The sequence below is a fragment of the Erpetoichthys calabaricus genome, chromosome 16, assembly GCF_900747795.2.
Source record: "Erpetoichthys calabaricus chromosome 16, fErpCal1.3, whole genome shotgun sequence".
NCBI classification, from domain to species: Eukaryota; Metazoa; Chordata; class Cladistia; order Polypteriformes; family Polypteridae; genus Erpetoichthys; species Erpetoichthys calabaricus.
In genome coordinates this window covers 63,601,147-63,745,325 of record NC_041409.2, presented here as the reverse complement: position 1 = coordinate 63,745,325, position 144,179 = coordinate 63,601,147, and positions in this window count along the sequence as shown.

Genomic DNA, 144,179 nt, shown 5'->3' with positions numbered 1-144,179 from the left:
CCTTTTTTAATTAACTCAGCCTGTTGAAAAATACTGCATTAATATAGCTATATAAAAAAGGAAATATAGCCTAACTTCTCGCTTGAACAATTCATACATATCATCTAATAATTCTGCACCATTAACCAAAACAAAATGAATGCATCCGTCTCCCCGTACAATATATGAGTCAGAGGGCAGCACTGGCCTTGGAAATCACGCAGCTACATGGGCAGCATGCATTGATGACGTCTTACATTTTACTGTCAACGAGTGCAGATCAGCGCACTCCCCAGCACATTCTCCAATATGCACAGCACCTCTTCACCTTTACTTATGTTTACATTTCTCCTAGGAATGAAAGCAAAAATGAAAGAAACACATAAAACAAAATAAAATGCAGAAGGCTCACTTCAGTCACGGATACTAAATTATCAAAAGTCTGCAAGCCAAGCCTCTGCGGCAATAGAAGACAGCAGGTCTGTGCAAGTGTCGCAGTCTTTATTAGCTTGTTTCAGATGTTCTCTCAGGCTGATTACGGAAATGCATAAACAAATTGACAAATAAATGAAAGAGCTGTAAGCAGCCAGTCTCAGGATAAAGCACATTTGTTTTTAAATTTCTTTCTATTGATGGCTGCCGACCTTTATGTCTGCTACTATGAACAGAAATGAGAACCCTCACTTTGCAGCAGGAAAGCCCTGCTTGGGCCTTTAGTTGGGTTGGGTTAGAAGCATGGGGATGTCCACAGCGGCAAGGCATTGCTAAATGTCACGTAGATATGGGTTACCACCAATAGACCTGCCAGTTCTAGAGTGTTGCCAGACTCCACAAATAAATCTCTCTATTATTTAAAAAAAAACTTGGGACAAGACAGACCTATTCAGAGAGATGAGACGTGACCTTCTCAGAAAGACACTTTAACGTCCCGCGAGACTAGACTTTGTGCCAAGAGATTTAACCACACCCGGGGCCGGAGACAAGACCTGTTCAGAGAGACGAGATGTGACCTTCTCATAAAGACACTTTCACGTCCCGTGAGACTAGACTTTGTGCCAAGAGATTTAACCACGCCCTGGGCTGGAAAAAGACAAAGTAGAACGTCGTAAAGAATTCAAAAACGTTGGCGCAATACACATGCAGAACAGGTTAGAGATAATGGAAGTAGGAAAATATTTGAATGAATGAAAGGCTACAGTGCACGTGAAGACAGCCATTAGAGAAGATGAAAGGGAGAAAGAGATTTAAAGGTTAGTAAGTGGCTCACTGTTAGAGGAATATATGATCAGAATCATAACAATGAAACGCCTCTCAAACCTGGTGTTGTGACATGTGAGGTGTCAAGGATTATTGTAAGCAAAAAATGACCAGAAGAAGATAAAGCAAACTCATAATTTGAAATATGGTAAGGAAGTCAAAACCAGAATAACAAAACTAATGTTAGGACCTCCTAAAGCTAACTAGCACTAAAGAGAAAGACTTTCACATCCAGAGAGGGATGACAGAGAATGCGTTTGTAAGGGGAATTTTTTATGCTTTGTCACAGATGGCTGGGATTCTTACCTGGCCAGGACACCTCTTCGCTGGAAGGATTGGGGGAGCACGCCTGGTCATGGCATTACCTCCCGTGGGACGCTAGATGTCAGCCCCCATGGGTTGCAGCAGTGCCTCGGACTCCCGCAGGGCTTCATGGGAGATGGAGTTCGATACAGCCCTGTTGGGATCCGGGGGTGCTGCCAGGGGGTGCTGTAGCTGCTGCTGAGCCTTGGAAAGCAGCTCTTCCACCACACCCCGAAGTGCTGCCAGAATTAGGTCAATGAGCACCTGCAGCACTTCCGGGTGCCTTATATAAGGGTCCAGCAGAGACTACTCAGTGAGCCAGAGTCGGGAGGAGGGAGACAAAGCTTGCAGAGCAGAGCAGAGGAGAGCAGAGGAGAGAAGAAAAGAAAAGAAGGAAATTATTGTGCTGTGGTTTGTGCTTTGGACTGTGTTGTTGTGCTTGTGGGAGACGGGGAAGACGTTTCCCACAAGAGAAGAAAATAAAATAAAATCAGGTGTGCTTTTGAAAGTGTGTCTCCTGCGTCTGTCTGTGTCAGGTTAAGCGCTGGTATAGCGTCACTGTCACAGCTTGATGTTTTGTCTGTAACAAAGACTTTTTGGATCAGTTGCAGTGTGCTCTGAGCATGGAATGATTCTGTGCTGATTTGTTCTTAGTCAGTATTAAGGGTAACAAGTCTAACTTTAAGGTTTAGCACCACTGCAGTTTACCCCAGAGCGGCAGACAAGCAGCGGATCAACGCGAGGACTGAGTGCAGTTTCAGTGTGCTTCTTGGAGTCGGAGAAGGAGAACAAAACTTTGCACTAACTTAGACCTCCTCATGAGCCGGTTTAGCAGACTTAGTTCTGTGGGTTATGTTGCAAAATGAATTCCACATGCATCAGACAGACTGTTAGGAACAGGAAAAAGCAATTATATGCCATTTAAAAGTATGGAAACTATATTTCATATTGGCCTAAACTATAATGTGATACTAAATCAAATATATTGAACTCAATTCAATAGAAAGAGACAAGCAACACATGGATATATTTATATTATGCTATATAAGAATTAGAAAAATACATACATTTAACCCTTAATCATCAGTAAAGAGATGGAGAATCAGTGTCCTTAATTAAGAAATTGCTGGGCTGCCAGTTTGGAAAGTACACATTGAAAGATACTGCCAAATTCTTCCAGGCTATATACCTTCAGAGTATTGTGAATGTATCAAAATAAATCAAATTTTATTTGTGATATACAGTTATACACATAGTGCAAATTGTACTAAAATGCTTACTTACAGAAGCTCAAGAAAACTATAAAAATGATAAAAAAAAAACAAAACATCAACTTGCAAACATACACTAGAACTCCTGGCTTTGCAGGTGTCACCCAAGTATGATAAGAGATCTCTCACAATATGCATTATATTCAGCTTTATGAATATCACCCCTTTTCTGACCAGGCGCCTCATGTATAAAAGGTGCGTATGCACAAAAATGTTGCGTATGAACGTTTCCACACTCAAATCGCAATGTATGAAAACTAAACTTGGCATAAAGCTACGCACATTTTCACTCCAGCTAAATCCTTGTCATATGCAAGTTCTCTGCTTGGTTTTGCAAACTGGAGGCACCCAGCATCAAAGCAGTGCTACTGTTCCTGTGTGGTTTCCCTTTCTTTTGTAGATCCACATCCCTGATGGGGCTTTATCAAATACATTGAAATTAACCCTATATTGTTTATTAGTTTAAGGCATCTGATTGTAATTAACCTGTAACAATATAATGGTCCACGAAATGGCCAAACTATTCCAAATACCATAGCTGCTTTAGCGTTGTTAAACTCACTGCGCCTTCTTCTTCTTCTTTCAGCTGCGCCCATTAGGGGTTGCCACAGCAGATCATGTTCCATATTACTCTCACTGCACCACTCAGAGTTTCTATATCACTGTATCTGAGTGTGAATCACAGCTGTACAGCAGCTGATTGGAAAGAGAATTATCAGTATACAGCATCAAGCACACACTCCCTCAGCCATGCCATCTATTGAACTGCTCTCATACGGCAAACGCTTCAGAGCCTTTCCTCACGGTTCAGAAACAGTTTCATCCCAAGAACTATAAACGCAGTCAATCAGTCCATCAAGTGCTCCTTGTAGAACACTTTGAACTTATAAGTACAATTACCTTACTGTAAACTTGCGATTCAGTTAAAATATTGCACAACCTGAACCACTTTATAAAGCGCGTATTTACATATGATGACGATATCATTTTTAAGATGAAATGCAGCAAAATATGTTTATTACATTATACAGATAAAATGTTAACATCATTTAAAAATAATCTATATTGTTAATAATTAAACATGTGAGGACACGGTGTCGCAGTGCTAGCAAGGAGCTGGTGCCCCGTTTATGGATTGTTCCTGCCTCGCGCTGTATACTTTCTGGGGCTGGCGCAACACTGGAAGGATAGATGGATAGAATGATTAAATATGTACTACGAAGATATTTCAATGTTCCTTAAATGTTCCTTAAAGAATCTGAGTTCTAAGCTTACAGATGGCTAAACTTTTATTACAGAGCTGATGGTGTGGCGATTGGTTACTTGGAGAAAGAAAGTGAAGGACAGGAATAGGAGGTTAGTATGTTTGAAAGAGACAGTACTGCTGCAATTAATTATTTCATCGAAGGTCGCACACAGCGCAGCAAGCATCTTGCGGGAGGCAAGAACAACAATCTCTGCACGGGGCACCAGCTCATCACTATCACTGCGCCACTGTGTCCCCATGTTTAATAACATGTTTTGACTCCTATTATCATTAAAATGATATCAAGTATACACCTCAGTATTTTAATTATTCAGAGAGCTGTAATATTATGAATGGTATGGATTCTGTGTCCTGTTGGAGGAAGAGAAAGCCGGTTTAAGAAGCATGTAGTGATTCACACACATAGAGCACAAAGAAGAACAAATACAAAACAAAGCATTTAACGTGCTACTTTAGTTACGATGGTATTTGAGAAACTAGTAAATTAAACGATTTTAAGATGAAGCTTATGATGTTCTACTTTAATGACAAAATAAACTATGTGATTAAAGTGGAAATTTCGAGATTAAAGTGGAAATTTTGAGCTTATTTCCCACTGTGTGCCTATTTTTTTTCTTTTCTCTGTACCCTAATAAGCTTTCATATGACACTCAGATGGTGGGCTACGACTTGCCTTTTCACGGCGACTTTGATATGTAACAACTTCTTTTTTATTTTGGGCACTGTGCGACTTTGTGAACTTGAGCTTTCGAGTTTCTCCAACAGTTTATGTCACTCGATCAACTTCTTTTTGTTGTTTATACCATTGTTTAAACCAACAAATAGTACATTTTTCCTTGCCTCCACTTGGTATTCACTGAAATTCTTCTATTTTCCCCTGTGCTTTTGCCATTGACTTTTCACAGTCCGCTGAGCTTAAGGGCTATTTATATTGATTTGAATATTCAAAGAGGCATAATTCTGGGAGGAGATGGGGCGGAATAGCAGGCGTGTGCACATGCGTTACTTTTCATGCTGACCGGGATTTATGGAGCGGAAGAACGTGGAAGTTGGCGTTTGCACAGGTTTATGCATCTGGATTTTTTTTGTGCATATGCACATTTCCACTTTTGTTCGTAAGCCATTTTTAAGTGTGAATTCTACGCACGCCGTTATACATGAGGCCCCAGGTATTTTATACCCTTTGGTGACTGTTGCATCAATTCAGTTATTAGGAAAAGTTGGGCTTAATAATGCATGATACGTGTCAATTTTTCCTGTATTATCTACGTAATTAGTCAGAACGACAATTATGTTTCATATATGATTCTACTAAGGTGTGACTTCTCGTTTTCATTGCTTTCTATCTAGTTATATTTCTGGGATTTTTCATACGTTCAAAGTGAATAACGTTTACAATAATGAAAGCGGCACTCATTTTGATCTAATGTAGGTATAGTGATTGAAATTATTTTTTAAGTTTACACAAGGACATACTTTTACCCTGTGTTCTGTCCCTTTAAATCAAGAGAAATGTGTAGCTGCACTGCGTTAACGGAGAGAGGGCAAGACGCTAATTGTGGGCACACTGCTGTCTAGCTGTGGAAACCGAGGAGAAACATGAGACCAAAACAAGACTATCTGTGAATTAGTTAAACATGATAATAATAATGTCCTGCGGTGGGTTGGCACCCTGCCCGGGATTGGTTCCTGCCTTGTGCCCTGTGTTGGCTGGGATTGGCTCCAGCAGACCCCCGTGACCCTGTGTTCGGATTCAGCGGGTTGGAAAATGGATGGATGGATGATAATAATAATACATTTTATTTATATGGCACCTTTCCCATGCTCTGACCTTGTTCCACTGTTTACTGATATTGCACTTACAACTGAGAATCGTCTCCTCTTAGTACTATACCATGTCGTCTGGTCCTAATCTGCTTCTACCACATTACTATCTCAGGTACACTGCAACTGACCCTCTAATCCCATTGAACCCAAAGACTTTGGTGAGATCATGTGATGAGTGGCTTTTCTTATGCATTTAACTATTTCAGGGCCTTTCCTATCCACATAAGTTAATTCTTAACAATATACAGTGGAACCTCGGTTCACGAACGTCTCGGTACACGTACAACTCGGTTTACGACCAAAAAGTTCGCCAAACTTTTCCCTCGGTTCATGACCACACACTCGGTATACGAACAAGCCAGTTTCCCTTTCGGTTTGTACATATTCAGTCTCTCCCTGTGCATTTCCTGTGCAGCGAGCAAGCGAGCAAGAGAGAGAGAGAGAGCGAGAGAGCGCGACACACAGACAGCGCAAGAGAGAGAGAGAGAGACGCATTAAGGTAGGAAGGCAGTTAAAGAATACACTTGGCCTGATTTTGTTTTCACTTCTATTTCCAGCGATCGGTTCGTAGCGTGCATTGTTGCAATGTTACTTTTCTTGGTGGTTTATTAAATTATGGATTTTTTCAAATGTTCCTTTTTTCCCCTGTGCTTAAAACTCATTAAAAAAAGTGTTTATACAGCGATCGGGTTGCAAGTCTATAGCGCAAACTGCTGCAATGTTACTTTCTTGGTTGCTTGTGGTTGGTTTTTAAATAAAGTTCGGATTTGTTCAAATGTTTCTTTTTTTCCCCTGTGCTTAAAACTCATTAAAAAAAGTGTTTATACAGCGATCGGGTGTCAAGGCTATAGCGCGAACGGCTGCAATGTTACAGAGAGAGAGAGAGAGAGAAAGAGAGAGAGGGCTCGCGTGCTGCTGAGAGAGAGAGAGCCTGCGCATGTATCTGAGCAGGGAGCCTGGGTGTTTGTGTCACTGTTATTCAATGTTTTTACATTAGTTTACTATTACACTGTGCATTCTATGGTGTAATTAACTATATTTGTGCTTAAAAATCTTTAAAAAAATATATTTACATACAGTTCGTACGGTCTGGAACGGATTAATTATATTTACATACAATCCTATGGGGGAAATTGCTTCGGTTCACGACCAAATCGGATTACAACCAGAGGTTTGGAACGAATTATGGTCGTGAACCGAGGTTCCACTGTACTGTGATGTGCTTTGCATAGTGTGATATGAAATAATTTTGAATTAAACAACAATATCATGCAAATGATCCTAATCTATATAAATTCAGCTGTCCCATATTTTGTTTGGCATTGGTCATAATCAACAGTGTGTTATGATTGAGGGCATGTATTTAATTTTCACACATTTCACCTTGTCTTATTTTGAGCTCTACGACTCAGTTTGGGGGTCTGTTATGATCTAGAATTAGTTAGTGAGTTAGTGCTTACTTCGGTTTTTGTAAAATATTTTGTGCCATTTTTGCCGCCATTTTTTTCTCACAGTCTCCACCATTTTTTCTTCCCTATTGTTAGGGCATCTCCTGGGTTGTTATGGGCATACTCTTAGAGGTCAAGACCTTTTGCAAACAATGCAATGGGATTCAAAGGTCATCCCCGGGTTGAATCTCCTATCTGAGTTTTCAGATTCAAAACCCGGTTTATGCTGTTCATTTTCTTTTCAAAAAACTTCTCATTACTAAAGTCCATTCTGGTTTTTGACTTCTTCCTGTATTTTCTGACCTTGATTTTTGACTCTTATTTTGGTTTTGGTAAAGGTGTGACTGCTCTCTCAGTTTTGACCTTTTTTTTCAGTTACCCCAGAAAGACGTTTCTTGCCAGTTTACTAGCGTAACACCAAGGTGTTCATATGTCAGTGCTCCATCAGAGTTGTCTAATAAAAGATGTCAATTGGAACCATTACAGGAGTGAGCTCAGCTGTCATTATAAAGGGAAAATCATCAACAGCATCAATTCCTGTGATGTCACAGTCATGACCATTATGGTCATATAACCCAACAGGATCACCTGAACAAAGTTAAATTCAAGATAAATTGGTAAACAAATACCAAAATTAGATTGTGCATGTGTAAAAACCCGAAATTAAACAAAAATAGATATAAATAGGAGTAATTGCTACACCTTGTAAAATGAAACAGATCAGTGTGGCAGTGATAAAAAAGTGCAGATTTCCACAGTAGGTCCCAAAGCACCGTGCTGTCCCTACATTGATGGATTAAAGGCCAGAGGTCCACATGACCATTATCATCAAGTTATTCCATGTGAACCCTGAATACTACGAGGACTGATTGAGATTAATTTGTGTTAGGTAGAATGCCTAGAGGGGGCTGGGTGGTCTCATGGCCTTGGAACCCCTGCAGATTTTGTTTTTTTCACCAGCCGTCTGGAGTTTTTTTTGTTTTTTTCTGTCCTCTCTGGCCATCGGACCTTACTTTTATTCTATATTAATTATCCATCCATCCATTTTCCAACCCGCTGAATCCGAACACAGGGTCACGGGGGTCTGCTGGAGCCAATCCCAGCCAACACGGGGCACAAGGCAGGATCCAATCCTGTGCAGGGTGCCAACCCACCGCAGCTATGTTAATTAGTATTGCCTAATTTTATTTTTTATATATTTTTTTTTATTTTATCATTTTTCTTTCTTCATCCTGTAAAGCACTTTGAGCTACATCATTTGTATGAAAATGTGCTGTATAAATAAATATTGTTGTTGTAATTTAGGCACATCACATATAAGCTCTAAAATGATCAGTGTGCTGTTATTTTGTTTAAAATGTTCTATGTAGACTGATGGACACCTTCTTTAAGAATTACAACACATAAGATTAAGAACATAAGAAATCTGACCAACGTGTGGAGACCATTCAGTCCATCAAGCCCGTTTGTGTAGCTAATAGCTAAGCTGTCCCAACATCTCATCCAGACCCTTCTTTAAGTTGCCAAGGTTTCTGCTTCAACTCCATGTCTCGGTAGTTTGTTCCAGAGTCCCACAACTCTTCTTGTTTGGCTTCAGTTTTAAATCTACTTCTCCTTAATTTAAACTGGTGTCCTGGAGTCCATCATTCACTATTAAGATTAAAGAGTTCTGATGAATTTACTTTATCAATGCCTTTTAGGATTTTGAAGACCTGGATTATGTCACCACGCAGTCTCATGTGCTCGAGGCTGAACAGGTTTAATTCTCGGAGTCTGTCAGAGTAGGACATGTCCTTATGTCCTGGGATACACTTGTTTTCTCTCCCCTTCACAACTTTCGGTGCTGCAATGTCATTTTAAAGTGTGGTCACCAGAGACTCCAGATGCAGTCTCACTAGTGCATTATGTAGTCTAAGCATAGTGTCCCTTCATTTATATGCATCAGGTTTTATGATTTAACCTAACATTTTTGAACAGAAAGAAGGCATACTGCTAGTTATTAAAATATTCAAAGGGGGTGGATACGGTCGCATTAATGGAGACAAATTGACAAGCAATCCATCAGCCTCTTGTCAGGATTAAATAGAATGTGTTTGTTCTCTTGTTTTATTTATGTTGGTTTTTCACCATTTCTTTAGTTTCCGGATTGTGATTTCATCATGCATCGCCATTTCAAAACAGTTTGTGGGTGTCTTCAAGAGGTGTAGCCTACAAGTGTGTGTTATGAAGAAGGCCTGATTGAATGTTTGACTGCCTTTTCTGTTATTTTTGTTTCTTTTTGATACCAATTTTGCATTTTTGAAATATGTAGATTTCAGTTTTGTTAATACTTTTCATTTATAAAACTTATTCACAATGGTTAAATCCTTTTAGAATCTTTTCCTGGTGCCATTTTGTTGAGTATGGGTGCCGCCATTTTGTGGAATGGTTGCTATGCCATTGCTAGTGACTCATGCTGAGAGGTCAAAACCTGCAGTATGACTAGGTCGATGGGCTAAATATTGGCACAATGCTCTTCTTTGTATCCAAGATTGCAGGTAACTTCCTTGAAACTTTGCATTTGTCATGATCTGGAGTTTCCTCCAAGGCAAAATGGGTAAGACTCCAAAAAGAAGCTACGGAACAGGCCAGAATCTTACCTGCCCTGCCCAGCAGAGGATCACCAGACTTTATCCGGGCTCCAAATTCATCTGCAGCCTTTAGCTGAAAAAGGTCCCAAAATGGGAGCTGTCAAAAAACTATAAATATCACAAAAAAATAAAACAAAAGACAGACACAAGTAAGGATGACTATTAATCTTTGGCTTGTATGAACAACATCTTTATTTAGCAAAAATATAAAAAGACAAGGCAAAAGCTCTGCAGAACAAGATGGGGCACAAATTATTATAAAAGAATTGTCAAATAGACAATCCTAAGCAAACAAAGCCCCAAAACAGAGGCCAGTAAACAAACTCATTGAAACTAAGCCAAAAAAAATTAAAAATAAGAAAACAGAAAAATGAACAATAGACAGTGAAACTTACAGAGCTGAAAACTCCTTTAAATTAGTTTGCCACTATGGGTGAAGGGAGCAGTTCAACATGACGGTGGCCAGAGGAGAAGAGTATCCAGGTTGACTTTAGGATGTCCACAGATAGAGGAGGTGAAACTTGCAGGCACATTTCCTGCTTGCAAGGAAAGTGTCATGTGACAAATGTCACAGAATTAGTCATGATTGATTAATTCACACAAACAACTGTTCAGATTGGTCGGTTAAACATTGTGAATATTTAAAACTGTAAGCATGGTGCAAAAGGGTGTCTTTTTGATCTTCTGAGCCGAGAGAGAAACAACACAGGATGAGTAACCTCTAATTTATAAGAATAGAGAAGGTCTTGGGATAAGTTGGTGAGTCGTATATCTACAGTATTTTAGAGTTACCTTCCTGGAGTGTCATAATTCATTACTGAGCTGAAGAATGCATTTTTTTATTTTAAACTGAATAGGTTACTGTTCAGGTATATTTATGTATATATATATATATTTATTTTCATTTTCACATTTTATTATTAGTAACATTATCTTTGGATTGTTTTTGTATTATTGCAAGACACAGGACTTCAGGCCTCCCATGCTGAGTACATCATCCATTGTGCTGCCAAGCAAACAAAAGCTTTTGCAGTACAGCTTGTTCTTTGTCTCTTACTGGGAACAGAATGGATGACCCTTCACTCTCCATAATTATCCTCAATTCTTATGAATTTCAGTCTTCAGTGACCATCTTGTGGAACTAAACTCAAATGTGCCTAACAAGTAGAGAGAGACAACTATAATGTCATCTAAAGATAAGGTCATCAGTGAAGGAGCTTCTGACATGCATTGTGAGATGCACATCAGTTTGCACAATTCCTCTTGTCTGTGTCTCTCACACACTCGCTGGTAAGTTTGGTTATGGCTATAAGATGCCCTTGCATTGTCTGTACAGTAGTAAAAAGGCACTGGGCATTACAGGAGATGTATCACTGGGTGTTAGTGTTATTCGGAGGACATTAAAACACGGGGTATTTGTTACAGTTTATCTTACTGATTTTCACGGTAAAGAAGGTAGAAACCAAAACACTAGTGAATTGCAGCACAATTGAAAGCATTTTGACTGGATGCATCATGGTGTGGTTTGATAACCTGACTGGCCAAGACTGCAAACTCCTCCAATGGACTGCTTGTACAGCTTCTAAAATTATTAGGGGTTTTTCTTTCACAGATCCATACCATCTACTTCACCAGCTGTCTGAGGAGGGCTGACTCCATCATCTCTGATGACAGCCACCCAGCTCATCCCCTGTTTTCACTTTGGCCTGCTGGTAAATGCTATCGGACCCCCTCACCACTCCCTCCACCAACTTCAAGGAGAGTTTCTTCCCCAAGCCCATAAGGTCACTGAACTCCCAATAACCTTATCTCACCTGCCTTGTAATGTACCCACCTGTTGGTTTATGTCAAATTCTACTGTATATTACATTATTACTGCCATCTACAATTTTTACTGTTTAATACAATCAACAGTCTGTACAGCTGTGTTTTGTACTATATACATTACATTAGGCCATTTTCTACTACTCTTTTTATCTGAATATATTGATTACAACTTTTTTAGTGTAATTGGTTGTGTGATGTATTCTGTAGTAGTGTGTGGAGCTGATTAGAAAATAGTGTTGGTCACACATTCACGTCATTAAATTTATTACTTTTATAATCGTATCATTCTAAGATTAGTACAGCTTCAGAGTGTTAGTGGAGTCTAAGGATCTGAGAAAAAGGAAAAAATGTTTTGTGTGTCTGGGATGGAAAGAGCTGTAGAGAAATGACAGACTGGTGGAAGATATATTGACTGTAAGTGTGAGAGATGGATGGAAACTACTGAAGTAGTTAATAAATTCCTGAAGCTGACTTCTGGAGCAGGAGGCATAACCAACACCATCATCAATATATCTTTTATACAGGCCAGGGATGGAGTCTAAGAAGCAGGAGAAGGAAAAAACTATCTTAGCCTAAACTGACAAAGATGTTGTCATAGCTAGGCCCCAAACTTCATGACTGGTGGGAATACCTGCTATTAAAAGAAAAAGAAATGAAAATGAGAGCCAGTCCCATAAGTATAATGAGGCTCTGCATGAGATGATCTCCCGCATGACTTTTTTAATATGAACAATCCAAGTAAATGGTAATGTTTAAAAGTATTTGAAACAAAGACCAAAAGGTAATGGAGGAGAGGAAAAGGGAACTGCTGTCTATGCAGGAAATAAACCCCCAATGCTAAAGAAGACCTCAGCCAGCCCCTCTCTAGGCATAAAGTGCCAGCCACAAATTTAATAAAATAAAAGAAATTCCTGTTGTTAGTGATCAACTTTAAAGGCCCATCCACCTTAATAAAAGGACAAGTGTCTGTGTATCTGTGTGTCCATCAGGTTGCTCGGTCTCATTTAAATGCTATTTGATATGGGATTTGTAAAAGCAGTGCTAATGTTTGTGATGCACCATCTGTTGGAGTGAAAAATGCAATGCATTTTTGTGCTCCACAATATGAACACTGAATACATTCAAACAAAGAGTAACTGCCAGATGCACAGAAATTGGATTATTCACCTTAATGAATGTGCAAGAGTCTCTGTGTGTCTTTGTGTCTGTGTGCCCATCCAGATTCTATGGTTTACGATTACATCTTGCCTGAAGAAGGGGTCTGAGTTGCCTCAAAAGCTGGCATATTGTAAACTTTTTAGTTAGCCAATAAAAGGTGTCATTTTGCTTGACTTCTCACTACATTCATAATGGCTAACGCGGTACAATACCCTAGTACTAGGGTTTAGGAAGAAAGCTAGGCAAAACATGTGGAAGAAAGACAAAAAATATATTAATATAAATACCAAGTAAGGGTCTAAAAATAAGAAACTTGGTATTACCAGCTTATTCTGTTGTCCGACGTTACATGTTAAATGAAAAAGGTTTAAAGCTGTAATGCTAATGACTAATAACCTTGTATAGTGGGCAATGGATGATTGAAAATAACATTGAGAAACCAAAACCCAACATGACCAGGCTGGATTTGCTAAACCAGGCCAATGTGATAGTAACCTCCACTGCATTTTCCCAGCAAAACACTTCAACTATAAGAGTGATCAGTTTGACAAGCGATGCCAAGATGAAGCATCGGAAATGAACAGCACTTAGCACAGTGTTTAGGTTTAAACATAATTTTATAAACTTATTGGCTACAGCATGGTGTTAAAACAAAAAGAAACTCTTTCAGGCAGGGGTCACCCATCTTGTCCCATAGCAGGGCATTCATTCCTGGCCAGTTTTGGGTCACCAGATAGAATCCAGAAAAGCATGGGAAAAACCTGAAAACTACTCACATAACTCAGCTTCGATAGAAATCCAATAGGGCTTTAAGATTTCTGAGGTAAGGATAGCCTCTTTATTACTCTGAGGCATAACATAATATTAATTTTAAGCTTCCTCAATATATTGTGTTCCAAAAAATGGAAGAGTTTTTTTTTCTTGTGATACACCCCTAAAGCACAGAGCCTGTACAGGACAAGACAAATGGACAGCTTGCAGCACTGGACACACTTGATCTCCAGCTATTGAGCATGCAAGTCAAGATTGCTCTTTTCAGGCAGTATTTGTTAATGGATTCAAAATGCTACATCCATCTCTCTTTAATAGCGGCTTGGCTTTCTTCTTTGTGCATCTTTTCTTCTCATTTCACGACAGACTCTTTTGCTGATTTGGACATTTCACCTTCCATCTCCTCTGTGACACACACTTCCTCCCTCTGGGGAAAATGCAATTACTTTTTTAACTTGTAATTTTAAACTAATTTAACATTAGAGCATTAGGGTGACCAAAACCATTTTTTTCATTTAATATCTGAACAGAGAGCTTGCCTGGAGAATGCTGGGAACAATTAAGAGACATACAAGATTGCCTAATATTTTATTCATGCATTTCTGTCGCCAGGAAAAAAAGCACATCTTCTGTTGGAAAAATTTTTGTAAATGGAATATATTGTACTTTAATAAGGAATTATTAGGGAACATTTAGTGAACTGATGCATTAAAAGCCTATCTTATGTTAAACCACACAATTATATCTAAATGTGTAGTAACTAAAAATAAAAGAAAAATTGAAAATGTGTACAAAGTGCTATATCTGATTCTGTGAAATTGGTAATGTGTGGTGTGGAACATTTCTACTTCACATCTTACCATATTAATAAACTGGGATCAACTGACAGAAGACTCAACCTAGGGGGTTACTGCATGATAATCTCATCATTTTAGGAGGCAGCGCCATGCGCAGCTCACAATGCATGTCAGAAGCTCCTTCACTGATGACCTTATCTTTAGATGACATTATAGTTGGCTCTCTCTACTTGTTAGGCCCATTTGAGTTTAGTTTCACAAGATGGTCACTGAAGACTGGAATTCATAAGAATTGAGGATAATTATGGAGAGTGAAGGGTCATCCATTCTGTTCCCAGTAAGAGACAAAGAACAAGATGTACTGCAAAAGCTTTTGTTTGCTTGGCAACACAATGGATGATGTGCTCAGCATGGGAGGCCTGAGATTTCTTTAAATGTGTAGATATATTAAGAGGTGAGATGACTGTTCTGCAACAGGATGGACTGGAGTTGAATTATTAATATGTGCATCATGGGTAATATAATTGCCAAGGTAGCCAGTGGACAAATAAGATATTAGAAAATACCAAGGCCTGAAAGATAAAGAGAATTTAAGGGTGCCTCGAACATTACAGGGTAGAATACACGCTAAAGTTTGGTCAGGAGAGCAGTAAGAACAAAAATAAAATCAAGCCCAAAAATACAATCTGAAAACTTGAAGAGCAAGAGGTGCTATCAGGAGCTAGATGTCATAAAATTGGAGTCTTCATACAAAAAAGCATGGGTGCCAGACTTCCAAACATAAACAAAGAAACAGGCCTGGATCTTAACTAACCTTCACAGGACAGACTCACCTTAAATCTGTGAGGCCCCAAAACTACCTGCTGGCTTTAGCTGGAGCGGGTACAAAAAATGGGGAGCTGGGAAAGCAATACAAAATGTCTAAAAAATCAATCAGAAAGCCCACCAAGAACGGGGTAATCTTCAACTCCCTGACCTTTGAACAAAAAGGTCGGCAAAGGATCTGTATAATTTAGCACAAATAGAAAAATAGGCCAAAATGATCAACAGAGCAGAAAAAAGGCAATAGGAGTTGCCTAAATTGTAGTCCTACGCAAACAAGAATAAGACGCCATCCAGGAATAAGAATCCTTAACCAGAAGCAAGAAAGTCACAAAAAAAAACAGTAAATCCAATAAAAATGGCAATTCTTATGAATACTCCACAATACACAAAATAATCTCCTGCTCCTGAGTCTTCTCAGCTAATTTAAATAGTCAGAGGGAGGGCTCATGAGTGGTGACATCAGGATAGCCCCGCCTCCTTGGGCTCCACCCACAAAGAACAAGGAACAGCAGTACATTTAAAAAGACAGTATGTTATAATAAACATCAAAAATGTGTAAAAGTATGACACACAATAACTCAAAAACAACACAAATAACAATAAAATACATAAGCACACTTTAATACGTACCATTACATTGCTCTTCTCCTAATTAAATCCAAAGACACAATTCACCCTTGATGTAAGTATTAATTTTGCTGTGCACTGTCATTTTAAGAAAAGTGTGAAATGACATCAAGCATCACATCAAAATCCAATCATCTGAGTAACAACTGGGCATTGTTGCTATCAATGGCTGGGGCCACCCAAAAACTGTGTAAAACACTGGTGCCCATAACAGCAACAGTAACCAAAATATGGTTAACTACAAATAAAAATGAATTAGTAGTAATTTTATAAAAGAAAAAGTATCACCAATCACTATGCATTTGGTGTTATGGGTTTTAAATTAGTTTCTTTAGGGGAGTGAAACATGGAGAATTCAAATTTTTTGTAATTTTATTTTTATTTTTGTTCTGGAAAATGATTAATATTAATTAATACCATGTCTTACATTTTCCACAATTCATTTTGTTTTGACTTGGACACTACCATTCCATTGTTTGGATGCAACAATCCTTGGTTAGGGAATTTTGTTTAGAAATTTTTGATGCATGACATCATTATGTGATTTCCAGAACTACGGATAATTTTCTAAAAGACTTTTCCTTACATAGTTATTGAATCCTTGGTATTTAGACTCCTGGCAAACTTTCACAATTGTTATTTCAGTATCATGTTTTGATCTTGATGATCATGACTTGTGTTAGTATTGACTTAAAGTTTCTTATCTGGTCCTAAAAGTCTGAACCTTGGTAGTTTTATTTAATAATTCAAGCAGAAACAGTACATTTTTTTATGAAAAGGACCAGGTAATATGCAAAGTCAAAAAACTAGCTGAGGTCAAAACCGAAAGTCACTAGATCAATCAACAAATCCAAAATGGGAAAATAAATCAAAGATCAGGGACAAGAGTAAATGATTTGAGAACCAGGAAATCAAAAATAAAGGTTTGAAAGCCACAATAGAAGATATGTTTTTTATCTGTAAGTTCGGATACAAAATGGCCAATGAGGTCATTTCATTTAACCTCTCACAAATTGACCCCTCAAAGTCATGACCCTAGAGACCATTTCCCTATTAATCAGGATCTGTATTATGACAACAGAATGGTAGCGCCAACGGAGAAAACAAACAGTGTTGATTGAAAATGATAATAAATGAGTTCCTCACAAATGCATTAAACCTGAAGTCTGACTTTAAAATTAGAATCACTAAATTTCAAAGACCATAATAAAAGATGTGTAATTAGCAAGAATTCATTTAGGATACAATATTTTAAAAATGAATGGAATCTATCAATAATACCAATCATAACCCATAACTGAGAAGTCAAGTGTTCCCCATCCTTGACTTCTCAGTCATTACAGGTACCTGAGCACCAACTCTCTATTTCTTTTTACATCAATGTCAACTCAGCATATGTGAGCATCTTATTCAGACATAGTGCTAAGTGCCCATTTTTGCTAGAACACTAATGGGGGTTAACCAATGTAAACCACGGACAAATTAAATAAGGTCCTCCACTTACTTTCTAAACCCCTGTTTTCCATTTCACTGCTACTAGGAGTTAGTCTATTCGATTATTATTAACAAGCATAAAGTGTGACCCAGACATGGAATGGAGGGAGATCTACTGCAGGACCCACACTCACTTATACTGGTCTGGTGTAACATCCCAAATTGAGCTACTTAGAATTGTTGAGGAAGTCACAACTCAAGAAGAAAATCTTCATTGACACAGGGAGAGCATTCAGACAGACCCCAGAGTTGTGAAGCAGCAGCACAAACCCATGTGCCAATGTGTTCTTAAATAAAATAATGATATTTAATATCCTTAATTAAACACAAGAGAAAATGAACATCATAAAAAGCACACATATAGTTGTGAGGGCAAAGGAAGTTGAAACCTTCTTGAAAGAAGCCTATTAGATATTCTTAAGATGGAAGCCTCTTCTTTACTTGTGTGCCTGATGTTCTTTGGCCTTAATGGATGCTTCTCATGTTATAGACCCTAAGCATTCCTTTGCAAGCAAATAAGCTGCATATCGAAAATAAATCATTCTTTAGAAAACATAGCTGGCCACATCTCCCAGTTCACATTATTTTAATTCTATTCAAAACCAGTCAAGTACTTTATTATAAGTTATGACTTCATGTAGCTGGTAAGACGGAACTGTAGACAACCCTAGTAATGTTTAACATGTTTGGCATTCAGTGTTTCTCATAGTTTGGACGTTTTGTTTTATTTTATCTTTAGTTTCTTTTGGTTTTCAATTATTTGTTGATATCTTTGTAACCTATGCATTATAATCTTCAAATCCACAGAGTATTGCATATTACGTAATTCTCTGAGTGCTATTTTTATGAGCCTAGTCTATTTCTGGAAGTCTTTGGAGTTCTGGTCCTGACCTTTCATATCAGTTCAGTTCATATGTGTGAACAGAGCTGAGAATCCCAGGAAAGTTGACTCAGGAGTTACCCAGATTCAGCATTAGTAGAATTGTTGAGAATTTCCCAGGTTGGCGATAAGTAAGAATAAAAGCAGAAAACTTCCAGATATATCAAGAAAAATATAAAGTTCTCCTCACAAATGTATGCTGACATTTATGAGGGTGAGCCAATCACAAGAGATATCAATTTATGAAAGTTCTTAACATTTTCTAGTGTTAGCTATTTGAAAGGTGACTGTGAATTTGTAGTAAGTGAAATGCTCTCCATCTATGCCATTATTTTCCCAAAACTCATTGTTCTCTGCTATTCTGAGGATATTATCTATAATTCATAAATAAAAGTGTAATGTTCTGTCCTGGTACCCTATCTAATTGCCTGAGATTACAGATGTAAAAAATGGGGGAGTTATTGAGATATTGAACTACAGTAAAAGTCAACCCTGACAGCATGGTAATCAGGTACAACATCCAATATTCATGCATCAACCAATCTCAGCATCTTCTGCCCATCAATAGCCTTAAATACATTCCAGTGCTAAAACCCAAAACAGATTAAGTATCCAGTGCCATAGCCCTGTAACCATTGCCAAGCAGAAGCCAGACATGCAACCAAATGAGAATACCTTCATTAAGTGGGCACCAATTTGAGAAGCATGCGTGCAGAAAGCCCATTGGGGATGATGAGTCAGACTCACAGAACATCTGATCGATATGAAAAAGTCGAAAGCAGACGACTAGCAGCTTAATAATCTTGTCATTATTACAGCATAAAAGCTTCCCGTTTAAGAAAATCACCGTAGGTATCAAACTGTAATAACAGGAGTAATTTAGGAGCCCTCAGATTGATGCTGCTCAAATGTAAATGTCTTCTATTGCCATATTTAAAGTGACAGCCAGCAGTGCAACTTTGGACAGCTAATTTCAGCAGGGAACAACGAGGTGAAATATAGGTGTCTCCAGATTCAATTTTAGGTTGAATTGTTTCTCAACAATCTTGTGCTTCAGCAGTCAATAAGGACATTCAGCGAAAATAAAAGCTTTTTTTTTCCTAGTAAGTGTAAACCTCAACCAGCTGACCTCAGCAGGAGGAAGCACTAGAGAGGAGCTTGTGTTTTGTCCTTCAGGTCGTTTTACACTCACTCATATTGTTTTGCATAAGTAAAATGAGTCTGAATTCAGAGAGTGAGAGAGAGTTGGAACAGGCGGTCAGGGTGGCAGCAACAGCAATTTATTTTTTAGATGATATTGACTGATGGCAGGTGGATATTGCAACACATGCAAGTGCTTTAACTATAAAGAATGTTAGTTGAGCTGGAAGAGTGCAAATTTCAAATGTGCACTGTGTGCCCAAAGCCAAAGACTCGGTGAACAAAGACTCCATACAAAAGAGCATCCTGAGAGACTGAGAGAGAATGGCAGGGAAATCCATAAAGTCCAGGAAAAGTGGGAGAAGACAGAATTTCAAGTTGTAGAGAGAAAAAACAAAATGACACAAATGACTACTGCATGCTGGACTGGCAGACCAAATCCAAATGTACGTCTGAGGATGTCTCTGTTATGGTTTACGCTGGGCTCTGCCCATACTCCCTCCTCTTTGGCCTTTTCTGGTATTAACTGTACCCTCTTGTTTGTAAATTCCCAATATTATGATAATTCATTTCTTGGCCCTCTAGTGGTCTGCTATGGGTAATTTCAAGTGAGACCACTGACTATGGGTGTACTCACACTAGGCATGTTTGTTCTGTACTGTACCCAAGCGTGATTGTCCCCCCCTTCCCTACTCCCCTGCTGGCTTGCACTCACACTGCGCTTAATGTTCTGGGCCCAGGCTCGCTTTTGTCATGACCATGTGACTTTGTGTAAAGCCAAAACAAGATCTGAACACGCAGTGACAGCATTCCTGCCAAAATGATTTTTTTATTTTGTGGTTGTTTTGGAGGGCGGCACGGTGGCTCAGTGGGTAGCGCTGCTGCCTCGCAGTTGGGAGACCTGGGGACCTGGGTTTGCTTCCCGGGTCCTCCCTGCGTGGAGTTTGCATGTTCTCCCTGTGTCTGCGTGGGTTTCCTCCGGGCGCTCCGGTTTCCTCCCACAGTCCAAAGACATGCAGGTTAGGTGGATTGGCGATTCTAAATTGGCCCTAGTGTGTGCTTGGTGTGTGGGTGTGTTTGTGTGTGTCCTGCGGTAGGTTGGCACCCTGCCCGGGATTGGTTCCTGCCTTGTGCCCTGTGTTGGCTGGGATTGGCTCCAGCAGACCCCCGTGACCCTGTGTTCGGATTCAGCGGATTGGAAAATGGATGGATGGATGGTTGTTTTGGAGTCGTGTAGCCCAGGATAACATTCTACCATGTTATAGATTTTTTGAGTGTGCAGCACAGCATTTTGTTCTTAATCATGCTGAATGAACAACAAGATTTTTACAGTGTCAAATGATGTTAAGAGAGGAATTTGCAGCTTTTCTTGCCAACTACAATTCATGTTCATGTGTATGGTGGGAATAAAAACCTGTTTTTAAGTCAAAAGAAATTGAATGAAATGAGAATCGCACAATCTGGCTTGTACATCATTGACGTCATGTCTGTTTTCCATATTCGGGCACGTTTAGCGATCACACTGTTCCTGAATGCTACTGAATGGTGCATGGTCCCACCTCTTCCAAGCGGGCCAGGGCACAGTACAGTTGGCCCAGTACAGAGCGAATACTCTAGTCAAACAAACTACAATTTGCACAGTTACATGCGGACAAATGTGCTCAGGCATGGAACGAATTGCCAGTGTGAGTATACCCAATGACTCTTTACCTAAACCAGCATCACATGACTTTTAGTGGGAGGGGATGTCAAACTTGACAATAGCAGTTATTGATCTCGTCAACTAAGTATGTCAGACCTCATGGCTTAAAATTGCAGGGGATCCCAATAGACATCTCTCTGATGACCTTTGACCACAGTTTCACATTTCCAACATATCTCGAGCTAACTGAAAATCAAAGTCAAAGACAAAAATAAGTCTTTAACACTATCACTGAGCACCAACAAAATTCACACAGATGAATTATTCACTACATCAGGTGTTCAGGAAGTACATGGTGTGGACCTTTTATCTCATTGACATTGATGATGTCAGCACCGCAAACCTACAACTGGAATTTCATAGCAAATTTGTGTAGCCACTGCTCAAAACAGCAGCACGTGTGAAAACCAAGACTACGTCGGAAAAAGAGGCAAAAATGGAATAACTGTCTTAAAAAGATGTGACAACAATAGAACAATAAAGAAGTTACATTTTGTGACCCCAAAAAATGTACTAATTACGTAATAAGAAAAGTAAAATAGGTTTGGAATAATAAGTAAAAAATTAATAATGAATACCAATCCAAACAGTGTCTCTCTTTCGCTCTCTCCCCTTCTCCATGGGCCACTGTATTCCCAGTGTACACCCATCTGCTGCAGCCACATGTGAGATGATGCTCTCACTTCCACTCCTCTCTTTTATTCCACTCATTTGGATCACATGAACAAAAGATATGGACTCAGGCATCATGATTGTGAATTCATTGTTACTTGTTTCTGAATTTTGTATCCCTGGTAATTATTTTTGCAGTTCTGCCAGGTATTGCTTTTGTTGTTCTTATTGTTGGATTCCTGTTTTGTTTTCAGACAATTCAATTTTGTGTGGTCTTGGATGCAGCAATCTTGTTTACTGTTGCTATAGCCTTTGTCAGTTTTCCTATATAAGATGGCTGCACTCAGCTCATAGTGCCCTAGTTTTAAGCAAAGTTCAGTCAAACATCTTTTCACAATTCTAAAATAGTAAGGTGTAAGAAGTTTTGACTTTGCTGGTTCGTGATTTGGCTTTGATGTTCAGTTTTGTTTGATCCTTTAGTTTCTTGAGCTCTGCCTATATTTTAATTGTGTTTATTTTTGGCATATGCTCATTGTTTCATCTCCTGGCCACTTATAGCCTGCTCCTACTTTTCCCTGACCTTTTTCTGGGTTTAGAATGAATCAAAACCCCAGGTTCTCCTTCACAAGATCTCACAGGGCATATCCTTGAACCAGATGTCTCCTGAACCCCCTGGATGTGGTCTTTACCCGGAAGGATAAAACATGCCTTGAGCCATCTGGGGCTCTACTTACCACCTGTGGCTTTGCCAGTGACAGACATTTTTTCCAATGCAAGGTGAAGGGGAGCTGAAGTCCATCTTGATAATCTCAGCCATAAAGTAATAAATGAGATATCAGTCCATCACACACATCCATACTCTCTCAGTCACATTTAATCAAATAAATGTCACCAGTTTACTCAAGAACATCTTTTTTGAGTGCTCAGGCAAAGACAGGACAGGCTGCCTTCACACAATAAACTTCCCCACCTAGAGTTACACCAGAGTCCAAGCATTGTAATTCAGGAACAGCACTACTGGTGGGCCATCATAACAACCAGGGCATTCAACAGTTAACTGACAGTTGACTGCCCACCTTATTTAGTGTCCCACACCAGTTTAGAGAAAGACTTTACAGTTTTACTCGCCGTGTTCCTTAAATAGAGGTGCAGACTGGGTGAGCAAAACAACTTAATCGTCAGAGCTACATTACAAAACTATCAAGTCATTTCACACTTGACTGCAGTAAATGTTTCTGGCTGGTGTAAACGCATCCAGGAGGCACGTTGGACAAAACTCAAATTACTCAGCAAATGTCTGCCAGACTTCAAGAAAGATTGGGTGGTATTAGAAAAATGGCAAGCTCACTTTTGAACATAAGGAAGAATTTACTACAAAATTATGTGTGACCTCAAATGAGCAATTTCTAACCAACAGGGCTGCACAGAGTGGGGAGCTTCAGAATGTCCATCATCCAAAGTAGCCCTTAGACCTACAATGTCTAAACAACCTATATTACATACATATGAGTCTGCTTGACATGACTGAGATAACATCACCTGCATTCAGTAATAAAAACAGTCTTGTGATGTAAACATATTCATCACATAAACTGCTTACTACTCGGGCAGCTTACATCTGCAGTGAAATATGTATGTTTAAACTTCATGTGTAGCACAATGCCTGGTCCATGACGGAAGAAGGGGCTTTTAGGGAGTAAACTGTGAGTGCGGAAGAGCACAAGTGTCTTTTGTGCACATTATGGTGGAGCATATGAGGATTAAGCTGTGAGGCAGATATTTGGAACTGCAGCATAGCTGAAAGGAAGGTTAACCTCTTGAGGGCAAACCCTAAGAATAATGTCAGAGATACTGGAATACAGCGTACGATGCATTTGTGCAGCATATACTGGCAAGGAGGGATGAACTCTTGAGTAGCTGATATCACTATGGAAGGTTAAATTGCAGAATAAATTGTGGACTGAACTTTGGGGATGCTGTCATACAACACAAGCATGTTTTGTACAGTACACCAAACATTACGTTGGAACTCTTGATTCAGTAATGGATCAGGAACTGAGGCAATGCTAATGGGAAGGTTTAGCTCTTGAGGAGTAAATTAATGGCCATACATTGGGGAAGGTGTGATAAAACACAAGCATCTTTTGTACAGTACACCTGAAACATGATGGAGCTCTTGAGGATTAAATAATTCACTGCACAACAAAGTTTTTGCTTCTTGAACACTGTTGGGTGTTTCTTATAGATTTTTGGGTGCTAATCACGAATATCACATCAAAATTTACTCATCACGTACCGTTTCAGTTTTGTCATGATTTTTTCTTATATTTGTATCCAAACATTTTCGCTCCCGTAAGTGACTTCTCAACAACAGTTTGTGCAGCCTGGGCACGTCCAGGCATGGAATCAGGCCAGGTTGGAAGCTGTTCTGTGGAAGTTGACATCCTGGGCAGGTCTGAACGAGCTTGACGCTGTCTCAGCATGCTATAAAGGTGGCTTGCATACACCTGCTCATTTGGTTAATATAGATAGTCAGTGTGTATGTATAGTATCAGTATAGTAAAGTATAGTATCTGTAGCAATATAACAGTAAGTAAGCTTGATGCTATAGACGTTTTGGTGTCGGGCGATATGTCTTGTGTGGGATATGGCCGGCCTTTCATCCCGGCCAATACCCCCAGGCCGCCAGGTGGAGCCCTCCCTGTAGTGTGTAAGTGCCTTGAATGCCAGCAGGGAATTACGGACAGTGGACTTTTAATTCACAGCCCTGCTGGGTACCATGGGGGCCGCCAGAGGATGCTGCAGGGAGGAGTAAGGACTATTTTCCCTACACCCCGGAAGTACGTCCCAGTCACATGGACAGAAGAAATGATGTGCTTCCGGGATGAAAAGGAAGAGTTTTGATCTGACCCGGAGGTGCTAGGAAGTCACATGGACTGAGGGTTCAGAAGCACTTCCGGGTCAAGGACTATAAAAGGACTATGGGAGTTCACAGACGTTGAGCTGAGCTGGGTGGAAGGGTGGCAACACGTCTGGGAGAGTGGAGGATTGTGTATTTGTGATTATTGATTATTGAATTGTATTGGAGTATTGTGGAGTGGTGGTGCTTGGTGCATACTGTTATTATAATAAATAATAATTATTTGGACTTTTGAGGGTTCAAGGGGTCACAGGGACCCTATCTGTCACACTTGTCAATGTCGTAACAGCCATGATACATTCTGCTATATCTGTGGCGAATATACACTTGCGCCTCAGAGATGCTGGATGACTGCTCTTGTGAAGAAAGCTTATCATTTGTATTTTGGCTGCAAAATTGGTGATCAAGACAAGGAATGGGTGCCTCACATTTGCTGCGCAACATTTGCAGTCAGTCTGAGAGCCTGGCTCAGAGGCACACGAAAGACGATGCCATTTGCTATTCCAATAATATGGCGAGAACAGAAAGACCATGTGACGGACTATTACTTCTGTTTGACTAATGTGTCTGGTTTCTCTGCCAAAAACAAGAAGTCAATTGAATATCCTAATCTGCCTTCAGCAATGAGACCCGTGCCACATGACGACAGATTTCCAATTCCGAAACTACCAGAGGATTGGACCTTAGACAAACCAGATGGAGAAACTGCAATGCAGGGTACTGTCAAGTGACATTGACCCGGATTTTGAACCGTGCTCATCAGACGATCCACATCTGATAACACAGTCTGAATTGAACGATTTGGTCAGAGATTTGGATCTGTCAAAAGCAAAAGCCGAGCTGCTGGGTTCAAGACTGCAGGAATAGTGTTTGCTGTCACCAGGTACGAAAATTTCTGTGTTTTGAGGCCGACATCATGATATAACCAAATTTTTTGCACAAGTCGACAGTCTCTGTTTCTGTTGTGACATTGAAGGATTGTTCTCGGCCCTGGGTTGTAATCACAACCTGGAAGAGTGGCGTCTCTTCATTGATTCGTCAATGTTAAGCCTGAAAGCTGTTCTGCTACACAATGGCAACGTTTATCCTTCAGAACCTGTTGGCTTTGCAGCACACATGAAAGAAACATATGAGAATATGGAAGTGTTGCTGAAGCATGTCCAGTATAACAACAACAACAACAACATTTATTTATATAGCACATTTTCATACAAATAATGTAGCTCAAAGTGCTTTACATGATGAAGAAAAGAGAAAAAAGAAAAAGTAAGAATTAAAGTAAGACAACACTAATTAACATAGATTAAGAGTAAGGTCCGATGGCCAGGGAGGACAGAAAAAAAAAAAAAAATCCAGACGGCTGAAGAAAAAAAATAAAATCTGCAGGGGTTCCAGACCATGAGACCGCCCAGCACCCTCTGGGCATATAGCAGGTACAACTGGAATATCTGTGGAGATCTTAAAGTCATTGCTCTGTTACTAGGACTGCAGCTCAGCTATACAAAGTACTGTTGTTTCATCTGTGAGTGGGACAGCCGTGCCAAAGAGTCGCACTATTCTCAACAGTACTGGCCACTCTGTAAAAAGTTAGCCCCAGGACAGAAAACTGTGGTGCATGAATTGCTTGTCGACCCGGCGAATATATTTTTGCCTCCTCCTCACATAAAACTGGGACTCATGAAGAATTTCGTGAAAGCACTGAACAAGGAAGGCGAAGGATTTCGTTATTTAAGACATGTTCCCAAGAATAACTGACGCCAAGATCAAAGAGGGCATTTTTGTTGGCCCCCAGATTTGACATGTTATGAGTGGCAAGTGGTTTGAAGATCTGTTAGTTGGACCGGAAAAAGTGCCTGAAAAGCCTTCAAAGACATTGTTGACAATTTTCTGGGCAATTACAGAGCTCAAAACTACATTCAGCTGGTAGACAAACATCTCAAAGCATACAAGACAATGAAGTGCAACATGTCACTCAAGAGTCATTTCCTCCACTCACACTTGGACTTCTTCCATGCAAATCTCGGTGCTGTCAGCGACGAACATGGTGAAAGGTTTCACCAGGACATTGCTACGATGGAGAAACGATACCAGGGCAACTGGAATCCATCAATGCTTGCTGACTACTGTTGGACACTTTTAATTCTGTTCAATTTAATAGCTTTTGCGAAACATAAACGTCACTAAATATGTTATTGTCAGTAAACATATAAATGTCTATTTTTCAGAGTTCCTACGTGATGCAGTAAAACCAAAACCATTATTATTTGTGCATACCCAGTAGGTACCTGTCACAATCAGCAATAACTTTTCAGGAAGCAAGACTTGCGTAGTAAATCAGGCAATGTTGAGGAGAAGGGAGGGACATATTGTCTTGAGTATGGCTACAATTTTAAAAGAACACATTCTTGGGGAGCATATGCACCCTGCTGGATACAGGAGGATCAAACTGTGGGACTGATATCAGGGCCTGCATGGCCATAGGACAAGGAGCCGGGAAAATGAACTGTTAAGGAGTGAATGGTGAGTCTAGTGTTGATGTCTGTGATAGAGAAAGGGCTACTTTTGCAGATTTCTGAGAGAAAAATTAAAGGAGGGCGGCATGGTGGCGCAGTGGGTAGCGCTGCTGCCTCGCAGTTGGGAGATCTGGGGACCTGGGTTCGCTTCCCGGGTCCTCCCTGCGTGGAGTTTGCATGTTCTCCCCGTGTCTGCGTGGGTTTCCTCCGGGCGCTCCGGTTTCCTCCCACAGTCCAAAGACATGCAGGTTAGGTGGATTGGCGATTCTAAATTGGCCCTAGTGTGTGCTTGGTGTGTGGGTGTGTTTGTGTGTGTGTCCTGCGGTGGGTTGGCACCCTGCCCAGGATTGGTTCCTGCCTTGTGCCCTGTGTTGGCTGGGATTGGCTCTAGCAGACCCCCGTGACCCTGTAGTTAGGAATATAGCGGGTTGGAAAATGGATGGATGGAAAAATTAAAGGAATTAACTTGGGGGGGGCGGGGGGGGGTTTCAGGTGTCAGAAATGAAAAAGAATTCCTGAAAAGAAAATAGTGGAGCTGGTGACATGGAAAGTGCAATACAAATTAATATTGCATAATTTAGAGAGGAAGAAGGAGCTCCTGATAAATAAGCCATGGCGTTGATGAATGTGTTCATGAAACGGCATAGTAGAGAGGAGGAGCTCTTGAGGAGTAAATGGGGGGGTCTCATATCAGTGACTGCAATATGGCACAAAGATGTATTGAACAGATCAAAGATGGAAGGAGCTCTTGAGGAGTAAACCATGAATCTGATTGATAGATTCTCCACGAAGTATTAGACAGATAGATAGATAGATAGATAGATAGATAGATAGATAGATAGATAGATAGATAGATAGATAGATAGATAGATAGATAGATAGATAATAAAGGCACTATATTAGATAGATGTGCCAAAGGAGAAATTAAACGTTTAACAGCAGCTCGATAAATATATATAACAAACAAAAACATCCCCTCTTAAATATATACCAGAATGACTAAAAAAAGAAAAATGTCAGATTTGTCTAAAGATAACCAGAGCAGTCTTAGTCACAGTGAAGTATTATATCAGTGACTTTCTAGATGCAGTTCAAACGTAATGTTTTCATTGGAGCTTGTTAACCAGGCATAAGTTTATTTTTGGTTTATTTAGTTAGTCTTTTGCTCTTATTTAAATATTTTTTGTCATATTATGGTTTCTGTTTTTGTTTTTCTTTTGTCATTTTTTGTAACATGGTTTACTTCGATATTGTGTTTCCTCATTATTTTGCCATTGTGTTTTATAAAGTGTTTCTTTCTCCTTCTCTTGTAAACCAGAGTTTAATTGTTTGTACAAGTTGCAGAGTTCTTTTTTGTTCCTTATGCATCCATTTTAGTTTTTTTCCACATTGAGAATTCGCTTTCGCTATTAATTTGTCCATAAAAGTCTGCTAGGAAACGTTATAGTTTTTTCTCAGTCTCCTGCACCACCATTTTTTTGTACTCCGTGCATTGTGATTTTGTTTCATGGAGATCATTCACAGAAGATAGTGCTACATGTGTTACTTGAGCAACTGCTTAAAGGTCAGCACACACATTCCTTTAGTATCTGAGATTAGGATATTAACAGTGTTGGTGCGCAATTCTGTTTTTGTCTTATTTTTCTGGTATTCAACTTTGCTTTGTTTTCATGACCTTTGATTTTTTTAACTTGCATTTTGGACTTGTCATCTTATTAGAGAGATTAGCTGATTAGAGATTTTGGCTATGGCCTCAGCTCAGGTTCTACACTATGTCTCATCTCCAGAATATTTTCACTAAAAATTTTACTGTCTCTTTTCAAGCAAGAACACAGTAATGTGAAGCCCAAGGAGGCAGGACCACATAATGATGGCAGCTTAGGGGAGGCAGCAAATATTTAAGAAGAACCTGAAGTGCTAACTTCAATTTTGTCTTTGATTGTTTATGTTTAGTTATTTTTTTTTTTACTCATTTGTATTTTCTGGTTTGGACCCCTGGCACTTGGATAAAGTAGTGTTTTTTTATTTCATCTTGATTTGTTTGCCTTAGATTTTACCTTTTGGCAAAACTTTAGATTTGCTTTGCTTTTCCCTATCCTGTATTATGCTGTCATTTTTGAGTAATAAATTATTTATAAAATCCTTTGTTTAGATTTTTAAATTTGAGGTTTCACAGTATACCTCTTCCCCATTTTTTGATACCTTCTTGATGTTTTTGATCTTATAACAGCATTTTTGGGCCCATCTAGACTGGAGCCTGTATTTTGAGTTTAGTAAGAGTCTACCAGGGGTGAGGCCTGTGGAGAGGGCAGATCTTGCCTTTAGTGGGGTTTTTTGAGGTCCACTCCTTTTTTTTACGCTGTAGTGTGGCAGGATTCAGCATCAGCTTTTGAATAGTGCACATCAGAGAGTGTTATAATTTGGAACTTCCTTTAATATTTTGTGACAGACTCTGCTTTGGGACTTTTCCACTCTGAGAATTAATTTTTAATATTAGTTTTTTCAAGTAAGGTTCCCAGAATGGACTAGAACTGTGCTGCATGTGATGTCTCCTGAATGACAATGTAAAGGTCAGCACATGCATCCCTTAAATACCCAAGTGTACGATAATAACAATGTTGAAGTGCAATTATGTTTTTGACTAAAAGACTTCCTAGTATTTGAGCTTCCTTTTGTTTCTTAGACCTTTGAATTTTTTACTTATTTTAAACTTGATGACAGATCTGTTAGAATTTTGATAACAACCTTGACACAATTTCTCAGCTACTTCTCTTCTTCTGATCCCTTTCATTAAAATCTTCACTGTCTTGTCTAGAGTCAGTACAAAGAGAAGTAAGGAACTCTTAAGGAGTAAATCTGTTATCAGTGACTTTAATGCATCATGGCAAAGTATTTTATGGTTCCGAAAGGGTGGGGGGCTAAACTGTTGATCTGGTATCAGTCACTATATGACTGTAGCTCTGGCTAAACTGTGGAAGTGATAAAGGATTGTGGTGCTGAACCTCAGGTGCTGTACCTTATGCACAGTGCACATCAGAGATGTGGAAGTGGCTTCTCAGGAGACCCCTGTGGATTTAATATCAGTAACTATAATCCACTATGAACATATACTGAAAAGTTCAAAGCAGAGTAGAGAGCTCTTGAGGAGTAAGCCATGACTTTTGATAATCAGTGGCAGAGTAGCTATGGGTATCTATGGATATAGGTAGCTATGACTGAGAGCTTTTTGCAGTTCACACCAGAGAGGAGGATGAATGTCTGAGGAGTAAACCACGGGACTGACATCATTAACTGTAATATAGCACAGACAAGCATTGTATGGTTCAGAGAGGAAGAAGAAGCTCTTGAGGAGTAAACTGTGGATTTCAGACCAGTGACTTTGATGCTTTTGTATAGCATGTTGAAGTAAAGTGGAGTTATAGAGTTATAGACCGTGGATTTGATGTCAATGACTTTGAGTCCATAGGACAGCCAGCTTTTGTACATCACATAGAAACAAGGAGGAGTTCTTGGTGTGTAAACCATGGATCTTATAGCAAAGACTGTACAAATACTGTATTGTCCAAAGGGACGGGAGGAACTCTTGTGGAGTAAGTTGCGAGTGTGACATGAATGTCTATGCAAATACTAAACAGATAACATTTGTAGAAGGATAGAGCAGATGGAGCAGCAAAACAACAGCAAGATATACTGTTGCACTTATTAAATCAGCATCTGTTATTCATAACATAGACGCATTTCAAAGCCCCAACACAAGAAGCGATTCATTTTGTAGAACACTGCCGAACTCTAGCACTTGGGTGAAAAATGATTAAAACCTTCAGAGACGATTTCCATGACTGTTCCCGGTCCTGCGTGCAGCACCCACTGGGAGGTGCATCTACCTAATATTTTATTCCACTCACTTTAATAGACACTTTCTAGCCCTCCTGTCCTGAGAATTCCTATTTATTACTGGCAACATCAAGGCAGCTGCGAGGTGTAATTTAGAGCAGAATAAGGTAATACATTTTCTTTCTGAACGCTCCCCAGGGTCTGAAGAATTTCAAGCACACACTGCAGAGAAAGCTGTAAATCCTGCCAGCTGCTTTCCCAGGCGCGGCAGATCTGCGATCCTCCTGCTCCAGACCACTCCCTGACCAGCTTGTTTTGTGCCAGTTCTGGATGACATGTCACTTGGCTAGCTCTGCTGGGCCTTTACGCCTCGATGACACCACAACAGCTAATACAAAAAAATCAGCCATCTCTTCAGAGCAGCTGCCACATTCAGTATGCATTAGATGAACAGAGGATGCCCATGACATGTTTTTTTCAGTGCAGAGCATGGTGTGTGGGCAGCACCCACATTGCATTATAAGCTTTTCAAGACTTTTTTTAATGTCAGATCCACTAACCTGGACCAAATAATGCTGTTTGACTTTTCATAGGAATCCTATCTACTGTACATTAATGCAATCTGAAGCAACACAGGGACACAAAAAATGCACACAGCTGATAGCATTCAACTTCACACTAAACAGATGGTCCAGTTGGTAAAGCCCTCAGGTACCACACTCACATCTTGTGTGGGCAGCTGTCTTCACAGAATTAAGAACTTAAGGGCTTTGACAAGAAGAACCTTTTCACATCATGCCAAACATGGGCTGTGTGTTCAAAAAGGGTCACTCCTGCCACATGACCACTGGTGTGTTAATCCTCAAAGACACACATTGGGCAGATGTAGAATATGAATTGATGGATACATAATGGACGGCTAAAATATCACATGGCCTCACCAGGACAAGCAGTTTAAAAAAATATCTGAATATCTGAATGAAACACAAGAATTTAACAATCTCAGACCTTTTGTAAGCTTGTATTAAAGGTGCTATATAATATATATTCAATGACTTTCACCAGCCCTGTAACTCTTCAAAAATGTAACATCCATTTTTGAACCCAGTAATTGTGTTTGAAGACCATGAGTAGTCAGAGATACAAGGCAGTGACCAACACTGGTAGGGATGCCAAGGCACACTTACACACAACCCAAACTTTGGACCCAGGGGTGGAGTGGCTATCGGGAAAACTAGGATTTCCCGGTGAGTCGGTGATGTTTCTGGGCCAGTCAAGCTACTATGAACACCCTTTTAAATTCTCATAAATAAAGAAACACGCATTTATAATCCCATCCGCAAGTGGCATAACCCCACTTCATGTGCAGGTATCCATAGACCACTTTCATTGGTATCTATGATGACTTCCTGCCTGTTTCTTGCTGCAATAATCAACTTCGTTTCAAATGGTGGTCAGCAAACACAATGGAGCAATATTCAGCTGTTCTCTCAAAAATCTTCCCAAACTGACTGTGATATATGTTACACAATTAGTGGAGCATCACATGTCATCTAAAAAAGTTGAAAAGGGATACACATCCTTTCATGAAAATTTTCTTTTCAATTGCAAAGGTAAGTGCTCTCTTGTTAATGCAATTTTGTTAGCAGGCATCACATGCCATGCTAATTTATGAATGGACTGGTTTTCATTTTCATTTTCTTTTGTTCTTTGTATGTGATTAGTAATAAACATGTTGAATATGGAGATAATGGTAAGATGCAGGTGTCACAGATCATCGTGTTCTGAAATTTATTCACTGTGATTGTAATAATTTCTGTTACTGATTACAAGTATTGAATATCAGTATTACATTTACATTAACGCTTGATTGCTGATTCTTTGTCAGTCACATAAGTGGTACAGTGGAGTTTTAATAAAGATTACATTAAAAATCATTAAAACACATTAAGCATACCTGATGAAGGAGGACGTGCATAATCGTGGTCTGTCAACCAATATCACACACTTTTTCCATGTCCATCTCTTGCGTTTCAAGTGGCACATCAGAATCAACGTACCGAAAATCATCTCCCAGACGGCTCTCTGCTCGGTGACAGAACACAGACAGCAAGTCCTTGTTTCCCATCTCCCCAGCTGTTCCACTTAAAGCGGGATGGGAAAGCACCAATTTTGAGATGTTTACGATGTACAGATGGAAGGTACTCATTCTCGGTAAAATGCAGACTACATACAAAAGAGCTACCTCAATTAACACGAAAACATTGAGATATGCTTGTTCTTGTTTTGAAGTTAAACAAAAACAATAATAATAAGGGTTAGTGTTAGGGTTATAAAAACTCTTTGACTTGGTTTCAGACATTATTGTGATATAACCGGATATGACAGATCCCAGCAAGTGAATGCTTTCAAGTTTATGAACCTGGAAGTGTGAAAGTGGTCTATTCTAGTGCATATCAAATTGAAGCTATACATCCATTTTCTTAACTGGTAAGATAAAATAAAAAAGAAAGATGGTACTGAGAAAGCAAGGCTTAAGAGAAAAAAAAACAGCACTAGAGGAGGATGTATCATAATGCACGGAAATACCAGCTGTCACACACGTGTGCATGAGAGACAACTAGAAGGACCAAAAGAAGGTAATTCTATACCAGGCCAGGGGGTGGCGGGGTGCAATAAACCATTCTCTTCCATCTCTGCAGACCAGACATGGGAAATTCTGCCTGATTCCAATGATGTCACTTCCGGTTCCACCCCAATGACACTACTTCCAGTTCTAGCCCCAAGAAGGCCATTTCCGATTTTTCCAGTCCTGATGACGTCACTTCTGGTTCCAGGCCCAAGAACGTCACTTCCGGTTCCGGTCCCAAGAATATCACTTCCAGTTCTGGCTCCAGATGATGTCACTTCTGGCAACCTGTTTTAAAAGCTAATCATCTTCGATTTTTACTCAGTTACTGTTTTGAACTTAACCTGTATGCTTCTGTGTTGCCAAAGCTCCATTATTGAAGCCTTATTCAAGTATATGGGTGGCTGCCCCAAACCTCTTTTGGTGTTATAGTCTATTCATTTTACACAGCTTTATTTAGAACAAGTGAGAAAAGTTACCATCCATTAGCTTTACAACATTGGATTGGTTCATGACTTCCATAGCCCTATGTGACAGTAAAGTAGCTGGCTAGCTACAGTATCAAATGTGATCATATTGCCTAAAACACTCTGAATTTCTAGCATTATTAACACGCCATGTCTAGTTAACATCGTCTAGCGCTGCTTCAAGTGACAACACTGTTAGCGTTAACTCACTAAATAACTTGGCAGCCAACAAGTGTAGTTGTAACTTAGTGCCACTACTTTGTTTTCACAGGTAGCTTTAGGCTTTGGAATTTAGGCTATTAAGAAAGGGAAAATGTTTAGTGAATGTACAATGCAAGTATTAAGCAAATGAAACACTACCTGCTATGAATGCCAAGGGAGAACAAACGTCTGCCAGTGTGTGTCAGTTCTGCTCCGACTAGCAGCCCCAGAGAGTCAGTGCAGTGATGGTAATTAGGGAAGGGGCATGAGGTCATTAAGAAAGGACAGCCGCAGGTAGGTGCAACATTGTGGTGTGGTCATAGAATAGTGGTTTGTGGGTATTTCTTCCAATATTACAGAAAATTCTACGATCATTGTGAAATATGATTATGACTGCAGGATATGGAAGGATTTGCATTAATAAATTTTAGCTATACAGGCAACATGTATTATGTATTATTAAGTTATGATTAGCCATGGTACATAGTAATGCACACTATCTAGCTGTAGTGCTATTAATTACTTAATTTATTTGTTATTAAAGATGAGGCTAGCCCAATGAGAAGGGAGGAAGTTAGTTCAGCTACAGGATCCGTGCCAAAGACGAGAGAGGGTTGTTCTTCTGGACACAAAACAAAGGCAAAAACAGCGGAGAAGGATAAAGAAAGAGATGAAAACCATATAGTGAGGGCTGCTGCAAGCTGTGATGACTTTGCACAGCCTCAGTCCAAAGTTCTTGATCTGTTTATCGGATTTCACCTCCAACAATCTCCAAGACATAGGATGTTGTTGATGTGATAAAAATGATTGGAAAGTGTGACCTTAGCTATCGAGGGTACAAAGCTGAAGCTACAAATACTCTACAAGACAATACTTTTGACCATTTCAATTTGCTGCTCCGCTATCAACATTAGTTACATTAGAAATGAAGATGAAACATCTGATTTAGGACTTGTATGGCTCATTTATTTTGTTGGCCACCCAGACCCAGGGCTGGTCTGTATTATTTCACTCCAGGGCTGAAAGACAGTCCCATTCTGCCATTGATTGGACTACTATAGATTTGCAGTTAACGTCTCTGGGATATACGAGGAAACCAGAGTACTTGGAGAGGAAAAGTCACACACAAATCACAACTAGGATTTGAACAAATGGCACCATCACAAACTTCAATATCAGAAATAATAGAAATCTGAATATAAAATAATATGACCAACAGCATAGTAACATCAATTCTCAGTTTGGTCACAGTTTCCAAGGCATGCATGTTGTGCTGTGTGAGTACATGAGTAGGACTTGCGATGGACTGGCATCCCATCCAGGGCTGGTCACTGCATTGTGCCTGATGCTGCCTCAGTCCTACCACTTGCCACTGATGGAGAATGTGAGCCCAGAAAATAGCTGGATGGGATAAATAAGATGATGAATATTTAACAATTCTTTCTTCCATTACATTGAATGTTCTTGGTATTGTAATCCATTTGAACACGGACATTTGAAACACACACAGACAGACAGACTGGTGTTTCAGTTGTCTGCTTTTTTCTAATCTCTACCCAATGGTGTGCCTCTATCAGACTCCACAGCTCATTTGCCTTTTTTTTCAGTCCTGCCTCTTTCCCAACAATTTCATTTTCTTACCTGTAGTCTTCATGTTTTAGCTTATTGCTTTTTTATCTGCAAAACCCTACAACAGCTCGTCTCATATTTTTCCTATTATCCCTGCAGGGACCTCACGGCACCTCACGGAAACCAGCCGCTGTATCATTTTTCATCTTTTTGCTTTCACTCAAGGCTAATGTTCAAGAGGGTGACGTGACTTGTGTGTTAGACATTGAGCGGGGACCTACTGCTTCTGAAGCCTTCACCCCATCAGCCACGTGAAGGAGCAGAGCCAGACACACTGGACGTCAGCGGCTAGACTGGCAGGCACAGGAGAATTACGGTGTCTGAGCAAAGTAACAGACTAAACAGTTTAATCACTTGGGCATCCACTCTATGGGCGCTATTAGGGCACAAGTGGGGCAACAGAGTCTTAGCGAGAGTCAGCTTTATGCACTGGGAGGTAACAGTGACACTGAGAGTCAGTATCTGAATTTAGATGTGACATACTACAGGCTGCCTGGGAGTCAGTGGTGGATTGAGATGTGACATATAACAGAGAAATACTGAAATGCAGAGTCTACAAAAGAGGCAAAGTCTCATTTCTACAATGGAATGTGACATACTGTATGATAGTAGCACACTAGAAGCAAGTGTCTGGACTGAAGTTGACACCACACAGAGTCATTGGGAGTCAGCAGATGAAGTGAGAGGTGACACACTATGGAGCCACACTTTAAGGCATTGTCTAGTCTGGAAATTGGCACAACACTGGGACATATGGCATAGACAGTAGTTGAACTAGGATGTGACACAACCCATTTGAACTCAAATATGAGGTGCTTCAGGTGTACACTGGAACTACGTGTCTGGACTAGGAGGTAATACATCATATATGGACACTAGCAGTCAGGTTAATAACTGAGAAGTAAGACATTTCAGGGCACACTGGGAGTCAGGGTTTGGACTGGAGACTCAGGGGAGCGAGGGTATGAACTATGAGGCAACAATAAAGAGAAGACAAGGGAGTTGGATTATGAAGTTGGAGGTAACAACCCATAGATATCATTGTCTAGAGTGTAATGGAAAAGACACTTGAGTAGTTAGTAGACGGCAAGAGGTATGGCAGTCCCCGCTCAGCAGTGATGTAATGGCAGTCAGTGTTTGAGATGGAAAGTGGAACAATAAACAGACACCATGTGAGAAAAATGTCTAGACTGTCAGATGACCCCAATGGCATCAGTAAAGGATGCCCATTTGGCAAATAAATAAGATAAAGTATATCTATTTTTTGATCTTTCATTGAATGTATTAAAAGCATATAACATTCCTTACAATCAAGTCAAACTTAACAAAACTAAATTCAAGTTAACCCCCTCCCATATTATTTTTACTGATTTTTTTCATTACACGGGTAGACAACCCTTTTGGTTGGAACACTATAAAGAGATACGTAATTTACACAGAAAGATGACACATTAGAATTCAGTGTATGGACTGGCAGATGATACCACAGTAACATATTTTGGGAGTAAATTTATGAAGTGGCCAGTCACAGATAGCCACTGTGCGTCACTGTCTTCACTGAAATGGAAGGTGGCACACCACAGACATACTTGGGTATAACACAACACAACCATTGTTTAGATTCGACTAGGAGATGGAATGCCACAGAGGCAGATGGGTACTTAATGATTGAACTGAAAGGTGACTTACTGTCAGTAAGTGTACTGACTTTGAGGTGACCATCAGACAGGATGGGATTCAGTGTATGAACTGGAAGGTGACATCATAAAGACAGTTTAAAAAGTGAGAGGTGATGCAACACAGATTCAGTGGCCCCGGTAAGTGACACAGAGGTGTTATGCATAACACACATACATGTTGTTACAGCTTATCTCTTAATAAATCGTGCTATTCTTTTGTCCCTCTAATGTCCCAGGCATTGAGTGAATGAGCCTCAGGTTCAGGGTGTGACAGTTGTGCAAACAAGTCCATTTTAATGATATAAATGATCTGCTACAAAATGTTAGTGCTCCCTGTCAGCAAGTCCTGAGGGAGAGAAGCAGGCGGCGGGCAGGGGGGTATTGAGAACATAATAAAGGTTGGTTAGGGCTGGCTGCTTTATTTTGTAAAGAGCGCAGAGTCTAATCAGCCACCGCATGATAGAAGACACCAGACAGCTGGAGGGTGACACTGTCGCAAAACACTTCAGGTCCTGCAATAATTCATTCAAAAGAGACTCTCAATAAATTTGTACAAGGCGGTGGGAAGATGGCGGTGAAGGCCTGAGGTGCAGAGCAGCACGTTGCAAGTCCTCATTATTGGGGAAGCTCTTGCTCTGATGAGGAGGTTTGCCGCATTTAATTGCATTATTGACTAATTGTTAGTAATTATTGTTTTAATTACAAAGCCTGCTTGAGGGTTTTCAGTATAATTGCTATCTGATTATTAAAAGTGCTTTTCAAGTCGCTCTTTTTCAGTGTTCATTACTCAATCACCTTTTTTCCTTCAGACACAGAGCCATGAACTTAAGGAGCTATTACTGGTACGAGAAAGAGAATAAACAATTGCCTGTTTAAAAATATTCTTATTAATTAAGGAGAAGATGTGGTGGTAACCACTGCTGGCACCTGAGTCTTGGGTTTGAATTGTTTAGAGTCTGCATGTTGTCCTCATGTATTAGTTTTCTGCTAATTTCATCCCACATCTCTCGTATGTCTGTAGTACTGGAGTGTATACTGTGTTAGCCATTATGGATATAGTGAGAAGTTAAGCAAAATGACACCTTGTCTGAAGAAGGGGCCTGAGTTGCCTCAAAAGCTTGCATATTGTAATCTTTCTAGTTAGCCAATAAAAAGTGTCGTTTTGCTTAACTTCTCATTACATCCCACATCCCTGAAATGTGCAGATTAGATTAACTGACCTCTCCAAAATGAGCGGGTCAGGCTGACTGTGGGCGTGTGGGTGACTGTAGCCTGCGGTGGACTTGTTTGTCCCTTGCAGCTGACATTACCCACAAACAAGCTCCACTTCCCCAAGACTAGGAAATTACAATAAGAAGGTAACTGGCTAATCATTCTAATGATTGATATTTTTGCTTAAAATCACGAAAGCACGTGAAAAACAATCTTATCTTGTCAAGAGTGTTTGTATACTGAGGCATGCTATGAGTCTGAGGATTATTGTGGGAGTTAAAGAATAATCAGGAGAAGGCTAATGAAGATGGAGATGAAGTCAGGCAAAGCAAAAGGTCAAAACCAGAAAATCAAAAATAGAATCGAGCAACCAGGACCAAAAGGACACTTAAAAAAGAAGCAAACTACGCTAAGAGAACTGTTTGGATATTGTGTTTACACCAAGGGATAAGGATAATTCATGCTGTGTCCATCACAAAATTATAGCACTAGCTTTGTGACATAATTGATGTGACAAAAGCAGTCACATCATGCTTCTATCTTGCTTTGCATAAAATAAGAAAGACAAAATCTTTATAAAAATAAACATACAAAATAAAACATGTAAGTATCCATATTACTAACCGAGAATGCTAAACCGGATGATGGACGCAGGCACATCCGGCCATGGGCCGTAGCTGCAAAAAGACGTACTGCGCCGGCGCAACAAACAGTCCGCGAGAGTCGGCTGAGGACCCGAGAAAGGCGGACAAAAGAGGGCGAGAGAGGCGGATGAGGGTCCGCGAGAGACGCAGGCGCAAAAAGAGTCCGACAAGAGCACAGAAAACAGGAGTGAGCACATACAGAAAGGAGTCACAAAAATGAGGCTCAACAAGCACCAAAATAAGGAAAAAAAACATTAAAGAGTACTCAAACGAGGGGAAAGCATGAAACACATTGCACACGAAACTAAACACACCAAAAAAAAAAGAACAGACGAGCGCACAATAGCAAGGCACGACCATACCCCCGCCACCCTACAGGCACGGGACGGGACACACACCAAGAGGGGGATTCAACAAGCCCATGGAAGACCAAAAAAAAGAACACAAAACCACCCCACAGACCCTACAAGCAAGGGACGGGACACACACAAAGAGGGGGAGAGAGGCGGATGAAGGGCCGCGAGAGACGCAGGCGCAAAAAGAGTCCGACAAGAGCACAGAAAACAGGAGTGAGCACATACAGAAAGGAGTCACAAAAATGAGGCTCAACAAGCACCAAAATAAGGAAAAGGCACATAAAAGAGTACTCAAACGAGGGGAAAGCACGAAACACATTGCACACGAAACTAAACACACCAAAAAAAAAAGAACAGACGAGCGCACAATAGCAAGGCACGACCATACCCCCCCCCCCCCCACCCTACAGGCACGGGACGGGACGGGACACACACCAAGAGGGGGATTCAACAAGCCCATGGAAGACCAAATAAAAGGACACAAAACCACCCCACAGACCCTACAAGCAAGGGACGGGACACACACAAAGAGGGAGATTCAAACAAGACACAGGAACACAAAAAGAAACAAAACGCTCGCGCGACAACAATCCTCACACCCCCCCCCTCCCCCACACACACACACACACACACACACACACATCCATAAGAAGTGACACCCAAAGCCACATATTCGAAAGTGAACGTCAGCACCTTCACACTAGGCAGCATAGGTGTCGGCATAGGTGTCAGCATAGGTGTATGTCCTTTCAATAAAGCACTATTAACCGTTCAACTGCAGAAAAGGATACATATTAACAGTGAGTGCGATCATCCTTATTACTTATCCATATTTCACATGCTGAGAAAGAAACAAGTCATGAATACACGCTCACGGGTACAAAACGATTCGGAAAGGATAACGGGAACAAACACACGTACACGAAAGAAACAAGAAAATAGACGACGGTGCATAAAATTGAGGAAAATTCATTGGGATTAATGAATGTTATTTGCAATCATTGTCATTCACTTAACTTCCCAGAAGAAACAACTGGCAATACAAATAATGAATTTACACGTTGTTGTCAAAAGGGGAAAATTAGACTGCCTCCTTTACATATAATCACCACGGACCAAGTGTCATTGAAACAAAACCAGAATAAAGCACGGTCAGAAATTAAAGACAGAGTAGAAAGGAAAGTAAAACGTCATAAACAGGTTGAACAAGGGGACCACGCACATGGACAGCAGGTTACAGATAATGAAGACATAATTCAAAAGCTTGAAAAACATGAGCTCAACTGACCACAGATACAAACTGAAACGAGAAAAACTACGGGGTCCGCAGTAGTCCACAATGCACCACGTAATAGTACGGACGAAGCTCTGTATTACCGGTGGAGGACTCCAGAATGATACGGGCAAACGCTCCGTATTAAACGTGCGTCATCCGGACACGTAGCTGCCCAGCGGGCACGGGTTCAAAACGCCGGGGGTAGGCGAGCGAAGTGAGCAGGGGGCGAAGCCCCCTTGTAGTCTATCTATAATGAATTGAATTTTCCTATCGATAGATACATCCCGCCTGGGTTTTGAGTTATAAACTGATTACAAGGAGAGTTATACAGTGAGGCAAGAAAAAAATGAAAATATGTATTGACAAAATATATAGAAATATAAAACCAAACTATTGTTGTGAACTGGGAGTCCCAGGCACTAAAGAGGTCCAAAGCACATGGTTCCAAATACTTCCAATAATGTCCACTAGAGGGGGACATACACCCATTCCACCCCAGCTAGTAATAAGGGAAAATAAAAGATTTATTCTTCACAAAGTATTCCAACCACAGTGAGGCTCGGTGGAGCACAAAGGCAAAATGGAATTGACAAAAGACCCCTAAGTGTATCGGGAGGGGGGCGGTTCCTAGCAGTGATTGGCAGGTGGCCACCCTCAAAACACATAAAATAATAATAATAATAATTCATTACATTTATATAGTGCTTTTCTCAGTACTCAAAGCACTATTCACACAGGGAGGAACCATAAAGCGAACTCACAATCTTTCACAGACTCCTTACTACAAAGCAGCTGCACTAGGAGTCAGCTTATATACATAGACAAAACCAAAATTGAAGAAAGACACACATAGTCAACATAAAACATGAACTTGAGACGTGACAATTAGAGCAGAATTCCTAATCAGAAAAAGCATTATTAATAACAACAACAACAACAAAGAGTTTAGGTGTGTATTCACAAACTTGGACATCCAAAGACAATTTTATACTACTTAGTAATGACATCATGCATCACACACTACCTATCATTTTACCTGTTATTTATGGTCAGTGTGTTTTTTTTTGTTTTGTTTTTTTTTTGTCAATTTTGAATTATTATTTTTCATATTTTTGTGTATTTTCTGTTATGTTTGTTATAATGTCCCATTACTTTAAATGCACCTCCGTTCCTTGCAAGTTTAAGGGTGGAGCCCAAGGAGGCAGGGCCACCCAAATGACGCCACTCTTGAACCCTCCCTCTGGCTATTTAGGACAGAGCAGGGAGAGTTCAGATCAGGAAATGACTGTGTTAGTTGGTGTTCTTTGTGAATATAGCTATTTCTTGTGAATTTCTTCATTTTGCTCACTTCTGTCTTCTGTCTTTAGGATTCCAATTTCTGGACTGAGTATTGGGCCTTATTTGCTGTAGGATTGCCTTCTCTGCACCTCTTTTTTCATAATTTTGCTCTTTTGAGCATTTCCTTGTACTTTTGTAATTTTTTTTTCATTCTTAATAAATTCTAATTTATAAATATTCTTTTGTTTGCCCTTTTGTCCAAAAGCCAGGGGTTTACAATCACCTTCCCTGCACATATGTTGGGACTTTTCTTGTTATTTTGCTAGTTGTCCTTGGTTAGGACCTTCTAAACTGAAGACAGCAGTTAGCAGTGAGAAGTCGTTGTATTTGGGTTGACACTCCTCAGCAGGCTGGTGAGGTATCTGGTCTGTTTTCATGGTCCTCTTTTGGGAGCCTCATATCCATTTTGTTATGTTTGAGACTCCATCTCATAACATGGTAACAACGAACACAAAATGTCTCAAAAACAATGTTAAAAATGTTTTTAAACAAAAAACATTAGATTCTCTTGAGTCTAAACTCTATGGAAGCGTACTAAACTCCTGAAAACAATGCTGAAATTATTTTAGACACCAATCAATTACAAAAATTTAAAACCAAAATCAGATCAAGATATTGGCCACATACCTTACAACTACCAGAGGGTTGTAATTTTATTTTTATAAGGATCTTGTAGGAACAATGTTCACCTGCCCCCTAGTGGATGAGCGGGATAGGAAAACCTACTGCAGGACCTCCCTGGACTCTCCCTTGAATTCACAGCCAGCCTCTATGGTTCTCTTGCTATTACCCTCATGTTTCTATCTATTGGTTAGAAGGTGTAACTGAGCAGTGAGGATATCTGCTGGATCTCCAGCTCTCTAGTACACTGAGGAAGCATTTTAGAACTTTAGAAAATGTTTTGACAAGAACAAGCCAGTCAGCCCAACAAAGCTCACCAATTCTATTCACCTAAATCCTCCAAAACAACATCAAGTCATGTTTCAAAGATCTGTATGGTTCTCTGCGTGAATGTCTGTGTGCAATTTTCCCTTCACAATTTTCCAACTGCGTCCTCATGTTCTTATTTTAAATTATGTAAATGTCTGCACTAATTCCTTTCATAAATTTAAATGCTTCAATCATGTCACCTCTTAATCTCTACTTAGACGGAAAACTTCAGCTCCTTTAACCTTTTGTCATAATTCATATCCAGAAGTCCTGGAATCAGCTTAGTCCTCTCTTCTGGACATTTTCTAGCACTGCTATGTCTTTTTTGTAATTTGAAGATTAAAACTGCACACAGTACTCTGGGTGAGTCCTTCTCTAGTGAATTATAAAGCTTAAGCATAACCTCCTAGAACTTGTACTCTACACTCTAAGGTGCTATATAATGTAACATTCATGTTAGCCTTCTTAATGGCTTCTGAACCAGTCTCGTTCTTCAAGCTCTCCCTCTCCAAACAGTCCATCCACACCACCTAGCACACATAAAAAGCACGATCTGAGTTAAAATTGCAAATAAATTGTACAGGTACAGTGTTGAATGGCACAGTGGTTAGCACATTTGCCTTGCAGGTCCAGTGTCTTGTGTTCACGTCTCATACTTGGTCATTGCCTGTATCGGATCAGCACATTGTCCTTGTGTCTGTATGGGTCTTTCTCAGACCTCTCTCATCTACCACACAGATTAGGTGAATGGCTGTGCCCACTTCTCTGGTCTTGTGCGACCAGATCTAAGGCCCCCTAAAGACTGTGTTTAAGTTTAAGACTGTGTTTAAGTTTTAAGCCCAATCTGTTAACTAAATATACCAGTTAATTTGTTCAAGCTCTTCAAAAGTGCCAAGAGTAACACATCACTCCAGGATGTGTTTTGCCTTTATTCACTCCCCAAATGTTTCATACAGGCCATTTTTAGCACACCGCTAGGCTTTAAGAATTTGTTGTTCTACCCTGCTTTATTCACACTTCATCAACCACTGGGAAGACAGAGTGGACAAGTTTGTACTCCACAAGAAATACAAATTGATTAGGAGACAAGTGTGTCTTCAAACTTCATCCTGCATTTCAAAACGAAGATGAAGATGAAGTGAGAAAAGATGCAGAATGTCTTAATATTCCCTCAGTTGACTACAGGGAATAAATTACTGTCATTAGATCTCTGCTTGCTTTTATGCACAGTAACACACCATTATGTCCATATAAAAAGATTAAGGAGGCAGGAAGATTTCTAAATTACAAGAGAAGTGGAAGACAAAAAAGTGGTTTATAGATAAAAATGAATGAAAAGCTGGTGTAAGCACCGGAAAGGAAGCTTGATTATAATTGAGGTTTGGCAAGTCTGTCTTCATTCATCAGCAAGAGAGCTTCAGTGATGATGAAGAACTGGCAGGATTTCTAAAACAGAAACACACAGGAGTACTTGAAAGTCTCAGCTAGTCTTGAAAGTAACGCAATCAGGCATGGTGGTACTAGGGCAGCATATTAGTCAATCCTTTCTACTTTATAGGAAGAGGTGCAAACCAGAGTGTGGCCTTTAGGGGGGTCTCTAAATGGTGACATCATGGAATATTGTTAAATTCTGCCAGCTTTTAGTTGCATAATTATGGAAATAACTTTCAGCCTTCAACTTTTCTTTCAAAAAATTGTCCAGAAATTGCATAATTTAAAAAGCACATTATTTGACTGATTAATAATGAGAAACTACTTGAGTATTTTCTGGATAATTTGTTGTATTATCATGGTGTGAGTGGGACTCACTAGATTTGTTATAGTTTGGCCTATGCTGGTGTACCCTAAGCTTAACACACGCACACATTTACAAAGAAAGACTTAAATGTCGAATACCTGTGGTGTCTGCACCGCCTATCCCATAGGAATGAAAAATACAAAAGAGATCTTTTTAATATCTTTTTGGTTTCTTCCAGACAACAATGAGATCAGAAAGAAGTAAAACGGAGACATTTTCTTTTGTCTCCAGTTTTTCAGATTTTTCGCCTAAGAAAAAATTCCCCGTTATTCTCACAGGTGTCTCCTCTTGAGCTCCAGCAGAGATCTCAGCAAAGTTATGCAGTGGGCCTCAGATTTTCCAAGTAGTGTCTTGACATTTTATTTCAAGTATCTGCATTGCGTGCTGATTAATGTGTACTGAAATGTATGGACAATTGTTTGTGGTAATAAAACACTTTACAAAATTACAAAATTGCTCTCATTTATATTACTGTGCTTCGATTAGATCATACACATTCTATCAGAGAAAGCAGGCAGCGGGGTGTAGTGGTTCAGATTTTGGACTTCAAACCTTGAGGTTGTGGGTTCAAATCCCACTACTGACACCAATGTGTGACAAGAAGAAAGTCACTTCACCTGCCTGTACTCCAATTTAGAAAACAAAAGAAATGTAACCAGTCATACCTCGCATACTGTAAGTCATCTGGATAAAGGCATCAGTCCAGTAATAAGTTAAAAATATGAAAGAGATTAAACAAGGCCAGAAAGAGATTTCAGAAAATATGCCATGCTTTTCAAACCAAATTCTCCATTTTGACCCCTTTGGCCTCAATTGTATCTCATGCCTCCTTTTTTGCCTAAAGTTGCTTCTCCTAAGGTATTTTAAGAGAAACATCTGTGACAAAGTAGATTTTTAAATGAAACAGAAATGATCATCTCTTTTAAGTCTCATGAGCCCTCAAACCTTTGAGCACTAATATTTAACTATGGGATTGCTCTTCAGTACTCCTGACTGAGATGGGTGTCCCTGGTGTCTCTTAGACACTGGAGGATGGTACACATTATGTTGCCACTTAACAAAGGTGCATTATAATAATAATAATAATAATGCATTTTATTTATAGGGCACTTTACATTAGTATAAAACTCAAAGTGCTACATATAAAGTTTAAACAAAGGAAAGCAAGATAAAAACACAGATAAAACAACAATAATTATAGCATTCTTGTTAATATGCTTTCCTAAATAGAAAAGTCTTTAGCTGTTTTTTAAAACATCCCACAATCTGCTGTGTTCTCAGGCTGTCTGGTAGGGCATTCCAGAGCTGTGGAGCAGCAGCTGCAAAGGCTCAGTCTCCCATTGTATGAAGTTTGGTCACAGGGGGGCAAAGGTGGTGGGTATTTGTAAAACGGAGGTTTCTTGTAGTGGATTGTAATATAAGGAGTTCTTTAAGATATTGTGGAGCATTTCCATGGATACACTGGTGAGTAAACAAACAGAGTTTGTATTCGATACAGAGATGGATAGGGAGCCAATGAAGTGATAGAAGGATTTGTGAGATACAGTATGTTCATATTTCCGCACCCTCATCAGGATTCTTGCAGCACTATTTTGAATTTGTTGTAGCTCTTGAAGGCTCTTGCTGGGGATCTTGATGAGGAGTGCATTACAATAGTCCAGACTGGATGAGACAAAGGCATGAACCAGCTTTTCAGAATCACAGAGGGAGAGGTAGGGACGGAGTTTGGCTATGTTTCAGAGATGAAGAAATGCAATTTTACAAAGGCGATGGATATGTATATCAAATGACAGATGGGAGTCTAACTTGACACCCAGATTTGTAACAGAAGGATAGAGGGTAATGGTACGGTCAGAAAAGGAAATACAATTTACAGAGGAACGAAGTTGATGGGGGGTGGCAATTAAAAGAGCTTCAGTTTTGGTGATGTTCAGCTTGAGGAAGTTCTTGGACATCCAGGCCTCAATCTCATCCAAGCAAGAGGAGAGAGTTGATGTGTAAGAGAAGTCGAATCCAGTATCACATAGAGCTGCGTATCATCGGCATAGCAATGGAATGAAACTCCATGCTTGCGGATGATGTGACCCAGGGGTAATATATAGATATTAAAAAGGGTCAGCCCAAGGACTGATCCTTGTGGGACTCCACAGGTGACAGTGTGGGTATGAGATTTAGCATCCCCCAAGGCCACATACTCAGCCCTGTCTGTAAAATAGGCCTCGAACCACTTAAAAACAATGCCAGAAAATCCAAATATATAGTGAAGATGATGAAGGAGAATATTATGATCTACTGTATCAAATGCAGCTGTGAGGTCCATAAGGATAAGGAGTGATGGAGAGCACTGGTCAGCAGCCATCAGGAGGTCACTGGTGACTATGACCAGGGCTGTCTCTGTGTCATGAGAAGTTCGGAAACCAGACTGAAATTTTTCAAACAGATTGAATTTTTTGAGGTGATCCTGAAGCTGAACCAAAACAACCTTGTCCAAAACCTTAGACAAAAATGGAAGGATGGAGATCGGATGATAGTCTGCTATCACTTCAGGATCCAAAGAGGATTTTTTTAAATGAGGTTTAATTTTTGCAGTTTTCAAGGCCAGTGGGACTAAGCCGCTCTGGAGAGAGTGATTAATGATGTCAGCAATAAGAGGGCTTATATCTGATACATTAGCTTTTATTAGAGAAGTAGGAAAAGGGTCCAATGAACACGTTGAAGGTCGCATCCTCTGTATGATGTCCTCAACTTCTTTAACTGTGGTACAGAGGAACTGGGAAAGACAGCCCATTGGCTTTGATGTAGAAACATCCAGCGATGGAGGGCTGGAGGCAGACAATGAGGAGCGGATGCTGTCCACTTTAGGGGTGAAATATTCAATAAAATTATTGCACTGCTCCTCTGTGAAATTATTACAGGCGTAGGTGTGAGGATTGAGTAAATGGTTTATCACGGAAAAAACTTGTTTGGAATTTCCAGGACTGTTGTTGATTAAATTTGAATAGTATTGAGATCTGGCAGTGGTCAGTGCCCTGGAGTAGTTTTTTTGGTGTTCCCGTTAAGCTAATTTGTGGACTGTTGAACTGGTTGCAACAAAACGCAGCTCGAGGTCTCACCCAGCTGTTTTCATCTGTCAAATCTCTCTTGTAAACCACAGGGCAGATTTTACAAAAGACACCACTCGTGATTTAACTGGGGCATGGGTCTCAAGGATGTTGTGGAGCCCATTGTTGTAGTAATCAACTAATTCACTGACAGAAGAAAGGTGGGGAGCAATGGAGAAGATCTTAATGTCAGCATTTTAAATCAGTCAAATTAATTTTTTTCAGGTTCCTGAAGCGGATACAGCGCTGTGGTTTAGAGTATAGTGAATTTGTGGATAAATCCATTGAGACAATTTTGTGATCGGAAACACCCAGATCAAGTACTTGGAGGTCTGAGGTGAGGACTGAATCAGTAATGACTAAATCGAGGGTATGGCCCTTGTTGTGAGTGGGGACCTCGACAAGTTGCCTCAGATTTAGGCAGTCCAGGAGCTCTAAGAGCTGAGCAGTAGAATAATTAGAGGGAGTGTCCACATGAATGTTCAGATCATCAAGAATCAGTACATTTGATGATGTTGTGCATTACTTCCTCCAGTGCTTCTGACCCCACCTGGGAAATACCAGTGGGTAGTTTGATTTACTTTACTGATTCGATTCTTTCCCACCACCAATTTACATGAATCAATTTGGTTAATTTGTTTGTTTCATAAATACTTACAGTAATTATGTAATAAATTATGTATTAAACATGTAAAATTCCCTTATTAAAATAAGACAATACATTTAAGAACAATAAGTGAACACGAATTGTGTGACTTGTTTTCATGTAATGATTCAGTTCTCGAATCAGATAAATAAGAATAATGTGATTCATCCTTGGATAATGATTCAGATCGCCAATCAAATGATCATGAGACTCTTTCATGGGTAATGATTGGTTCAAACTCCATATAAATGACACATTCACGGTGCAGCCATGACCACTAAAAAGTGTGCATTGAAGTAAAGTTGAAAGCAAATCTATATACATTATATAAAATGCTAAGGGTTGTGTCCATCTGTTACGCAATAACTCACAGACCAGTGGGGCTAGAACCTTGATCTTGGCTTTAATCAGAAGCCTATGATGTGATACACGCCAGTGAAGCAAAAAATATGCATAATGGCAACATCTGCAAAGTTATCAAGGTTTGTGTCTTTTTTAAGACAAACTGCTCGAGTGAGTGGCATGACAGAAAGGCAAAGGACAGCTTTGACATCTGCTGAGCGCCAAGTACAGGATGCAGAATGCACACACAAGAAAGACATACAAATGCCTCCGCAAACTGAACCGTGCTCCTGTCCTTACACCAAAATTGATCATTATGACTGCAAAACACAATGCTACACACTGGGAAGCATGAAAGAGAACTCCAGCAGCACCAAGCCAAACACAGGAGGTGCTTCAGTGATGAAGAACAATGATGGGTAAGCTTGACTATACAGACATTGAGCAGATGGTTAATACTATGATTCATCAAAATGAGATACTCCATGACATAGAATGCAAGAACTACAACACCAGAGAAATGTATGCTCACAAACAAGGAGATTGTTAAATACTCAGAACTTCCACATGTATGCAAACATTGCAAATACATCATTACATCGATGGTTGGTTGAAGAGTACTACTTACAAAAGTTACATCAGCAATGTGCTCACTGTGGGGTGGTTTTATTTCATACTGAAAATGGAACAATGTGTGGTCAAAATGGAAATGTTCAGCTTGCTGTTCATAAACCATCTTTTTTTGAGGACAGGAGGTCCACGTGTTTTCTAGTAATTGTTAGAAATTAGAATACCATTTTTATAATGTTTAAGTTTTTTGTGACTAATTTGTGGAATGTACAAAGGGACACTAGCATATTAGTTTAATATTATGTCTATATATTCTCTTTAAAAAAGTTCAGTAGCAAATTGTACAAAATAAACAATATTTTCTAATATAAATGCGTTGTTACTGTATTGTACTTATATGATAACAAAAAAATCATCAGTGACAGTTCTCATGCACCAGTAATAATTCAGTTTGAACACAAAAGAACCATAAGTAAGTAAGGTGAATGAAAATCATGAATCAGATGGAAGATTTCTGAACATGCTCTTTAAACATCTATGTGCAAAACGAAAGACATTGACAGTTTCACACATACCCTACAACAGTCTTGTTGAGCTCCATTGAATAGATTAATTCATGTTCTCAAACTGATTAATTTGACCCTGTTAAAAGAATTGTTCAAGAAGAGCATATAGTTTGCTAGTCAGTCGTCATCAGTGGGGAAGAAGTGGGAATCAACCAACATGAGGTGCTCAGTATTTACTTTATTATTTCAATCATTCAAGATGGGTAGATTTGTTCAGGTTATTATCAATTTACTTATACATGTGTCCCTACTCCACTGATTCTGAGACAAAATCAAAAAGCTTCACACCAGTTAGATAGAAAGTGATTCTTATGAAGGCTGAAGAGCAATGTCCAAAGGTGTATCTCTGCAAGGGAGAATTTGACTCTGATATGACTCATAATTCAGAAATCAAACTGATATATGGATGGCGTCTCTCATGCCCAGTGACAATGTCCTCATGACGTTGCCTGTCTTGGGTGTGCCATCATTTTTTTTACCAATATCCCCACTTGGGCATTTGGACACCACATGTGACTTGCTGGTAATTGGCCAATCATTCTAATGATTGATAGATTTGCTCAAAAGCTTTGATCATGAAAGTATGCGCAAAACACCTCACATTGTCAAGAGCATTGTTCTATACTGTATCCTATTTCCCTGGGATAGATATATCCCACCAGGCTTTTGGGCTATAAACTGACTGGTCACCCTAACCTAAGATTACAATGTGAGTTATACGCTGACACAAAAAGAAAATACGTATAGACAAAATAAACAGAATTGTAACCAAAGTATAAAGCAGAGACCCACTACCATTGCTCTATGTATGACAGCATTATGAGTAAAACCTCATCTTTGTAGGAGAAAATTCAGGTTCACATGCAGTTCATCATAGCAAATCTGAACATACAGAAAAGGAGGCAATTGTCAGCTTGCTTTTAAATATAGTGCATGTAGTCCCCAAATGACAATTATACACTCCATAACATTTGGAAAATCAAATAATGAGGCCCAAATGCACTGTGACCACAAAAGAGTTATACTTGAATATTGCTGACAGTCATGCAATCCCTAAAACCAGTCTGAACAGTAATGAGATGCTAATGAGGTCTATGACAGGAGAGATTGATGGTCAATAAGATATTTAAGGACTCCAGCACCCTTAATGACTAGAACTACAGAATGCAGAAGCCTATTTGAATTTTGAACATAAATCAATTACATTTGGAAACTTGGTCAATTTAAACCAAAGTCAGAAATCTAAACATGACTTAAAGATTAGTGTTGAGGATACTCATGGTCCTCAAGGGCTGCAATCAAATGAGCTACAGGAGAAAGAAATCTCAAACATCCTCATTCACTCATTCCCTCACTTTCTACACACATCTTACAGTGATGGTTGTAGTGGTTACAGTTAGAGCATGTGAAGTTAGATCTTACTATTCCCAGCAGTGGTCTCTGGCTCCTCTTGAGAAATTCCAGGATTTCCCCTAGGCCAGTTAAAAGGTTTAGCTCCTCTGACATGTATTGCATCTGAACTGAGTCTCCTTCTAATGGGTCATATCCAGTGCATAGCCCATTGGAGGTGCCCAATTGGCTCCTCTTAATTTGAAGAGGTAACATCTCTAATTTGAACTTCCGCAGACTGTCAAAAAGAGTGAGTCAGCAACAATGCTTGTGTTTGCTGTGCCATCCTTAGAGCAGTAGATTGAGGGCTTCACCGGATGACTTGGTTAATGATTCTCAACTGTCACCTGGGACACTGCTGGCATTACTGCCACTGCTGCACCAATTCATCGATCAACCTCATGATTCTCCTTACCTTCTCTCAAGAACAGGACCACCAGGTACTTGAAATACTTAACCTGGAAGTCACCTCATCTCTGTCATCTGCAGACAAAACATTCTTGTTTCAATGGGAGGAGTTGAAGGTCCCAGTCGTAATTCTGGCCATGCCACAGTCAGCACTAAATGGCACCAGTCCATTCTGGATTTCACAGTCAAATGAGACTAACAGGTCGACATTTATGATATACCAGAAAAAGCGTCCTCTAACCTCAAACCTGGAAGAGTCATTGGTAGAGTCCTGCACTGCATTTAAATTGATTTTTTTAAAGAGTTTAAATCATGAAAATGGAAGAATTTCCTATCCGCTGCAAATAAGGTAGGCAGTAATGTTTTGAAAAATATAAAGGGCATAAGTGTGTGGAAAAGAAAACTAATTTCAAATGTACTGTTTTTCCTGAAGGTGGAACAAAGAAAAAGTAATAAAATGATGATCTAAAATGGTTTCATTCAAAAAAGAGATAATTGCATTTAGATTGTTAACATCAGAAGTGATTAGTACAATTAATTGGATCTTCCACAGTTTTGAAATAACCTGCACAATGAGTCTGGAACAGAAAAAGAATGTTTCTAAAGGCATTCATTTCTATATCTTTGTGAATATAAAAGTTACCCGACTTTATCATAATCTATAGATTTAATAACTCAAAAAGAAATTCAAGTAATAAGGAGAAATATAATCTGGGGTGTCTGTAGATTAATAACATCACAATAATTAATTTGATTTTAATGTCTAACATCAGGACTACAAATAGTGTTGAATCTTGTTGATTTTCTGAAGATAAAGTTTATCATTAAAAACACCTCAGGCCTACTTCTTGTATGTCTACTGTGTAATTTAATAAAAAAGTTAAATCCATATGGCGAAGATTCAACCAAATAAATTATGTTTATATCCCTAAGCTATGTTTCAATGCATGGGATGTGGAATGAAAGTTCCTAGAAAACAGCTTGAGGCTGAAAGCAATAAAGCAGACTGAAGCAGGAGGGAGTTCAGTCAAAACCAAAAAGAAACCGGACGCTCTTACTCAGAGCAACACCGTTTGTGTATTTGTCCCAGTTATTATGAATCTATTTATAAAAATATTCATGTGTCCTTAGGTCCTCCAACATGCAGGGAAAACTTGGGGGTGGTAGCAGAATTGGGACACCAGCCCCTGTAAAAAAAACCTCACACTGTTCCGTGTGGTTCTGAGGTGTCACCCGTTGCACAGCTGCACTTGAAAAACAAAGTGGGGGGTCCGTCGTGTGGTGGGTGTGGCAACGTGCTGTAATCAGCACATGTTCCCAACCTTATTCAATTGACTGATTGGGACTATGCGGGTTCGCTCCATGCTCCCATCTTGCTTCTGGGAGCTCTTGAACCCAACACCGTCTGTAATGTCACCGATGAGCTAGGCAGTGAGGCACAACAATGAAGCAAGGGGATGGTACAAAAATGCAAAGTGCTTTTATTAAAACAAAACCAACAAAACAGTGTTCAAATAAATAGTGAAGTGCTTCAAGATTCCATAAATAAATAATCCATAAAAACGGGTGCAATAAATGGAAATTAAAAATAAATAATCCTTTAAAACAAGGTTAAAATCAACGGGCTGGAAGCAGTCCTTTTTTAAAAAGCCTGATGCCTTCTCCGTTCAACTGGCAGTTCCTCTGCTTCTCCCATATGGGCCCTGCAACAGGGGAGTCACCCTATCACCTTACTTCTGTCCGATTGCCTTCCGTTCCCCGGCTCCGTACAGCTACCTTACTGGACTGAGACTTGGGTTCCCTAAGGATCATCCTCCTAAGTCTCCTCGAATCCCATTGCCTTCCACAGGGAGTCATCCATACAGCGGGTCACTCCAGCTCCTAGAAACCGTTCAGTTGGAGCAACCACTTCCAACTGCCCCTCCTCTAGTGTTGGCCACACACTGCTCGTGAGGGGCTCTTCATTCCAGCTGCCTGTATTTACCAGCAAGCCTGCTCTCTTGCACACTTCCTGCACCGGCTTTCAACGCCTCCTGCCTTCTTCATCGCTTAACCTCCGTCCATTTCTTTCCTGTTCCTTTCCTTTCTCCCTTTCCCCCCCTAGCCGCCTCGCGCTTCTATTTATTCCGGGGATGTGGATCAGCTGTGGCAATTAGCAGCTCCCGGCACCAATTACGGATGCGGACGACTCCTCACCTGTGCACTTAAGTGAGGACCATGCGCATCACCCGAAAACCGCTCTTACCACACATACCACGCCCACTCGCTAAGCCGCGAGTGCGGCGATTATTTATTTAAAAAGTGGCCCCGCTGACTTGAGCTGTGGACTCGCTACACCACACTGATTCTGAGGCAAAGAAATTAAAAAAAATATACAAATTGAGAATGAAATCTGAAGAAGCTGGCAACATGCTAGGACAAAATTGTCAGAAAATGACACCTTTGTGAAAATATCTGCCTTGTTTGGCTCTTTTACTTCTCAACATCAACCCCGGCTTACAGAATCTAAACAGAAGTGTGAAGATTTTGTGGTCAACATCTGTTTTCCACTGAGATTCTTTTGGTTGATCTTAGTGGAGAGTGTAAGTAATCAACATTATAAAGTGCAATTCTTTATTTAGGCTTACTGAGTTTGGTTATCTTAGCACTGCAGTGAAACGCTTCCTAGGTTGAACCTTTCTTTGATACCTAACTTTCTAAGGGGGCTTCCTCCCCCTGACAGATACACGCCTACATTTTAATTGCCTTTGTTTTTACATTCACTTACTCTGCTGTACCTTCATGTGCCCCCCAGTACTTTATCCTATCACCCACACAGAGCGGATGCTACTATCTTTGGTCCCCACAAGTAGTGCTAGTGGTGCATCTTTGCAGACACTCCTGACACCCATATAACAGGTACCCATATATAATTGTTGAAATGTGTGCTGACACCTTTAGAGTTAAAGAGCAAAATATCTAAAGGGTGGCAACAAGAGGAACAGCAGGGATCTGCTTGTCCTCTGCAGCAGGCAGGGTGCAAGGGAAATGACAGGTCTGCCAACCTAACTGGCCTTTCACACAGATTCGATATTATTAAACTCTGTGGGAAGTCTGGTTCTAAAAAAGCTCACCAGAATGTTTGACTTTCAGAGACAGAAAGCAAAACAGCTGTCAGATCCTTGTTTAGAGCAGGCATCCACTGACACCATTAAAAGGACAAAAGCACAATCATTTGATTAGCACTGTATGGGCAACCTAAAGTACAGAATGTGGTGCACTGCAAAAAAGTAGGAATGGCAGTACCTCCAAGCGATGGGCTACACGTATGGCAGGTAACCTGCTTGATCCACTAAATGCTTGACACTCAGGGTCACTAAAATAAACCTAAAAGTGATCGGGTGTAATGAGAACTCCATCATCCATTCATGTTTGGAATCTGCTTTCTCCAAACTGGGTCTGCGACAGTTAAAGCCCACGCCATCAGTATGAGACAAAAAAACAGGATGTCAATTCATCACATGAATCAATGTTTGTGTGATATAGTGTCACTGTCCATCACAAGAGACACTCAAACATTCAAGCTGTTGTGAAAATAATGGAAAATATACATTAATAGGATGATTTGTTTTAATTTGAAGACCAGAAAATAAACAGCAAACTGTACTGTGACAGAAAGCTGGTTGGAGTCAAGTTCCAAAAATAATGAGTAAATGTAAATAGTTCAAGTTCAAAACACAGAACTCAAAATCAAATCAAGACATTTTAAACTTGTATTTTATCTTTTACTTGTCTGAATTATTGCAGTTCTTATGAATTATTGAGTTTTTATCTAAAGATGAGACGCATCTTGTGTTTTGATTATGGATGTGAGCAACACTGGAGCATCACAAGGAGCTGTTCTGTCTCCTTTTCTTTTCACACTGCATACCTCCAACTACAAATATAGCAGCAGGTCATGTTACTTGCAGAAATTCTCAGATGGTCCTGCACTTATGGAGTGTTTACAGGTAGACAATTAGGATGAGACAGAGAATAGGATTCAGAAGGAAAAGTTTATCTCTTGGTGCAAGGAGAATTGTCTGCATCTTAACATCAGCAAAATAAAGGAACTGCTTATTGAATTTCACCAAACCAAAGAGCCTCTAAGCCCAATCACTACTCAAACTCCTACAAGTATGTGGGGGTCCACATTAATGAGAGGTTAGGCTGGCCTTGGAACACAGAGGAGCTATATAAGAAAGGGCAGGGTAGACTCTTTTTCCTTAGGAGATTGTGTTCCTTTAATGTGGGTAGTGACAGCCTTCACATCTTCTATAACTCTGTGATTGCCATTGTGATTTACTATGCTGTGCTGTGCTGGGTAGGTAACATCACTACAGGAAAAGCCCACTGAATCAACAAAATAAGTAAAAGGGCAGGTTCATTTATGGGACGCACTCTGGACACCCTTAAGGTAGTAGCGAAGGAGAGAATAAAAACAAAACTGAGTGCCATTATGAACAATGCTGTACATCCTCTCTCTGACACACTGAGGAGTTGGCATCAAAAACTCGTGGAACCTTCTTAGCTCTACATACCTCATAATCATGAACTGCAGTCCTGTTTGTGCAATCCATTATGTTGGGCACTGGACATAATATTGTCATAATTCTTATTTTATTTTTGGCTATTGCATATTTTTTGGGTTATATTTAAAAGGTTAATGTCATAACTCTGTAATGACCAGTGCGATTTTCTGTGCTGTGGTGTGCTGGGCTGCTAACATCACTTCGAGAGAGGTCCACTGAATCAACAAGCTAATAAAAAGGGCAGCTCAGTTATGGGACACACTCTGGATCCCCTGGAGGTCGTAGCAAAGATGAGAACTAAAACAAAACTGAGTGCCATTATGAACAATGCTGCACATCCTCTCTCTGACACACTAACATTGAGGACTTTCAGCTAACGAATTATTCAGCAGAAGCATGTCAAGAAACAAGACTGGGGCTCATTTATACCAACAGCAATACACATGCATAATGCCTCACTGGGACTGGGTCTGCCAAGTCCGACCTTTTCTTTCTCTTTATAGTCATTCTGGTGTGTGTTCAGACCAAAGTGTATGTTTATATTTATTTATTTACTTGTCTATCTGTTTATGTATTTAAAGAGCTTATCTATCTATCTATCTATCTATCTATCTATCTATCTATCTATCTATCTATCTATCTATCTATCTATCTATCTATCTATCTATCTATCTATCTATCTATTTTAAATAGCATCATCTGAAAGACTTAGTATGTCACCCTGGTCCAAGCCACGTGCTTGGCAACAGACATTGTGCAACAAGAATATCAGAACATGAGAAACATTTTAGAAAACAGTCATGTCAAGGAGAAAGACCAAAAAAAATAGCATCACAACACTATAACAGTGACAATTAGGGACAATAAGAAAAAAACAATCAATATAGAAATAATCAGTGATATCTGAAATGTGATTTATAAGCCACCATGAACCAATTTTGAGACTCACCGGAAGTTTTATGTAAACTGGGATTTGACTTAGTTCACACATTCACTGAATGTCAGATGTGGAGCTAAGAGATAAGCTGAATCAGACACACATGAGAAAGTAGTATCTGTGTGTGAGCGTCTACAGTGTGTTCTAGGTGTTTTGTATTTTTATTTTATTTTGTTTGGTTAGTGATCTTACCTACCTCAGTGATTTAAGAGGGCCATGGTATTGTAATGTCACAAGGGTCATGTGACTATTGTAGGGTCATGTGACTGATGGGTGACTATTTTGCTCATTATAAAATTGGCCTAGAGTTATTATTATGACTGTCAATTTTCTTATGTAATACTTATTTCTTTCAAATCTATGCATTACAGAAGATGTATTATCATTTGTCAATCAAACATAAGCTTCAGTAGATCAAAATTACATTTTACAAAGTCATATAATTCTCCTTACTATTACAGAAACAATTAAGATTTGTCAACATTTCCAACCTCTTTTACAATAACCACATTCTGCCTTTTCTTGTTTTTTTTTCTACTCTTCTTCATGCACATTTTCCATTTATATCAGTTCATTTGGCACATAATTTATTTCTTGTATCTCAGAGCCAGATATACTGTATAATACATACATCTGAAGACAATCATGAGTGAATTTTGCTTAAAAGTGGGTGGGAACAATTGAATGGCTCATTGAGTGTCATATTTCTAAACCAATCCAACGTCTCATGAAGGGCCACTCGAAGTAGGGCTGTGATTTTTTACTGCAGAGTAATGGTACTCTTGTTAACCTGGTCTGACAGGCAGAAAGCTTCTTATAAACTGAGTACAGTTATAATACAAAGACCCTTAGTAAACATATACTTGTGTGTCATGTGTACAGAGAGCACATCACATCTTTTAAAAAATAAAAATAAACTGTTTGAATAGAAAAACCTTTCTGTAAAATCAGATTTGACATTTGAAGACATCAGTGGACTAGTGGTAAAAGTGAATGATATGTTGTTGCAGGTTCCTTGTGTACTCTCTGTTGTTCACAGTTACAATGGTAGTGAAGGAGTCTATATTAGGATGAAAGGGTGGCAGCTATGTTTGTGAAAATGTGAATTGCAAAATATGATTTGCAAATAAACCATATGTCACGTCCCATCAAAAGGAGGTGAAAAGGACTACCATTAAGAGAGTTGATAACAAAGAGCCACATCCATCCATTTTCCAACCCGCTGAATCCGAACACAGGGTCACGGGGGTCTGTTGGAGCCCATCCCAGCCAACACAGGGCACAAGGCAGGAACCAATCCCAGGCAGGGTGCCAACCCACCGCAGGACACAAACAAACACACCCACACACCAAGCATACACTAGGGCCATTTTTGAATCGCCAATCCACCTAACCAGCATGTCTTTGGACTGTGGGAGGAAACCGGAGTGCCCGGAGGAAACCCACGCAGACACGGGGAGAACATGCAAACTCCATGCAGGGAGGGCCCGGGAAGCGAACCCGGGTCCCCAAGTCTCCAAACTGAAAGGCAGCAGCGCTACCCACTGCGCCAACGTGCCGCCCGCCACAGGAGATGAAGATTTCAATACTCAAAACACTCAAATCAGTAAATCTGCCTAACAACACTGACACAACTCTAGCAGAATCAAGAAAGAGGCTGAATAGTAACCACCTTCTGACTGTACGTCTAAATGAATAATTAAAGTAAGTTAACAATACTGCCTAACTGGAAATGCAAACATGCTATGCCAGAATATAGCTGTAGCGTTTTAACACATAGTGTATTCATAGACTACAATGCATATCTAAACACTATGTACTGTTGTTATGCCATCTAGTGATGCACTATTCAGAAAGATATTGTAGCAGACCGAAACACACCTCGATTGTGTGGGGCTAAGCAGCTGCAGTGGTTTATGCGAGTGTCTGTCTGTCTCATTACAATATACGAATTTGGCATTTAGCTTCAGTTACCTTGTGCAACTGAGCTCCTGAATTGACAACACTAATTTTACCTTCCTATTTCCTCCCACTGTTATGTCTTCTGTTCAGTTTCCTTATCACTTTCCCTGTCTCTCCAACGTTATTGTATGAGTTGTGCTAATATATGAGTAGAAGTGAAACACTGCAACCCTGTAAATGTTTAAAGTGTACGGACTAGAGGAAACTGGGGATGGGTTTTTAGGAAGAATCCCTGTGGGCAGAGCCTTTTCTCTGCTATTCACTACAAACTTTCAATGAGTTGTCCCCTGAGATATATTCTTTATCAAAAATCAAGTCTGCCCCCATGAGACCAATTTATTTACCAATTTTATAAGGGCTTATTTTGTTGATTATAATTTGTTTATTTCAGTGCTCCAGTGATATACATTCATTAGTAATTTGTTAATGTAGATAGATAGCCATGCTGACTTCTCAGGCTCAGGAAGATACAAGCAACTTCCATAAGCTTGACATAAGATCTTCAGAATGGTGGCTAGTTTTTCAGATTACTGATAATGAATGTGTATTTTCATGGGAGCACAGGTTTCCTGAAAAATAGGTTTGCACAATCTTCTCTAATTGCAAAATATGAGACAGGAGGACAAAAGACTTGGAACATTAAAGTTGAAGAGTAATTCGCTTGCCCTTTTAACGCTGGGTTAACTTCTGCAAACAAATAGATATAATGACACAGGGATTGTTGAGACTGCGAACAGGCACAAATGACCAGAAAGTGCATACGCTTAAAAGCATTGTCATGGGCTAAATCAAGCAACAGGCAAACATCATTGTAGTCAAAAAGGAAGCACACCTAGCACTAAAGTCTTCATGGAAGAAGCACATTTTAGTTGCTATTAATGGTAAATGAGAGGATGAGAGACAGGGAAAGGGATCCAATACACAAATGAACAGCTAAATGAGATGCCAGCTTTTGAAAGGTTTACACAATGATGTTGCATTGCAACAATGCTAACCACTTAACTACCAACAACATGGTAGTGCCCTCAACAAAATAAAAATTCAACATTGCACCAAACATGTCATCCTCATATCAATAAAGAATGTTAACCACAGGAAAAAAAATCAGTCCAAAACAGTAAATCTTCACGTAAATGGAATAACGACAAGGAAAACTTCACAATTACTACAATCACCAGAATGACAGTCTCTGATAATACAGGATCATGGCCAAGTTTCTCGTCTGTTGCTGAGTTCTTAACTCTTCAGCTTTGTCCAGGTCACTTGGATCGAAGAAAAGACACACAAAGGCTGGAAGGCCAGATGAATTCCAACAGAGCGGGGTAGTTAACCATTGTAAAAGACCAATGGTTCTCAAAGTGATCCTGGGTGCTCCCTTGTGCCTGCAGGTTTTTGTTCCATCACGTTTTGTAATCTGTGAGTCACTTTACCTCTCGTTGATCTTGTTTAATCTGATGTGTTTCTTCTCTTGCCTTATTCTGTATTCCCAAAAGCACAGCAGCATAATTTTTACATTTATAAGACATTTGGAAATATGTGTATTTTTGCTATTGCTTTAAAATGTTTAACCCGCTTTTGGTGTTTTCCTATTAATTTGTCTTTTCTCTGTAGTTTGCTCCATTAACTGTATTCTAATATTGGCAACTAACAAGGTGCAGAGAAGACACCCAGGTACATTACACTGGATAACGAAAGGCTGCTGCAACTATTTCAGTAATAGACCCACTAAGGTGCTTATTGGTAAATAATGGACACCAGAACACCTAGAACAGCAGAATGAAAAACATGATAATGATCTAAATCTTAAAAATCTTAAAATAAAAAAATAAATAAATTATCCCTATGTATCATATATAAATGCTTGATAAATTCAAATAAAATAGTTTTGTATTTTCCACATACCCCCTAAAACATGAAAACTGTGAAAAAACAGCTTACTTTATTAGGCTACATGTCAAATGATAAAACAGAAATTGGTTGGTACAAAACTCTTGAGCCAGGACAGAGTTTGGAAATCTATGTAAAAGACAGACAGCCCATGAGTATCAAGCTATCTCAGATTTGTTTTATTCACATATCGTGTATATACAAATTAGTCCCTTAAATGATACAGTAGCCTATACACCCCTTTCCCCACTGTGCCTTTCAATGACAGCAGCTATCCATCTGCACGTCTGCTGTTTTCTTGTCAATCATGTCTCATGACTGTGTCACCACTGTGTTTTTCCACTTCAGCTATGGTGTGCACTTGCACAACTCTTTCTTGATTGTCCACCACTGCACTTGCGAGGAATTCAGCTTACCATCAGAAACACACAAAGTTCAATTACATTGGCAAGGTAGCCATCACCTCCAATTTTTTGTGCCACTGCACGTGTCACATCATATGCTTTCGATCAACCCTGGTTTTTCTATTCATTTTACTCCACAGAGAGAATCATCTCAGATTATAATGCGGGTTTCGATTTGTTACTCCTAAAGAGATGCGAGAGGTGAGAGGCTGGAATTAGCAGGCCTTTCTCACCTGTACTAAGCTATAAAAAGGTTTTGTTATCTTTATCTTTTAATACTGTACAAACAATTAAAACCTTTCTGTCTATCTTAAGTGAGAACTATATTAAAGGTGAGCTTGTTGTATATATATTATATGGCCAATGTTTTGTAGACACCTGACAATTACACCTATATGAGCTTTTTGGATATCCCATGGCCATTAATATTGAGTTAGCCCAACCCCATTGTAGCTACAACAATCTCCACTCTACTGGGTAGACATTCCCAGACTTTGGAGTGTGTCAGTGAAAATTTGTTCTCATTCTGCCAAAAGAGCATTTATGATGTCAAGTACTGATGTTAGAAGAGATGCCCTGGCTCACAAAAGGCATTCCAATTCACCCCAAAGGTGAAGTTTCTCCATGTCTTTAAGGACCTGGCTTTGTTGATGGGGCACAGTTATCCTGGAAGTGGAAAGGTCCTTCACCAAACTGTTGCCACAAAGTTGGAAGGACACAATTGACTAAATTGTCTTTGCATGCTATAGCATTAACAGTACCCTTTACTGTATCCAAGGTGCCTTGCCCAAACCATGGTTAACAGCCTATGACCACAGGGGGGTCATGAGGTCGCTGGAAAGGGGTGTGTGGCGCTCCTGATATCTTTGCAAAAGGATGAAGGTCCAAGTCTTTAGAGTCCTGGTGCTTCCTGTCTTGCTATATGGTTGTGAGACATGGACGCTATCCAGTGACCTGAGATGAAGACTGGACTCCTTTGGTACTGTGTCTCTTTGGAGAATCCTTGGGTACTGCTGGTTTGACTTTGTGTCTAATGAGCGGTTGCAGAGTGTCCCGAATGAGGCACATTACCTGCATTGTGAGGGAGCATCAGTTACGGCACTACGGCCATGCGGCGCGATTCCCCGAGTGTGATCAGGCTCATAGGATCCTCATTGCTTAGGACCCGAGTGGCTGGACCAGGCCAATGGGATACCCACATAACATCTGGCTGAAGCAGATAGAGGACCATTTCCAGAGGATGGGACTGCACTGCATATTTGCCTGGGGGGGTTGTTAACCAGAATCCCTAGCTGTTTTGTCATGTGATGGGTACAAAATGTGCTGTACCAGTGCATGCTACCCTACCTGACCTGACCTGACGAGACTGCTAGTTAGTAGAGCATTAGATTCATCATTTCACAAAAACACTGGTTTACTGATCTAGAGTCTAGTGGTGGGGTGCATTAAACTACCAGCTGGCGTATGGCATTGTGCATAATGATCTTAGGCTTGTGTGCAGATTCTCAGGCATGGAAACCTTTTCATGAAGCTCCCAAAACACAGTTCTTGTGCTGATGTTGCTTCCAGTAGTAGTTTAGAACTCTGTGAGCGATGTAACAGAGGACAGGCCATTTTTATGCGCTATGTGCTTCAACACTGTGACCCCACTCTATGTGTTTGCGTGGTCTACTGCTTTGTAGCTAAACTGTTGTTGCTCCTAGTATAAGGCTCTAGGGGTTGCTGTTGCCCCTTTAAACCCAACAGACAGACATGCAGGACACAAGGTAATAGCACCAAGAAGTATTCTTTAATGATTTTCTTCTCGCACAGTGCCTCCAAAGCACCACAGCCACAATAAACACAATTAAATCAATAATAATTACAATACTCTTTCTCCTCCACATCTCCCAGCAAGCATTGTCCCCCTCATCCCAACTCAGGCTCCCTTGCTGGGTTCACAGCAGTCCTTTAAATAGTCCTTTGATCCAGAAGTGCTTCTGTCCTTCCATCCACATGACTCGTCAGCTCTTCCCGGTCAGATGGAGAACTTGTATTTTCTTTAGCCCGGAAGTACTTCAGGGCTTCCGTCCCCGTGACTTGTGACGCTATATTGAACGTAAAAATCCCCAGGTCTTCCTGCAGCGTCTCCTAGTGGCACCCACGGTACCCAGCAGGGCTGTGAAGCCGAACTCCAGATCCTATAATGCCCTACGGGAATCCAGGGTACTGCTATGTTGCAGGGAAATCGCCACATAGAGTCCTTCCCCCATCCTTCTCCTCTTTGGGCATCCCGGCCAGGTTGAGCTGCTGGCTGTCCACCACACTAAACATTCCCACTTTACAATAATAGCGCGTACATTTGAGTGGAGCAGATGTGCAGAGCAAAAATTGCATGTACTAACTTATGGCAAACATGGTATCCTATGACAGTGCCACCTTTAAAGTCATGGAGCTCTTCAGAATGACCCGTTCTGCTTCCAGTGGAGATTACAAGACTATGTGCTTGATTTTATGCACCTGTTAAAAATTGGTGTGGCTGAAACTAACTTGGAGGGGTGTCTACTTACTTTTGTCCATAAAGTGTATAACTGCACCTATATTCTGTTCTGAAAATCTCTTGTGCATTAAGGTACATACGTTGTGCATTTATTACTTAGATTCTGCCACCGTGAAGAGTTAGCTCAGCCAAACATTATGTACACTAATTAATAAAACAGATTGAATGTGGATTATTACATCACATCAGTACCAGGGGATTTCTATTATATTATCCCACTGATGGCTACAATTCTCCACACACCTACCGACAGCTAATACTGTATAATGAATCTGTGATTGCAATATACAAGACTGCTCAGATTAATTGTATGAATTTGTTATTTGAAGTATAAATCTGTCCAGATTATATGCACTTTCATAATTCAGGTAATTATATATTGTTTGATATATATACTTGTTTTTATGCTTATTATTGACTTTCTATTCTGTATGAAAAATATGTATAATTTATTTTGTTATGTACTATATAGGTTTTATTAATATCTTTGATTTTATACTCCTGAATTATTAAATGTTTGTTATGATTACAATTCATTTTCTTTGGTAGAAATCCTAGAAGTTCTAACCTGATCTTTTGTATGCTAAGGCTGTTGGTCTGGTAATGAGTTCAGTGACACCCAGGGAGTCCATATCTGTACTGGGAGGCTACGTGGCTCTGGTACTCACAGTGAGTGTCTGGACTTCAAGGTTACTGGCCACCAGATGAAAAGGCTTTAATTTAATTTATTTGTGTCACTCTGACATGTGTCCCTTTCAGGAATAAACTGGCTTTTAAAGAAACTCAGATACTGAGATTAATTATTTGCCTGAGATTCACTACATTGTCCTGCTTATTAAAACTGTGTTTTAATTTTTTAAGTGTGTTTTTTTTTCTTTCATAACATAACCTGCAATTCTCAAAGTCCATGTTTCACTGACTAATTGACATGGAGTGGGTGGATGGGTGACCAGGATGCTTGTCAGATGTGAATTTTTTTTCCTAGAAACTAATTGGGCTTGGAGGTCAGCACAGCTGCTCTGTCGGGAACTTTAATTGCCTCACCTTTATTGACGCGGGCAAGCCGACTGGGCCACCAATCCTAAGACTGTCGCCAAGCTCTTTATACCGGCAGCACAGCAAGGATTGCCAGGTTGCTTAACTGACATGTGTTGTGAGCAAAAATGTGATGTGTGGGCCTTGGGGGAAAAAAAATGACAACAACAAAAGCTACAGAGGTGCAAAAGAAAGGCCAGCCTGGCTTTTTCGTGACAGAAAAGCAAAAAAGCCAGAGACAGTGCAAGTCATTGAGAAACACTTCTTCATATGTATGTGGCTCTGGCAGCGGCTTCATACTGCTAAATAAAATGAAACCCTGTAAACAGGCCAATTTCCCTTCCATCATAATGCCATTTAATGGACTGAGAGTTTTTTTTTTTTTTTTTAACTCGGCCGCGGCACAGGCAATTTCTTGCGGACATGTCACTTTACTTCAGGTTACAAGCTGCTTTGTTGTTATGTAGAGCATTTGCAGCACATCATAAAAATGTTCTTAACCCTTGATTATTCTGGAGATGGATGTTCGGAGTTCAGCTGATTTCTCTGTGAATCCATTAGATGAAAGGGTTCTCTTGCCATAAATGCAACTGACCTTATTTAATTCTAGTTTATCATCAGCCTATAATTCATTTCAAGGACTTTACAATTACAGCTGCATGTAGAAATATTCATTTTCATGCGCCGCTCTGTTCAATGCCACTGTGTAATAGATTCCTTCCTCGAGATGCTATAATTTCTTGGCCTCAAATACTATGATAAGGAGCTTTCCACCATGAAATACTGAAGGTACTCATTTGTTATTTATTTGTTATGGCTTTGTTGCCCTATTTTCTTTCCTTATTTTAAAGACTGTATTTTTAGACTATTAGTGGATTTCCCAGTTCTTTTTCTTATTACATCTTTGCAATTGGGGTTCACCCTATGACATCGGAGAGCTCACCCTTTGTATGAGCTTGATGGGTATGTGAAGTGAACTTCAAATATTTAATGAATATCCCCAGGAATTTCAACTGGAATAGCAGAAGCACTTTGAAGGTTTCTCTGCACATAGGGTGTTATGATCAAGTGCACAACAGATAGCAAATAAAGGTTGATGGCTTCCAAAAAGACCCACAGACCGGGCCAGAATCTTCACTGGCCTGACTAGAGAAAGGCCTCACCCTAAACAGCCTCAGCCCAAAAGCTACAGGTAGCCTTAGGCCTTTACAGACCCATAATAGTCTTTTAAAATTCAAAGAATACCTTTAGATGTCCCAGAACAGACAAAAATGTCTCTCGGGGGAAAGGGAAATGGTAAACCCCTAGCTTGAGAGACATGTCCAACAAATAACCTTATAAAGGTAGAAATTTATTTTTAACAATAACAAAAAACAGAAAAAAAGGCAAAAAAGCGACAACAGGATTTGCCAACAAGGCAATGCACAGCAGTAAATCCTAATCCATAATCCATAAATTGTAATCCATAAACAGAATCATAAAAAAAAGAAAAAATATAATCCTTACAGAAATGCACTCTTCAAAAGACAATAAGTGGACCACAGAGGGACCAGCCAGCCTGAAATACATAGACTGAGGGCAGCCACTTAGCAGCAACATGATGGTGGCCATGCTTTTTGGGATTCCACTCACAGAAAACTAGAAATATAAGAGAAAACACAATGCATAAATAATTAATAAATAGAAGGATATTAACAAAAATTAAATAAACACAATAAACAAATGAAAAATAATACTTCAGAATTAACAAAGATGAAAATAAATGATAAATAAACAGAACCCACTGAACACACCCTGGTTGTAACATAAAAAAGTTATTCCGAAGTCATTGTAAGTGACAATAAAATGTATGGCTAGAGAAAATTAATCTTACATAAAACACAAAGTACAAAATAACTGAAGATTTACTAAAGCCTGATGCCACTCTGTGTTAGGAGCTTGACTTTACTGCTTTGAGTCATTTTTTGTGCATTATTATTATTCTTGTTTTTATATTTTACACTCTTTTTCCGTTTTGTCACCTTTTTTCCAGTGAGCCATTCCTGACATTTCTTTTCCTATGCTCTTTTTTGGGCATCACCCTGTTGTTGTTGGCAATGACACCTGTTGCTGGTCACATAGCAGGAATGGCACACAGCATATGATGTCACCTCATTGCTATTATAAAAGATGTCATTGAATTTTAGTTGACATCTAAACGCTACTTCATAAACGAAACTCTCCTACCAGAAGCACATACAGTATGTCAGACACTTGAACATTTGAAAAATGTTGACAAGAACAGGCCATTCAGCCCAACAAAGCTGGAGAATCCTATCCACTTAATTCCTCTAACATAACATCAAGTCGAGTTTTGCAGGTCCCTAAAGTCCTACTATCTACCACACGACTATGTGTCTATAGTTCTTGGTGTAAAGAAAAACTTCCTAACGTTTGTATGAAATTTTTCCTTAACAGGTTTCCAAGTGTGCCCCTGTGTTCTGTTGTAATGTTCTAATGTCAGACATGGGCGCTTAGGGGATGTTTTCAGGGCTTTTCAGAAGTACAGACAGTGACTCTAGATGATTGGTGGCATTGTTACCAACTCTTTTTTATTTTCCTGCCTGTAGGACTAAACTGATGTCACGTCCTCCTCTGGTCCAGATGTCCCACCACTTCTGTGTCTGCCACTACTTAAGAACATGCAGGAGTGGAAGTGGGCATTCAGTCATGAACCCATATCTAAGAGAGACAGAGCTCATCTTCTGAAGCGATCTGCTTCAGCTTTGGTTTTGCCATGAGACCCCAACAGTCACTTTAGTTTTGTTATTCTTTTTCTTTTTATCATTAAACAGGGTTTTACCATCTCTTTATCTTGTATTTTGGATTTTGGATTTTGTTACACAATGTTACTAAACAATTTAGCAAAAAAAATACCTTTTCCTTTTTAGACTGAGTTTTCGGGATGGCATTTGTTGTTGATCTTTACTGATCTGTGCTTTGTCAGCCTTGTTGACAACTCTTTTGACTACTTTTACCTGTTACCTACTCTTACTTTAATACTATTATAATCCCCTTAACTTCATTGTACCTCTACCACTTTGAATAAAAATCCTAGCGCTCATGACCTTACTTTACATCTGCCAAGTACAACAAAAAGCCTTCTTCAGCTTCCATCTTATTTTTCGTCACTTTGTCTCTCTCACAAGCCTAGACTCTTACTCTTGTTAAAGTACATTCTCCTCAGCTCTCCTACCAACTCATTTTGCTTTCGGGTATACAACAGTTTTCAATGCCCTCTCAGTCACTCCTGGTCAAGCTCTACAATTGAATCTGGGGTCATGGAAAAACCTTTTTGGTTTTAGAGAAACCAGGTTAGGACCTCCTCTAAAAGATTCATGTGTACCAGAGCTTCCACTTGCCCTAATGGGTAAGGTCTCTTAGCAAGTTTCTATGTTGTGTAAGCTGGCAGAAAAATGCAATTGTGCGCCTCGTGTAAGAATAACCATTCATGAATATTCTCTTCTCAGTCCTTCCTACCTCACCACTAAGAGAGTAACATGGGTCCAATTTTCTCATCCTAGAAAGATGCACTGCCTTCTATAGACCAGAAGGCATGCTTCATACTGCCCTCCTGTCCTGTGGCCTTGTTCTCTCTTTTTCATAATGTGAAGGTCTCCTCATCAATCATACTTCTCTCTTCAATGCCCATACCTGTTGCCTTTTTTGGAGGCTCAGAACATGTACATGGCACATCAAGCTTTGGTACAAACATCTCCCTCTCATTCATTGGTAAAGTGTCCTGTCTTCAATTCATAAAGTTATTCACATGAAATTCACATGATTATTCCTGAAGTATAAATTTAACATAATTTGAGCAAAAATGTATGTGTTTTGCATGTTGTGTGAATATGACTGGATAATTGACACATAGACTATGCAACACAAGTAACATAAGAAATTTGTTTTCATGGACATTTTTTACTCTCAATTTTTTGTTGATCCTTACCGTGAAGATTCATTGGTTTGTAGACATTGAAATCTGGCTCATAAAAATCTTCTTTTTCTTCTTTCGGCTGCTTCCGTTAGGGGTTGCCACAGTGGATCATCTTCTTTCATATCTTTCTGCCCTCTGCATCCTGTTCTGTTACACCCATCACCTGCATGTCCTCTTTCACCACATCCATAAAACTTCGCTTAGGCCTTCCTTTTTTCCTCTTCCCTGGCAATTCTATCCTTAGCATCCTTCTCCCAATATACTCAGCATCTCTCCTCTGCACATGTCCAAACCACTGCAATCTTGCCTCTCTGACTTTGTCTCCCAACCGTCCAACATGAGCTGACCCTCTAATGTCCTCATTTCTAATCCTATCCATCCTCGTCACACCCAGCATAAATCTTAGCATCTTTAACTCTGCTACCTCCAGCTCTGTCTCCTGCTTTCTGGTCAGTGCTACCGTCTCCAACCCATATAACATAGCTGGTCTCGCTACCGTCCTGTAGACCTTCCCTTTCACTCTTGCTGATACCTGTCCATCACAAATTACTCCTGACACTCTTCTCCACCCATTCCACCCTGCCTGCACTCTCTTTTTCACCTCTCTTTCACAATCCCCATTACTCTGTACTGTTGATCCCAAGTATTTAAACTCATCCACCTTCGCCAACTCTACTCCCTGCATCCTCCCCATTCCACTGACCTCCCTCTCATTTACACACATGTATTCTGTCTTGTTCCTACTGACTTTCATTCCTCTCCTCTCTAGAGCATATCTCCACCTCTCCAGGGTCTCCTCAACCTGCTCCCTACTATCTCTACAGTTCACAATGTCATCCACGGGGACTCCTGTCTAATCTCGTCTGTCAACCTGTCTATCACCATTGCAAATAAGAAAGTGCTCAGAGCTGATCCCTGATGTAATCCCACCTCCTCGTTGAATGCATCCGTCACTCCTACCGCAGACCTCACCACAGTCACACATCCCTCATACATATCCTGTACAACTCTTATGTACTTCTCTGCCACTCCCGACTTCCTCATACAATACCACAGCTTCTCTTGAGGCACCCTGTCATAAGCTTTCTCCAGGTCCACAAAGACGCAATGCAACTCCTTCTGGCCTTCTCTAAACTTCTCCATCAACATCCTCAGAGCAAACATTGCATCTGTGGTTCTCTTTCTTGGCATGAAACCATACTGTTTCTCACTAATCATCACCTCACTTCTTAACCTAGCTTCCACTACTCTTTCCCATAACTTCATGCTGTGGCTCATCAATTTTATTCCCCTGTAGTTACTACAGTCCTGCACATCCCCCTTATTCTTAAATATCGGCACCAGTACACTTCTTCTCCACTCCTCAGGCATCCTCTCACTTTCCAAGATTCAATTAAACAATCTGGTTAAAAACTCCACTGCCATCTCTCCTAAACACCTCCATGCTTCCATAGGTATGTCATCTGGACCAACAGCCTTTCCATTTTTCATCCTCTTCATAACTGTCCTTACTTCCTCCTTGCTAATCCGTTGCACTTCCTGATTCACTATCTCTACATCATCCAACCTTCTCTCTCTCGTTCTCTTCATTTATCATCCTCTCAAAGTACTCTTTCCATTAATAATTTAGAAAAAATAGGCCTGTGAAGGATGGTTGGGTATGTACTTGGGGATCTTCTGTTTTGTTCTACCGCTCTACTTCACTATCCTTATCACCCACAGAAAGTTCAGTTCAGTTGCTGTTCCAATCAGACTTTACTGGATTCTTGCTAATGAATTAAGAAAATTTTCCAGGTTGCTTAGGCTCATTCATCTTTGTAATATACAGACAAACTCATGGACAGAGTAAATACATTAGCATTCAATAAGAAAACTAACAGGGAAATCTCCCTTTTTCTAAAAATTCATCGAACGTGAATATTTGTTGAATGCCAGAAAAAGTAGTCAGTTTGAAGAATTACAGGAATATTTGCTCTATTACAAAATGTTTTAAAAAAATGAAGTAAAAGCAGAGCTCAGAAAGCAGCCTAGCAAAGCTGTGTCTACTATTTGTTATGATCTAGTGTATGATTTTATTATTTTTTTTAACATTTCTTTGGCCTCTAAAAATTATTTGAGTGTTTTTTCGAGGCCAATGACTCTAGTGGTAATAGCATTTTCTGTTTCTAGCTGTTTTTTACTTTGTTTTAAACTAGCTGTCCCCCATGGCTCTGCCCACAGCCTCTGTCTCCGATTAGCGCGAATATATCACTCCTGCAAATGAACTATGATACTTGGTGCGATGAGAGAAGTCATAAAATCAACCGGAATGTTCAAGCAAATTCTAGAAAAAAACTCGATCTAAATCAGTTAAGCAGTTCTCTTGTGAAGAGCGGACAGACATACAGACAAACAGACGTTGGATTTTATGTATTTAGAGATGTATTACATCTTCCTGTGGCATTATCTTGTCTTTCTTCTGGACAAAGAGTATGTGTATGATGCCTGATGTCATTACCTTGATGGTATAAAGTTCATGCACTTCCTAGCTGGCAAAGATTGGATTCAAAAGAAAAAGACAGTATTATTTGTAATATTTACTTCTGAACTATACAGTGTGAACGGCCAGGATCATCACCTGGCTGGGACGCCCCCATAATGGAAGGACAGGGGAAATGGCTTATGAAGGGTGCTATCTCCCTTGAACTGCTATTTGGCAGCCCTCCTGGGTTGCAATGACACCCTGAATTCCTACAGGACTGTATAGGAATTGGTATTTGTTGGCTCAGCCCTGTTGGTTTCCGGGAGGGGCTGCTAAGGGGTGCTGCAGGAATTGCTGAGCCCTTTTGTATAGGGCTCCCACTTTACCCAGAAGTACTCCCAGGCAACAATCATGCAATACTAGAAGTACTCCTGGGATTCTGATTATGAGGAACAGTCGCATTTCATTCAGGAAGCCAGAGTCGGGGTCCAGGGTCCTAGGGTGATCTTATTTTTTTTCTTTTAGACTCTTTACTATTGTGACCTGCAGGGGGTGTAGCAGAGTCCCAAAACCCCAGACACAACTGTACTACAGTAAGTCCCAAGTTCAAATAAATACTTTTATTGTGACAGTAACTTCACAATGACTTCACCTTTTGCAAAATATAGCCTGCAATACAGTTGCCTTTCTTTTATCCTTCTTTTTCTCCTCACCTACCTTCCAGGCATGCTTTGTCCCTCTCCATTCTCAACTCTGCTGTACCCTGTACTTCCGGTGTAATGATATATCATTTCAGAAGCACTTGCAGGACAGGAATGAACAGATGGGAACAGGAGAGCCTCCCTCAAGGACCCCAACACGGATACCCATTTGTACTCCAATTCCCAAGTGGACTTGCAGGTGTTCAAATAAGAGCCATACCAGAGGAATTTTGCCACCCAACATATTGAGGATAAAACTGTCCTTCTCCCTCCGTCCTTCTGTTATGGCCTTCTGATCAAAAAAAGGTGTCATGAACCAATCTGCTCTGGATGTCCATCCCAACACATTCTTCTTTACACTATGTAGACCATAGCAAAATGTCCCAAATCACATCTATAGCCTTTTATGTGTATTCGTACCTACAGCCTACTGTCAGGGTTGACTGCTATTGCAGTTAAAAATGTCCCTTTTTCTTTTACATCTTTAACCCCAGGCAATTACATACCAGAAAAGGCAGGAGAGAAAGTAACATATTTATTCATGTATTATAGATAACATACCCAAAATATAAGTAGAATACAAATGTGAGTGTTGGCAAAATAATATTAATTCAACCTGGATAATAGGCTACCAGGTGGTTCTCTGTCTTAGTATGTTGATTTTTCTTTGGTCGGCTGAGCGGCTGAGAGGCATTTTGCTTCTGCATGCCCCAATTTTATCCATTCCTAATGGTCTATGACACGTCCTTTGCCCCAATGGGTGTGTAGTTTCCAATAATTCAGACAGCCCCCATTCCAATCCAGGTGCCATGTTCATGTCACTTCATCTTGGTCACCTGTATTCCCTTAGGCCAGCTGGCCATTACTTGTATTTTAGTAGGTTCTTCCTAACATCTTATTTGTACTTATTCTTATCTGTTGTAGGGGTTGTGAGACACTCAGACTCTCACTGTCTTATAACAACGTTTTTTTTTTTGTTTTACCACGCTTATTTTAACTTCACCTGTTTGTTGTCTGGTACAAATCTTGTAATCTATATTTAACCCACTTTCTATTGTACAAATGACTTGAAATTTTGCACACTTACTCACTTCTGATGATAACACAAGAATCAATAATCAGTTTCACTAATTGATCAATTAATCCATGTTAATTAAGAAATGAAATTTTTATATGAAGAATACTTCAAGATTTCACCAAGAGATGGTGCTAGTAACAGATAGAGTTATTAAAGGAAGTGTTAAAATATGATTACAAAATTATACTAAAACAAACCCAATACTAAAAAGCTGAAAATAATGTATATATAAAAAAATACTTTTTAAAAAACACGCTTATATTATGTTAAAAATTGTACTAAAAAGTAAAAAATAAGTCTCTCATACATCACTCGTAAAATAAAAGCACAAGCGCTTTTCATCAATCAACATTCAAAAAACACTCCTTAAAATCTTAGCAAAAGCTCCAACCTTTTATTTTATGAGTGACGTATGACAGACTTATTTTTAAAAAGTATTTTTTATATATATATTTTTTAGGGGATCTCAAGAACCCACTCAGTCTTGACTCAGCTTTGACACTCACACACAAAAAGAGACACACAGCACATTAATTAAATATATTGACTAAATAAAGAAGGCAAACAAAAAATGTTCATGCAAAATCCCACCCAACTAACCCCAACAGTTATAATTATTTAACAAGACTCAGATACAAATGAAACTTGACAAAACATTAGGCACAAAATTATCAACAGTAAATACTCCAAACACAGTCCAGTTTCTTAAATACAGATGACAGGAAAGAATTAAATAATATCCCCAGTGAACAACCTCCTGAAAGTTCTGAAAAGTTTTCTCCTACTGTGATCCAGTTGTAAGTGAAGGATTGTAGAAGTTGGAAGCACTCCCCAGATGAAGATGTTTTCCAACCCAGATGAAACCCCAAGAACAAATCCAAAGAAAATTGGGTGAAATTAATTGTAAAAAGACAAAACAATCAACCATCTTGACTGCTTCTTGTGGTTCATTTTTAAAAGCAGTCTTTCATTTTGTTCACCCAGCAGTCCCCACGGCAACTATTGAAGTTGCCCAATGGTATAGAATTTCCGGGGCTGATGGGAAATGCAGTCCATTTTAAGCAGCGCTGCTACATCGTAGTAAGTACAACTGATCCTTAAATTTTTTTTTTCTAAGTATATAATTTGTATCATATTATTACAGCAACCTCATGACAAAAAGTGTGCACATCAGCTTTCAAATGCATTTTACAATTAAAGGCTAAAGTGTACATAATTATCAAATAACATACTGAACAGTGAAGAGGAGAAGATGAACAGCCCGAGAGGACTGCATTATAGAATCAGGACTAGTAAAGTTGTAACAGAAGTTAAATTGACTGAAATTCAAGAGAAAAGAGATTTAAAAGAGTCTGTTGATGGACTTTCACAAACAGAGAGAAATCTGCAGAGCATTCTAATATTTGGCATATGTAATTCTGCCAGTGTGAGGAAGAGGAGAGTCATAGGGGTTCCAGCCATATTCTGTCAGAGCTACATTTCACAGCCATGTAATTGTGTTTCCTTCAAGTTAAACTAAACAATTCTCTCCTTCCTGGCGCCAGGGGTTCATGGTGGGTGCTGCTGCTACTGGAAGACATGCTGCATGAAATAGAAATCGACTTGCTGGAAAATGAGCTTGTAGGTTTTTTTTTCATTAATGAATGCAGCCTTTGTGACCTTTGTTCTTTCTATTATTCAGTAAATGAGCTGAATGAAACAGAGGCAAAGGGACAACGCTGCCAGGGAAATGTGGAACTAACTGTCAAGGCAGGGTGGATTAGAAATTGCATTTCCTTACATTATGTAATGCAAGAAGGACTGCACAGACTCCCCTGTTGCTGCATGTCCTTAAAAGCGGACAAATGGGCCTGCCTAGACAAGAGACTCAGAGTGCTCCCTGCTGGACTGCACACAGATACCACATTCGTCTTTTTATTTAAATCTCATTTGTCTAGGAGCTTGATGGATGGCTTAATTAATGAGAGTAGGAGCTACAGAAAATCGGCAGGTTTGCATTTCTGCCACATCATTTCTCAGAAGGCTTTACAATCGACATGGGCGTGAAGTTGCAGGCCCTGCTTTGCCAGGTTCTTTTGGAGAGCCCCATATCCCTAAGAGGAGCAGTCCACAAAAGCCTAAAACACAACAGAAGCCCTGTGCAGGTGCCACAGAGCGCCTGTTTGTTTGAACTTGTGAAGCTCTGCTTTGCTCTCTCTGTCTCTGTGGCTTTAGATGCTTTGCCTGCATGATGAGATTCAGCCATCTAGCTGACTGTAGTATTCATGCTGCTGCTGCTGGCAGATAATAAGGGAATGAAAGGCGAATGCAATTTTCTGCAAAATTAATTTAATTATTCCTACATATAGTGCATTTTCTATTTGAAAAGAACTTTTATCAGAGCATAGGCGCTAAAATCAAGGACAGAAGAGAAAATGAAATATTGTGATTTAAAAAAAAGACCATCTTAAGGAGTGGTGTGGTGTTGCAGTGGTTAGCTGTTTTGACTCACAGCTCTAGAATCCTGGCTCCCTGTCACAGCCTGAATGGAGCTTAGGCATTTTCCTCATGTCTCTTTAAGTTTTCCTTGAGGTACTCTGATTTTCATCTTTATTGTGGGTTAAATGACATCTATAAATTCCCCAAAATGAATGTGTATATGTGTGTGGGTATGTATGTATTAGTGGGTCCTGTGTTGGACTGGAAAATCGAAAGCACACCTTATGAGAAGGATTTAGGAGTCGTAGTGGACTCAACACTATCAACTTCCAGACAGTGTACAGAAACCATTAAAAAGGCAAACAGAATGTTAGGTTAAATAGCACAAAGTGTGGAGTGTGGAGTCCAAGGACGTTCTTTTCAACCTTTATAACACACTGGTGAGGCCTCATCTGAAGTACTGTGTGCAGTTTTGGTCTCCAGACTACAAAAAGGACATAGCAGAGCTAGAAAAGGTCCAGAGAAGACGACTAGGCTGATTCCAGGGCTACAGTGGATGAATTATGAGGAAAGATTAAAAGAGATGAGCCTTTTCAATTTAAGCAAAAGAAAATTAAGAGGAGATATGATTGAAGTGTTTAAAATTGTGAAGGGAATTAGTACAGTGGAGCGAGACTGTTATTTTAAAATGAGTTCATCAAGAACACAGGGACAGTTGGAAACTTGTTAAAGGTAAATTTTGCACAAACATTAGGAAGCTTTTTGTCACACAGAGAACCATAGACACCAAGTAGTGTGGTAGACAGCAGTACTCTCAAAACTTGACCTGATGTTACTTTAGAAGGTGGATAAGTGGAAAAGAGAGATGAGCTTTGTTGGTCTGAATGGTCTTTTTTCATCTAGATTGTTCTAATGTTCTAATGTGTGTAGGTGTGTCATGGCATCCCATCAAAGGTTCATTCCTATGTGGATCCCAAAGATGTCAAGTTTAAAAGATGGTTTAAAAGATGGATGGTTGAGAGAATTACCTTTTTCAATTCACAACCTTCAGCTGTGTGACAACCCATCCTCTATGTAATTGATAATTAAAAAGCAGCTGCAACTTGAAGACACAATAGCAAAAGCTATAGCTGTTCAGCAAGCGTTCTGAAAAATGACAAAAGTTCTTCTAGCCTTACAGACAGACAGACAGGAAGACAGAGCTGTACTTTATGAATAGCTAATACTCGGTTAAAAACAGGAAGAATACCTCCTTCATTATGCGGCCATACCACCTGCACTTCTGAACAGGTAAGCATGTATGGGCCAGGACACTACCTGGATGAGAGACCAACCAGAAAAGCTTGGGTTGCTGCTGGAAGACATGTCAGTGAGGCCACCAGGGGGTGATTACCCTGTGATCTGTGAAAAGACCTCTCTGAACCCTCTTTGTTGGATGGATTCGGGCCAAGTCTCCCTCTTTCTCAATCAGTGTTTATTTTCTGTAATGTCTTAACAAAAAGGGGAGCCATTTCATACAGTGACATGCCATACTGTCTAAAAAATGCATACAGTGAAGTGAAACAAACTGCAAATTCATTGATGTGTTGCGTGTTGATTAGCACATGCAAGTAAGAATTTCACTGTACTTTGTACATGTGACAGCAATGACCTTATAAACCTATTTATATGTGCTTATTTAAATTTGTTGAATCAAACAAACACAAACCAGTGTGTTTCTTCATGCCAGTCCCAAGCCCGGATAAATGGGTAGGGTTACATCAGGAAGGGCATCCAGTGTAAAATTTTGCCAAATCAATATGCGGGCAACAATTTTAATTGCTCCGCTGTGACAACCCCTAACGGGAGCAGCCAAAAGAAGAAGAAATATGGCTGACACGGTTCGTTAAAAATACTAGCCTTCCCCCGTGGCTTCGACCGCGTGGAAGTGAAACAGGACAGTGAGAAGGGCCCTGCCTGGCTCCCCACTCCTGACTTCACGCTTCCCCCTCCCCTCGGTTTACCGCCTCTGTCTCGGATTAGCGCAACTATATCGCTCCGGCAAGTGAACTATGATTCTTAGTGCAATAAGAGAAGTCACAAAATCAACCGGAATGTTCAAGCAAATTCTAGAAAAAAACTCAATCTATATCTGTTAAGTAGTTCTCTCGTTCACTATCTAAGCAGATGTAAGATACGTCCCGAGGCTGGCGCGTGAGTGAGGAAGGCCCCAACCCCCTCCCCTTGGCCCCATGTCTCATAGATTTGCGCAAATAAATTGGTAGCACAAGCAAACTATGATACTTAGTGCAACGAGAGAAGTCACAAAATCAACCGGTATGTTCAAGCAAATTATAGAAAAAAACCTGATCTAAATCCGTGAAGTAGTTCTCTCATGAAAAGCAGACAGACAGACGTTGGATTTTACATAAATAGAGATGATCACAAAAAATATATTGGATAAAAACAAAAAGTGCAGTCCACTCAGATGTCAGGATAAATCTGTAAAGAATAATCAATCTATCGATTCAGCATAAACTCCACTTAATCACACAGCGGCAGGAGCCGATTCGAGCAGCACTGGGTGCAACAACAACAACAAAATTTATTTGTAAAGCACATTTTCATACACCAGATGTATCTCCAGGTGCTTTACAAGATGTCAATGAAATAGAAAAGAAAAACAGAACAAAATAGATAAGAATAATAAGGCAGCAATCAACCCCAAATGGGCTGTCAGTCCATCAAGGGCATACTAACCTGGGACCAAAGTAGAGTGGAAATTTGTCTAACTTTGTTATATTTGGCTTGTAGGAGAAAAACCAAAATACCTGAAGAAAAAGTTGTGCGGCCACACAAAGCCAGCATGCTGAAGGTGGAAAGATGATGCACTCAAAAAATAAGCTGTAGCTCAAATTATAATACTACAAATAGTAATATTAAACAAATACAAAGAAGGGGGTCGAAGGGCAAGAAAGCTGAAGAGTTTTCTGAGCTATTGTAGACAACAGCAGTATCTTTAAGGTATTAAAACTCATATATGAAGGGATGGAGACTAGAAAGCCATTCCCAAGATGCACGGAGCCTCACAAACACCGAGCATTTATTAAGAGTTGTGAAATGGATTTTTGAAACAGTAAGAAAGTTTTGACATTTTTTGCAAAGCTTCAAATTTGATATAAGGTAGGGTCCCAGTGTAGATAAGCCAGCTGAGGGATGTCAAGTATGTGCGTCAAAGGGTCACCTTCCAGGTTCCTCACAGGTAAGTGATATCAACCATACCCGAGAGGGGGCGCTGCCTCCGTTAACTACCTTGTCTTCTCTTTATTCCTCAGCCTTTAAAGACCACCCAGTAAGGGCAACTAACTCTGCCCCTTCTGCTCCCTAGGCTATAATTTCAAGACTGCCCTGAAGAAAGGAGAGGAGCTTCACCATATAACCAACAAGAGCCTGATGAGAGCCTTAATTAACCGATCATTGTGTGACAACCTTATTTTGTTCATACGTGTGTTAAACGCCTTCAAGTGTTGTTTTATTTTGTATCATTTTGACAAGTAAACGGAGACAGCAGCCCTGGCACCCCAAAGAGCTGCAAATTGCATTGACCACAGGATAATGTGATCAGTGTTTTGCATTGATCACAACTTTTGCAATATGCAAAATATTTGAACAAATTCAGCTTGGTGCCACCTCACACAGAAAATTAACATCCAGAAAACACCATGTTGACTGCACTCAAGCAGACAAATAAACATCATGAGACTGGGATTACGCAGCCATTTTTTGAAATATAGTGTTAAAGCAGCATGGATGAGTGAAAGAGAGGAATGTCGAGTCTCCAAAATGCCTCCCTGAGTCTTCTCACTGTTTATTACCTTTGAATATACAAATGATGCAGTATTGTTCATGCTGTCATTTTTTTGTGTTTTTCTATCAGCATTAATAATAAATTGAAAATAATTGATACTATTTAGTGACAAATAATGATTTTAGTGAGGCCAAGCAAATGCACTTCACAAACCAATTCTCATAGAAGTACAAAATGACAACAAACATTGATTATTTTTATGGCTGACATAAATTTTAATTATTATGCTGTTAGTGCGTTGTTCTGCACTGTTTCACTGGGAATGTGTCATTACCTTAACTGATGTTACAGTCCAACACAAATGAGCTCTGTTCACAGTGGCAATTCTCTTTTGCTTGTTGAAAATGCTTATTCTTATGGAATCCTTCATTTTACACCTTATCACCACTGGAGAGCATCGACTATAAGGCTTTTTCCCATCTCTTTTGTTTTATTTGCCCTCCATTCACACATGCATGCATCCGTCCACTACTGAATCATCAAACTCCAGTTCAGGGTTATGGGCAGCACAAGGTAGAAAACAACACTTGACAGGCCTGGCGTTCAGGTATGCTCACACACTCCAGCACTCATGCACACCAGACTCATTTTGCGTTGCCAAATAAAACAATATGCAAGTCATTAGAATATGGGAGGAAAAACAAATTCCTAGATAGAAATCAATACTAGGAACAGGGAGAACGTGCAAATGACTCCAGGACTCTGGAGATGTAAGGCAGCAGCTCTAACCACTCCCTGGCCTTGATGTATTTGAACCTCTGGAGTCTATTGCCAGGATCTTCATTGGCCATTTGCACCTTTCTTAAGCTAAGGTAGATAAGTGAGTCCACGTTTGGCTTGTAATTGGTAAGGAGATGATGGACAAAGTTCTAAATTTCAAGGTCAGTTTGAGATTGTGAAGGCTTTAAGGATGTGCAGATCAGCAAGCTGTTTAAATACCCAAATGTTGTGGTATCCCAAGCCATCATGCGCTAAGGCACATGCAGAACAATAGCTGATATCCAAATGTGCAGCAACAGGAGATAACATATAATCAGTGAGTCTTCTCTGATTAAAACATTCACCATGTCAATGTGGAGTAGTGTGCGTGATGTTGATTGTCAACCATATTGAGCGTCTTCGATTATACTTGCTCTTCCCACTTTAAACTTTTCTACCCATTCATAAACTTTTCATTGAGTCATGCTGTTTTCACTTTCATACTGAGCGTACGTCCTTCAGTGGATTTCAATAGGTTTCACTCCCTCTGCCCAAAGAACTTTCACTATGATGCGTTCTCAACAAGGGTGCAATCCCACAGCAGAGCATCCATGTTCATTTAACCTTGGCCTCACCTAGACTGAGCAGAGCGCTGCACTGTGCGTGTTCAAACTACCCAAAAGCCATTGTGGACGTGTTGTATTGTGTCAGCTTTTATCAATTGCTGTTACCACTTAATTTTCAAATGGCCTTTACTTTTAGATTTGCCCTCATAGTAAAAACTGATTCCAAAAACGAGTAAAATGCTGAATTTGGTTACCTTACCAAAACAGGCAAAGGAATAAATGCTCAAGCAAAGTATTTGTGCCAAGCTCCCCCTTTTTCATCATTTGCCCTGCTCATCAAATGACTGTTACCCGATTAATGCTGGCTGGCAACAAGGACTGATAGGAGGGGGTGAGGGCAATTTATAGACAAAATGAGTGTGATAAGGGGTGAAATGCCAGCCACATTCTTACAATTGGGTACAAAGCAGGCAGTACCTGTAATTTAGTTGTCTGCCCACCATAGGGTACACAGATAGCCACTTGTACTGGAATAGTGTGGGAGGAAATAGGTGTAGCCACCCAGCTACCATTATGCCTGCTTAATCCAGTTCAGGGCTGGGGCCTATACCAGTAGATCTGGGTGTAGGGCAGATTCTAGCCCTGGAGGGTGCACAAGTGCATTGTGGGGCACACTCATACAGTCAGTCTCAAGGAGACAACTAATAGTCACTAATCAGCCCAGCATGCCATTATTAGGACATGGAAGAAAATATGCAGCTACCACACAAAACCCCCATGCAGACACAGGGAGAATGTGTTATTGCACTGTTGACACGAACTTATGAGTAATTCACATCAGTGTGAAAGAGGCTACATAATGTGTTTAAAAAAAACATTGTGACAGGAATACATCAGACAGGCAATCCACCTTTCTCAGTCTGGACTCAAGCAAGAAACGCAACAAGAAACACTTATTATTTATTATATTACATATTTAATTTCATTTTTCACCACTTACCTGTGAAGGCAACAGTTTTAGCAGTGAGGCCCATATGTTCTTTTCCCAGCCACACTTGCAAACTCAAACTGTGGGATCCCAAGGAGTTCCCAGGCCACCTCCCAGTGAGCCCTGGGTCTTTCCTGGTGGTCTCCTCCCAGCTGATTGTCACCATAAAATTTCCACAGAGAGGCGCCCGGGAGGAATCCATATAAGATGCCCATGCCACCTCAATGACTCCTCTCATTTTGGAGGGTCATTAGCTCTGTTCCAAGCCTCTCTTGAATATCTGTGCTTCTCACCCTATCTCTAACTAAATTATATATAGCTATTAATATAATATAGTTATTATATAATTCAATGGTTTTGAGCTAGAAATCATATCCAGTACCTTGGACTTGTAAGGCAGCAGTGCCAGCCTCAAATAAATCATTGTAACATAACATAAGATTCTCAAACCTTTTTAAGACATATAAAAATGTTTAGATTATTTATTGTCAGAGCGGTTTATAGTTTGTCTCTTGTTTAAAGTAGTCGAGTGACTTTTTAAAACTAGATTATTAAGCACATGGCAGCCTGTCCAGCACTGCTTCCCTGCCTTATGCACTGATGCATTCAAGATAAGGCTTGTCCCAGCCTGGACTGCAGTGGTGCAGTAAGAATTATGTTTCTGGACTTCTCTAGAGTCTTCAACACCATCCAACCTCTGCTCCTTAGGGACAAGCTGACAGAGATGGGAGTAGATTCATACCTGGTGGCATGGATCGTGGACTATCTTACAAACAGACCTCAGCATGTGCGTCTCGTGAACTGCAGGACTGACATTGTGGTCAGCAGCACAGGAGCACCACAGGGGACTGTGCTTTCTCCGGTCCTTTTCAGTCTATATACATATCGGACTTCCAATACAACTCGGAGTCCTGCCACGTGCAAAAGTTCACTGACGACACCACTATCATGGGCTGCATCAGGAGTGGGAAGGAGAAGGAGTATAGGAACCTCATCAAGGACTTTGTTAAATGGTGCGACTCAAACCACCTACACCTGAACACCAGCAAAGCCAAGGAGCCAGTTGGATGGGGGCGGGGTAAACGGTAACATTATACAAAGTTATTGACTGTTATATCTGCCTCGCACTCTCCACCTTGCACCGTGTTTTTTATCACTCTTTAATTAATATTATTTTTAGCAGTATGCTGCTGCTGGAGTTTGTGAATTTCCCCTTGGGGATTAATAAAGTATCTATCTATCTATCTATCTATCTATCTATCTATCTATCTATCTATCTATCTATCTATCTATCTATCTATCTATCTATCTATCTATCTATCTATCTAGCTATCTATCTATCTATTAAGCGGTTTAGATATTAGATGGATGGATTGTAAATTAGGGATTAAGAGTTTGGTTGGAATGAAATCCAATGAGTACTACAGGACTCCTGAATACTGCACCAGTCTTGTGTTCTAAATTCTTTTGGTTTGTGTGTTAAGATTGGGTTACATGCTGAAGCAGTCCGGAGCAGAGAATCTTCATGAATCCTGTCTGCCGCCCTCTTGGATGATCAAACTTAAGATCAGCACCTTTTTCTTTTATTTTATTTTTTAACCAAGACAGAGACACATTGAAAGTGTTATACCTGGATCTGCATGTCGGATAACAACAATCTAAAAACGTGATTCTCTACCAGCCTGGTAAGGAAGATATTTGTAAGGAAGATATACAAAGTCCCAAAGCTCCTGCACCAGAATCTAGAACTGCTTGCTTGCAAATAACAGCTTTATTAATTTTACAAGCTCAACTGAAGTGGGGGACCAGAGGTGGGGTTAGTTCACGAGGTGTTAGCCCAGCAGAGGAGTGTGTCAAAAAAGGTCAGTGATGGATTAGGATGTCTGCCTCGGACGCCCCATCGGGTCGAGCACAAAGCGAAATGTCAGGAAAATCAATAGGCGCTTTACAGCTTCTGCACTGGGTGGGTGGCTGTTTTCGTTCTTTTTTTTTTTTTTCTTTCCAGAATTTTAAAGTTAACTCTTTGTGTGCTAAGCACCACATTTCATGAACCCCAGATCAGTGCACACAAAGGACACAAGCAGGGTGTATAGGTACTAAGGCTGCAGCTCTTCACAAGGGCATTGTGGGAAACCAAATATTTCAGAAGCATTTTTGCTTGTTTCTATCATTATTATACTGTATATATATATATATATATATATATATATATATATATATATATATATATATATATATACTGCGGTGGGTTGGCACCCTGCCCAGGATTGGTTCCCGCCTTGTGCCCTGTGTTGGCTGGGATTGGCTCCAGCAGACCCCCGTGACCCTGTGTTTGGATTCAGCGGGTTGGAAAATGGATGAATGGATGGATGGATATATATATATATATATATATATATATATATATATATATATATATATATATATATATATATATATATGCAACATTCCTTTCACCACAGTCAGGAGCATTACAAATAGTGAAATAAGTGGACTTTATCTATCTGCCTGGCTAGCTTTACTGGCTAAGGTGTCTATATTATGGCATACTACGGTGTACAATAAATTGAATGACCACCAGGGGTCACTCAAACCAAATATAAACACAGAGAGAATAGCTTTAGTAGCCTCCTTAGTGTCTTGTTTACCCCTAGAAAAATGAGACAAAAGTGTTTAAATTTCTTCAACAACATAAATTGTCATTATGTGTAACAGAAACATTAAATACCAAAACATCAACCTAATCACAGTAGGAAATGTTTATCAAGTGTCCCCTGCTGTACTGAAGCAGATTTAATATACTGTATGTGCTTCATGTGATACAGTCACCAACGTGCATAGGCAGTGTTCAATCAAATGTCAAAATATTTTTTGTAATATTCCAGATGTACCCAGCATGTAGAACGTCATACCTGTCTGAATGCGATGTTCTGTATCCACGACAGCCTTCTTTTGTAACCCATGAGACTTTCCTCAATACTTTTGTCACAAATTGAAACATACAGTGCATCAGGAAACTATTCACAGCGCACAACTTTTTCCACATTTTGTTATGTTACAGCCTTATTCCAAAATGGATTAAATTCTTTTTTTTTCCTCAGAATTCTACACACAACACCCCATAATGACAACCTGAAAAAAGTTTACTTGAGATTTTTGCAAATTTATTAAAAATAAAAAAATTGAGAAAGCACATGTACATAAGTATTCACAGCCTTTGCCATGAAGCTCAAAATTGAGCTCAGGTGCATCCTGTTTCCCCTGATCATCCTTGAGATGTTTCTGCAGCTTAATTGGAGTCCACCTGTGGTAAATTCAGTTGGTTGGACATGATTTGGAAAGGCACACACCTGTCTATATAAGGTCCCACAATTGACAGTTCATGTCAGAGCACAAACCAAGCATGAAGTCAAAGGAATTGTCTGAATACCTCCGAGACAGGATTGTCTCGAGGCACAAATCTGGGAAATATTATAGAAAAATTTCTGCTGCTTTGAAGGTCCCAATGAGCACAGTGGCCTCCATCATTCGTAAGTGGAAGAAGTTTGAAACCACTAGGACTCTTCCTAGAGCTGGCCGGCCATCTAAATTGAGCGATCGGGGGAGAAGGGCCTTAGTCAGGGAGGTGACCAAGAACCCGATGGTCACTCTGTCAGAGCTCCAGAGGTCCTCTGTGGAGAGAGGATAACCTTCCAGAAGGACAACCATCTCTGCAGCAATCCACCAATCAGGCCTGTATGGTAGAGTGGCCAGACGGAAGCCACTCCTTAGTAAAAGGCACATGGCAGCCCGCCCGGAGTTTGCCAAAAGGCACCTGAAGGACTCTCAGACCATGAGAAAGAAAATTCTCTGGTCTGATGAGACAAAGATTGAACTCTTTGGTGTAAATGCCAGACGTTACGTTTGGAGGAAACCTGGCACCATCCCTACAGTGAAGCATGGTGGTAGCAGCATCATGCTGTGGGGATGTTTTTCAGTGGCAGGAACTGGGAGACTAGTCAGGATAAAGGGAAAGATGACTGCAGCAATGTACAGAGACATCCTAGATGAAAACCTGCTCCAGAGCACTCTTGACCTCAGACTGGGGCGACGGTTCATCTTTCAGCAGCACAACGACCCTAAGCACACAGCCAAGATATCAAAGGAGTGGCTTCAGGACAACTCTGTGAATGTCCTTGAGTGGCCCAGCCGGAGCCCAGACTTGAATCTGATTGAACATCTCTGGAGAGATCTTAAAATGGCTGTGCACCAACGCTTCCCATTCAACCTGATGGAGCTTGAGAGGTGCTGCAAAGAGGAATGGGTGAAACTGGCCAAGGATAGGTGTGCCAAGCTTGTGGCATCATATTCAACAAGACTTGAGGCTGTAATTGCTGCCAAAGGTGCATCGACAAAGTATTGAGCAAAGGCTGTGAATACTTATGTACATGTGATTTCTCAGTTTTTTCATTTTTAATAAATTTGCAACAACCTCAAGTAAACTTTTTTCACGTTGCCATTATGGGGTGTTGTATGTAGAATTCTGAGGATAAAAATGGATTTAATCCATTTTGGAATAAGGCTGTAACATAACAAAATGTGGAAAAAGTGATGCGCTGTGAATACTTTCCGGATGCACTGTAAACTGTCTGCATACTTTTGATGACCGCCTAATACACATCACACAGTTTGTGCAGATTCATTATAAACATTGTTATTAGTGAAATTCAGGTATTTCAGAATGAGTGAAAAACGACAGTTGCTCATAGCTTAGCCAAAAATGGATTTCTGCAACAACCTGTTTGAGGACCAGTACCATTTCGGAACTGGTTTATCCACTATGCTCTGTAGTATCAGGAGACTAAAAACAACTCACATGTCATTGCAAACAGTTTACTGTAACTTTTCCAACACTGCTCAGCATAACGGTTCATCTCAACAACTGTTTTCTCCACCATGCAATCATTGGCAAATTATAAATAGTCCAGATAATCATGATCAATAGATAATTTCAGACCTAGTTTATCCATAAATGGGCAAGGATTGTCAACAGTAGCATGAAGCCAACACCAAACATGAACATCACTGAAACTTGACAGGTCGGAATCTACCTAAGAGGTGTCACTTTCACTGTTCGAGTCAGTGTCAGATGACCAATTCACATTGTCATCACTATCGCTCAGTTCAAGCAATAGTGCAGTTTTTAGTTTATTCTAAAACAAGCTTTACAGGTTTTCATTTGCCATTTTCATTTGCCATTGTGTTTTTAGTTGAAGGCTCCACTTCTCGTATATACTGAAGAGTTACCATGAAGTGGCAGAACACTTAGAAGCATTCATGATTTTTTTTGCAGCACAATGTTACTTCATTTTGGCAGCAAAATACTGTCCCGAGAGTTACGACTGAGTCCCAACCAGGATTAGATAGATAGATAGATAGATAGATAGATAGATAGATAGATAGATAGATAGATAGATAGATAGATAGATAGATAGATAGATAGATAGATAGATAGATAGATAGATAGTGTCAGAAAAAAACGACCAAAAGACATCGAGAAGGTTTGGGGCAGCCACCCATTTAATCGATTACGGCTGCAAAAAGTATCGAAAAACATAGACATGTTCATTCAATCGAGTCCAAAACACAACTGATCTCCAGGTAGCAAGATGGCAGCTTTAAAGGCCAGTAGCGGAAGTGATGTCATCCCGACCGGAACCAGAAGTGACGTCAGTGGCTGCCCCAGAGCCGGGTGGGATTTCCCTAGAATGGTCTGCAAAAGATCGAGAGGGAAAATTAGTGCACTCCACCCCCCCTTGGTCTGGCATGGAACTACCTGTATTTAAGCCCTTTAGCTGTCTCCTAAACACACGTGTGTGACAATAGATAGATAGATAGATAGATAGATAGATAGATAGATAGATAGATAGATAGATAGATAGATAGATAGATAGATAGATAGATAGATAGATAGATAGATAGATAGATAGATAGATAGATAGATAGATAGATAGATAGATAGATAGATAGATAGATAGATAGATACTTTATTAATCCCAATGGGAAATTCACATTCTCCAGCAGCAGCATACTGATACAATAAACAAAATTAAATTAAAGATTGATAATAATGCAGGTAAAAAACAGACAATAACTTTATATAATGTTAAATGTTAACGTTTACCCCCCCGGTTGGAATTGAAGAGTCGCATAGTTTGGGGGAGGAACGATCTCCTCAATCTGTCAGTGGAGCAGGACAGTAACAGCAGTCTGTCGCTGAAGCTGCTCTTCTGTCTAGAGATGACACTGTTTAGTGGATGCAGTGGATTCTCCATAATTGATAGGAGCCTGCTGAGCGCCCATCGCTCTGCCACAGATGTTAAACTGTCCAGCTCCATGCCAACAATAGAGCCTGCCTTCCTCACCAGTTTGTCCAGGCGTGAGGCGTCTTTCTTCTTAATGCTGCCTCCCCAGCACACCACCGCATAGAAGAGGGCGCTCGCCACAACTGTCTGATAGAACATCTGCAGCATCTTATTGCAGATGTTGAAGGACGCCAGCCTTCTAAGGAAGTATAGTCGGCTCTGTCCTTTCTTGCACAGAGCATCAGTGATTAACACCAGGGTTGGTTAATGGGCCAGTACAAGATGGGTAGCATTCTTACCCACCTTGTGTTGGTGTAAATCATGGATGATAAATCCATCCATTCATTGATTCTCTCACCAATTTATCCAGTTCAGAGACACGGGGAACCAGTGCCTACATCGGCAAAATTGGGCACAAATTGGGGACCAATCCTGGATAGGGTGCCAGTCCATCACAGCACAAATGCGCACACCTACACATGCTGATAGTGTATCAACATAAAGAAAATTCATATCTGTGAGTGGTACCTAAGGAAAGCAAGAAAAGCCATGGCTGGACCTTGAACCCAGGGTTTTAGAGTTGTCAGGCAGTAGCACTAACCATTGTGCCATTCTACAATGAAAGATGCTAGTAAAGAAACTATTTACAAGCTTAGGGTACTTTTCCCCTGTGCCTACAAATAAAATGTGAAATCTAGAATACAAATGGTTTTGACCAGAGGCACTGAATTTGAGAAAATTTAAATGTCCTGTACACAAAACGAGTCCACCACCAGTGAACTCATAGTAGAGGGAGTTGGTACAAGGCAGGAATGAATCCTGCATGGGGAGCCACTCTATTTCAGGGCACACTCACACAAAATGGGCAATTTAGAGATGTCAATCAACCCAGCATACGTGTACTTAAGATGGATAGCCAGATACCCACAGGAAAATCTACATAGACACTGGGTGAATGAGAAAAGTGGTGACTAGGCTGGGATTTAAACCTAGGACTCCAAATCTGAAAGAAATCGGTTCCAATCAATGCGTAATTTTGCCAATCCAAAATCAAATATAAAAACAACTTTATAATAAGCCAATAATATGAAAATAATTGAACAGATCAACATCCTGTTCAGAACTGGTTCACGCTTTGTGCCAGATACTGCCAGGATAGGCACCAGTCCTCTAAGAACTTGAATGGGATTAGGACAGATTTAAGAATATTCTGTTCTGTTACAAAGCAAAAGGGGCCACAGAAGCCAAAGCTAAGTCATCTGAGCCTAGAGGACAGTATATACAGCGGTTTTCCTCCTTCAAATCAAGCAGTTCAAAACACAGCTCACAACCACAGGGACACTCTAAGTGCAGCGGTCAGAACTCTTAGGTTAACTGCATGTGCCACATGGACAGATATTGGACTACTTAATAAAAAATAAACCCTTTAGCAGGTCATTTTGGATGTCCCCTTAGTGATCTGGGAGACATAACAGGTCTGGATAAAATGTTCACACATCTTATTTGCAGCTCATATACAGTATTTAATACTCTCCGATAAAGGACTGCAACAAAGGCTGATGGACATATATACACGACAGACCCTGTAAAGGGGGTCCCCTTTCTAATGACAACTACCTCTGATTTTTGAAATGGTTACATTATGAGATCTCTGCAGTCAAGGATTTTTAAATCCATGCTGACCACTTCACACAGGCCTGCAGATTATCATAACTGATTTGGTTGATGCGTTCATCAACAAAATCAAGAAGCAACTCACACCTTGTAGATGCAATCTTGAAAAAAATATCCAGTCTAATCAATGCTAATGGCTTGTTTGTGGTCCCTTTCTTTGACTGAGGCACAATTTATTGTTTCTTGAAAGGTGAAACCAGAATCCTTGCACTTGGTGCTGTATGCTCAGCATTAAGGTGATGGTGTGCCCATCAGCAACATAAAATTAGAATCACCTCTGTTCAGTGTAGAAAGGATTGTCTGCCCCACCTTAATATGGAGTGGGCCATAATAAAAGCACACACTGAGATCCTGGATATTTTTATTTGTAGCACAAATACTTTAGTTGGGTCAATCAAATGCAAACAATTAATTAAATCTGTTTTTTTCATTCTATTTCGTGCAGAGGAGAGCAACCAAGCGCATCCCAGGTCTTACTGTAAGGACATGTCATAGAATAATCCTGTTTAGTTTCGAGCAGAGAAGACTGCATGGGGACGTCATCCAGATGTTTAAAATCCTCCAGGCATTGATAAAGTAGATCCTGCGACATTCTTTTAGCTTAAGGGTGAATCACATACTCAGGGACATCAATGGAAATTAAGGGGAAGACATTTAAGATTGAAGCCAGGAAGCACATCTTTACACAAAGAGTTATGGGATTCTGCAATGAACTTGTAAGACTTGGAGTTGAAGCAGAAAACGTGACAACCTTTAAGAAGTATCTAGATGAGATATTAGGACAGCTTAGCTAGTAGATAAATCAAAAAGCATAATGGCTGGGCTGACACTCCATGTTAGGGTGAGAAGCTCAGTGAATCAGGAGCAGCTCAGAGTGGATTTACTGCTGCTCTGGATCAAGAGGAGCCATTTGAGGTAGTTTGGACATGAGGTAAGGATGTCCCCTAGGCAGCTCCCCCTAACGTTGCTATGGGCAGGTCCCACTGGGTAAAGACCCTGCAGAAGACCCAGGACCAGCTGGAAGGATTATATCTCTAAGCTGTTTTAGCAATTCTCCAAGAAGAGCTGGAATCTGAAGCTGGGAAAAGGGAAGCCTGAGCTGAATGTTCTCTTGTTTGTCTGTAGTAGTAGGGTGTTGTACCATGTTGGCCATTATGGATTCAATGACAAGTAAAGCAAAATGATACCTCTTATTGGCTAACTGAACCGATTGCAACATGCAAGCTTTCAAGGTAACTGAGGCCTGAAGAATGGGCCTCAGTTGCTTTGAAAGCTTGCATTTTGTAATCGGTTCAGTTAGCCAATAAAAGGAGTCATTTTGCTTGACCTCTTATTTGTCAAATTTCTTATGTTCTTATGGTACACTGGAATTACAGATCATCTGTTTACACTGGCAATAAACCGAGTCACAGACAATGAATGGGGGTCTGAATAAAAGCCATCCAAAAATTGCTGATCCCACTTAATCCAGTTGTAGGGTCACAACAATGTAGAATCTGATGGCTGAATAAAGTGATTTGTAGAAAGCTGAGAGTTTAACTTTGGCTCTTATTATTAGAAAGTTTGAAGTGCATTGCTCTGAAATCATCACGGCATGCACAGCAATATTCCCAATATAGAATTCAGTAAGTGGCACAGTGGCAAGTGTAAGTGCCTCAAATCTCTAGGAGGCCAAGCCCAAATCCTGGGTGTGGTGTTTGCATGTCCTCCCCTCATCTGTATGGATTGTCCTCCCACATCACAAAGGCACATACTGACTCACTAGTGACCAGTCTTCATGTGTAGGTGTGTATGCCTTGTCATGGATTGTCACCTTTGTGCCTGATCCTGCTACAATAGGTTCTCACCATCCCAACCCTGAACTGGACAATTTGAGGGAGGTGAATCTGTGGATGTGTGATGACAGCAATGCCCCTTTAATGCACTGTGAAGTGTTAATTTGACACTGGCCATTTTGAGTTCACATGTTTCAGGCACACTTTCAATACTTCATGCTGTAACATTTTTGTGAGTCACCTGCAAGGTATGAAACACATCAGGTGGCACAGACACCTGTAGCGATGTCACCCAAGCTGCATTCCAAAGCAGGACAATCATCTTCTGTTCACACACACCATACAGGGCAAGGGCAGAGTTGACTGAAGGCCCAGTGGAAATGAGGACCCTGGATACTCCATAATATGGCTGGTGGGTGCTAATTATTCTTTTTATTGTACAGTGGCTATGAAATGAGAACTGAGGACATGATGGTGTCCAGTTGGAGAGGCTAGGGGTGGCATTGTTGCTTTATGCAGATAATGTTGTCCTCTTTGCCTCATTTTACTGTAATCTTCTGCATGGACTCAAGCAAGTTGCTGCCAAGTGTGAAGTGACTGGGATGAGGATCAGTTCCTTCAGGTCTGACTGAACATCTGACCTTAGTGGAGGAGTTCAAGTGTCTTGGATCTTATTCACAAGTGATAACAAAAAGGGAACATGAGATTGACAAGTGGATTGGAGTAGCAGTTGCTGTTCTGGGGGTGCTGCATCATCCGATGGTGGTGAAGCAGGAGCTAAGTCTAAAGACAAAACTCACAATTTATTAGTAAATCTACGCCCCTGTCCTCACTTGTGATCATGAGCTGTGGTTAATGGCTTAAAGACTGAAACTGTGAGTTCAAGAGGCAGAAATGAAGTTTCTTCACATGGTTGCTGGGCTGAAACTCCATAACACGGTGAGAAGCAGAGCAATCAGGAAAGCCTCAGAGTAGAGTTGCTGCTCCTCTGAACCAAGACAACCTAGCTGAGGTAATTTGGGCATGTCATAAGGATGCTCCCCAGGCAGCTCCCTGTAGAACTACTCTGGGCACATCCCACTAGACAGAGACACAGGACCCGCTGGAGGGATTATATCTCTCAAATGGATTGGGAAGTCTCCAGAAAGTGCTAGAAAATGTAGCTGGCAACAAGGACATCTGAGTTGACCCATTTGGCCTGCTGCCACCATGACCATGACCACGAAAGCGGTCAAATAAATGAGGTGAGATATTATATAGCACCCTTTACAGAGCACAAGAAAAAAGGTTGCTATACAAACTAGAGTTCAGTTTGAAGTAACCACCACATGTGAAGGGCAAAAGATAGTGTTTCCAAAAGTATGTCACCCATATCCCATTGAAGCCGCACCCCTACTACGTGAAAATAAAAAGAGCTAACAAAAGCAGTAATGGGCCTTCCCAATTCCCAAAACAGTGGCAGACACAGATGGAGTCAGTAGTGATGAGTAACTAGCCCAGCTCAATGCCTACTCAACCTCATCCTATACGTCAACATTACTTCTAGCCACACTTGACTGGATAAAACGTGCCAGAGCTCGGGGTCTCTTTTCTCAAGTGACTGAATGGAAAGCCAACGACAGAGCAAACACAACATAAAAAGCAGAACTCCCCTCACAACATCCTATGACAGAATGAGAACGCAGGCCCGCTCCCCAGGGGACCCCAGAATAGGACATACAAGTAGCTCTGCGCCAACCCACTCCTGGGAATAACTAATTGGATGAGTTTTCCTGGAACAGAAGGCACAAAGAGCGCCGCCCTCCTGGATTGGCGAATGAAGTGAAAGAACGAACTCTTCCGGATTGATGAAAAGGTCACGGCCGCAGAGGAGAGGTGGACAGTGTGAGCTGCGGGCTGCCCGCCTGCACTACTTGGTGTTCTCATTTCCACTGTCTGTCAGCTGCGTGTCAGATGCCCGCTGAAGCTTTCATTCTATAGATAAAGCAAGAGCGGACAACGCCAGATCCTCTTATTTGCATGTGCATGTGCGGCTGTCCGATTCCGGTCACTCGGCAACCTGCGTCAATGCCAGGCTGTCGCGGCGCCGCGATAAGGACTCCCGTAGCCCTCGCGTCACTTTATCTCCTCTAGGCAACAGGATAGACACTCGCGCGGCCCTTTGTTTATTTGCTTGTTTTGTCAGAATTAATGGCAGAAAAGGACGTAAAGCTTCGTACACCTGACGCTCCCAAACTGCCATCCAACTAGACGAGTTTCAGTGTTTAGGGTGCCCTTCACAAGCTGCACCATAAACCCCCAACCCCATAACCCCGAGCGATCCTCCCACTGCTGATGTCCTGGCTGAGAGTGACACTCCATGATGAGATGATCAGACACTCTGACGAGCAGCTTACACTGATTAGAGCACGGCACCGTGTTTAAAACGTGCTTTTCACTGAAATCCACTTGTTCCTCTTCATAGATTTTGTTACTTAGGCGTAATGATTTATTGATTAGTCACCTGATGAAGTCTTTGAAGCCCAACCTTGCAACAGGATTGAATAAAAAAAAAACGCACAGCTCCCAGAGGTGGCATGGAGGCGCAGTAGTTAGTGCTACCGCCTCTCGAGTCCAGATTTGAACAGAAGCATTGCCTCTGTGGTTATTCCATGATCTACGAGAGTCTGTATGTTTTTTTTCCAAAGACATTCTCGTGAGGTGAATTTATAACTTTAAATTTGTCTAATTTTAGTTAATGTGAAGAGAGCGTGTGAAGTACTGGCGACTTGTTCAGTTTTGGCGCCCTTGGCACTGAATTGGATAAGCAGGGTAGAAAAAGGGCAGGTGTGCCGTTTCTACCGTATGTACCGTTTTTATTGGTGTATTTGTGGAGGCTGCGTAGCACTTTGGTCAACTTATGTTGTTTTTAAATATGTTCTATAAAAAAAATGACTTAACTTGATCCATTCCAGCGCGAGGTGAAATTGTAAACAGCTACCTTGTCCGGCATATGGTTAGGAGTTTGAACTTCAATCCCTCATAATGTGGGTTCAAATCCCGCTACTGACGGTGTGTGACCCTGAACAAGTCACTTCACTTGCCTGTGCTCTAACTGGGAAAACAAAAAGAAATGTAACCAATTGTACTTTTCAAGTAAGTCGCCTTGGATAAAGGCGTCAGTATCAATCATATAGCGCCTTTCTCAATGGATACACACCAGATGAGGGCTACAGCCAAAACGTTATGCACGAAACCTGCATTTTAAACATTAAAATAACCTTTATCTACATGTCTTCCATATCAAAAATCTGTAAAAATGGTCTTCACACATTTGCATAGATGCAGTTAATAATTTATATCCCATATGGTACGTTTTACAAGCTGCTCAATCGCAAAGTCTTTACAAAACAGAAAGGAATTAATCGATTTGTTAGATTCAACGTTAGATTATGCCTTCAACGCGAGTACTTTCTTAATGCATAAGCTCATCGTGATGATGCCATAATTCGAATTTAAATAGTGTTTAATCTCTCAAGAGTCCTTCACATAAGAGCTTATCACAAAGCTGTAATAAAAAGGGGAGACATCAATCGACTGTTAATACAGCGCCTTTCACAAGCGCTCGCATTTATAACGACGCTGCAAAGATTACAAAGGAGATCGTTGCATTTGTTCGTTCTAACTGGAGCCTACTGGTTGGGGCTCCTTCTCAACACCTTTAAAGACATGGGTGTGTATGCCCTGCGACGGCCTGGCACCACATTTACAGCTGATGCTTATCCTGGCAGCGTGGAGTGCCAACTGGACTCCTGTGGTTCGGAAGTAAGAATCAGTGGGTTCGGTAAATTGATGTATCGATGAAAGTGAGGAATCCAAATGACTCTAAACTAATCACGATTCTAATGGAAAACGAGGTATTACAAAACACAGTGGAGATTTGATCTTTTTTTAAACTGACAAGGAATCTCAAAGATGGAAGAATACGGGTTAGAAATTAATCTCTTTTATATTTTAAGTAAGGTTAGAATTTAACCGGCAATGACTAGATGTTAAGTAGACACATCGACCACAAAGCGGAGACTGATAATTTACAGTATCTTTTGTATTTTACATACGGTATTTGTCATCATGATAATATTCTAATGATAAGGAAATTCTGATGACGACAGAAAAAACGCTGTGACAGCAGACATTAAATCACCAGACTGCAAGTTCACCCCCAATTGCTGACCCATATGACTATGAGCTAAGTGCTCCACGTGCAAAATAAAACAAATGGAATAGAAAAATATCTTGGTCGCGTAAGTCGCCATGGGTAAATGAGGCTAAAAAACATTTAATATTTTCACAAAAACTAGTGCGCAAAAGCTTTTACAAGGCAGCCGTAATCAAACCATTTGAGAGGTCTAATAAAGCTCCAAGCCAGGTACCTAAAGACCTCGTTCTCTCTCCGACGACCCAGAGTCCCGACTTCCACCATAACAACTTAAGTGAGACATAATGACGTTGTTATTTTTTATGTGCTTTACTAGACTGTTATGTTTTTGGTCTGATATTTTGGCAAAGATCTTCTTACTGGCGATGAGCACTAATGCGGCACCGTGCTTATTATGACACCATGCCACGAGAAGCTCAGAAGATATCGGCTGCCATCTAGTGGTCAATTGTGCCAAGACGTTTTCAACTTGTTCTACGTTAAATGCGGTGTGTTGTCAAATTGATTTTACTTCTATCTTGTCTAAGATGGTATTTATCAAATTAAAAGCAGAATATAAAGAATAGAAGTCAGTAATTAATTAGTCAATTAACAAAACCTTTAATCAGTAATAGGTTTTGGTAGGAATTTCCTGTAACAGTAGTTCAGCATTGGTTAATGTAATTTGAGCAAATCACACATTTCAAAATTTTAAATAATAATAAATGTTCAGTATTCCACAATTTTCTCCTGAAGAATATTTTATTAAGAAAGGTTCTGTTTTCCATAGTATGATGTGCCACTATATTCCCAACAAGACCAAGTATGACAAGTCTCAAGAAGTAAAGGAGTACTACCCCATTGTCACCCTTGCCTCGTGTCACTACTTAATACATTGGTGTCAGCAGTGGAAGTACAGGTGATAGAAATAATTAAAAATAAGGGAAAATAGTCAAGCAGACACTGTGCCCTAGTTTTCTTTAAAAGGTTTTTTTATGTATGTTTGTTTTTTTATAAAAGGCTATCTTGATGCAGCATACTGTATGATGAGACACACTCACACATTAGTAAGCATGTCCATCCTACCAAGTGAGTGGACTCTTTGTAATTCAGACTTGAAGACAGCGTTTACTGCATAGAACATAGAAAGTGTACCTTCATCCTACACTCTTAAAAACGATGTTTCTGTAATGGCAGTATACAGTACTTGGCTGTGTGGTAGAACCATTGTTTGATAAAGATCCATTTCATTCTGTGAAGGGTTCTTTTCAGATGAGTTTGTTTTTTGGTGGGCTTTCAAAAGGCTCCTAATATGTGGGTGAAACAGAAATCTGTAATGTATGTCAGGCTACCTGGCAGGATAGTAATAGATCAAGAAAACCTGAACTTAGCCTCCATGCAGCAGTAGTCCTTTTAAAATTACAAACTCACAGGTATTTCATAAATCTGATATCATTTATTTAGGACTACTTATGAAACCTGTTATGGTGCTAAAAAAAATCAAAAGGATCCTTCTGGAACCTTCACTTGGATTGTTCTTTTGGGAACCAAAACTGGTTCCCTTATGGCATCACTCTGAAGAACCACTCTGACACTTTTATTTTTAGGAGTGTAAAAGCCCTCAATAACCCAATTCTTCCCCATATTTCATTTTTCTTTTGAAGTATTCCACCTCCAGGGTGCTCAGATCTTCTTTGCAATCGTTTTTGCGGGTGTCACACTGTCACCACATTTGGAGTGGGGATGATGCTTTTTTTCAGAGGCTGCCTCAAAAATTTGGGATTGCACTTCCTCCAGATGTCAGAACTGTTCTGACATTTAAATCTCACCTTCTTAATATGGCTTTTGGGGATGTAGTGCAATGTAGATTGTAATGGAGATGGGAATGTCCTTTGGTTTGGTTTTCGGAGGGTGAGCCTAATGTTTATGTATTGTGATATTTTTTTTATTGTGGCTTATTGTTTATATAATTTTTTTTATTTGATTTTTATTTGGTTAGCCATTGGTTGCTTTAAATGTGCTTTATAAATACAGTCATATAAAAACATTTGGGAACTCCTCTCAGTCTGCATAATAGTTTACTCTACTTTCAACAAAAAAGTCAACAGTGGTATGTCTTTCATTTCCTAGGAACATCTGAGTACTGGGGTGTTTTCCAACAAAGATTTTTAGTGAAGCAGTATTTAGTTGTATGAAATTAAATCAAATGTGGAAAACTGCAAAAATGTGGGTCCCCTTGTAATTTTGCTGATTTGAATGTATGTAACTGCTCAATACTGATTACCTGCAACACCAAATTGGTTGGATTAGCTTGTTAAGCCTTGAACTTCATAGACAGGTGTGTCCAATCATAAGAAAAGGTATTTAAGGTGGTCAATTGCAAGTTGTGCTTCTCTTTGACTCTCCTCTGAAGAGGGACAGCATGGGATCTTCAAAGCAACTCTCAAAAGATCTGAAAACAAAGATTGTTCAGTATGATGGTTTAGGGGAAGGCTACAGAAAGCCATCTCAGAGGTTTAAACTGTCAGTTTCAACTGTAAGGAATGTAATCAGGAAATGGAAGGCCACAGGCACAGTTGCTGTTAAACCCAGCAGGTCTGACAGGCCAAGAAAAATACAGGAGCGGCATATGCACAGGATTGTGAGAATGGTTACAGACAACCCACAGATCACCTCCAAAGGCCTGCAAGAACATCTTGCTGCAGATGGTGTATCTGTACATTCTACAGTTCAGTGCAATTTGCACAAAGAACATCTGTATGGTAGTGTGATGAGAAAGAAGCCCTTTCTGCACTCACGCCACAAACAGAGTCGCTTGTCGTATGCAAATGCTCATTTAGACAAGCCAGATTCATTTTGGAACAAAGTGCTTTGGACTGAAGAGACAAAATTTGAGTTATTTGGTCAAAACAAAAAGTGCTTTGCATGGTGGAAGAAGAACTCCGCATTCCAAGAAAAACACCTGCTACCTACTGTCAAATCTGGTGGAGGTTCCATCATGCTATGGGACTGTGTGGCTAGTTCAGGGACTGGGGCCCCTGTTAAAGTCGAGGGTTGGATTAATTCAACACAATATCAACAAATTCTTCAGGATAATGTTCAAGCATCAGTCACAAAGTTGAAGTTACGCAGGGGTTGGATATTCCAACAAGACAATGACCCAAAACACAGTTCAAAATCTACAAAGGCATTCATGCAGAGGTAGAAGTACAATGTTCTGGAATGGGCGTCACAGTCCCCTGACTTGAATATCATCGAAAATCTATGGGATGATTTGAAGCAGTCTATCCATGCTCGACAGCCATCAAATTTAACTGAACTGGAGATATTTTGTATGGAAGAATGGTCAAAAATACCTCCATCCAGAATCCAGACACTCATCAAAGGCTATAGGAGGACAGCATCTAGAGGCTGTTATATTTACAAAAGGAGGCTCAGCTAAGTATTGATGTAATATCTCTGTTGGAGTGCCCACATTTATGCACCTGTCTAATTTTGTTATGATGCATATTGCATATTTTATGTTAATCCAATAAACTTAATGTCACTGCTGAAATACTACTGTTTCCATAAGGCATGTCATATATTAAAAGGAAGTTGCTACTTTGAAAGCTCAGCCAATAATAAACAAAAATCCAAAGAATTAAGAGGGGTTCCCAAACTTTTTCATATGACTGTACATTTGAAATTTGGAATCTAGAATCATCCTGCCATTGATGTTGATCTGAAATTGTTCTATCAGATAGCAGCATGTCAAGTTGTTGCAATAACTGAAGACTAATAGATGAATGGATTCATGGGGTGGTTGTTCTTCTTTCATTCAGTAAGTATTTAGGTTATGTCTGCATGCTTTCCAGCGAGCTTGTTCACATGTGTATTATACAATAACAAATGCACACTCTTTAACCTCATTTTTATGTCAGTTAGTGTGGCCTCCTAGGAGCCAAGGTGTTCTACTGCTATTGAGAAGTTTGCTCAGTCCACAACACCAACAAATTGTGAGGCCCAGTCACTGAACTTGCTAAAGTTCACAATCTACAAATACAGAAATAATTGTATCACATACAGTCTCACTTGCCCCTTAATTGCCATTAGTGCTTCCCCCTAGTGACTAAAGCATGTTACTACAACTCACAAGGTTCCATGGTTTTGCCCACACCATTTAATATTTCTAATTTGTAGAAATATGGAAAGAATTTCATAGCTCCTGAAAGGTTCTACAAGCTATTATGTGTGATACAAAGATATTATATGTACTGTATTTACCATGTAGCCCTTTCAACTATCCCTGTCTTTGAACTTGAATGAGTCCTTTACCTTGCCAGGGCTCGCATGGTGGAAATATGAGGACAACTAAGTAAATACACATTCTTAGTTGGCCTTTAATTTCAGAAAGTATTGCCCCCTAGTGACTATGGTGTGCACCTGAAACCTGTGTGTGCTCCTGCCAGCATGCCCATTGTACAAATGCACAGACACATGTGCTTGAGGTTCTATTCTTATTTGAAAGGCTGGTTAGTTTGCAAATATCCTATCACCAGAAATGTTTGTCGGTAAGATTTCATAGGGAGTCAGAATTAATATGACGCTAAAAGCATAGGGTGGGAAGTAGGTGGAGGTTCAAATCTGGGCAGCTGGCAGAGGCAAGAATCGTGTCTGATTCATGTCAGTTTCTTCCAGCCATGGGTCACAGCAAAGGACCGAAAAGCCAAGGCAGCTCCAGAGACATGTTGTACTATTCATCAGCTGGACTTGCATCACAAGTGATCAGGTAATCCCACTTCTTACACCATCTCACTCAGTTTGGGCTTCTCCCAAAGTTGAATGAAGATCACTGTGTAACTTCTACAGACAGATTCACTAGCTCTCCTGCATCCCTCTAAAGCAGGACCAGATGGGTTCCTATGTTTTCTTTGACCTTACATCTACTTATGTGCTATGCAAATTTATGGAAATTATAATAAGTGTGACAAGGCAGTATATTGGCGCCGGACCTGACACAGACAGACACGGGAGGCATACTAAAAAAACCAAATACATGTTTTATTTTCTTTGTCTGTAGGCTACATCTTCCCTGTACCGACAGACACAACACAGTCCCAAAATCACAAACAGAAACACCAAAACAAAAATACTCTTCTCTCCAATCCTCTCGGCAGCTTTGTCACCCTCCTCCAGACTCTGGCTCCTTGAGTGGTGGGTGTCGGCTTCTCTTATAGCCCACCCGGAAGCACTCCAGGTGATAATTGACCTAAATTAGGCTGCACTTCCGGGTGTGGCTGCGTCACAGCCCAGACAGGCTCAGGAAGCCGTGCAGCTCGCCCTGGTGGTGGCCACGGAGCCCAACAGGGATGAGCTCCAGTGTAACACAATTGTGGCCCCTATGCAACCCAGTGGGTCTGCCACCAAGTGTTCCGGGAGATGTAGTGTGCATCCCATGGCTGCTCCCCCGGATCCAGTGTCAAAGGGGCATCCCGGCCATCCGCCACATAAGAAATAAATTAGAACATTACAGTACCTAAATGAAAATAATGTTTTAAATAGCAGCCAGCGTGGGTTTATGAGAGGAAGGTCCTGCCAAACCAATCTTTTAGATTTTTTTTAAAGAAGCAACTGAAATAGTTGACTAAAATGAAGCATACAACATAATTTACCTAGACTTTCAAAAAGCATCTTATACAGTCCCACACTAAAGATTAATTCTGAAACTAAAAGCTGTAGGCATCAAAAGTAACCTACAAAACTGGATCTCAAGATGGCAGGAGAAAAAGAGTACAGATAAGAGGCGAATGGTCCACATGGAGAAAGGAGTCCCTTGGGGGTCTTGGACCATTACTTTTTCTGATTTATATTAATGGCATCGATTTTGGTGTAGTTAGTAAACTTGTCCAATTTGCAGATGACACTACTGTAAAATTGGAGGGATGGCAGGCACTGAGGAGGCAGCAAACATAATTCAGTTCAGATCTAGGCATGCATCAGAATTGGGCAAATACTTGGAAAGTTCAGTTTAATGTAGAAAAGTGCAAAGTGCTACACATGGGCAAGAAAACATCAGTTATAAATACAAGACGAGAGACACTGTCATACAGGAAGCATCCTCTGAAAAGGATTTGGGGTATGTGTTGACACAACATTTTTATCATCTAAGTAATGAACAGAAGCGGTTAAAAAGGCAAATAAAATGTTAGGTTTTATCATAAAAACTATTGAATTTAAGTCAAGGGACGTTTATCTCAAACTATATAATGTACATTTGGAGTATTGTGCTAAGTTGTGGTCTTCACAGTACAAGAAAGACATAGCAGCACTTGAAGCGGTGCAGAGGACAGGTCCTATTCTGACAGACTCAGAGAATTAAAAACATTTAGTCTCGAGCAGAGAAGACTGCATGTGGACCTAATCCAGGTATTTAAAATCCTCAAAACCATCAATGAAGTAGATCCCACAACATTCCTTTGGCTTAAGGTGGAATCACAGACATGAGGACATCAGTGGAAATTAAGGGGAAGTGCATTTAGAACTGAAGCCAGGAAGCTCTTCATTACCCAAATAGTTGTGGGACTCTGGAGCAAACTATGAAGACAAGTAGCTTGACAACTTTAAGAAGGATCTGGATGAGGTATGGGGGCAGCTTAGCTATTAGCTAAACAATCAAACTTGAAGGACTGAATGGTCTCCTGTCGTTTGTCAAACGTCTTAGGTTCTTACGTTCTTGACAATATGCACGTTATCCTGTCTTGTGTATATTCGCCTAGTGTTCAGAATGCAAAGCTTTCCAGCTACCAGCCCTCGATATTCCATCGTCAAAGTGAAACATGCAGTGACCACACGGTGGCCATAATGACATCCTGTTAAATAATATTCCGGCTTTCATGCCTGCAGAGTAAACAGGGTGTAAAGCTTAACGGTCGTTGTTTAATCAAAACCGGGAAAGAAGTGCTCGCCTCGCCTCAAGTATCTCTGGCGGGTGTTATTAATAAAACTCGGCTGGTGTCTGTTGGCAGCTTAGAAAAAGGCTAATGGATGAAGAGCTGAGCCGCTCAGCGCCGAATGAGGCTGCGCTTCTCTTAACTTAACGGCTTGGCTCTCTTCGGCAGATGGAGGGTGCAGTGCTCGTTGAACCAAAAAAAGGTAAAAGAAAACAAGTAAACAGAGCGGACAATTTAATGGGCTCCCCTGTGGCTCGCTGAGTAAAGAGACTGTGCCGTCAGCGCTGCTGCGTCGACCTGGGTCAGACGCGTCTGTGGGGCAGCTAAGTGCCTGCTGGCAGTGCCACCTTCCGCTAAAGAGCGACGGCAAAACTGGCAAAAGACAAGCGCGCCACAGTGCCGTGTAGTGGGCGTGGCTTAAAGAAGACAGGTAAGGATAGAGGAAGACACGCGGCGGCGCTATGTAAGTCTAAAAAGGGGGAAAAAGCGAAATAAGTATAAGATTTGAAATATTAGATTTTTGCCTGATCCCGTTTGCAAGAACAGGTTTTAACCGCAGGTTGTAATGGTACTCGTATTGAGGACAACATGAGACCACCTCGGCCACCTGTTAAGTATTCTTATGCCTATGTATCGTTTGGTGTTGCTTTTTACGTATGGTTATTTATTTATTTTCAATATTGTACTAATTGGCTGCGGGTTGCGTTATACTACTACTGTCACTGCACCGATTAACATGCTGCATTCACATAAGAATGAACTAAACCTGATCTCTGCCAGCCAGTATCTGTAATATTTTTTTTGAGATTTTTTTTGTATTCTTCATTTCATGTCCCCAAATGATGCATTACTAAATAACACATGCGAAAGCTGAAACAGTTTTACGTTTAAGAAAATGGCATATAATTACTAAAGACGTCATTTTTCGGTGTGTGTTGTCATCGGCATTGATGGACGCCTGCGCCGATAGGGGTCAGAACAGTGCTGACGATGGCGACCCTCAAGATAATGTTACTTTAACAGGAGTTCACAAAATGGACAGAAGCAAAAGAGATATCGAACAGTCCTAAATAGATCACGCCGGTAAAAAATAGAGCACATGTCAAACCAATGGCGAACATCATTTACATGCTGTGGTTTATCCATCCATCCATTATCCAACCCTCTATAGCCTAACTACAGGGTCACGGGGTCTGCTGGAGCCAATCCCAGGCAACACAGGGCGCAAGGCAGGAAACAAACCCTGGGCAGGGCGCCAGCCCACTGCAGGTGGTTTACCTTAATCTAACTTAAAATGTTCAGTGAGTAATACTCAAAATTTACATGTTGACTAATTTCTAATACAGATCATTTTTTTTTATTTAAGTTCTGATTTTAACAATGTGATGTACTAAATTAGAACACTTACTCCTCCCACCCCCATTTTATATAGCCTTAGTTAAGTCATAGCATAACGAAAAAAAAAATCTTAGACATGCTTAATCCAATTTTAGGGTCACAAGGTGCTTATCTGGCAGCACTGAATACAGAGCAGTTATCAACAACTTGAAACTCAAGATCAGAAAAAGAAAAGAGCTGATGGTGGACTTCAAGTGTGCCAAGAAACCTCAGATCTTTCACCATCTGGGACGAGGACATTGAAGTGGTGCCGAGCTACAAGTACCTGGGGGTCCACATAAACAACAAACTGGACTGGTCTGGCAACAAAATGGCACTAAACAAGAAAGACCAGAACAGACTGTACTTGCTAAGGAGCCCCCGGTCTTCTGTTGTGTGTAGCAAGCTGCTGAAAATGTTCTATCAGCCCATAGTAGGCAGTGTGGCGTTCTATGCTGTGGTCTCCTGGGGAAGCAACCTGAGCTCAAAAGAAGCACAATGCCTGAATAAACTTATCAGGAAAGCCTATGTCATCACCAGGTGAACGCTGGGCACACTGCGAAACTGCTGTAACAAAGAGGATTTGGGCAAAATTGGACGCCATCATGAAAAATCCCCTCCATCCCCTCCAGGAGGCGCTGTCCTGGAGCACTTTTAGCCGCAGGATTATTCTACCATGGTGTCCTAAGAAGCACCTCTGGGTGTCTTTTCTCCATACTGCTATCAGGCAATTCAGTGCTTTCCCCAGGCACTCATTCAGTTCATTTTGAAATATCTGTACAATATATATATACTCATGTTTATTTTTATTTATTTATTGATTGATATATATACTGTATTATTTGTCCTTGGAAAACATATCCCTGTTTTTATGGCTCTGTTGCTATATGCCTCTAAATTTCCAAATGGGATTAATAAAATCTAATTTTACTCTGGACTGGGCATAAATCCATTGCAGGGCAGATTCAGATTGCTACAGTAGTTAACATAGCCTGCACTTCTTAGTGAGTGTAGTAAAACTGAACTGGAAAATCCAGTGATTGTGACCGTGGCGTGATTGTTGGAGCCATATGTGCTGGTTTGAGTGTTTCTGTAACTGCTGTGCCTAATAAAGTGGCCAGAGTCTAATAAAACCATAACACAACATATATTCTCAAATCCACTTAATCCATTTCAGGGGCATGGAGGTGTCAACCCTTATCCCGACAGCATAAGTTGAGTGACAGCCATTGAGTCTGGGCAGGGCACATTCACCCAAAGTATACAGCTCAAAAAAATTAAAGGAACACTTATTAATCAGAGTATAGCAACAAGTGAATGAAACTTCTGGGATATTGATCAGGTCAGTTAAGTAGCAGAGGGGGTTGTTAATCGGTTTCAGCTGCTTTGGTACACTAGAGGGGCAACAATCAGACGACCCCCAAAACATGAATGGTTTAACAGGTGGAGGCCACTGACATTTTTCCCTCCTCATCATTTCTGACTGTTTTTTCACTCGTTTTGCATTTGGCTACGGTCAGTGTCACTACTGGTAGCATGAGGCGATGCCTGGACCCTACAGAGATTGCACAGGTAGTCCAACTACTCCAGGATGGCACATCAATACATGCCGTTGCCAGAAGGTTTGCTGTGTCTCCCAACACAGTCTGAAGGGCATGGAGGAGATTCCAGGAGAAAGGCAGTTACTCTAGGAGAGCTGGACAGGGCAGTAGAAGGTCCTTAACCCATCAGCAGGACCAGTATCTGCTCCTTTGGGCAAGGAGGACCAGGATGAGCACTGCCAGAGCCCTACAAAATGATCTCCAGCAGGCCACTGGTGTGAAATGTCTCTGACCAGACAATCAGAAACAGACTTCATGAGGGTGGCCTGAGGGCCTGATGTCCTTTAGTGGGCCCTGTGCTCACTGCCCGTCACCATGGAGCTTGATTGGCATTTGCCATAGAATACCAGAATTGGTAAGTCCACGACTGGCGCCCTGTGCTTTTCACAGATGAGAGCAGGCTCACCCTAAGCACAGGTGACAGATGTGAAAGGGTCTGGAGAAGCCATGGAGAATGTTAAGCTGCCTGTAACATTGTTCAGCATGACCGGTTTGATGGTGGGTCAGTGATGGTCTGGGGAGATATATCCATGGAGGGATGCACAGACCTCTACAAGCTAGACAACGGCACCTTGACTGCCATTAGGTATCGGGATGAAATCCTTGGACCTATTGTCAGACCCTGTGCTGGTGTAGTGGGTCGTGGGTTCCTCCTGGTGCACGAAAATGCCCGGCCTCATGTGGCGAGATATGCAGGCAATTTATGGAGGATGAAGGAATTGATACCATTGACTGGCCCCCACACTCGCCTGACCTAAATCCAGTAGAACACCTCTGGGACACTATGTTTCGGTCCATCTGATGCCTGAGACTCTGCAGGAGCACAGTGATGCCCTGGTCCAGATCTAGGAGGAGATCCCACAGGACACCATCTGTTGTCTCATTAGGAGCATGACCCCCACCCTACCCCACCAAAAGATTGTGAGGCGTACATACAAGCATGTGGGGCCCATACAAACTAGTGAGTACGATTTTGAGTTGCTGCAATAAAATTTCTGCAAAATGCACTAGCCTGCCGCATCATTTTTTCACTTTCATTTTCAGGGCTTCTTTGAATTCAGGCCTCTATAGGTTGATCATTTTCATTTATTTCAAATGATGTGGCATCCTTTTGTTCCCAATACATTACCCAGTCCATGTCACTATACTGTAGATATCCAGCATGAACCCATTGAGATCTGATGTGTTTTCAAAGTGTTCCTTTCATTTTTTTGAGCAATTTAGAATTGCCAGCTAACCAAAGACACGACTTTGGAGATGTGGGAGAAAGACCCCCTACTGACTTGCAGGGAACACACCAACTCCGCACAGGCAGAAATTAGACACTGGACATATGAGGCAGCAGTACTAATCATAAATAAGCAAAAAGCCCCCAATTACAGGTGTTGTCTGCTTATATGATTATGACCCATGTAAATGTGGAAATTCTGAGATATTGATTTGGGTTGGAAGTGGGGAAGGAAAGGCAGTAACTAAAAGCTTCACATGGACTGGACTCAGACCACTTAAGAGCAGTGCCATACTCTCAGGGCAACTGGGACACAAAAAAAAATGAAGTTACACCATGCCACCTTATCGTGGTGGAGGGGCTTGCGTGTCCCAACGATCCTAGGAGCTCTGTTGGCCGGGGCTTTATGCCCCTGGTAGGGCCACACAAGGCAAACTGGTCCTAGGTGAGGGATGAGACAAAGTGCGGTTCAACACAACCTCCTATGATGAATAAAAAATTTGGACGGCGTTTTCCCTCGCCCAGACACGGGTCACCAGGGCCCCCCTCTGGAGCCAGGCCTGGAGATGGGGCTCGATGGCAAGCGCCTGGTGGCCGGGCTTGCACCCATGGGGCTCGGCCAGGCACAGCCCAAAGAGGCAACGTTGGTCCCCTTCCCATGGGCTCACCACTTATGGGAGGGGCCAAGGAGGTCGGGTGCAGTGTGAGTTGGGTGGTGGCTGAAGGTGGGGACCTTGGCGGTCCAATCCTCGGCTACAGAAGCTGGCTCTTGGGACGTGGAATGTCACCTCTCTGAAGGGGAAGGAGCCTGAGCTTGTGTGCGAGGTTGAGAGGTTCCAGCTAGATATAGTCGGACTCACCTCGATGCACAGCTTGGACTCTGGAACCAATCTCCTTGAGAGGGGCTGGACTCTGTACCACTCTGGAGTTGCCCCCGCTGAGAGGCGCCGAGTGGGTGTGGGCATACTTATTGCCCCCCGACTTGGAGCCTGTACATTGGGGTTTACCCCGGTGGATGAGAGGGTAGCCTCCCTCCGCCTTCGGGAGGGGGACGGGTCCTAACTGTTGTTTGTGTGTATGTGCCGAACAGCAGTCTGGAGTACCCACCCTTTTTGGAGTCCCTGGAGGAGGTGCTAGAGGACATACCTTCTGGGGACTCCCTCGTACTGCTGGGAGACTTCATTGCTCACGTGGGCAATGACAGTGAGACCTGGAAGGGCGTGACTGGGAGGAATGGCCCCCCGATCTGAACCCGAGTGGCGTTTTGTTATTGGACTTCTGTGCTTGTCACAGATTGTCCGTAACAAACACCATGTTCAAGCATAGGGGTGTTCATATGTGCACTTGGCACCAGGACACCCTAGGCCTCAGTTCGATGATCGACTTTGTGGTCGTGTCGTTGGACCTGCGGCCACATGTCTTGGACACTCAGGTGAAGAGAGGCGCGGAGCTGTCAACTGATCAGCACCTGATGGTGAGTTGGCTCTGATGGTGGGGGAGGATGCCGGTCAGGCCTGGTAGGTCCAAATGTATTGTGAGGGTCTGCTGGGAACGTCTGGCAGAACCCCGTCAGAAGTAGCTTCAACTCCCACCTCCGGCAGAACTTCGACCATGTCCCGAGGGAGGTGGGGGACATTAAGTCCGAATGGGCCATGATCCGTGCCTCTATTGTTGAGGCGGCTGACCGGAGCTGTGGCTGTAAGGTAGTCGGTGTCTGTCGTGGCGGCAGTCCCTGAACCCGTTGGTGGACACCGGTGGTGAGGGATGCCGTCAAGCTAAAGAAGGAGTCCTACCGGTCCCTTTTGTCCTGTGGGACTCTGGAGGCAGCAGATAGGTACCGGCAGGCCAAGCGGAATGCGGCTTCGGTGGTTGCTGAGGCAAAAACTCGGGCATGGGAGGAGTTTGGGGAGGCCATGGAAAACGACTTTCGGACGGCTTCGAGGAGATTCTGGTCCACCGTCTCAGGAGGGGGGAAGCAGTGCAGTGTCAACACTATGTATGTTGGTGATGGTGCGCCGCTGACCTCTACTCAGGACGTTGTGGGTCGGTGGGTCTGTCGTGGTGAAAAAGGAGCTGAGCCGTATGGCAAAGCTCTCAATTTACCAGTCGATCTATGTTCCTACCCTCACCTATGGTCATGAGCTATGGGTAGTGACCGAAAGAACGAGATCGCGAATACAAGCGGCTGAAATGAGTTTTCTCCGCAGGGGGTCTGGGCTCTCCGTTAAAGATAGGGTGAGAAGCTCGGTCATCCGGGAGGGGCTCAGAGTAGAGCTGCTGCTCCTCCGCATGGAGAGGAGTCAGATGAGGTGGCTCGGGCATCTGATCAGGATGCCTCCTGGACGCCTCCCTGGTGAGGTGTTCCGGGCACGTCCAACTGGGAGGAGGCCCCAGGGAAGACCCAGGACATGCTGGAGGGACTGTCTCCCGGCTGGCCTGGGAACGCCTCGGGATTCTCCCGGAAGAGCTAGAAGAAGTGGCCGGGGAGAGGGAAGTCTGGGCATCTCAGCTCAAGCTGCTGCCCCCGCGACCCGACCTCGGATAAGCGGAAGAGGATGGATGGATTCTCTCTCACCTTTTAAGAAAACAAACCACAATATTAAACTAAAAACTTAGTCCAACATATATTGCTTCCACATTTGCTCTGTGAATGAAACAGAGATGCTGTGGACCTTGGTTTGATAGATACTTTATTAATCCCAAGGGGAAATTCACATACTCCAGCAGCAGCATACTGATACAAAAACAATATTAAAGAGTAATAAAAATGCAGGTATAACAGACAATAACTTTGTATAATGTTAACATTTCAACAGCATACTATGTCATGAACATCACATACAGGGATCACAAATACACTACCAGTGTTCTTGGCAGGTGTGAACTTGCACTAGCTCAAAGCTCAGTTCACACAGATTTAAATGAATAAATTTATGTTCATAGTTCACCATTTCAATTTTGAACTAGTTCATTTTGTATTTAAGGAGAATAAATGGCCCATGAGTTTACTTTTTCAATTTTGCAGGTCTTCTATTAGGCTAATAGTGTTCTTGAATAAAATGCAAGATTTTTTATTTAAAATACACTTGAGTTATACCTACCAACAAACATATATAACCATAGATGCTAATATCCTCCCAGTGAAAAAAAATTAAATACAGTGTAGATGCAAGTATACATATAAATTACTGCTTTATTTCCAACCATGTGAGACAAATGGTGACAGTGGAACCAGCGTGTAGGTGAATTAACCAATTACACTGCCGGTCAAAATTCACGTCACATATTGCATGACCAACAGGAAAAAATATAAAGTGGCCTCGCGAAGTACAACATTTTCCTAAAAGCAAAAGCAGGCAGATACAGACAGTGCCTATTTGATATTTTTTCTGAATACAAATAAATGGAAAAAAATTCGTATGCAATAAATATTTGTAAAAATCCACTATTTGTGTTTCTCCGAATACTGGATTCGGCTCCACTCCTACATTACAGGGCAAGGCAAAACATTTAATCTGGACCTAAACCAGATCCAGAATGTCACACAAAACTGAACTAGTTCACGTTGAAGTTCTTCACTTGCAAATGCATTACGTTCACCATTCTTAGAAAAATGAGCTTGTTCAATGAACGCACTCTAACTAGTTCATGCACAACACCGTCCACTACAAATCCACACTACGAAGAACAAATAGGCATGTAAATCTATGTAATGGGGAGTCAAGTATTTTATAATAAAATTTAAAATCAGGATTACACGCACAACAGGGAGAATCCAACATAGAGAAGTCTTACCACCAACATTTTTTTTTTTTTTTATATTTTTATTTTATTAAATTTTCATTGTAATCATTCCATACAAACAGATCAATTTATAACCCAACAAATTTGAAGACTAATCAAACCCCACCCCTGAGAAGGAGAGCTTAGCTAAAGGAAAATTGCTTAAGGCTTTTTAATAAGGCAACATTAAACAAAAGAAAGGGAGAAGTAAATATCTATGTAAATAAGAGATGGCGAAGGGAGTTAAATGCGGAAATAGTTATTTCTCTTATTCTAAAATATTGATTAAATCCTGCCATGTTTTGAAAAAATTTTGTACAGATCCTCTGAGAATTAGATTTTTTCCAATTTCAAATAATAAAACAATCGGTTTCCCACTGACTTAAGAGGAGAATTAGGATTCTTCCAATTTAACAAAATAAGTCTGCGTGCCAAAAGTGTAGTGAATGCAATCACCGTTTGCTTGTCCTTCTCCAATTCAAGTCCATCTGGAAGAACACCGAACACAGTTGTTAGTGGGTTAGGAGGAATTGTGATACCAAGGCTGTCTGAGAGGCACTTAAAAATTTTTGTCCAAAATGTTAGTTTGGTGCAGGCCCAAAACATGTGACCCAGTGAGGCAGGAGCTTGGTTGCAGCGTTCGCAGGTTGGATCCTGCCCTGGAAACATTTGACAGTTTTAAGCGAGACAGATCAGCTTGATATAATTTTTAGTTGAATAATTCTATGTTTTGCACATATAGAACTCGAGTGAATTCTCTGCTTTCCTACCTTCCACTCCTTTTCCGATATATTGATTAAGAGATCTTCTTCCCAATGTCCTCTTGAATCTTTGAAAGGTAGGGACTCTAATAAGATTTTATATATTGCGGAAATAGTGTTTATTTCCTCGAAATTGAGCAGTATTTTTTCCAGCATTGTGGAGGGTGCAAGGTGGGGGAAATCGGGCAATTTGTTTAACAAAATTTCTAATTTGAAGATAGTAAAAGAAATGTGTAGCTGGGAGGTTGAATTTTGAACGTAATTGTTCAAAAGATGTAAATATGTTGTCTATATAAAGATCTGAGCATTTTAATCCCAAAACTTTTCCAGGTATTAATAACTGGATATACTTGCGAAGGTTGAAAGAGGTGGTTCTCTTGCAGAGGTGCCACGGACAAGATTTTCCATCTGAAAATGCTTTCCAATGAGCTTGGATCAGTTTTGGGGCGATTGACCTCGATCATTAAGTAGGCAACAAATGAGCCAATTTAGTCTCATCTCAGAGTTTTGGGTGGTACAGTACAAGTGCTTTATATCAAAGCATCCACTTCAAGCAGGAATTAGAACGGTTTACTGGAGTGACACTCTGACCTAAGTTACAAGGCAGACTCTGCAAAACAATCTCTTCTGTAAGTGGAGACTGAAGGGTTAACTGAACATCTGAATTTCAAAAAGCATCACCTTCAGCTTTATGCCATACCTCAGGGGGTCAAGGCTAATCCACACTGGTGTAACCTAAGAGCACTCCAAGAGTAGAACACATTAGAGAGTCAGCAATAGCCTGTCTAGGCTGAAAACTAACACAGTACACGTCACTCAATCTTGCAAATCTGTCTTAGTCTCCAAATTACCCAACACCACAACAAAACTAACATGCCTTGAGGATGTGGAAGGTGGGAAAAAATACCTGCACAAAAAACCTGAGACACGAGACTGTACAAACACCACAGACGGCAGTCAGACAGGACACCAGATGCATGAAGCTGTATGGTAGCATTAAACACTGCACCATCATGGCAAACATTAATAGAAGTCTGAACATTCTCCCTTCCTCACAGGTAAAAAAAAAAAAAAAAAGACATGAATCTGTTTTTTGCATAAATTTCAAAGCTTTATTTGGCATTCTTAAAACATAACTCGGCTATCCTTTTCAATTTTACAGAAAAAATTTTTTGAAAAAAAGTGTAGAATTTCTGGTCATCAAAAAAGCAAATTAGACATATGGCTTATAATCAGATATTTAATCCCTGAAATACATTAGGTTTTTTTCCAAAAAAAAAAAAAAAAAAAAAAAAAAAAACCCCTAATGTATGTACAAAACTTTTATACTATGAAAAAAGTTACTCTGTGCACGAGAAGGCATATGCTCTTCAGGCGTGGACTAGTGACAGACCGTGGTGCAGAGCCCATTTCCACATGTAGTGAGTGGAGCGTGGGGTGAGCGGGAAGTAAGAACGGAACTCCTTGAAGGTTGGAAAGGCCTTTTCTTCAAAGCGTTGCTGCAGGAAAAGCTTTGCTTTGGCCTTGAAGTTGGCCAGGGCCACAACATCCATGAGAAAGACCTGTTCATCTGCACACCCTTCTGGGAAGCTATAGGTGGAGGAAATAGTGGCATTGTAGGGGATAAAGGGGCTTTTAGTAAGCTGCCCGTTGCCTTTTGACAAGGGTGCTAGGGCCCTATTATCCGTCATTGAGGGCTCACACAGAGGTGACGGGCTGAGAAGTGACAAACCCAAGCTTTTATTAGACGTCTTGGTTGCACTACTTTTTCCAAAGCCAAAAGAAAGATGGAGAAAAAGATGGGAACTTCACCCTGAATGTTGAGAAGATACCGGAGGGTCCTGGCTCAAAAGCTCTAGGGTCTTGAGTGGTGAGGCACAACCCTGATCCTCACCTTCAGTATGAAGCATCCCAATCTGCACAACAGGTAAAAAGTGCTGAGGCTTGAACACAGACTGACTGTAGCTCTCCTGACCACATGATATGCAAAGTTGCCATGCAGGAGTCCAGAGGGCAAGACCTTGGCTGAATCAGTCTGTTGTACAATCTGAAGATTCGTCCATGTTTCATTGGGTAAATGGAATAGATATTGCACTGCAGGACAGATGCCAGGGGATAAATGTGCCACATGTTGGCATACGTGCCAGGGAAGCAGGTGGCTTTGACGGCAACATCAAAAATAACTTCCAGCTCGGCCACTGGGAAATCCACCTTCTCAGCAGACTCCTCTGGGCAGAGAACTAACATGGATGCCTGGCGCATGACTTGAGTCAATCATTTCGTTCAGGTAGTAGCGTTTCCAAAGAAGCATCTCCACCACTGTTCTGACCTGCAGCTCCAGGCTGAAGCTGGTGTTGCCCACCAGAAGAATGCTGGCAACATCAAAGAGCAGGTTGCCATCACCCTTACATGCCAGTGGGAGCATATCACTGGGAGCATCTTCTGGGTAAAGGCTTTTAGCAACAGGGTCTACATCCATCCTCTCTGGAATACTCTGGCCATGGCTGTCTGGAAGGTGGAACTGAGACAGAGCAGTTTCTGCATCCCGGGCCACACCAACAAGTTTCTTCAGACCAGTGCATCCTGTAGCTTCTTGTAGGTCCCCAAGTACCGACTGCACCACCTCAAGCCTCCGAATCATCCCTGAAATATACAGAAGAAAATCACAAATGAAAATCAGAAGAGATTCTGCAACGTACATAAAAACACTGTTCATATCACCTTAGACGGAAGAGTAGGGGTGGTGGCGTTTTGTTCTAACCAATTTCAAAATTTGATGTTAATCCTACTGCCTAATATCATTAAGTAGGCAGTGATTACGAGACTTGCAGAATCTTACCAAATACACAGAGGGACGGAGCCTATTTTCATTTGAAAGTCCAACGTTGGTTAATCATAAGTAGATTGCATTTGAACTGCATGCCACTAGATGTTGCTGCATAAATCTCTACATTGGTGAAATCAAGCAAGCAAACAACAGCTTCAGAGACATTAAGCTGCAGGTGGAATGAGATTAGTACAACGGTGGACATTTGAGCAATGCACCATTACACTTTGAAATCATGATTTAAAATAGATAACCCTGAATTCAATTGGAGCTTGAGCTATTAGGTTGGAAAGGAAAGGTAATAAACTAGAAGCTTCACATTGACTGGACCACTGGACACTTTGGGGATGAGAGACTGCCCTTTCACCTGGAGGAACAGGGGACATTGTATAAAATACAAACATGTTCCCTCGACAAAGTGTTTTTCAGATTGCCATTGAGTTCTTTGAAATGGAACATACTAGAGCTGAAAAACAGTACATGTATTCATACCAAGCCATCACTGTTACAGGCATTGTCGTTTGGTACATACAGTTGTACAGAGAATATGCGGTGAATGTGCGAAGATTATGCTTGTAATATTGGTTCCGCGTTACATTAAACTAAGCCTTTAGCACATTTAGCCACAACCTGATTGGCATCTCATGAAATCAGTCACTATGGCAAATGTAAACGCTTCAGATGAGCTGAAAGACCCACCTTATTCTTTTAAAATCAGCTCTGTGGAACATTTTGGGTTTCCAGTGAATTATAGTAATAATGGTTGGGAAGTGGTAGATCAGACAAGAACAGTGTGTGGAAACATCTAAACATTCTAACACGTATTCGACAGTATCACCCATACAGTATGTTCCAATCACCAGAGCTAGGCCAATAAACCCACACATACACACAACAGAACAGTAGTCCAACTACTGATCCTCGATGTCTAAGCCGCCTCTAGAGGAGACTGCAGACAGAGCAAAAAAAAAAAAAAATTGACAGAAGCAATTGGCATTTACATTTCATTAGCTATGCAGCCATATGCAGTGGAAGATGACCTCGGCTTCAAATATTTATTAAAAGTGCTCAAGCCTCGATAAAAGATTCCATCCCATTGGTTTATGTGCAAATCAGTGGTCCCAACACTTTACCGGTGTACACAAAGTGTATAATGGATTGATACAGTAATCAATCACAAACTTCATCACAAATGTGATTCATTGCTCTTAAAAAGGCACAGGTATTTAATTTTGTTAATCAGCACTGTATTGCTATTTTGTAATATTTTCATTGCATAAGAAACATTTCAGCATTTACAAAATGTTCAGTGCGAGTTTGCTGTTTATACTATAATACATGAAAACATTTGTTCCCAATTTTTATTATTATTATATATACTAAGCATTAACTAAGCAAAGCTGGCAAAATGATACCCGACTAACTGCTATCTCAGGCTCTCTCTACTACTAAGGGTAGTTTCTTTAAATAACACGAGATGTTTCAATCAACTAGACTACTGTACGGGTTGGTGGATGGTAACATTTACTGCTGTCTGCTCAAAATAAGTGATAGGAAACCTAGCCTTACGCTTTTCAATTTTTTGTTGCTTAAATCTCATTGTACTGAACTCGTACCAATCTGTGATGTCCAAACCATAGCGTGAACTGAACTATGAACTTTGTGTACCCCAGGATGTACAGTAGATGACAAAGAAAAAAACAAACCATGATATCAATTTATAGAAACCATGGAAAAAACCCAGTGGAGAAAAAATAAATCTGCTTTTTAACAAAATAAAGCGATTTGAAAAAAAAAAAAAGAAAAAAAACTTACAAAGATGCTTCACAAGATGTCACTATTTATCCATTTCAGTTTAAATATCCAAGGTCCAGAATACCTTACACTGCTAAAACATAAAAATCAGACCAGTGGACTGCGACCCAGGGACCTGGTTTGATTACCAGTCTGACCACTTTATAAGGAGTTTGTACTTCCTCCTCACACATGCTGCGATACACTGCAGCAATCAGTACATCCTAGAAAGGATTAGTTTTGCACAGTTGGAACCTACTTGCCAAGTTTCAGGCAGACCGAGGAAGATCACCTTATTATTCAAGTCCACTTCATGTGAACCAAATGGAGCACAGCAGGCATCCAATATAACTGGCTTTAGGTGACTAGACTAGAAAGTCTCAGCAACATTGGAGAACAAGGTAAGCACCAGGCAAGAACCACACCCGCAGAACGGCAACTTAAAGTCAGCAATTATGCTAACCCACATAGGATGTAGGAGGAGAACCAGAGGAAGAAAAAGCACACCCTTACAGATGTGTAAACTCCAAACAAAGCAAATGCGATTCACAAGGATATTGAATCTGCAAAGATACAGTAAAAATAAACTGAATATTTAGTTCCATAATCAAATTACAGTTCAGAGGATCAAGGAACAAAGCATATAAAATACAGACAAACATACATTTGAAGGTGCCAACATAAAGCTCAAAGCACTAAAATACTAGAGAGAAAAAGTAAAAGCTCTCTCAAGTCTAATACACGCGATTCTGGACCACTTCCCATCACATGACTACCTGTACAGCCATTTCCCAATTGTCATGTGACAAATGAAGAATGTTGGGGCAATGTGAAAAGGGGGGCCTGAAGCAGATCCCAGGCTTCTTCCCATCACAAGCTCATGGTCTGCTATAGTAGAACTGACTCCTTGGGACACAAGAAATTAGAACAAGGGACCAGGGCTTTATGGGGAATAGAATGCAAAGCCTTAACTTCACTTTTAGGATGATGAGTGGTATGGAATTCGCTGGTCATATGTTGACATTGACAGACAGTAAGCAAAACTGGTTACTGACTTAAAAGCTAACATTCATGAAGCACACAAATATAGAAGAGACGATGCATAAGGCTATGCAACTGAAACAGAAAAGCTTGTTTTCAGACCCTATCTTTCTTTCTTTACTGTGACGGGCAGAGGTACCAGTGTTTTATTTGCAGTCAAACGACTGCTTGGACTACAAATGAGGAAACCATCTATGACAGGAGTGACTAATCTTCAATAACTACACCTTACTATTATACTCCCACAAATTCTGAAGAAGAATTTAGAAATATTGCTTACCCTAACCTGCATATCTCAGAGGACATGGGGAGAAAATTCAGAATTTACAAGGAACAGGTGTGGGACTCAAACCAAGAACTCCGACTCTTAAGGTAGCAGTGCTCACCACCGAGCCATCATGCCACCCCAGGAGTTAAGTGACTTTTTGATTTCCAGAGTGAGCCATATGGTGCATTAGTATTTGTTTCTGATTTAACTGAAAAATGAAAAACAAGTAGACATCAAATTAAGGAACTGCAAAAAAGTACAGCCCTCCAGGACTAGAGCTGCCCACTTCTGCTCTAGGACAAATTTGTGGTGCTTTGAAATACTTGTCATCACCATATTCACCACCCCAATATTTTTTCACTGAATACACAGACCATCCTCAGCCCTTGGACACCATTAAAGAATAACCATAGATGGCAGACAGATATAGGTATACTGTAGATCAACTGGTTCATGGGATAGCTACACAGCAAGATTATTCCGAATTAGAGTGTAAAAATAAGCAAAGTGTGAAACTGAATGGAGAAACACAAATAGGCTTCCTACTTAAGAGGCTGAATACAAAGAAAACCTGTCTACTGCAGCCATTAGAACTGCAGAATAGTCCTAGAACATACAGTACCACTGCCATTTTAGATATCACAGGGATAAAAGTAAAGGGTCACAAACACTAAGGATCACTCACCTCATATACAGTGCATCTGGAAAGTATTCACAGCGCATCACTTTTTCCACATTTTGTTATGTTACAGCCCTATTCCAAAATGGATTAAATTCATTTTTTCCTCAGAATTCTACACACAACACCCCATAACGTGAAAGTTTGAGATTTTTGCAAATTTATTAAAAACAAGAAAATTGAGAAAGCACACGTACATAAGTATTCACAGCCTTTGCCATGAAGCTCGAAATTGAGCTCAGGTGCATCCCGTTTCCCCTGATCATCCTGGAGATGTTTCTGCAGCTTAATTGGAGTCCACCTGTGGTAAATTCAGTTGATTGGACAGGATTTGGAAAGGCACACACCTGTCTATATAAGGTCCCACAGTTGACAGTTCATGTCAGAGCACAAACCAAGCATGAAGTCAAAGGAATTGTCTGTAGACCTCTGAGACAGGATTGTCTCCAGGCACAAATCTGGGAAATGTTACAGAAAAATTTCTGCTGCTTTGAAGGTCCCAATGTGCACAGTGGCCTCCATAATCCGTAAGTGGAAGAAGTTCGAAACCACTAGGACTCTTTCTAGAGCTGGCCGGCCATCTAAACTGAGCGATCGGGGGAGAAGGGCCTTAGTCAGGGAGGTGACCCAGAACCCGATGGTCACTCTGTCAGAGCTCCTCTGTGGAGAGAGGAAAACCTTCCAGAAGGACAACCATCTCTGCAGCAATCTACCAATCAAGCCTGTATGGTAGAGTGGCCAGACAGAAGCCACTCCTTAGTAAAAGGCACATGGCAGCCTGCCTGGAGTTTGCCAAAAGGCACCTGAGGGACTCTCAGACCATGAGAAAGAAAATTCTCTGGTCTGAGACGACAAAGACTGAAATCTTTGGTGTGAATGCCAGGCGTCACGTTTGGAGGAAACCAGGCACCACTCATCACCAGGCCAATACCATCCCTACAGTGAAGCATGGTGGTGGCAGCATCATGCTGTGGGGATGTTTTTCAGCGACAGGAACTGGGAGACTAGTCAGGATAAAGGAAAAGATGACTGCAGCAATGTACAGAGACATCCTGGATGAAAACCTGCTCCAGAGCGCTCTTGACCTCAGACTGGGGCAACGGTTCATCTTTCAGCAAGACAACGACCCTAAGCATACAGCCAAGATATCAAAAGGAGTGGCTTTAGGACAACTCTGTGAATGTCCTTGAGTGGCCCAGCCAGAGCCCAGACTGGAATCCGATTGAACACTTCTGGAGAGACCTTAAAATGGCTGTGCACTGACGCTTCCCATCCAACTTGATGGAGCTTGAGAGGTGCTGCAAAGAGGAATGGGCAAAACTGTCCAAGGATAGGTGTGCCAAGCTTGTGGCATCATATTCAAAGACTTGAGGCTGTAATTGCTGCCAAAGGTGCATCGACAAAGTATTGAGCAAAGGCCATGAATACTTATGTACATGTGATTTCTCAGTATTTTTAATAAATTTACAAAAACCTCAAGTAAACTTTTCACGTTGTCATTATGGGGTGTTGTGTGCAGAATTCTGAGGAAAAAAATGAATTTAATCCATTTTGGAATAAGGCTGTAACGTAAAATGTGGAAATAGTGATGCGCTATGAATACTTTCTGGATGCACTGTACTTACTGCCATTGAAGCAGGCTGCTCTAAACAGGAATGCTCAGTCTTTGTCCTGAGGAGCATAAGAGAACTGCAGAATCAATAGCTGCTTTATACAGTACCCTTAAAATTTTACTTATTAACTTTACAAAGAAACAGTTGTAGACACAAATCAATATTAGTCAAGAAAATGTAGTTAGTATCTTCAGATTTAGTTTAATTGTGGAGATTTTAAAGCTCTTATTGCGAAGAGGTGGGCCTAATAATGACATGCTCTCTCAGCTAATCTTTGGGAAATCATCAGTCTAAGCAACAAGCAAAGCAAATATTCATGTTATAGTGTAAGTCTACAATAAATATATTTTGGAATGCCATACTGCTCAGTTCTTATAAAAGGAATAATCTGTGAAGCAAATATTTATGAGGAAAAATTCAGTATGGATTCTGAGATCTGCAGTAATGGAAATGTTCCAGTGAACTTTTATATTTAAAAAAAAAAAAATTTCAGGTGAAGATGCACACCCCGATATTCACTGGGTAACATTTTGACATAGTCATTAAGGGCTTCTTGCTTAAAAAAAAGATCAAATATAAAAAGGTAACTCATCTCTAGGACCAAAGGTCAAAACATTGGCCTACTGAAAATATTTATGAGCTTCAAGAAAACAAATTCCTTGGCCACAGATATGGTTAACTCCCTCTATTCATATTCTCAACACTGGAGTGTCAGGATAAGCAGCTTTTAGTTTTATAAACAGTGTCACATGTATCAAATAGAGAAATTCTTCCTTGCATGTGCTAATCAACGTGCAACATGTTCTCACTCTGATGCCATGTAACAACTACCTTACCTAGCCTACAAATCCTGGACATGTCAGCATTTACTCAGAGTGCACTCAAGTCTAGGCAATCAGGACACCAGAATGACTGTGGGAGAAAAATCAACAGGAACATGGAAACTTCACAAAAAGGGGACCTTGACTAGGGATCTAACCATTTTTTTTTTTTTTTTTAATTTAACCAAAATATTTTAAAATGTTGAAGAAATAGTACAAAACTTTGTTGACACTTAATCAGATATTATTGTACATGGTGCCTTTTGTGATCATACATTCCTATGCATAAACACGTAAAACATTTTGAAAGTCAAAACAAAGAAAAGCAACAAAATGCAGCCACCACTTCAATGACCCGATTTTGATCCCAGGCTTAAAGACGGGACGTTATTCATTCTTTACACATTTGGACTTTCAATGGATATTCCTGTGTCCTTCAGCATCCTAAAGGTATGCACAACAGATCAATTACCCACTTTACACAGTCGCCATATGAGTAAACAGAGTGCATCAGTGTGCTATGGACTGCAACAGATCGATTACTCATTCACAGTGAGCTCTATATATTATTAGATTTACTGCACACACTCCTTTATTTCGCTTTCAATTTTAATAATAATAATAATTCATTACATTTATATAGCGCTTTTCTCAGTACTCAAAGCGCTATCCACACAGGGAGGAACTGGGAAGTGAACCCACAATCTTCCACAGTCTCCTTACTGCAAAGCAGCAGCACTACCACTGCGCCACCTGTGAGGACATTCCTGAAGAGGAATTTTCAAACCTCTTCCCCAGTTCAGGATCACAGGGCACCAGTGTCTATCTTGTAGCAATTTGGTGCCATGCAGGATGGGGTGCCAGACCACTGCAGGGTACATGGACATGCATTCCTACAGGTACAATCACAAATGAACTTAACACACAGGAAGGAACGCCAGTGTACCTGGAAGAAAAATAGCCATGCAGGCTCAAGGAAGACCATGCAAACTCCATAAATAAAGTTCCAGCGTGAATTTCCCATTGGGATTAATAAAGTATCTATCAGTGAGGGAAAAGACATATATATGATTTAAATATAATTTTAAAGCACATACTTGTATGCCCACACAAATCCTCAAAAGTGACATGTCATTGGAGATTCATACACTTCACGTAAATATATATTAATATGCAATCCAATCCATACAATTACAGGTATAAACAGTGATGCACTAACTGATCACCTTGTAGTGTCAATACTTACAGATTGACAGTATACTAAATATATAATAAGAACACATTAGATATTACATCTAACTAATGTCACTCTAATATACACAAATGGAAGATTTTCATCCACATCTCAGGAATGATGTGGTAAACTGCAGCCTTCTACATTTCAAATTGGTAATTAAATTTTAAAGTGAGCATCTGAAAGTAAGGGAGCACGCACAGGATTTCACTTATTTTTATTAAAGATGACAAGAATGCTTCCAAGTCTATAAAACCAAGTAAAAGAAGATATTAGCCATTATTCACACACACACACACACACACACACACATATATATATACAGTATATGATGCAAATGACATACACACAGTTGACCGATTCACTTGGGACAGAGACACTCGTGGGTGGGGAGGGGTGTACGGGGGCAGACATACCGACCACCTTTATGTCCCACAGTTTCCTCTTTAGTTCACTAGTGAATTATGAAGCAAGACGCTAGGTTTCAAGTAAATTGTACAATGTAACAGATTGTAAATGGCGATCTGTTGGTGTAGAAAACGTTCGCCGTTTATAAATCGATTTTCTTCCGAAAGAACAGAAAAGCGTACAACTCAAGAAGTGGTTGACGGTTCAGGCAATAATGCGCAAGAAGTGAGAAAGTAAGCGAACATTTTTATGGTGCCATAGACGCCGTGAACGAACAGACTTTGACTTATATAGTGCCTTTAACAGTGCGCACCACAGCAGAAAACGGCCATTAACGCTTAAAGGGGATACACGGAAACTCTTTCCATACACACACTTTCAAGTGTTATCTCAACACCGCAAAAAATTACTCAAAACTGGCGTTTCTGCGGTGTGGGCCAATCAAGAGTATCGCGCGATAACTCAGAGAACACTTAAGAAAAGGCAAATAAAACACCCGATTAGTCGAACCCTCCTCGGAAACCGCTAAATGGTTTACCTTTTCTACTCAAATCACAATATCTCACCGATGAAACATATGAACAAAGGCTCAATGCATCTTGTAACCTGTGCAATCTCTTTATTACTAAATAAAGTGCGAAAAAATATGCCATGTGCAGGATTTTCCTTGTTGATGACTCTTCAGCTCCACTCCGGCATTTCAAACATTCAAACATTTATTTAAAAAAAAAAAAAGTTCGCGTGCGTCTCCGACGGAGATAAGTTAACTGGCTGCACCAAAACACCGGCCACTTTACGAATACGTACACATCTCTGGCCATACATATGCACGGTGCTTTTAGTCTTTTTTTAATATAAAGAGTTTTAACTCTGTAACTCTTTTATCGGAGGTAAAAAGCTTAGGGGTAACCGTTGATTGTAATCTGAATTTTAAATCGCATATTAATAAAATCACTAGGACAGCATTTTTTCACCTAAGGAACATAGCAAAAGTTAGACCTCTTATATCATCGAAAGATGCAGAGAAATTAGTTCATGCGTTTGTCTTTAGTCGACTAGATTACTGTAATGCACTCCTCTCAGGACTACCCAAAAAAGACATCAATCGTTTGCAGTTAGTGCAGAATGCAGCTGCTAGAATCCTTACCAGGAAAAGAAAATCCGAACACATTTCTCCAGTTTTGATGTCACTACACTGGTTACCTGTGTCATTCAGAATTGACTTTAAAATTCTGCTTATGGTTTTTAAAGCTTTAAATAATCTCGCCCCGTCTTATATATCGGAATGTCTGACACCTTATATTCCAAATCGCAACCTCAGATCCTCAACTGAGTGTCTCCTTAGAATTCCAAGAGCAAAACTTAAAAGAAGTGGTGAGGCGGCCTTCTGCTGTTATGCACCTAAAATCTGGAATAGCCTGCCAGTAGGAATTCGCCAGGCTAATACAGTGGAGCACTTTAAAAAACTACTGAAAACACATTACTTTAACATGGCCTTCTCATAACTTCACTGTAATTTAATCCTGACACTCTGTATATCCAATTCATTATAATAACCATTCAAAATCTGTACTAACCCCTACTCTCTCTTCTGTTTCCTTTTCCGGTGTCCTATTGGTGGTGGCTTGTGCCACCACCATCTACCCAAAGCACCATGATGTTCCAACAATGATGGATGGATTAAAAGCCAGAAGTCTGTATAACCATCAGCATCAAGTGACTCCGTGAGAACCCTAACTACAAAGAGGACTATTTCATTTATGTTAGGTAGAATGCCCAAAGGGGACTGGGCGGTCTCGTGGCCTGGAACCCCTACAGATTTTATTTTTTTCTCCAGCCTTCTGGAGTTTTTTTTTGTTTTTTCTGTCCACTCTGGCCATCGGACCTTACTCCTTCTTATGTTAACTAAGGTTGTCTTATTTTAATTTCTTATTTGTCTTTTATTCTTCTTTTCTTCATTATGTAAAGCACTTTGAGCTACTTTTTGTATGAAAATGTGCTATATAAATAAATGTTGTTGTTGTTGTAACTAACCTCGCGTGAGTCCTTCCTCGCAACAGTACCTGAGACGCTTGTAAATTCAGACCGCTGTCTCTCTCTCTTCGAACTCAAGGATCAGTTTGGCTTCCGAAAGGAAGAAAGAAAAAAAAATCACAACATGCGCACCGGCACGCAATCCAAATTTATCAGAACTCAACTCTCACCAAGTGGGACGACCGGACTGCCGATATGAGGATTTGAAATGGTATCGGAGGTTCCGCCCCCCAGGAAATTGCCAATCACCAGCTTCTTTTTGTCTACAGATAAAGAGAGAGAGCGCGAGGGAGAGCTGGGTGTGAAGATCCTTTGAATTAGTGTCTGGGTCAATTTCAATGTGAGATGATAACAGCTATTGTTTGGTGACACTTGATAAACATGGCAAAGTATTAGAAGACCCCTTTATTTTCCTTGTAGACGTTGGGCACCCTAATGAATACTTCGAAAACAGAAAACATCCCGGGCGGGATTTATTATAGGGTCCGATCCTCACCCATCCAGCGTCAGTGAAGGCTGACTTTACAAATATACATAAACTAAACACGCTTTCAATAAGCCTTATAACCGGTTTTCTGTGTACATATTTTCACGTTACACTTTATTACTCCCCCTTAGACACAGATTAGGTATAATTATATGTGTAAAGAATTGTGACAGCGTCAACCTTTCGAGATCAGTCTTTCTCTGATTGAAATATTTTAGGGTTCCCTGAACACTTTTCAGGATTTGTGTTAACACACAATAACTATAACATAGATAAATCGCACTTTATTTCTATCTATCTATCTATCTATCTATCTATCTATCTATCTATCTATCTATCTATCTATCTATCTATCTATCTATCTATCCAATAAATAGATAATAAATAAACAGATAAAAACCAAAACGCCTAATCTGAATGAAACTTCATCTAATTGTTAACATTGTAAAATACTGGAAGTCTATCGGATTTTGCGCACATTTCTGTACAAACTGCAACAGAATTGGTGAAGGAGAATATAAAAGTTTTCTATTTCGTATGATTTTTACAGTTACCCAGTATTGTTATGACTACAGTACAGTACAGCGTTCTACTGCTGACAATGGAGCCTTATGTAGTGAAAGTCTTGTGCTAGAATAAGATATAACCTTTGTTTTTGGTTTTGAAATAACTCAGTTTCTGTGTGGTTTGCAAGTTCTCCCCATGTATGAAATTGGACAGAGTTGGCTAAAGGATGAATGAATGGATCAAATGGACCCACTTTGATCATTTTCAAAGCTCATTTATTGTCACCCTCTTATTAATACTTTGTACTATATGCTTGATACATAAGCATTGATTCAAAGCCTTTGTACCCCAAATTCCTCCGACCATTTAAAGACATAACTCTTAGGCTTATCAGAGACTCAAAATTAGCCTAGTTTGAATATATAGGGTGTTTATCTGGGTGCATATACTGTATTCTGAAGTGAACTAGCACTTCATCCAGGGTTAGTTCTACACTGTGCCAGACATTGTCCAAACAGGAATTGAATGCTCAGCAGTCCTTGAATTCAAACAGTAAGAAATGGTCATGTCCACTTTGTCAGTACCATCATTTTTCTTTAGTCAATAATAAAGTTGAAGATTTCTTATATTTCATACACTGTGACATGACATGGGTAACACAGTGGTTAGTGTTGCTGCCTCATGGATCCAGCATATCCATCACCCTGATAGATAGATAGATAGATAGATAGATAGATAGATAGATAGATAGATAGATAGATAGATAGATAGATAGATAGATAGATAGATAGATAGATAGATAGATAGATAGATAGATAGATAGATAGATAGATGTGAAATAAACTATATAACATTTACTCCAGTGTAGGTGTGCATATGTGTGTTTGTTCTGCAATGGAAATTATCTCAGACCCTGAATTTGATTAAATACTTTTGAGAAATGTACAGTATGTTTGAATTGTAACACCCACAACCCAACACCTTGCATTTTTCATCTTAACAAAGATTTAACTACCATTTCCCCTTTTTGCTGTACCTGCTTCCTTTCATACCTTCATGATATTCATTCTCCCTTTATTGTTTTACCCTTTTTGAGGTAAACGTAATGCTTTCTGTTACCCATATCCGAGTGTTTTTTTCTGCTACTTCTGTTTATTTTCCGTTTCAACAATTTTTAAAACTCAAAAAGATTCCCTTCTATCATTTCTTCAAATCCATTTGTAGAAACTGTGGAGGAGCAAGAGGTGCAAAAGTTTTAGCACACCCCCATTTCTTCCATTTTTATTGAAATTTAAGCAGTTTAGGCAGCTATTATACAAGCTGTTGATGTTCAGACGTGTTTCTGATTTTGTTGTGGCTCTGGGTCCACCAGAGTTGTTCCTGTCAGAGTGTCATCCAGTTTCCAAATACCTACTGATGGTGTAGGAAACTTACCCACACCTTGTTTTTTTTTTTTACAATTACCCTAAATGAATGACCTACACTTTTAAGGGTTATAATGGTCTGTTAATCTTCCTTTGTTAAATGCATTTTTCTCACCATTACAATAGTAATATACAGTGGAATCATGTCCAAATAATATTTCAGAGGGTGTAGCAACACAGTTTGTCCCAACACTGCTTTTATACAGACAGACAGTTTGTAAGTAGTCAACAAAAATTGGGACACCTGTAGCAACTGTTTGCATCAACTATCAAGGCTTAATTAACTTCCACTGCCACAGAAAAGCTTTAAGTTGTTAACCTATTACTTGTTCTCTAAAAAAGGCTTTTTTATAACTCTGAACTTTTCATTATGTTTTTAGTTTTTGGAAACCTAAACTGTTTTTTATCCTCTAGGAGTATACAGCTTACCTTTGCACCGATTCATGTTATTAACTGGACCTCATGTAAGTATTCAGACCCTTCATTCAGCACTTTGTAGTACTGTAGTCTGTTTGGCAGCAATTACAGCTTGGAGTCTTCTTGGGTATGTCTCTACAAGCTTTGCAAGCCTGGAATTGGTCATCATATCCCATTCTTCTTGCGGATCCTCTCAACTCCATTAGACTGGATAAGAAGCATTTTTAACCTGCCATCTTTAGGTCTCCCCACATGTTCTATGGGGTTAAAGTCAGGGTTTTGGTTGGGCCACACAAGGACAGTTAGTGACATGTCACAAAGCCACTCCAGCATTGCCTTGGCTGTGTGCTTCAGGTCATTGTTGCGCTGAAAGGTGAATCCATCGCCCCTGTCAGAGATCACCTGCACTTTGGAGCAGGTTTTCTTCAAGGACCTCTCTTTATTTGTCCGCAGTCATCCATCCCTCAATTTTGACCAGTTTCCTTGTTCCTGCCACTGAGAAGCACCCCCATAGTATGATGCTGCCACCACCATGATTCACCATAGACATGGTATTAGGCAGGTGATGAGCAATACCTGGTCTTCACCAGACATAGTGCTTGGAGTTCTGCCCAAATAGTTCAATTTTTGACTCATTACACCAGTGAATCATTATTCTCATGCTCTCTGAGTCATGTCATGTACGTTTTACTATAGAGTGGCTTTCATTTATTCACTCTACTATAAACACCTGATTGATGGAGTGCTGCTGAAATAGCCATCCTTCCGGCAGGTCTTCCCATCTCACCAGAGGACCTCTGAAAATCTGTTAGAGTGGCTATTGGATTGCTGGTGACCTGCATGACCAAGGCCCTTCTTGCCTGGTTAGTCAGTTTGGCCAGATGGCCAACTCTAGGAAGAGTCCTGATGGTTTGAAATCTTTTCCAGCTGGAGCCACTGTACACATGGAAATGTAATGGGCTATAAACCAGTGTTTTAAAGAAAAGGCAGAATTTCTGGAAAATTCTGCTACAGGTTATTGCTGATGGCTATCAACAGGACACAAATATTTACCTGTCTTGCTAAAGAGTCACCTGCTTTGAATAGTCAGACTGCTTTGATTTAGTATCTTATCTACACACAATGTGTAGATACAGAACTGTCTGCTTCCTTGGAAAATTAACAAGTTCTGGGGACATTGGTTTCTAATCAAGTACTCAAAGTAAATGTGTTTACACTATTTGTTATACAGAGTAAATTGGCTTGCACCATTGTTTTCACTGATTACCATGTTCATCTATGCAGAAATTGAAGCATATATATATTTCTAGGAAAAGGAGAATAAAAGTAGAAGAGAACAGAGAAGTATGGTCTGAGACTCGGGACTGCTGTCTGTTTCTTTTATGCTTTACACCATATCGCTGTGGCTACACCCTGTAGCAACAGTGGCTTGTAGCTGGCCCAGGTACCCCTAGGCCTGAGGTCGGTAACAGAAACAATTAAAGCTTTAGAAATGGTTTTATGCCTCACCACAATTGTATCATGGAGGTTTACAGAGACTTTCTTGGACTTCATGGCTTGTTTTTTTTCCTTACATGCAGTGTGAATTGTGGGGCCTTTTATACACAAGTGTGTGCCTTTCTCAGTGATGTCCAAGCAATTCAATTTGCCACAGGTGGACTCCAGTCAAGTTCTAGACACATCTCAAGGAGAATTCAAAGCAAACATGATGCACCTGACCACAATTTGGAGTGCCACAGCAAAGGGTCTATATACTTACATAAATGAGAGATTTCAGTATTTGATTTTTAATAACTTTGCAAACATTTCTAAAAATATGTTTTCACTTTGTCATTATGGTTTACTGAGTGTAGACTGATGGAGAAAATGGCAAATTTATCATTTAAAATTAAATAAAGTGTATGGATAAAGTGAAAGGATCAAAATACTGTCTAAATCCACCATAGATACATTTAAGGTGATTGGTAGAAGACATGGTGACCCAGGGTATTCAGTTTATGGATGAGGCATGTTTTGTGTAGGGTTTGTTCTTTGTTAAGCCTGAGTTCCTTCTACGTGCCAAAGATATTCTGCTAGGCTAGTTGTTGCGTCAAATGTGTGTGGGTGAGTTTGAGTGTATGGCATCAAGTCTAAGGGTGGCTGAATCCTGCCTTATGCCTGTAGCTGATAGGATTGACAGCAGCTCACTATGGGCCTTCATCTACTCAGAAAATAGACGAATGGATGAGAGATTGTTTGATGACTGAATGACTTTATAAAGGTTTTTGTTCATTTATTGACTCCATTATTTGAGCTCTGAGTTCTTTTGCGGTTCTGATTGACTATCACACATTTATTTATTCAATACATCCAGAATTTATTATTGTTTCAATGTTTATCCACGATGACACCCATTCACTTTCACTGATTTACTGTCATTTCTTTATTTCACCATCAAATATTAGGAAATTCTGCTATTTCTTAGTGAGCTTAAAAAATAGCAGATTGATTGCTAACTCCAAAGGGGATAGGCCACGATTTCTCCATGACACTAGCTATGAAAAGAATCCAAAGTCCAACCAAGGCAGAATTAAATGAAAGGCAGGGCACAACTCTAGATTGAACACAGTCTGTTACAGTACACACACCTTCACAATGGGCAGATTTACAGCTACAATGTAGCTCAATATGTTTGTCTTTTGAGTGTGACAGAAAACTGGAATGCCTAGTACAAGGTTTAAGCTCTACATGCAGCAGAAATCAAAATCTGGACCCAGGTAGAGTGAGAAGGCAGCCATAAATCCTATTCAATTTCAATAGGAATTGGGTCAAAAAATGTTGATAATGCATTTAAAAGCTTTTTTTTCTGTTATTTACTATAAAAGGTGCAAAGAAGTACAGAGGACCTCTAGTTTCATGGTGACAGTGAAAGACTCAACAAATGTTTATTGAGTGGTAGTCTAACACGTGCCATGTACTCCACTTAGGCTTGAGTTTTACACCTATGGAGACTTTGATTCATCGTACTCATAAAATTTGTCATTATAGCAGCCATGTTGTAACTGTGGTACTTATTAAGGTGATGCACACAGTGCAAGTCATTCTGAGTCAATTCAAATTCATTTTAAGAACTTCTAAAAGAAACTAACTGCTCCATGCACCATGTTAGCTTTATGTCTTAAGAAGTGCCTTCTTCCAGTTGGAAGCCATAATGTGTGCGCATGTCAGAAGACAGTGCAAGTTTGCCACGAGGGTCCTGCTAATGTTTGGACTCTTTCATTGTGCATCTGCTTGCTGCTGTTGTCATGCAAATCTCAACTTGTTTTGGGACGCCTGTGTGGTTTGTGAGAAGCAGGAAGCACAGACGGAAACCTCCAGTCCATTAAGAAACACTTACTTTGCTATTACTGCCGCCTAGTTGTTCAAAGCTACATTGAAGTTTGAATCCAAGAAATCTGCCATGGACTGTCTGAATTGGTCAGTATGGTTAATTAGGTTTGTAGCATTATATTTCATTGTTTTTCCTTAAAGAAATCAATACATGGCCTTATGACTTTCTACATTCTGATATGAAATTTGTACAACACAATTTTGCTGCTGTAGACTGAAACGAGACACCCTGGTAATGTGGTTAGCAGTGCTCCATACGGCTCCAAAGGCCTATGTTCAATTCTTTACACAGTCAGTGTTTATTGTTTGAATGTTCTCTATCATATACAAGAGTTGTAAACTATGGCAGAAGGCTCCATGTAATATAAACACAGAAAAGTAAATATACGTTCACCTATGCATCATTCAATTCTTTATTTACCAGTCAAAGCTGTGTGGGTTATCACAATGTTACAATATTTTTCCAAGCATATTTGAAACTTACATATTCCATTATGGTACCCATATACCTGGTGTCCATCAATGGGCAGTATGGGGTTTAAGGAAGGGGCAATCTATTGATGGATTATCAAATGATCACCGAGTGCACACTCACACTGGGCTAATCCAGAGCTATGGTTTACTCTAACATGCTTGTCTTGAGAATATGGAAAACACAGGGATAATGAGTACACTCCACACAGACAGTGACCATGCCCTGGAGTTGTGAGGGAACAGTGCTAACAACTGTACTACCTTGACTCTCATATTAAAATATACCTGACAAAATAAAAGCAACTGCCAGGTATAAGCATATAATCAGTTAGAAGAAGAACGGAGGAAACAGATGTTGCCAAATCACCACCCAGGGTCAGCTGAGAGCTGCTAATCCACCTGTACATCACTGGACTTCAGGAGCAAACTAATGAGAACGCAGATACACACAGAAGGAACCGGAGATAGATATAAAATGAGACAGTAAACATTCTAAGGCGTTTGCCTTCCCTCTGGGTCAGTGTGCCACCCATCGATCAATCAAGGTTTATTCTATAAAACCCCTCTAGTAATACTCATCACCGAAAAGTACATAAAAAATAAGATTACAATGCAAAAACATAAACATAACTGTAGATATAACTAATAAAATATGTCAGTAGCAGAACAAGAGCAAAAGGGAAAAAGGGTCAACATTACATATTAAGAGTAGAAATAGTGCCTTCAGAATTCATTTTAAGAAATGTGGTGCTTCAGTGTCAATATTCCTTGGACTTAAAAAGATTAAGCAGAGAGTCCAGAAATAATGTGTAGCAAACTTGAATGAGCATTCGCCAAGCATGGCCCATCAAAAAGCCAACTGCAAAAAGATTTCAGACATCTGCTAAGTTTACAAAGGGAAAGTAGAATGAACGGAGATTCAAGAATTTGAAATTAACAGTCTTGTTAGTCCCATAAATATTTCAGAACTGCACTTTTAATTTAAATTATACACTGACATTTCTGTTGTCTCACATAATCTTAAGACATCTTGCTTTGAATATGTTGAATACTTAATTAGGAAGGTGTTTTGGAAATTAAACAAATGATTATCCCGTCTGTCCATTTATGAATTTTCTGAATACATTTTGCAGTGCAGGGTTTTGAGGAGTCAGTACCAGCAAGTTATTAATATTAAAGTTGAGAGACGACTGTTCAGTTTGTCACACTTATATGGTTCGTTCTATCTATCAGTTTTCTACACCTGCTTATCCAGAGTAGGGTCATGAGGAAGCTAGAGCCTATCCCAGCAACATTGAGTCCAAGGCCGGAACAAGTTCTGAACAGCGTGCCGGTACATTGCAAGGTAAAAATGCAAGCCCTGGACAGGGCGCCAGGCCATTAGAGGTTCAACACACATACACATACACATATACATTGGGGCCAATTTAGTATTTCCAATCCACCTAACCTGCATGGCTCATCCAGACATTTTTAAAAGCCACCAGGATCTTCATTTCTCCACGTTTCTGAGCAGCTTGCAAAAGCATCTTATGACTCTTTGGGTGAAGACGTGCTTATTTGTTTTGCTCTTAAGCACACTGACCCCTAACTTCCACCAGCTTTCTTGATTTTTCTTGAGTTCCTAGAGATTAAAATTCTTAAAGATCAGCTTTCTCTTAGACTTTGACAATTTGTAATATGTGCAATAGATCCCTACTCTGCCTTCTCTGTTCAAATCTAAACAGAATTCCTGTAGCATGGCATGGCACACCCTGATGTCCAGTGATGTACTTGGTTGCAGCTGTCTAAAAATTTTAAGTGACTCTGTGTCTCATCTTGTAGTATAGTGATCGGAAATGCACTGAGGTCTCCAGATAAAGATTCACCTGCACATTACAGTATGTAAGCATTCCTGTCCTTGGACTCACACAAGACTTATTTACAGTCTTCTATCCATAGTTATATGAAACTATAATACCTGAAGAAAATTGCAACAGCCAGGAGAGACACACAAAGCACCCTTACCTGCAGTCAAACAGGATATAAGCAGTGTGAGGTATCAGTACTACCCATTATTCCATTTCCCACCACTCTATTTTCAAATAGATTCTAGCACCTTACTTATTATCCTATATTTTAAATATCAGAAGAGGAGGAGATGAATACATCAGAGAAAATCAAATTAACCACCATCTTCCTAAAACACAACACATGGTCTTATTTACATAAGAAAGACAAAAAAGTACTTTCTAAGAACAGACAATTCAACTCCATGTCACTCATTAATTGCTATTTCCATATAGACACGTAAAGATTGAAACACATTTACAGCACTATTATGAACTGCACTAACGTTCAGTATGTCACTGATGTCACATACTGTATCTGGCTAACGTTGCTGTCTGAAGTATCGAATTTTCTGGGTTTGAACACCTTGCCTCATTACTGGCTACGTGGAGTTTGGCAAATGAACTGAAAACTCAAAACTGGCCCCAGTCTGAGTGGGTGTGTGCATAATGTGTGTATTGTGATGGACTGGGCACGTGTCCATGGTTGTTTCCCACCTTATACCTAGTTTTGTCAGAATAGGCTTCGACCCTTCATGACCCTGTACTTGATTAAGATGATTTGAGAACGCAGGCACTATGTATCATTTCACCTCTTTATTTTCATTTTCTTGAGCTTAAAAGATTCAAAATGCACCTTCAATCATTCCTAATAGTAAGTTTGTCTTAGTCCTGGAATCAATCAAACAGCTCTTGTAAATCATTGTTTTGTTCGTTTTATTAGATGGAGACTAGCACTTCACATACTAACCTCTCTTGACTTGTACTGCATATAGAATTTCATGAAATTTACTTTTAGCCTTCAAATTTCCGTCTGTGCTTTTTTCTGAATGTGGATACAGACAAGTCATTTAGGATTCCTGAGTCTTTCATATAAGAAGTACTTTCAATTTTCATCACAACCATCATGTAATTGTATCATATTTTTATTCGACTGTGAAAAAATGTCACATTATGCTAACTGCTCTTTGTACAGTTTTGTTAAATCTCTTAATCAGCCTATTAATTACATTTTTTATTGATTATAGATTATAGATTTTTATAGATAGGCAGTTTGCCTAAGTTTGCTCCACAAGACTTTTCCTCACTTGGACAAGGCTGACAACACTGTGAGGTTTATGTTTTTTCATTTCTCCAATGCCTTCAATACCATCCAGCGATACCTGTTAAGGGGGTAAACTCAAGGATAGGCAGTGGATGAGCCTATGGTGTCCTGGGTAATGGAGTATCCTTCTGAAAGACCACAATTTGTGAGACTCGAGGACTGTGTCTCTGACATGCACAAAATCATTGGTCAGACTGCAATTCAAATCAATTGATATCATTAATCTCATTGAAACGTCATTAACGTCTTTTAGTGCCACTCATTCAAAGACATTTTGAATTACTGTATTTATTTCATTGTCTCTTATTGACCTTTGCTTTATTTTGCCTTCTTGTGTTTCTGCTCAGACCATTCCTTGCTAAAAAACAAATCATTAGAGCATGGATGGTGTTGGTAGTACAGACAGGGATGGCTATGTGCTGGTAGAAGGATTTAGGAAATTATCCTCTTTATATATATTATTATTACTAAAATTAATATTAACTGATACACACAGCAATTATAGGGTAATTAAAATGTTACATATGATACAAAAAATCTTTTCTTTTTGTAACCATTTTTTATTGATGTCAAAAATAAATAGTAAGACAACAAAAAAAAAAAGAAAAAAAGGAAAGACATGTTCATGTACAATTTGAAGAAAACCCACCCAGTGCTTTTAATTCTTTCTACTATAATTTTGTGATTGTGCAGACTGAGTAGAGTGTTACCAGGTATTACTAGACTCCCAGAGTACAGTAAGCCTGCTGGTATTGTTTTAAAGGGGGGTGGATGTTTTTAACACTTTAAGTGTGTCAGCAGCTCCGATGGACTTCACAGTTAAATGTTCTCTCTCTGATCTTGTTCACACCTCAGAGCTCCCCTCCCGTTCTCACAATACAACCCACTTTGCTCTGCCCATCCCTTATGCTCCACCTTGACCCTTTTCAGACTTTTGGCGGGTCTGATAAATGTGTGGCTCACAGCTGGACGCTCACTGTAGCCGGTGCCGAGCTGCCTGGAGCTTTGAAGAAAAGATCTGCATGGAGGATCTCTGACCATTGGCCCTTCCAGTCACCTATGGACAGACATTCAAATCAACATCTGTCAGTATATACTCAGACAGTGAGGTGTTTCTAGAAAGCATTGCTATCATGCAAGAGCTACTATTGGTGAACGATCCTTTACTTCTAAAAATGGACCAGATCCAGCTGGACTTAAATTAGACTGCAATTTTCTAACATTGGTTGTTACACTGTGCAAAAGCTTTACATTTATTTTCAAATTATTTGGGGAATCGTGATGGTACTGAGGTAAGTTATGCTGTCTTACTGTTCTACCCACCTGTGTTCAATTTTAGATCTGAAAACTCCTATTTCTTCCTATTTCTAATAAGCCTATAATGGGCTTATTAGGAGCTCTAAACTTGATCACTGTCAATGGGTACATGTGTTAGTGTAGTTGGTATCCTATTCTTTTTGCTTTGTGCCCACTGTTACAAGGTACATCTGGATCCCGAGAGAGCAAATAATATGTTATTTTGTGTTTCTCCAGTTCCTTAATTTATTTAATGAATAAAGTTATTCAGCACCAACTGGTAATAAAAGGGTCATTAGGGCCAGCTAATTGATTACAGCTATCCCTGGCCAGTTCATCTCATGTATTTTCATCCTTACTTTCACAGTCAATTTTCTGAAGCAAACATTCAACAAGCACATAATGCCACAATCAAAGGAAATTCCTCAAGAGATCAGTAAAAAAAATGTTGATATCCATCCATCCATCCATTTTCCAACCCGCTGAATCCGAACACAGGGTCACGGGGGTCTGCTGGAGCCAATCCCAGCCAACACAGGGCACAAGGCAGGAAACAATCCCGGGCAGGGTGCCAACCCACCGTAGATGTTGATATGCATAAGTCTAAAAAGGGCCAAAAAAACATTTTCAATGGCTCTGGGTCTTCATAGAACCACTGTGACAGATATAATTTCCAAATGGTAAATACAGGTAAAAAAGTGACTCTTCCCAGGAGTGACCAGCCTGCCAAAAGTGCTACATCAGCACAGCTTAGAATTGTCTGTAAAGTCACTAAGGAGCCTTAAAAACATCCAAAGAATTGCAGGCTTCTTTTGTCACAGCAAAGGTTAATTTTTGTGACTCCAACATGAGAAAGACACTGGGCAAAAATGGCCTTTATCAGACAGTAGCATGGTGGAAACAATATACAGTGCATCCTCATCTCATATTTTGCGGAGAAGCACCTGGATGATCCTCCAGCCTTTTTGGAAGAATGTTGTATGGACAGAAGTTAAAATTTTTGGACAGCATGGGTCCAGCATTGCACATTCAAAATTTCTTACACACAGTCAATCATGGTAGCAACAGTGTGATGGTGTGAGAATGATAGACTTTGCTGCATTAGACCTGGATGACTTAGCATAATTACATGAACCATGCATTCTGTTCGGTATTAGAAAACTATTAAAAAGAAGGTCTGGTTTGAAGCTGAGGTGTAATTGGGTCATACAGCAAAGCAATGATCAAAAACACAAAAGCAAGTCCACATAAAAATGGATGAAAATAAGCAAAACTATATTTTTGGACTGCCTATTCAAAATCCAGACCTAAACTCAATAGAGATGTTGTGGCAGGAACTGAAATGAGTAGTTCATATATGAAAACCTATGATTATTTCTTAATTAAAGTGATTCTGCTGGAACTTTCTGGTTAAAATTCCTCCACAATAACGTGAATGACTAATTTTGAATTATAGGATGTGTTCGGTAGCAGTCATTGCAGTAAAAGAGATGCAACCAGTCATTATGTGTAAGGAGCAATTAAAGATCTAAAAGCAATGTCAGAAATTTGCAATAATAGAAGTGTCAGGATGGGGACAAATACCATTTTACAAAATTGTATTTATTTATACTGTATGTATCAATTATTTTAAAACATGTTTTGGCATTTTAGGCAATTAAAAAACCTTCTAAACCCATAAACCTTAGAAAAGACATCTGGTGTGTACAGGAGTAATAGCAGTTTGAGGGATATGATAAAATGGCACACATGCTCAAATTGTCCACTATTTGCCTCTATGCCTCATCAACAGTGATGGTCATCTGAATAGTGAAAGACAAATGTTCTCCAGTGTAACACCCAGGGATAACTTGCAACTTATGTTTTACATTATGGATGTAACATTGCTCTTGTATTAACATTTAAAACCATATTGATCTGGAGTTAACATTTTTAGGTTCAACTGTTAACTGCATGATAAGAATTCCAGCTGTGCAAGCAGATCCCCCAACTTGCAGGGAAAACTTAGGCGTTGGTGACAGGACTGGCACTCCAGTCACTATAAAAACCTCACACTGTTCCATTCAAACTAGTGTGGTGTTGCATGGCTGCGCTTCGGTCCTAATTTGGGATCATGAGGTGGTTCGTCGCGTGGTGGTTGCAGCGATGCACTGTATAATAGAAAGGTTATGATAAAATGTGTGCATTCCATTTTTATACAAACCCTATATATATAGGATGCTGTACATGTACTTTACATTGCTAAGAAGTTCTCAGTGATAAAGGCATCGGGGTTCCGAGATATAACAGCTTCGACCAGTTTAAATGTGTCCCTTGTTGTCTCTGTCAAGCAACACCTTCATACCCCTTCCTTTCTATCACTTAACACACAGTGTTCTGTTCACTTGTATAAAAAAATTAAGCAGGTACAATAAAACAAATTCTTATGCACTAACTGGCTGCCATCGATCCCTCCCCCATTAATTTTACAAGACTGAACACAGTGAATCTCTCCGCTCACCTACTACACTTTCTAAAGAAGAAGAGAAAAGCCAAGCAAAATGACACCTTTTATTGGCTAACTAAAAAGATTACAATATGCAAGCTTTCGAGGCAACTCAGTTGAGTTTTTTAGTTAGCCAATAAAAGGTGTCATTTTGCTTGGCTTTTCTCTACATTCATAATGGCTAACACGGTACAACACCCTAGTACTAAAGAAGAAGATGATTCATGCTTTCTTCCAGTAAAGGTAGTTCTTAGTATATCTGAGAAAACAAAAGAGAATGGGTAAGGCTTTTCCCTATTAAAAGGCCTTAATGTACTATTTTTATCTCTAATGTGGTAATTTTGATTCTTTAAAATTTTCAGTTTACTAAAACGTATTGCAGTACTGTGGAAGCTTAGTATAGAAAACAACACAGACAATTATACTCTCTTAATCCTGATTCTCCACAGGATATAGTGCTTTAAAATGAAATCCATCTCCAAATTCAGAAGAAAAAGAATCTCAAAGAAGAAAACGAAAAAAAATTATGAAGACAAGTTATTCAGGTGGATTATTATTCATGCTGAAATTACATAGGATGAGTTTTATCTACATCTCAGCCACTAACAGAATTTCCAGAATTCCCGCTATATCCTAACACAGGGTCACAGGGGTCTGCTGGAGCCAATCCCAGCCAGCACAGGGCGCAAGGCAGGAACAAATCCCCAGGTAGGGCACACACACACACACACACACCAAGCACACACTAGGGACAATTTAGGATCGCCAATGCACCTAACCTGCATATCTTTGGACTGTGGGAGAAAACCGGAGCACCCAGAGGACCCAGAGGAAACCCACACAGACACGGGGAGAACATGCAAAATCCATGCCCTCTAACTGACACATTTTGGTGTAATTTGTATAACACTGCAAATGGCCCCAGTTAAACTTGTTTTCAGTGTTGTTTTGTAAATTCCAACATTTAAGACTATGCAAAAGGTATAATGATTTTTTTGGAATATATACAATATATACTGTATATAATTTACTTAGGTAATAATGTCTTTTTACATGCATATATATGTGCATGTATACTCTTTTGTATGCAAAAGTTGTATGGCTTTGTAATAACAATCATAATACATTTATATAGAGCTTCTTTCATAGTGCTTTACAAGTACACATCCAAAAAAATCACTCAATTAAAATAACATTAATTATGGTAATATGAATGTGGATAATTCAGTATCTTATATTAGAAAATTGTTGCACTGTAAGTTGAATTATATCAACATTACACATTTAAATATAAGTTATTTCAAGAAAAATCAGACTATTACGAGAGAGGTTCTGTTTTTCTCTCTCACTCATTGTTAGCTGCCCTGTTGACCATTAGATACATTAACATAGCGCTATATAAATGTAATGAATTATTATTATTATTAACATTTAATTATACTTTAACTACCAGGACAACACAATAGTGAGCACTAATGACTCATGGATTCAGCATTCTGCAGTTCAGATCCCATGCCCATTTGTTGTCTGTGTGGAGTTTAGACATTCTTCCCTTTGTGTGTGTTTGCCCTATGTGTGGGGGGAGTGTGGGTGTGGATGTGTGTGTGAGTGGTCCCTGCAGATGTTTGGCACTTTGTTTCCTACTTTGTGCCCAGTGCTCCTCAGTTAGGCTTCAGTGCCCTGTAATCCTGAGTTGGCTTAAAAGGGCTTGAGAATTTTAACGTATTTGCAAAGCATAACAAAATATTACAAGTGTATGTAAATAAACAGATTCAGAATCAATTGATAAAACAATAATACAGTCTGAAAAGTGAAAAAAAAAGTTTGGAAATCCATTTTAATTTATGAAAATCTTTTAAATGTAGCATAGTTCATCTATGACATGTCAGATTTCAGCTTTCTAAGCTTACAGTAAACATTACTTTTAATCAAACGGCATACAAAAAAAATGTATACGTTTCTTCCACTTTTTAAACTAATGCCTAATTCTGAAAAAAAAATATGAACTTTTGGCTCTAATACATGTACTCGTATGTGCTTTGTGAAAAGTGCTAAATAAAATAAAGACTGCATCAAATAGTGATCCTTGTGTCTAGCTATCATTCAACACTCTTTATAAGTGTGCAGGTCAATAGTTTTGTACAGGTTGTAAAGACTCACACAGGAGGGCCATTGCCTAAGTGTTAAAAATGCAAATTCTGCCACATTGGGATCGGCTCCGGCTGTCTGACATGCATGGTGAAGATGTGAGCAGACGGAGGTGGGTTGAGAGGATAGTGTTTGAAAGCTCCCCAGGAGCAGGGGTGTAGGTTGTCAGAATGGTTAGGAGGGAGATAAGTCTGCATCCCTTTGTTGTTGATCTTGGCATTGTCAGTCTTGAGACATGCAGGCTAAAGAACTTTACACTTAATGGACTTTCTTTCACAGCAGGGGAGCCTCTGTTCTGGTAGGGGTTGTTGAGTACAGTTTTCTCTGTAGTGCACAATGTTGTCTGGCTTCCTTTAGAGTTTAGATATTTACTTTAACAGCTTATATTTAGGAAGCCATGACAATGACACCAATTTCTGGGCACAGTTAGTGCTCTATTATTTAGGACCAGCTGGGCGGCTGTCAAGAGGCAGGGCCTGTTAAAGTCCATTGCAGAATTCCTTGTGTGATTTTAGGTTATACAAAAATAAATTGTATTGTATAAAAATGGAAGAATTGAGTGGTGAACATACAGACTTTACTGAAATGTTTCTGTCTATGGGCACAAAACCCAATGAACATTTCCTAAAATCTGAGTAGTGAGGCTTTGGATACAGTGAGAAGACTAACATCAAAGATGAGTCACTTGGGTTTATTGTGATAAGCAACTTAAGCAGTTATTCTGGCCATGTGGTTTTCACAGCATTGTACATTAAGAACAGGATTTTCTAAATGATTTTGTATCTTACAGGAAATCGTTTGCTATTGTGAGTGGCCTGACAGGCAATAATTCACCAGGCTTTTCCATAAGTGATTATCTGTTTTCAGTTTCTGCAACTGACTATTTACATTTGTTGGTTTTGGAAGGATATTCAGATTGAAAAGGAGTATAAAAATGTAAATCTGGCCATTTTTTTCAGAGTTCATTAAAGTTGTGAGTTAAATACCAAAACATCAACCTAATCACTGTAGGAAATGTTTATCAAGTGTCCCCTGCTGTCCTGAAGCAGATTTAATATACTGTATGTGCTTCATGTGATATGTTTTGAAACAGTCACCAACATACATAGGCACTGTTCAATCAAATGTCAAAATATTTTTTGTAATATTCCAGATGTACCCAGCATGTAGAACTTCATACCTGTCTGAATGCGATGTTCTGTATCTACGACAGCCTTCTTTTGTAATCCATGAGACTTTCCTCAATACTTTTGTCACAAATTGAAACATACACTGTCTGCATACTTTTGATGACCGCCTAATACACATCACACAGTTTGTGCAGATTCATTATAGACATTGTTATTAGTGAAATTCAGGTATTTCAGAATGAGTGAAAAACGACAATTGCACATAGCTTAGCCAAAAATGGATTTCTGCACCAACCTATTTGAGGACCAGTACCATTTCTGAACTGGTTTACCCACTATGCTCTGTAGTATCAGGAGACTAAAAACAACTCACATGTCATTGCAAACAGTTTACTGTGACTTTTCCAACACTGCTCAGCATAGCGGTTCATCTCAACAACTGTTTTCTCCACCATGCAATCACTGGCAAATTATAAATAGTCCAAATAATCATGATCAACAAATATCTTCAGACCTAGTTTATCCATAAATGGGCAAGGATTGTCAACAGTAGCATGAAGCCAACACCAAACATGAACATCACTGAAACTTGACAGGTCGGAATCTACCTAAGAGGTGTCAGTTTCACTGTTCGAGTTAGTGTCAGATGACCAATTCACATTGTCATCACTATCGCTCAGTTCAAGCAATAGTTCAGTTTTCAGTTTATTCTAAAACAAGCTTTACAGGTTTTCATTTGCCATTGTGTTTTTAGTTGAAGGCTCCACTTCTCGTATATACTGAAGAGTTACCATGAAGTGGCAGAACACTTAGAAGCATTCATGATTTTTTTTGCAGCGCGATGTTACTTCATTTTGGCAGCAAAATACTATCCCGAGAGTTACGACTGAGTCCCAACCAGGATTAACACCAGGGAGGTTAATGGGCCAGTACAAGTTGGGTAGCATTCTTACCCACCTTGTGTCGGTGTAAATCATGGATGATAAATCCATCCATTCATCGATTCTCTCACCAATTTACCCAGTTCAGAGACATGGGGAACCAGTGCCTACATCGGCAACATTGGGCACAAATTGGGGACCAATCCTGGATAGGATGCCAGTCCATCACATCACAAATGCGCACACCTACACATGTTGATAGTGTATCAACATAAAGAAAATTCATATCTGTTAGTGGTACCTAAGGAAAGCAAGAAAAGCCATAGCTGGACCTTGAACCCAGGGTTTTAGAGTTGTCAGGCAGTAGCACTAACCATTGTGCCATTCTACAATGAAAGATGCTATTAAAGAAACTATTTACAGGCTTAGGGTACTTTCCCCCTGTGCCTACAAATAAAATGTGAAATCTAGAATACAAATGGTTTTGACCCGAGGCACTGAATTTGAGAAAATGTAAATGTCATGTACACAAAAACGAGTCCACCACCAGTGAACTCATAGTACAGGGAGTTGGTACAAGGCAGGAACGAATCCTGCATCGGGAGCCACTCTATTTCAGGGCACACTTACACAAAATGGGCAATTTAGAGATGTCAATTAACCCAGCATACGTGTACTTGAGATGGATAGCCAGATACCCACAGGAAAATCTACATAGACACTGGGTGAATGAGAAAAGTGGTGACTAGGCTGGGATTTAAACCTAGGCCTCCAAATCTGAAAGAAATCGGTTCCAATCAATGTGTAATTTTGCCAATCCAAAGTCAAATATAAAAACAACTTGATAATAAGCCAATAATATGAAAATAATCGAACAGATCAACATCAACATCTAATGACAACTACCTCTGATTTTTGAAATGGTTACATTATGAGATCTCTGCAGTCAAGGATTTTTAAATCCATGCTGACCACTTCACACAGGCCTGCAGATTATTATAACTTCTTTGGTTGCTCCGTTGATCAACAAAATCAAGAAGCAACTCACACCTTGTAGATGCAATCTTGAAAAAAATATCCAGTCTAATCAATGCTAATGGCTTGTTTGTGTTCCCTTTCTTTGACTGAGGCACAATTTATTGTTTCTTGAAAGGTGAAACCAGAATCCTTGCACTTGGTGCTGTATGCTCAGCATTAAGGTGATGGTGTGCCCATCAGCAACATAAAATTAGAATCACCTGTGTTCAGTGTAGAAAGGATTGTCTGCCCCACCTTAATATGGAGTGGGCCATAATAAAAGCACACACTGAGATCCTGGATATTTTTATTTGTAGCACAAATGCTTTAGTAGGGTCAATCAAATGCAAACAATTAATTAAATCTGTTTTTTTCATTCTATTTCGTGCAGAGGAGAGCATCCAAGCGCATCCCAGGTCTTACTGTAAGGACATGTCATAGAATAATCCTGTTTAGTCTCGAGCAGAGAAGACTGCATGTGGACATAATCCAGATGTTTAAAATCCTCCAGGCATTGATAAAGTAGATCCTGCGACATTCTTTTAGCTTAAGGGTGAATCACATACTCAAGGACATCAATGGAAATTAAGGGGAAGACATTTAAGACTGAAGCCAGGAAGCACATCTTTACACAAAGAGTTATGGGATTCTGCAACGAACTTGTAAGACTTGGAGTTGAAGCAGAAAACGTGTCGACCTTTAAGAAGTA